Source organism: Astyanax mexicanus, chromosome 18 (genome assembly GCF_023375975.1).
Source record: "Astyanax mexicanus isolate ESR-SI-001 chromosome 18, AstMex3_surface, whole genome shotgun sequence".
Taxonomy (NCBI): Eukaryota; Metazoa; Chordata; class Actinopteri; order Characiformes; family Acestrorhamphidae; genus Astyanax; species Astyanax mexicanus.
The window spans coordinates 22,310,762-22,433,244 of NC_064425.1; the positions used below are offsets into that span (position 1 = coordinate 22,310,762).

The window sequence follows — 122,483 nt, forward strand, 5'->3', positions numbered from 1 at the left end:
AAGTTGAATACTTTTACAGCTTTGCACCTCACAACATATATAGTTGTGGATGTTGCCAAATCATCTCAGATGTAACTGCTTAGGTTATATGCTCCTATGTTAGTGTACATTTACCTGCAATACAAAAATAGTTTAAAATATTGAATAAAATCAAGTGTACATTATTTTTATGATGTTTCTCTAGAAGAGGAGCTGAAAGTTTGTTCTACACAGTGCATGCAAGGTCATCTCTCTCAAACGATGAACACGAGCGCCACCATTTGAGCCAATTCAAGCAGTGCAAAGCCTGCCTGATATTTACAGCCAGCAACCGTAACCAGACCTGATCTCAGTCCTGATCTCACTGCTATTACCTGCAGACCCTTCTGATCCATGATTGGTTAGCTGATTATGTGTCGGTCATACCCGTCCTTGTGGACTCTGCTGCACTATGATGATAAAAGCTATGTAAAATAGGACAAACATATGTACTGTTTATAAAGAGGATTTATTTACAAAAATGTACGATGAATAAAACAATACAATGCATGTTTAGGGTATTTTTTTCTTTTTCACAAAATGTGTATGCAGACGAAGCACACACTGTCACAATGTATATACTGTATACTGTTCCTAAAGTATACATTAGAGCAAGTGATAATCGAAGATGCTTATTTGACAGTGTAGAGAGAGTGAATATGACAATTATTGCGTTTCATAATGTTGCAAAACATATGTCAAAATAAATGGAGGATATGGAGATATAAACAATCCAATACAAGAATGCGTATTTTTCCTTTTCTTTCTTTTTGTAACAGACTTCACTAACACTAGTACATCACCAAACAGGGAGCAAAAGAAAATAGCACTCTCAGGATTAAAAGTAGACATAAAAAAGGGGAGAATTGGTCCTTCTGAGTTCTCCATTAATCATCATCCAGTAGACACGCATAGATACGCACTAGACAAACAACAGTCACTGTGTGTGATCAGGCTGTTGGATTTCGATCACCGTGATGTCCGTGTGATGAGCTCACAGCCCATTCACTCTGCAGTTGAAGTAGTAATGGAGAAAGCGCTCACTCTTTAGCGGGAAGAGTGCATCTCTGCTGTTTATATAGTCCACACTAAGGCCTCGCCCTCTCCGCTGTGTGCTGCTGCTGCCGGTAGCTCTGTGCTTGAAGAAGCTGGACTTGAAGCTGAAGGTGAAGCGGGCTCTCTTTAATAAGGGTACTGCTTCTGTTTTTTCCCAGCGAAGCAGGCCAGCCAGGTGCACAGCAGTATGGCTGAAGCAGCGCCTGCCCCAGTGCAGTAATACGCCCAGCCGATCTCACACGAGCCTGAGAAAAGGTAAAAAAACAAAACACTTAGAAAAATAAATATATAGGCACACCACTTACAATCAGTTTCTCTGATTTTGCTATATATAGGTATATGTTTGAGTAACATGACTATGTTGTTTTATTCTATAAACTACGAACAACATTTCTCCCAAATTCCAAATAAAAATATTGTCATTTAGAGCATTTATTTGCAGAAAATAAGAAATGGCTGAAATAACAAAAAAGATGCAGAGCTTAAAACCTTCCAGACCTTAAACAATGCAAAAAGAAAACAAGTTCATTTTCATGAACTTGTAATAATTGAGAATTCAGAAATCCATATTTGGTGGAATAACCCTGTTTTTTTAATCACAGTTTTCATGCATCTTGGCATGTTTTCCTCCACCAGTCTTACACACTGCTTTTAGATCACTTTATGCCACTCCTGGTGCAATTTAATACATTCAAGCAATTCTGCTTGGTTTGATGGCCTGTGTTTATCCATCTTCCAGTTGATTATATTCCAGAGGTTTTCAATTTGGTAAAATCAAAGAAACTCATCATTTTTAAGTGGTTCCAAATAAAAATATTGTCATTTAGAGCATTTATTTGCAGAAAATAAGAAATGGCTGAAATAACAAAAAAGATGCAGACCTTAAAACCTTCCAGACCTTAAACAATGCAAGAAAACAAGTTCATTTTCATGAACTTGTAAGAATTAAGAATTCAGAAATCCATATTTGGCGGAATAACCCTGTTTTTTATCACAGTTTTCATGCATCTTGGCATGTTCTCCTCCACCAGTCTTACACACTGCTTTTGGATAACTTTATGCCACTCCTGGTGCAATTTAATACATTCAAGCAGTTTAGCTTGGTTTGATGGTGTTTATCCATCTTCCAGTTGATTATATTCCAGAGGTTTGGTAAAATCAAAGAAACTCATCATTTTTAAGTGGTCTCTTATTTATTTTCAGAGCTGTATGTTTGTAGTCCTGATTGCAGTCCATTTAAACCCGCACAAAACATTGTGTGGTCCACAGAAAAACTTTATCAACCTTTTCAAATCCAGTACAATAAATACAGTCCAACAATCAGTGTTAAATATCTGATCTGAAGTCTCATTTTGAGATTACTGTAATAATAGTATAAGATCAATTAACTTACTTTAATGTTTTAAATGATGTTATCTACTAAAACTATCCTATCCTATCGGTAGATAATGTATAATTCTAGATACAAAATTAAATTTTGCTTTTGTCAAGAAACATTGCTGAAGCAAGAAAAAAGTTTTTTTTCCTGCTGAACATGTAATCACTAAGCTTCAGTAAGGTTGCTTACCATACCTAGGTAATGTACCACCACGTGTGTCAATCTGAAACCTGTGTGAACTATGCAACCTATTGTCTTGTAATAGTTTTAGTGAATAGTTCAATGGTTTTGGTTTGCACACTTCATGACTGATCACTGACACGAGGTCAGAAATTACAGACAGGCTTCCTCTTTCACCAGGAGTCTGCTCTACAGGAACTCTGTTCTTTCAGTGTGTGCTTTTTTCTTGGAAAGTGAAGACAGTTAGTCTAAAAATAGCAGGATACACTCTTTTTTAATGCCTTTTTTTCAATTTTTCAGGAAAAAAATGATATATAATGTCCCAATACGTTCGCCCATATAATGTACGTTTTATTCACAGGATAGATACTGTATTTGAAAAGCAGAAATGCTTTTCACGTTAGCTTTAGCGGCGCTAAGGAAGATCTGTTTAAGACTTCTGTTTAGTCTCTTAAGCTGTCAGTCAGTCCCTGGTGTGAAACAGGGTCAACCATGCTGAAACCAGAGAATCTGAGGCCCAGTGAAACTCATTTAAGAAGCAGAGTGAAGAGCTGATGGACAGAGCTGAGCTAAGTGTGACATTTGTTTTTCTGCGCTGAAGACGTCTGCTACGCGTGTCAAGAGGTTCTGAGTTCTACGCTTCCTTGAAGAAAAAGAAATTACACTGAGTGAAAGCAGAAAAGCTTGGCAGTTTATTGCCTATTCTTATGAATTCTCAGTTCTCTAGTAAAGTTTTAAAGAAGCCCTTGATGTTGTAGTGTGAAGCATGTCTGAGCTTCGCAGACTTGCACCCTGCAGTGTTCATTGAAGACAGGGATGGTTTAAAATAGTGTTTAGTTTAGTTTTTTTTTTTTTTTTTCAGAAAAACAGCATAATAAGCCAGACCTTTGCTGCAATGAGCTCCATTTTCTCACATATTGCTTACAGGGGAGTTACAGTGGCTAAATGCTAAATAGACTGTAGAAGACTCGATTCTCTTATTTACCAAGAGAATAGAGTAGTTTTAGCCTAGCATGCACACTTTTAAATGGAACTCCGGAGCAGATAAACACATTACCAATGAACCTACTAGCACAATGCTTAATGCCAGGTGTGAGATAGAGGGGTATAAAGCCCTCCAGTAATGAGCTGTAGAGCAGTGGAACTGTGTTCTCTGGACTAATAGTGTTCCATGCAGTACTTTTGGTAAGAGTTAGACAGTTGGGGATGAGGTGGGGGTGGTGGTCTTCCAACATAATCACCTTTCCAAACTTACAGCCTACATAACCAGTGGCAAGCGACTATAAGTCTTACTCTGTAGCTAATCAGTGAATATATACAGGGGTATAGGACAATGAAACTGAAACACCTGTCGTTTTAGTGTGGGAGGTTTAATGGCTAAATTGGAGCAGCCTGGTGGCCAATCTTCATTAATTGCACATTGCACCAGTAAGAGCAGAGTGTGAAGGTTCAATTAGCAGGGTAAGAGCACAGTTTTGCTCAAAATATTGCAATGCACACAACATTATGGGTGACAGACCAGAGTTCAAAAGAGGACAAATTGTTGGTGCACGTCTTGCTGGCGCACCTGTGACCAAGACAGCAAGTCTTTGTGATGTATCAAGAGCCACGGTATCCAGGGTAATGTCAGCATACCACCAAGAAGGACCAACCACATCCAACAGGATTAACTGTGGACGCAGGAGGAAGCTGTCTGAAAGGGATGTCCGGGTGCTAACCCGGATTGTATTCAAAAAACGTAAAACCACGGCTGCCCAAAACACGGCAGAATTCAATGTGCACCTCCACTCTCCTGTTTCCACCAGAACTGTCCGACAGGACAATAAATTATTGTGGTCTAAAACCAGGTGTTTCAGTTTCATTGTCCAACCCCTGTATATATACCTTCAAAATGGGCGTATCTACTACACTATTGTTGGTGGTAAATTACCCAGCTATGGTTAGCAAAGCTTAGTGAATCTCAGTGATTACCTATTCAGTGGATAAATAGCCAGCTCGCCCATTTCCGTGGCTGTAGTTAACTGTATGTATGCTGTTGTCTTTACCTGGCAAACCCAAGTATGGAAATGGGACTGAGTGAATGGCGATGGGCAGATTTGGAAGCTACATCCCACACAGGTTTCCGTGACGTACTAAACAGTTCAAATATGAAAATATTGTCTGAAGCTCTGTTGACTAGAGCTGTCGAAGCTTAAACACAGCATGTTTCCTTAATATTTGATGATACATCCTGATTATGTTATGAGTTACTACAGAAATATATAATCCTTAATTGTTCTTCAACTAGCTTGTTATTCCCTCAGCTAGTTTGCATAATCTAACTGTAGTTTTGCAAATAAATTACATATTTGTCACATTTTATACCTGCAAAACAGAATGCATTTTGCAGTAAAGCTTTTATAGCAAAATGCAAACAAATCCTCACAGCATTGCTCCAGAATCTACTGATTTTTTTTCCCAAAAGAGTAGCGACCAAAAGATAGATAGAGAATTAGACACTGTGGCATGTAATATCTTAACAAGTGATTTATTAAATGTAGTTTAAACATCTTATTTATTGTAGTAGTAATATTAGTAATATTAGATTAGATTTTCATTTTTTTCTTGTTTTATACTATTTTATCTACTAAAACTGTTGTGTTCTATTGGTAGATAACGAAACATAGTTAAAAAAATTAAAATATCATATCGCTTTTGTCAAAAAACAATGCTGAAACAAGAACAGTTATCTGCCAGTGGAATTATACACTTTCACTAGATACAATTAAAACTTAAAACTAGTAAAAAGTACAAATTAACTTAGTGATATGTTGAATAATGGTATAAAATGCCATAAGATAAGATATTTAGAGTAGATTTAAGAGGATTTCACCTCTTAAGATACCATCTGTCCAGTTCATGAATAGTTGTTCTGCTGGTGATGTCATAAACATTGATTTTTCAGTATAATATTGATTTTACATATCATCTCTGGAATGTTGAGACCATGCCTATACTCATTTTACACAGTATTGATTCCATACACACACCAGCTGTTCAACTCTCAAGCTACATTTTTCTTTTTAAAGTGGAGTTAGACACACACACAGGCTACAGTACACACACACACACACACACACACTGTTCCGGCTGCCCACACAGGGCAGTAACCCCGTCCCCCTTCAGCGACTCCCCCTGCTGCTCAGACTCTCTCAGACCTCTGAAGTCATGCGTCATTATGTTGGCCTATTTGACAACATAGCCAAACATGGAACTCTGGGTCTAAGCTGTTCTTTTCTATGGGAAATATCAACACTATCACCCTGTCATATGTGCTCTGTTCTCTGTCTTCTGCTCCTCTGAACCATGAGCTTCAAATAGCTGCATGTAGTGTGGTAACTGATGGTTATGAAAGATATCTTTTCTTTAAACTCTTTATAAAACTAGTTATTATTAGATATCCTCCTCTGAGTGACACTGAAAACCTAAATATACTGAATATGAAAGTCCAGATTTGTGGTCAACACAAAGTCTCTGCTGAACAAGTACGAGAATGTTTTCCTACCTAAGTCCAGACCAGAGTCTGAACCAAGGTTCAGGTGTATACATTGTATACATTTATACATATATATATATATATATATATATATATATATATATATATATATATATATATATATATATACATATATATATATGTATATATATATATATATATATGTATATATATATTTGTGTTCATGCTAATATGCATTTGATGTGAATAAAAATTTATTTTCTAATTAGTTTTGAAGTCCTTTTCTCGTGGAGGCTATTGTCTTGAGCATACATAATACATTTATAGTGAATTAATATTAATAACGAGTTGAAATTACTCGTCATTTTAGAATAAACATATATAAAGTAAAAATACATCTGCATAACTGAAATACGTAGAGCGAACATTATTAAATGTCTTTAACATTACAATCAGTAAAGTAAATTCTACAAAATACAACTAGACTAACAATGTTTATGGGGAAAAAGTAAATGTAACATGATTTTTTTTTTCTACAAAAAAGTTGTTTGACAATTTACATAATTCAAATTAGCAGAAAGTTTTTTGTTATATAGTTCAAATTCTACAAAATTTTATTAAGCTGGTAGAGCTTATAAGCAATCTATGACTAGATTTTAATGGGTCTACTTTGTTAAATTCCCTTTAACCCCTTGATGTTAAAAAAAAAGGAAATTTAAAGAGTAATTTTTTGTGTGTATTTGACATCGATTTGTTTGTAGAAATCTTCAAGTTTTCAAAGCAAGTTGCCTTTTTTTTGGTCTTATGCCAAAATGTGCATCCCTGTCTGAATGCGACTCCCCTTCACATGCACCAGAGTCAGGCAGTGTATTTCCTTAAATTATGTTTATACATAATGGTTGATTCTACAGTTACAGTAGACACTCTTTCATTTTCTATTCTTCTATGCATGATGATAGCCTGCTTTAACTTACTTTAATTTGTCTGAAAGTCCAAATCATCTAGAAAAGTACTTTAGTACTGAAAAAACTTGAACATGGTTCAGTTGATCCTGACCAAGATCACCTTTTCTGGTCCTTTGAGCTGGGCTATTTTGCCATTTTGGTTCAGACCAAAAATGTGAAAAAGTGTGAAAGAGTTCTAAGTTGACCGTACTGTTGACCTTCTTTTAAAGTAACTGTGACTGCATCAGATTACGAGGAGAACATCTGAGAACTAAGCATTTCCTCAAACAAAAGTCAGACTGGGTCATTTGTTCCTTGCTGCACACTTGTCACTGTGTGGCCGAATATGAGCAATAGAGTCTGAGCTTTTGGGACCAAATCCAGAGTTTTCTCCAGAGATGGAATTTATGAGAGTGTGAAAAATGAATCAAAGAAAAGCAGAGGCTACACCACCATCTATTATCTCTGAATGCTCTGCTGAGCTTTTAGAAGTTTTAGCTACAAAACTGCCAGAGCTGCCCTGATTATAGTTGCATTTCTTGTACTGATGCAGTAATGGACAAGTATCATACATCACATTTTCATCACAACACCACTGACGTTATATATTGTTGTATAAAGAGCTATCAGATGATACAAAATGCTTTAAGTTCTTAACAGGAATTCATTGACTGCTGGTGTATGGAAATGGAAATGTCCCAAGTGCAAGCTCTAAATTTGCTGTAATGTATGCACAGTGTACACACTGTTCTCTGCTCCAGCAGCGCTATATTTTACTTGGGTTCTTGTTGTTCCAGGACAAATAACACAGGTCCTGACCTGGGTATTAAATTAGACTGCTAATGGAGTTTGTGCAAGGAAAACAGATTCGGATTTTATTAGTATATAGTCTGTAGCGCATTAGATTATACAGAGTGGGTGGGTAAAAATGAAATTGTCTTTAAATATGCAAAATGAATGAAAGAGTTTGAATTGCATGCGTGTTTCCTTAATAAATGTGTGTTTGTAAATGCTTACCCAGTTGAAACTGGTCTGAACGGTTGTCACATGTCTGTTTGACCTCCTCACTGTCCCAACCAAGAGGATAGAGGGCGCATCCCGAACCAATGAGCAGACCTGCAGAGAGAACAAATGTGACAGTGTGAACGTAAGTTAAATTTCAACTTTTCTGCAAGTTTCTCAAGTTTATATTCATAAAGTTTTAAGGGTTCAGAAATCAATATTAGATGGAATAATCCTGGTTTTTAACCACAGTTTTCATGCATCTTGGCATGTTCTCCTACACCAGTCTTACACACTGCTTTTGGATAACTTTATGCCACTCCTGGTGCAAAAATTCAATCCATCTACCCCTTGATTATATTCCAGAGGTTTTCAATTTGGTAAAATCAAAGAAACTCATAATTTTTAAGTGGTGTCTTATTTTTTTCTAGAGCTGTAGAATCCATCTAATGTGTTCTCTGACCCTAGCATTGAAGGATCCCAATGTCATCTATTTTTTTTTGGCTTTCTGCACCTTCAGCTCAAATGCATATAATTAGCTAAATAGCTGGATTTGATGTGTTGGAAATGGGGATAACACTAATATGTACAGGAAATGTATTCCTCTAGGACCAGGGTTGGAAAGCACTGCCTTAGAGAAACACATACATGAGAAGCACCATTTAACAAAGCAAATATGTGTTTTATGCATTTAATTGGTTTATTGAGTCATCCTGCTTCTATATTTAGTCCCTGCTTATACTTGTACTAAACAACTGTCAAGGAATAATCATTTTTAAAGAGTGAATTCACTTTTTTCTAAATGCTGTGTATCATTTACTCTCCCTGCTCTACCACTGCATGATCCTTTGCCCATCTGTCATGAAGAACGGTGTGATCTCTATCTGGAAGCCTTTCGTAGGTCTATGAAAGCTCTGATAAGGCACAGGGTCACAAGGAGCCAGCACTAAATCATGCATCACCGAGGGGGAGGGTGGTGAAGACCACACAGGCCACGGTCTAACTATTTTTAACAAGGGCCAAAGAGCTTTCACTAGACTTACATGTATACATGTATTCTTGGTATGAGTTTGTTAGTCTATGCATGCTGCCACATGAAAACACAAGACACTTAACATACTTTAAAGACCAATTGGTTTCTGTCTGTATCAGAATGAAGGCAAAGAATTGCTTAATTGTAGCTTCTGCTTCTTCATAATTAGTTTATTTCTGCAAAGATTTGAATCTAAACAATTAGGCCACTGCAAACAATGATGGATTATCATATGATTCTTGTAGCAGAATAAACACAACGTTTGTGTTGTACTGACATCAATAGATGATTTACAGGGTGTATATGGTCATGAAAAACCTTAAAATAGTCATGGAATTTGAATATAACAATTTCCAGGCCTGGACAATTTTTAGAAAAATAAAAATACCCAGTTAGTTTTTGAAAAGTCATGGAAATTTGGCCTACAAAAGATTTACAAAAGTTAATTCAGTAATTTAGCCCTACAAAATGGAGCTCTCAGGATCTGACACATTTTATCATAGCAGATTGTGCATCAACATTATCAGATTTATTTTAGGCCCACTATAATCAATTTAGATTTTTTGTTTTATTGTCCAGTGCACTGATGTTTTAAAAATCATATGGTCATGAAAATTTGCCTTGAAGGCATTGAAAAGTCATGGAAAAATAATGGAAATGTATTGGTTAAAAAGTATATGAACCCTGGATTTAGTGAGTCAATATTGTAAGAAAAAAGGAATAATAAACTTCAAATGACAGATTCAAAGAGTAGCAAAAAGCTCCACCAGTCTTACACACTGCTTTTGGATAACTTTATGCCACTCCTGGTGCACAAATTCCAGCAGTTCAGCTTGGTTTGAGGGCTTGTGATCATCCATCTTTCTCTTGATTATATTCCAGAGGTTTTCAATTTGGTAAAATCAAAGAATCTCATAATTTCTAAGTGTTTTTTTATTCAGAGCTGTAACTAATTCACTTACTCTTGTCATGAGCACGCTGGCCAATGTTCAACCTCACCAATGGCCAATGTATACTTCTGCTCTGGACCTACTCTGTAGCCTACGCATACCCAACACATGCACACGCACAGCTACGTAGTGCAATCATGCAGGCTACACTCATGTAGGCAACATTTTGACATTTGATGCAAAAGCATAAGCAGCCTTTACTGCTATCCCATGACTTTTGGCATACCACAATAATACCCTTGGATTTTGAAAGCAACTCTGGATGAGCTGGATGATTTCTACCAACCTAAGGATATAAAAAGTACAGTAGTGTATTTTTAATTGTACGTTTTTTAAGTAAGCATTGCTGTGTATTAGAGCTGCATTCTTAGAAATCTTAAAAAGCTATTACAAATGTGTAGTGATGCACCAATAAAAAAACAGAGAAGGTTGTCTACAGAGCCTAAGAATGCATGGTTCTTTAACCCTGTAGGCCAGTTATGTAAGCACACACTTCACTTTTTCTCTCTATTAACTACATTATTGCCGTAATTTAATGGGCCCTAAAATAGAGCCCTGCAGGTGTCCATAAGATACAATGCTAAACCAAATGGTGACCAAATAATTCAACCCTGTTTCTGCATTTAAAAGGATCCATGGAGTTGAAAAATCATTGTTTAAATGCTAATGCTAATCAATCTCTCTATTCTCCCTGGACATAATGTAAAGTAGCAGGTCTCCAACTCTGCTCCTGCAGACTTTGTATCAACCCTAATCCAACCCCCCACAGCTCCAACTAATAACTGCCTTCACAAGTCCTTGATTGGCTAAATTAGGTGTTCGATTTGAGTTGGAGTTGAAACCTGCAGGAAGGTAGCTCTCTAGCCAGGGTTGAAGGAGGGTTGGAGAGCACTGATGTAAAGGTTCTACTTCAGTAAAATGGTTTCCTGCAGAACGTATGTTCAAGCCACAAATCGTTAATGTGTTCTATAGTCAGCGTTTCAAATGCATAATGAGGCAATCCCTTACGATTCAGCATGAGCATAAAAGAGCTCTTCTACGCTGGTTCCACCAGCAGCCCTCTCGCCGCTGTCTCAGGAGGATAGTTGCTGCTCTTTGCAATTTGCTGCTCGCCAGGTCTCTCAGCATTGAGCTGCAAGGCCACGGCTGCTCTGCCCTGGATGGATATTAGCCCACAGGCCTTCAGCTAAGGGGCTTTGCTATCACATTAGCTTAATCTCTTCCAATTTGCCTCTCGCGTGCCTATCAGTTTTGGGCCAGTCGTGGAAAGGGAGAGAGAGCAACAGAGGCACAACCGCACTAACCCCATCATATACTGGGGCAGAAGAAGATAACGGGGAAAAAAATTAATCCCCACGCCAGGGTTGCCCGAGCTTCAGAGATGATTGAATGAAGAATTTAAGCTGAAAGAGGAAAAAAAACTGAGAAATGGAGATACATTCATACAGCTGCATTCCTTTAAAGTCCTTATTAAAACAAACAAAAATAAACTTTCCAAATATAGTTGAAAATATAGTAAAAGTGTAAAGGAATACAGGTACAGATATATAGCAAATAGCAAAATGTATAGCATTATATGTTTTTGCAACCATATTTGGGCTAAGCTTCCCCAAAATTTCTTTGTGCTAAGATCATCTTAAAGTAACTGGAACTTCCCACTTGACAAAACTCATATTCACTGTTCTCTTTATGGCTTATTAATAATACATTGTATCATTAATCCACTGTATACACTGTATTAGTCAGCAATAGTTGACATATTGGTTGAGTACATCTTTTTCTTCCACTCATTTCATGTCTGTTAACTTGGACCACACTGATAACACATGGGCCCTATCTTACATCCAGCGTAAGGTGTTTTGCAATGCTCATTGCTATCTTACACCCCGACAACAGTCTATTTTCACAATGGCACTTACGAATATATCTATGCAGATGGGCGTGGTGGTCTGGAAGTGAGGTCTGTTCAGGTAAATTTCTACCGTATTGTTATTTTGGCAACAGAAAACATACAGACGCGCCACTGACTGAAACAACGCACACAACAGTTGACTATCAACCATCAGATGTTCATTGCTATCTTGGCAACGCATGGGCATGGTTGATGGCTCGTCTATAGATCGCTAAAATAGGGCCCATGTGCTTATCAATGGCTTTATTGGGCTTATAAAGTGCCATATTGCAGTATTGAGGCCAAAACATTCCAATAGGAATGCATTGAAACGTGTCCATAAACTTTTAAACAAAAATTCAAACTTTTCTTCTGGTCATACTATTCGAGCTACATGTACTACATGTGTCTTACAGAGCCCATCCAGCCTCTCATATTTCTCCCCCTTATGTACCATCTGTACTTCTTAAATACTCCCCTTTGGGTAATGTGACTTATAACAATCTCTCAAACACAATAAATATACATAACCGGTAATTCACTCTCTCTCTAACATTAGGACATTTAGAAGAGGTAAGTATTATACAGAAATATATAATCCACTATATTAACATCTCTTCTTTTACACAGGTCAACTGGAACCCCCACCGCAACCAGAGATTTCCCCTTACCCAATTAAGGGTATAAAAGCTGAGTGACCCACACGCTGCCGCTCCCTCAGGACATGAAGAGATAACAGGTTGATCTGCATAAATGAATGTTAAAAGTGTAAAGTGTCTTTGAATGTCTTTTAAGAGTTTAGTGATTGGAAAGGAAGCCTGCTATATCACAATGCCATACATTTCTACATTTCCCCCCATAGGAATGAATGGTGGAATGTCCAGAAAGGTCAGTAGACAATGGGCAGCTCTCCCACACTCCCACTGAGAGAATGTGTGGCCCCCTTCTCTACACTGTGCAGAGATGAGCTTTTGTATCAACCATCTTTTGAAAAAAAGTTTTCACATCCCACATTTTAGCTTAAAGTTTGTGGACTTCCACCATTTAGCTAAAACGTTTTGGACCTTTTATTACATTTTCATTAAAGTATTAGTATAAAACATAGCAACCTTATCAACCACCTTAGCACCAGCTACACCTATTGTATTTTTTGCACTGTAAGGTGCACCATATTATTTTCTGGTCTATTTTCATACATAAGGTGTACTGGATTATAAGGCGCATTTTAGGAGACACTATAAGGAACTTCTAATTCAGCAGGTCTCACTGCTGGGTTGTGGTTGGGGGAGGGGAAGCTAACTAAGGTAAGTAAAGCTAAGCTAAGTAAACAAAACTGTAATAAAAAAGATTTTCTTTTAAAGTCAAACGAGCGCTGGACGTTAATCTACACAGATTTCTCTCCTGAAAACTGTTTATTTGGGTGAGTAAAGCACTTTCGTTTACTTACAGTAAGCTTAGATTCCTGAAAAGCTATCTGCTAGCTAATGCTGCCCTACAGCACTACACTGAGGAACCCTGAGTTCTCCAGTAAGCCAGGGCGTTATTGGCTAGCAGTTTGTCCAGCGTAGCTTGTTTTAACACGGTAAACATGCAGACTTCAGTCCAAAATACTCACCTCTAAGCGACGAAAAGCTAGAGCGTTTAGCAGGTAATGCTAATGCTGCTTCAGCAGTGCTAGCTGTGGTTAGATAGCGGTTAGCGGCTAATGCTACTCCAACCTCGGTGCTGGAGAACTAAACTGAAACTCCTGTATAACTCTGTACTTCAGCGGAGTGGATTTACTGCTCCTTATAACCTGACTGGTAAAATTCATACATAGGGCACACTGGATTATATGGTGCAATGAAGAATTTTGGGAAAATTGAAGGATTTTAAGTGTTTCTTATAGTGTAAAATATACGGTATATCAGAACACAGCTTAGCTGCAAAGGCACTCACTTTTACTCAGAGAACTACAGTTTTTTTTTTGTGGGAGATTACATTTTATCTGCAATATTTCACCTAATACTATTTCTCCTTTTTAGAAATCAAATCAAAGATAAAATTGTGTACAGAGAAAAAAAGACTCTTCACAAAGTCTAATCAAATGCATTTGCTGGTGCACATCCAGAAACTAAGAATGCATTTTTCACTGATGTAATCTGATGATTATTTCCTCCTAATAATGTGCACACACTCTTCTCGCCCTCTATAACAATATCCCGCCTCATACCAGAATATGAAAAAGCAATAAGCAGAATTTCCCTGTTAAAATTTTGATAAAACGTTATGAAAAATGGATGTTCCACAGGGTGTGGAGGGTCACACAATAACGAACAGGTTCATCTCAGCATCCACATGCCCCTGAGCCCCTCTCTCCTGCACACTGCCTCCAGTTTGGAGGTGCAACACGTGGGCAGCAATGTGATCAGAAACATGCGACAGACAAAATGAAAGAAGCGGCAAAAGCACTAACATATCGCTCTTTTAATCTCCAGCGCGGCTTCAAACATGCTAACCACATCTGACTTAAAGTATGATTAAAAGAGCAGATCAGAGATGTGCCGCCTCTTCAGATGAAGCAGACTCTTCCTCTCGAGTCCTGTCTCTAAATCGCTGCCCCACTTTTCCAAGTGTGGGTGGGTCATGCCACACCGAACGCTCATTCAGAAGACGAGACCTAAAATGCACTAAATCAGAAGCTGCTAGAGAAGCCTCCTCTTCCAGGCGCCACCAAAACACTCAGCGCTGAAATTTCTCTTGCACGAGCTGGACTTGATGGAAGCTTCCGGTGAACTGCAACAGCGCAAGAAGGAATGCATCGCTCTTAGAAGCCATGTTGCGATGGTAACGTATTCGTGCTGAATATGAATAAAATTATGAATTCTCTTTCAAGTCACAAGTAATGTCAAGAGATAAAGAGGCGTGTAATGAGCTTGAAATGCCCTGCAGTTCTGACAAAAAAAAAAAGAAAACAAAAGGAGGACAGCTGCATTTCTCACCACCACTTGCGCAACGTGCATCTTTTCCCCTGAGCTCGATTCTTCTAATGGATATTTTGGCTGAAATGCAGAAGTGCAACATCTACTTACAGAGTATTTACTACACGTCCGTACTCTGCTATTATACAGAACTACAAGGTGGTATTGTGCCACCTGATTCCTTGTAAAGGTGTGGTTTGTGGAAAAGACACAGGCATGAATCTGTTACCAGAAGTATGGACATGCACAATAAACAGTTCTTCTGTCTCTCTCTCAAAAAAAAAGGCAGAAAAAAGTAGGAGTAAAAAAGATACATTAGCCCTATCCGGACAGGATTAGTTTCTCATTATTTTTCACACTTCTACTCAGTGATAAAACTCTTGCATCCGGACTAAAACTGGAGAAAAAAAAACAAAAAAACAGGAGGGCCAGTGAGTTTTTGGGCTTTCTCAGTCATGTGATATTGCGTTCAGTAGCTCCTCCATTTCCACTTGCTGTTGTGTTTATGTGGATCTCTGTGGAAATCTAAATGTGTAATAATGGTGCGTATCAGTGGTAAAATAGCTGTTTTATTAAACGCAAGGTGACGAAGCTTAGAGATGTGCGCCAGAATGGGAGTTCAGCGAAAAAATAGTCGGTAATTGAGTCTGTTTTTTTTTTTTTTTTTTTTTAGAGGACGTCTGAGAAAAACACATACATGGTCGTTCAGGACGGGAATAAAATCACAAAGGACCCCCAATAAAAGAGAAAATTACCCCAGGACCCCCTGAGAAACTAATGCCGTCCAGATAGGGATTTGATATTGAAATAACTTTCCAATACTAACGAATAGCACATTATATTATTATGTTATCTGTTTATTGTAACAATTGTTGACTTTTTATTAATATGAATATAGCAAGACACTTTAATTTGCAAAAGTGGGCTATAGTTTTTAAACTACTGTGTACATCCTGATTAATCACATTTCAAATGTTTCTAATGGTGCTTTAATGAATCCAAGGGTCCTGCATACACAAGTTTCTAGATGTTTCTGATTGTGTAAAAATGGAAATTCCTAAAAATGCAGCATAACACCCAAAAAACTTTTTTCTTTGTTTACTTACTTTCTTTGTTTAAATAGAACAGACTAAAAACTAAATTTATACCAATAAAAAAGTACTTTAAGTACAGCACATTTTTGTCACAGTGCAATAAAAAAGTAAACAACTCTCAATTATCAGAACCACTGTTTGTTCCTGATTTACTCAGATAGTTTGCACTGCTTTGTGTTACCAATTAGTAATCCTTATGATGCAATAACTCAGGTTATGTTAAAATTATACAGTTATAATGGCTGTGTTTCTAGGATTTGTCCACCCCCTAAATCTGCACCCTGCAGAGCATTTTCCCAGAGAAAAATCTTCACCCAACTTGGCTTGGTAGCATTGTATGTTCCAGAAGAAGACTTAGCTGAATTGTGGAAACGGCTTTAGGTAAAACAAGAAAAACTGGTTGACCAATGCATTTTGTAATATAATCACATTTTAACCATATTGAAAAGCCCTACTGTAAACATTCAAATTTAAAAATTCTTTTATGCAAAAAACAACTCCAAAGGGCTTTGAAAAAAGGAAATCCATACAACATAAGAGAATAATTTTCCCTATTCATTTTTCTTCTCAAAAGAAACTGAATGACAAAGAAAAGAGGAAAGAGTGAAGAAGACACCTCCAAACTCCACTGATGATCCAACCAATGTGCATGCAGCTTCACTCTTTCATCTCCTCCCTGTCTTCTCTCCTCCTGTATGCTTTATTCATTAAGCACGGCATTAACTTGAACCGGGATCTTGTGGCAGATGACATTTCTCCACATGCTTTTCCTCGGAGGAATGTAATGAGGTAAGGGAACGCTGCAAATCATCGCAGGTTCTGGAAAAGGAAATTGTTGCTGCAATGAAAAGGAATGCAGTGATGCAACCAAAAGAGAGGCTTATTTCTAGACTTTGTTATTGAGGTTCACTGCCGAGGAACCTGCTGGAAAGGTCATTCCTCTCTAAGTCTACTTTCCATAAACTTTAAAGCATCTACCACCACTACAGAACTCATTACTATAGCCTGCACTTTTAGCAAAAGGGTTCTTTAACCCCTTAAATCCTGTAGGTAAGCTTAAACTTCCAATAACGACACAGCCATCATAAAAAAAATAAGAGACCAGTTAATGATGATGTTTTTCCTTTATTTTACCATATTGAAAACCTCTGGAACCAAGATGCATGAAAAACCAGGGTTATTGCACCAAATACTGATTTCTGAACAGTTAGGGATGAGTCAGGGTGGTAATCATCCAATATCTTGGCCTCATTAACTCTTTGAATTAACCTCGTCTTTGAATGCAATCAAATACTCAAAGCAATGTTCCTAGTAGAAAAGGTCTTCCCTGGACAATGGAGACAGTTTCTCACAACAAAAGCAGAATAAACTCTATTTAATATCCTTAAAATAAAAAGAAGAAACAATGAAATGAGCAGGTGCACAAATATTTTTTTTTGTTCTGTACTTTTGTTTCTGTACCTTAAATGTTAACTATATACAGCTCTGGAAAAAAATAAGCGACCACTTAAAAATGATGAGTTTCTTTGATTTTACCAAATTGAAAACCTCTGGAATATAATCAAGAGGAAGATGGATGATCACAAGCCATCAAACCAAGCTGAACTGTTTGAATTTTGGAGTGGCGTAAAGTTATCCAAAAGCAGTGTGTAAGACTGGTGGAGGACAACATGCCAAGATGCATGAAAACTGTGATTTAAAAAACAGGGGTTATTCCACCAAATATTGATTTATGAACGCTTAAAACTTTATGAATATGAACTTGTTTTCTTTGCATTATTTGAGGTCTTGAAAGCGCTGCATCTTTTTTGTTATTTCAGCCATTTCTCATTTTCTGCAAATAAATGCTCTAATTGACAATATTTTTATTTAGAATTTGGGAGAAATGTTGTCCGTAGTTTTATAGAATAAAACAACAATGTTCATTTTGGCAAAATCAGAGAAACTGATTTAGAAACCGAAGTGATCTCTTCATTTTTTTTTCCAGAGCTGTATATTACATACAATAAACAGGCCTTATATTGTAATAATGCAAAAGAAAATGCAATAAAAAATTGCGAGTGCAGTCCAAACTGCAATCCCCCACCAAAGCATTCAACTGGTTCTTTGAGTTGTCATGTTTCTATATTTAACCACTGCCTTCACAAAAGACCCTTGAAAAAATCCATTTTTATCTGCAACTGTATGTAAAAATAGGCCACAGTGGAGTGGGAGGGGTTAATTTCTATACCATGTGATCCATTACATCCTTCATTGGTTTGTTTATTTTATTGAATATTTTGGGTGTTTAATCCCCTCCTCCACACTCCCGTTGGGGCTTACTGCTTCTGAGATAGCTAGTGGAGCGAGGGGGTAAGAGGGTGGGTGGGTGAAGATTACTAAGAATGGAAGCAGCAACTGCACATTTTGTCTATACGCCAAGATTCCAAGGGGGAGGGCAGACTTATGAATGACAGCTTGAGGTTGGAGCCAGTCTCTGGTTTCATGCAGGCAGACATGTGTTGGTGTGTTTCCAAACTGTGAAGGCTATTCTGGATGCTTTTGATGGTGGAAAGTGAATAGTGAATGGGTCAGTCGATCATATAACAATAGTGGGGCCTATGAAAACAAAGAGCTAAAGGTACATCAAGAAAATAAAAGTTTAAAACAAAAAAAAAATGAAACAAAAATAAAAACATAACACACTTACTTTAGAAACCAATACTTATTGAACATTGTCCATTATCAGCTTCTAGATATAGCTCCGGACTATATTTCCCAGAATGCACCATAGCCCCTCCTAAAACACAATCACTTGAGTATTGATTTCACCTGTACACCTCACTTCACTCACTCACTGCCGAGTATTAGATTGGTTTGGTCAATTTTTAGAAAGTGTTTATATCTTGCCTTTCGTTTGTCTCTGTGTGCGACTATTTTTGATTCTTTGATCTTGATTTTGCCCTCCTATACTGCCCTGCTGTGTTTTTGATCTTGACTGTTTCGCCGTACTTGGTATGTTTACCACATTTTGTATTGGCCTTTTGTTACTGATCTTGCCTGTTGTTTTTAATAAAGCCCTTTTATTGTATCTGTGCTTGTCTCATCCCTCCCTGGCCTTGACACCTACACCACAGAACCAGCATAAATATCCTACACTGACTTTGTTGCATCACTACAAGCTGAATTTCTAGAATTTAAAATTAAGCGACGCGCGTGTATATATCAGTCATGCAGGCTTGAACTGCGCTCAGCAAGGAAAGACAAAAGTTCCCCTAGCAAAAGTAACATTGCATCAAGTTACTCTAGAAGGGAGCTGTCAATTCCCAGTGGAGATTTTAATGCTCTGACTGACAAGGTAGTCAGCTGCCTGGATCACAGAGCAGATGCCAGAATATTAATGATCGTTCGCTCACAGCATGGAAGCGAATGACCTAGATGTTTAGCAACACGCTGTGTGACACACAGTTCTCAGCTTACTCCACTGACAAAAGAGCGTCATTTACCTTTAGTTTACTTCAGGAAAAGGTAAAGGTATGGTAACATCTTAGCAAGTCAAAAAATCATTACTTCATCATCTACTTCATTTATCATATCTGACAACAGATTTTTAATGAGAGACAGTAAATAAATTGACAATTTGACTTGATGGCAATGCAGCCATAGTATGTACATTTTGAGCATTTTAATATTCAACATGCTGTGTGATGTACTGTGCTTTTTGGCAATGCTTCACATTATTATCATTCTCACAGTTCTGGGTAAAGTTACGAGTGAGATACGAGTGAGAAGAACCGCAGGCCATGCCAGTAAAAAATCACTCTATATCTACTGTCACAATAGTTCCACTGATTATATCATTCTGTGGAAGACCAGCATCTGCTTTTCTTCAGGGGATCTTTGTTAGTGTGGATCATGTCCTGGAATGGCCGAGTTGGGGAAAAAACTCAGAACATTTGGCCTGTAGTTTCTGGCAGTATTGTAATTGCTCCTCCTACATTTTTCTTTTATAACCAATGCTGTGAGTTTATACAAAAATCCCATTAGAAATTATAGTGACATTTGTGTGAAGTCTCTACACAACAGTTTAAAAATGCGCTAGAATGTTTAATAGTGTTTATTTTGGCATACACTGAACCCAGTCTAGTTTCAAAAGCCCAGGATCCATGATTAAGCGGTTAAGCGGTAAAATGCAACTGTGGCTTCAATAGAATAAAATGTTGTTGGGGTCTCCAAGCATCTCCAAAAGGGTCTCAGCAGTTCAGGATGCTGAAACAGTGACCATAGTAGACCAGAGTCCTGAATTTGAATCTCAGGACATGCTACCTTGCTATCAGCAGCCAGAGTCTGAGATAGCACAAATGAACATGCTCTCTTTGGGTGGGTAAATGTAGAGTTGCCAGGTTTGTGGTTTTACTTTTAAAAATTACTGCGGCCGCCAAAAAAACTGTTAGGTCAACACGGCGGGCAAATATGTACAAGACGACACTAAAATCAATCAACCAAGATTGATTACAACAATAAGAACTGAAAGAACATAACGACAGACAGCGTGAAAAGGAGAGCGAGAAAGAGAGAGAGAGGGGGGAGAGATAGAGATACAAAGAGAGGGAGAGAAAGATGGAGAGAGAGGGGGGGAGAGCTACAGAGAGAGAGAAAATTCACAATGTAACCAGAAATCACCAGGCAATTGCTTATTACGTTACTGTTAAATGTTGACTGTGATATAAAATTGTTATAAAAGAACTAATAAAACACTAATGTTAGAAAATTGTTAATGACTTATTGATGAGATAAACAGCAATACTGCTAAAAAATCCCATGTAAACAAAATACTAAGTCGTACACTCAAAGTTGTTTCGCCATTCGCTTCAGACATATATTTTGGGCTAGTTTAGATTTCTGAAAGGCGGGTTATAGACTGACTTTGGACTGTATTTTTTTGTTAGACAGCAACAGTAAGACACTTAACCAATTCTAGTGTTTTGGTTACATTAAAACTGTGCTTTCTATTGTGAGCTGTTACCTGTGCTATAAATCTACCAATAAAATTAGAGCTTATCTGTTTTCTATGCTAAGGGTAAATAACATGGTTGTGAATGAGCTTAATATTACATACTTACTATTTATACACCAAAAAGTAACCTTACATAATCAATAAATGCATAATTCAACTTGAAAGCTACATAAAGCTGTTTAAACATCAGCTACGCTTACCTATAACAGCCCTAAACCCAGATCCCATATTCCTGTCACACTGGCATCCAGATGTACGTGTAATTACTTGGCTGAACTAAAAAACAGCACAGCTGAGATCACTCACACCAACGCCGTAAACATGTCAGAATGAAACGCTTTTGAGAGGTTCTGACAAACTGTGAAGAGGTGCTACTGTTTTTACCACAGCCCTCATGGGAATGGAAACTGGTTAGAGCTACTTCACAAGGCACTGCTGCTCTTGCTGGTGACTGTACAACAGAACTAACATTTTCACTGCAATTCTATAACAACCGCCACCTTTCTGAACAACCTGATGCACTAAGCATGTGGCCCACTTGTGGAGGAACGCTGGTTTGATGCTGAGCATCCAGCAGCCTAGTAACGTTGCATTAGCGGCAAAAAAGCTATTTTCTGTTTTTATTTACCGGTAATTTGAAGAAAGAACATGCTAGCTGTCACACTCTTAGAACTGGTATAATTTGCTTTGGTGGTAGGCAAACTAATAACAGTCAGAAAGATATATATATACATATATCAAACCGTTGTTATTGTATTAATTTTAATAAATTACAGAAATTGTAATACACACTTTATGGGCGAAAAGATTGACACACTTTTTAATGTTTCTTGCGAGTTTAAACTTTTAAAAACAAGCTTATGCTGCTTTTGTTGGACAAACTGTCTGTACGATTCAGGGAAGGATTCTGCAAGAAACTTATGGAGCATCACTGGAGCATTTGATTGTATTCAGCACCATCATTCCAGCGAACACAGCTCCACTACTCTATTCAGCTCTATTCTGAGAGAGCTTTATCAATGTCTCACCCATTTTTAGGGCCGTTGGAAGCCATTTGGGGGCCCCAAGCAAAATGGACAAAAATCAGCCCAATCAGACAACAGTTTCACTAACTAGTTTGCTACTAGCATTGACTGCCAGGCAGGTAGCTGACTTTAACCATATATTTTGTTGCTAGGCAACCTGCTGCTAAATTGTTTATTATATTTGTACAAGTAGGTCCAATTAATCTAGTGTAATGATCACTTACCACCGTCATATTTTTTCTTTTTTTTATCTCTTCCTCTCTCTCCTTTCTTTTCTGGCTTCATAACTGCTAAAGTGCAGTTACTCATATTTTGCCGACTGCAAGAATCATGAATTGGCTGGCTGGCTACTGTCAGTAAATAGTGTCAGGCCAGCTCGGGGGCCTAAGCAGTTGATTGGTTTGTTTGCTTGCTTGCCTTGTTGCAATGGACCTGCCCATGCTAGCAAGTTGTCTCTTCCAGAGAGTTGTTTTCTATTGGCAATTGTTCTCTATAGCAAGGGTTGGCAATAGGTGTGTTAATTTATTTATTTTTTCCTTTCTTATTGGGTTTACCTGCTTTGAATTCAACTGTTCTGCAACTGGGTTCAACAACCCTCTGGGCTGGAGAGCTACTAGTCTGTAGCGTTCCATCCCATTACAATTAATTTTCCAAAACAGATTATTTTTTTGTGGCCTGCTACCTAATGGCTTGGAAATGGTGTGGGGTCTAGACAAGCTATATGTGTAGTCTGAGGAATCTTGTCAATGACAATGATACACTCTAATGGTTACTGGCATGAAAATCAGACAGTAGAGCTGATGGGAAACCATTAGCATGAGCCCTTTGGCTCTCCTGTACTACATACACCAGATCACTAACTCTGAATACCTTTGAAAAATTCTGCCAGGCCCTTCTGATGAGAATCCAGTTCAAGAAGCATCATTGAGGCCTAGGAGGACCGCTCTCATAGACGACTACTACTACTACTACTACTGCCCTCCATTAGGGAAGCGTTCAATATGCAGTTGTGAGTGGGTGCTAATGAGCCCTCGCCTACTGTTAATGCTTCTTCACACTCTCACTGATTACCTTACAGCTACTTATTCAGCCGGGTGTGAGAGAGCAGGGAAGCCTCGCATGTCCTTACAAGTAATTAAAGATTTAAGCTGCTCGCTTAGAATACAGACTAGATGAGGAGTTCAGCAAAGAGGCGAGCGGATAAGCCCTGCAAGCACGCCACCATTCTCAACCTTTAACACTTAAAGGGTACAGATTACAAACCAGGGCTAAAGCATATAGTGGGATTAAAACCCACACAGGAAGACCTGAAGATATTTACTTTACACTTCAAATGAATGGGCGGGACTTTGTGAAAAGTGTTTTAATACATAGCTTTAAATTCTGTTTATAGCTTTGATTTTGAACTAATTCTACTTTTCTTTTGTGTTTATCAGCTCTGCTTGTAGTTGTTGCCAACGGCTTTAGAAAACATACGTTTCGTGGTTCAATTCTCTTTCGTTCTACAAAAATAAGCCAATGTTGTCAAATTTGCCAACAAAGCCTGATTATGTAACAATACAACAACATAATTTGAGAAGCCACAATATGGTTTAATACAATACTATTGTTACATTCAGAATATTTTCTTATCACCAGAATACTAATCACTGTCACTTGTTCACAATTACATAAATACCTGTTTAGTTTGTTTACCACTTTGCAAAGTATTGCCAACCAATTATGTCGCATACTGAGCCATTAAAAAGTGGAACTGCTTGCCTGTTCTACTACTCAACACTAATAGCAAAACAAGGTTTAAAAAACTCATTAAAAAAATTATCATGCAGAATGGGGGCTATAAGGGACGGATTTAAAATAGTAATTAGCAGTCATACCAGTCATTTTCTTTACAATTTTCTCAATCCTACAATCATTATTTTGTGTATGTATTGTGTATGGATTTGTGTACATCTAGTATACAACTATAGGTTGTACTTGTCTTTCTTTTTGTTTTAATTGCTTTTTTGTTTTGTTTTGTTTATTTATTTATTTGTATAGAACTTTTATGTTGTGCTTTTAACTATGACGTGTTATTTAAATTATGTTATGTATGAGATGTCGGTTGGACCTCAGAAAGAATAGCTGCTAAAAATGTTTCCTGTTTTGCCATATCTTTGCTTTTGTTTTTCTTTTTGTTTGGTTCCATGATTTCTTTGGATAATTCTTTATTTTACCTTTGCCTATTTTTGGCCACTCTTGTCTGTGTGCTCTGCTTTACCTTTATCATTGTAGCTTTTCACGCTATCCTTCTAATGGAACCTACTTTAACATGTGCAAGCATGTGGAATCTTCACTAAAATAATCAGTTATTAATGAAAATGAAGTACAATATTTACTTATTCATGATTTTGTGTTTGGGTCAAATTGCCCAGCACTTATACCACTGTAATAGTATCATAATATCACAATAAGATTTTTTTCTTATTTCTTTCCCATCAGCCCATCTGTACTATTCCGCTATGCCATGTTGAAGCATAACATGTCGATCATTTTTAACACACATAAATCCCCAGATACAAAACACATACAACATATTAATGAGGAACAAGCCTTACATTTCTCAGTGTTCTCAGAATGACAGAAATACCGCAAGAATTACAGATTAGCTCTTGTATTGCATAAGCAGTGCAGAATATGAAGCGTTGGCCTATATTTGAGCATGCTAAGACTGCTGGCAGGTGAGCTCTTAATCCAGTCATTGGAGGTTTACATAGACTATGTGAAATCCTTTCTTTCTGCTTTAGCAAAAGTAAGACCCTCTCTTTCATCTCTCTGCCATCCTACTGAGTCGGGAACGCTTGTTTTTATGTCGACCCTTCCTGTTTTTTTCTCAATGGAGTTGCTGGAATCCTGTGCCTTGCTCTCTTTGCCCTCAATGCCATTCATGTTAAGAATTCAAATGGGCAGGAGAGGAGGGAAAGAGGAGAGCAAAGGAAGAAATAAAGACTGGCTGTTTTTTTTTTTAGAGAAAAAGTGGAGAACAGAAAACATGAATAGGTCTAGAGCCAGATTTAAAAGAGCAGGGCATCATTCTCAGAGGAATAAGAGGCAAGGGGGTTGCTGAAAAGGGAGGGCAAAGGAGGTAAGATGGCTACTGATGGGGTGAATGAACTTTCTGGTTAAGACAGTGTCTCCTTGGAATTGAGAAGCACAAGCAAAGCCAAAAACAAAGAAATTAAATTAAACTAGCAAGCCAAGTTTTGCCACACTGCCATTGGCTGCATGGAATCATCAATGGCATTTCAACAATAGGGATGCTCTTTATTTTGAAAAAGGTGCTGTGGCATAAAATATGAACTCTATTATGTTTTGTGTACCAATTATTTTTATTAAGAAGCACAAGCAAAGCCAAAAACAAAGAAATGAGTCTAGCAACCCAAGTTTTGATTGACTGCCATTGGCTGCATGGAATCACCAATGGCATTTCAACAATAGGGATGCTCTTTATTTTGAAAAAGGTGCTGTGGAATAAAATATGACCTCTATTATATTTTGTGTACCATTTTTTGTAATTAAGAGTCACAAGCAAAGCCAAAAACAAAGAAATTAAACTAGCAAGCCAAGTTTTGTCGGACTGCCATTGGCTGCATGGGATTTTCAATGGCATTTCAACAATAGGGATGCTCTTTATTTTGTAAAAGGTGCTGTGGCATAAAATATGACCTCTGTTATGTTTTGTGTACCAATTCTTGAATTCAGAGGCAAAAGCAAAGCCAAAAACAAAGAAATTAAACTTGCATGCCGGACTAGTTTTGCCGGACTGCCATTGGCTGCATGGAATCATCAATGGTATTTTAACAATAGAGATAACATATCACCTCTGTGACTGACTCGAGCCTTGCTATTAAAGCCTTAAGATGTAGACCCTATAAAGAGTTCTTCTGCAAAAACAGATACATGCTATCCATTAAACATACCTTTACCTCTTAAATGTTTACTAGGTCAGGATTTACATGACTTGTGACTAACATCAGGGTAGTGACGCTGACATGGTTAAGATGCTAATGTCACAATACTGATGCTGGGTGAGGCTAACTCTATGCTAATACCATTGTAGAGATGCTGAGCAAGACTGGTGGCCAGCACGGTGGTGATGCTTATGGCAGCTGGTGTGATTGCAATGCTAGGCAAGGCCAACACAAGCAACTACAATAGCAAGACAAATGTCTGAGTAGAGATGATGAGCTTTCCACATGGTAGAAATGCAAATGCTGATGCTAAAGGTACATATTATATGCTTGGTGAGGCTGCTTGCTCACAGCTAAGTTTACAGTAGTACGCGGTTGCTACTTATTTACGCATATTTAATCTAAAGTCAACAGTTGGCAGGGGCTGCAAGACCAATTAAGGTGACTTAAATTCCATGAGTAAGAAACGAGCAAGTCTCAGGTTCAGTTTTTTTGTACCCCTACAGCTGATGCAACATTAGCCACACATATAATGAAAGAAGTATCTTGTCACTGAAGCTTAGTAGAAAAGCCCAGTTCCTGTGCATGCATGTTTCAACAAAGTTCATCAGTAACTTACTCAGTAAGAGAAAATGTCTCTTCTAGGTCGGCCCGCTAGAAGGTCCAGAATAAAGACTACTGATTAAAAGAACTTCTTTTAAGAACATGGTCTTGCTCAAAACTTTTTGGTGATGAAAGTTGTTTGGTGAAATAACTAAAAAAAAATCAATGCAAAAAAGGAAACAGCATATAGCTTAGATCTAAGCAGGAGGAACAACTTCTACGTTTTTAGAAGGATGTTATATTTTATTGCACGTCCTTTTCCTACATCTCTCCCTGTGATCTGATTAACCAAGTCGCAAACTGTGTGAGAGTTTCGCTTAGGCTCTGGTCTGGCTTTTCCTACACTCTTTCATCGTCTTTTTTTAAAGTTCTAACAGGATCAGGGGCGAATTTCTCAGAGGAGCTTTATTCCATGGTGAACTTATCGATGGAGAACGCTTCCCTTAATCCTGTGAGGGGGCACTGGGGGTTTGAAGAAGCCAATGAAAGGATTTATAGCATAGCTGTTTGGGGGAGGAGAAATTCAGTGGGAAAGTTGGACATTAGAGTGCAGTCACTGAGCACAGAGATGGTTTAGAGTCCAGACGGATAAACCAATCCATACGGGATTTCTCCAGGCTCTTAAAATAATAAGGGCTTCTAAACGCTTCTCGGCTTGGACATATGGTTCTAGGGAAAAGTCCCCGATTCTCTAAAGATCCATGAAAGATGATTTATGCCTTTTCTCCAAAGATAACTTTCTAGCACCTTTATTTTTAACTTGTTTTAAAATAAAAAATAAAAAAGCTCAAATCCATCTGCAATACAATCTGATCTGCATACGAGTATACGAGCAGAGGTCTCTTCTCTGGTTGCAGGAGTCACAGGGTCAGGTCAAGCCTCATATATCTTCACACAAGCACTGACCTCATGGAGATCAGGGTCAAAGAAGGCTAATTAGTGTAACTAGATATTCTTTAACAGTTGGAAACCCTGTAGACCTGCAGAAAAGCAGCAGATTCATTGGCAGAACCTGTAGAACTGGTGTTCAGACAGCAATTACAGCAAGGGATTTGAGATCAGAGATAGATTTTAGTTAAGGCTCAGTTTCATAAAATAATAGGAGTTCTTTTAGTTTTTATGAAGCTGAAAACTAAAAAATAAATGTAACCCTTGATACGCTGAATTTACTTAAATAATACTTAAGCAAAAATTTACTTAAGCAACTGAGTTCATTATAATAAAACTTCCTAAATAGATTGTTTTCAAATGATTAACAGACTTTTTCAACTTTAAATTCAGGTGAATAGAACAGATTGTATTTAATCCTCTTTTTATTTAATTTAACTAAAATTTGGTTTTGAAATGATTGTAAAATGAAATGCTGTAGAGAGAACAGTACAGCATATAACCAACAAAGAGTTAGCAGCACACAAAATGATGCTTGCTCTTACAGCCTACAACATATAGGCTAGACAGTTAATCCAAATTTATAATCTACAAGTTTACCTAAGGGAGCCTGGGGGAATCACTACACAGTGACGGCGGATGTCAAAAACTGCCAAAAGACAATAGAAAAAAAGCTGTCAACAGCAAATGACTAAATTCAGTTATTATAAGTTGATTTACCCCCATTAAAGATCTCTGTTTGAATGTATATGTGGCCACAAACGTTCACTTATGTAAGACCCGGCCAAGATAGTTTGGATGCAAATGCAGGCAGTTTTATTAATTCAAAACACAAGGCAAAATCATAGAAAAAATTCAGTCAGAATTTTAAAAATCAGAAATAGATCACAAGGCAAAAACTGTAGTCAAAGGCATTTAAACACTGTAAATAAAGGTCAATAAGAAACTGGTGTGGCAATACCTCGCAACTAGAAACTGGGAGAGAACCAGTATAAATAGTCCATGTAATCGGCTGATACAGATGTGTGGGAGGAGCGGAGACAACTTATTAGTACTCTGGAGAGGCTGATCTTAAAGGTGCAAGTGTGACAACTTAACTCAAAATAGCTTGAAATGTTTGGTAATATCCAATTCCACATAAAAAAGATGGGTCTTCTGTTCTGCCTATCAAATCTGCCTGTCAATAAAGCCAAAACAGGGGTGCTATCACAAGTATAGTGTAATAAATTTGACCAGACAAAACATGAAACATCTGTGTGCAATGAAATAAAATTTTAAGAAATCTATTAGGTTTTTTTGTTGCATTTTCTAAAGTGCCCCACCGTTATCTGATTTAAAATTAAATTATTATTAATAGTAGTTAAACAACACAAAAACACAAAAGTTCTGAGTTATGAGGATTTGATATGGTTGCAACAATATGAAGCTTGCTGTGCTAGCTAGGCACACTACACTGAAACATTCTGCAGACCAGTTGGGTGCCGGTGGCCAATTCCCATGTGAGAAATCTTCAGAGCTCTGAGACACAAGGTCGATTTATTCTGTGTCTCAATGGCTGCCATGTCAGTTCCCCACCACCCTGCTTTTGTTCCATTGATCGCTCTTCTGTTAACGTGTCAGAGGTCCCCTGTTGACAGCAGCATCTATCTGATTACATGCATAATAAACCGTGCACTTCCATTCATTAGTTGTGGCAATGAATTAAATCACCGGTTGATGTTGTTGTAACGAGACGAATGTGAGGAGAGAAGATTTAACATTGGGGAAAGTCACCAAGTCAGCACCGTGTCAGCATGTGGTGTTTGCCTGTTTAAATTCTGCCAGGCTCTCCTTTATCTTGGGAGACTGGGAAGACTGCAGAAAGCACTCTTGACATACAGCAGGATTTACTGTGGTCCCTCTGAAATAACTTTAAGATTCACATAAAAAAAGATCCCCAGTCTGGCGAGAGCGCAAACACACAGAGTCCAAATAAGAACAGGGCTCAGACGGTCATCTTCAATACCCACACCCACACTTTTCTCTCTGGTCTCGAGAACTATCTCCAGAAGAGTTCTGAGAGGTCCAGTTCACACCGGGCATTAACATGCACTTTTCACTTTTCTTTGCAGACTGAATCAGGATAAGGCAGCTACTGTAGTATCAGATGTGCATCAGCTACATGTATCACCTTTATCCATTAGCTTGCTCGTTATTGTAGCATGCTCAGCTAACTTGTGTGGACAGTGGATTTACACTTTCCTTTCGTGTTGTTTTTAGACCCCTGAACGTCCGTCGCTCCGGATTTGATGAGGTTGTCCGTCATGTTGCGAGTAATGCAGATTATACCACAAAATACATCCAGCGCAACCAGACTAATGCCGACCCTACACCAAACGATTATTAAGCGATTTTACTGTTGCAGACAAATTTCCAGTGTCGGGATAAAATCCCAGAGTCCTGCTAGAGTTGAGTTGTGGTCGTGTCGTCTCGATGGTTTAGTGTAAGGTGGTTAGGATTTAATATAAAATTTTAATATATGTTTAATATTATCGCAAGTCTTGAGACTTGACTCACGCAAATAGTGACGTGAACAATGTCAACAACCAATAGGAGAGGAGCTAGGGGAAGCCACAAGGCAACCATGGACACGTTTCCGTTCACTCAACCAGGGTCGTGTCCACAGTATGCAGTCTCTTGTCCTTTTCATTTGGCTGTTTTTTTTCTGAACAATTTACTGCACACACAAAGGCAAATATGGCCAGAAGGTGTTTTTTTTTTGTTTCTGCTTCATTGTTAAACAACTTCTCTTCCTATTAAACTCATAATAAATTATCCCAGAAAGAATCTTGTTGCAGTCATGACTTAAGATGTAAGAGGGTATCAGACTTTAGTGTTTTTAGAGTCTTTTCAAATTTGTGTAGCGTATGGTTAGCATAAGACGCATCTGGACAAGTTCAATTGTACTCGCATTTCAAACCACCTCCAAATGTGGATTGGATCAGATTTGCAAAATGTGGGCAAAACATGTGGTTTTTAGGGTGCCCAAACAATCAAAAAATCTATTTGGATACAATCTAGATATAACACAAATCAGATTCGAGCTGACAGTCTGAACACAGCCCACACTAAAATAATAAGATCTTGTTTTTGGCAGCTTTATTAGGTGACATCTATGATTTAGGTTCTAAAATATTGGAGATGACGAAACAAACTTTGTTTGTGAGTAGATTGGATTTGCATATTAGAGCATCACAAATCTACATGTATCTGCATGTATTGCTGTCACACCAAGGTCAGTGCCAGTAACTAACCTTCGGCACCTTTGGTTCTTGTTTTTTTGGGGGGAAGTTAATGTTTGTCCCATTGTGAATGATTTTAAAGACAGTTGGAAATCCAGTTTGAACATCCAGACTGGGACGTGTCTCTACAAATCAGATCATATTGTTATCATATTTTAAACCACCTCTAAATGTGCCAAAAGTCAAATCCAGTGTATAGATATACCAAAAAGGTACATCTAAATGCGGTCTGAGGGATCAGATGACAAAGCCAAATCTTGAATATACCTGGATCACTAGCATGTTTTACTGTTTATTAAATTAAGAGACCACTTCAGTTTCTGAATCAGTTTCTCAAATTTTGTTATTAATAGGTATATGTTTGAGTAAAATGAACACTGTTGTTTTATTCTATGAACTAGACATTTCTCCCAATTTCCAAATAAAAATATTGTCATTTACAGCATTTATTTGCAGAAAATGAGAAACGGCTGAAATAACAAAAAAAGAGGCAGAGCTTTCAGACATCAAATAATGCAAAAAAAAAAATCAAGTTCATATTTAGAAAGTTTTAAGAGGTCAGAAATCAATATTTAGTGCAATGACCCTTGTTTTTAATCGAAGTTTTCATGCATCTTGGCATGTTCTCCTCCACCAGTCTTACACACTGCTTTTGGATAACTTTATGACACTCCTAGTGCAAGAATGTAAACAGTTCAGCTTGGTTTTATGGCTTGCGATCACCCATCTTCCTCTTTATTATATTCCAGAGGTAAGATAAAATCAATTTAGTAAACTCATCAGATGACGATGCATCCTCGACATGCACTATACCTCGTTCACCCCCCTGTACTTGTGCTGGCCACTTCAGATGATCAGATCACCCAGGACGCATGTAAATTCCAGTGGTGAACGTGGCTCACTTTTCTAAAGATCACAAATTAAAGAGCTTACCCTCTTTTCCAGATGAGCTTAGTGGAGCAGCCTAAAGTACAATGAGGGGAGGAGAACTTTGCGAGGAACTGGAGAATTAAAAAAATGCTCTACCGCTTGTGAAATGTCGCGCCTTCCTATCTGTCCCCCTTTTAAAAATGCAGGCGGTCTGCTTCCTCTCCAAAAACTGCAGCTAAAACCCTTGGCACAAGCCCACTCAGACAGCAAAGAGAGTGGATGTGAACTTGTACGAAGCCAGTGGGGTGTTCTTTGATGCATGAGGATTTTCAAAAGGAATATGACCAGCGATTCTGACTGACACGCTCACAACAGCGAGCAAGCAGAGCGATCAGTAGAGCAGCGCGGCGGAGCGCTTTCTCCAACTGCTCTATTGAATAATTAATGGCAGTGGACGCGTAGCTGAATGCTGTTAACAGCGTCGATGTGAAAAAGTTTCCTCCGTGGAAGGAGAGCATGTTCACTCGGAGATGTAGCCTGCGGTGAGTCTTCTCCATTCCCATGACCCCACAGCACCCAGGGAATAGACTGAGGTTGCATTAGTGATGAGAGAAGGGCTTGGAAGGACTTGGTGCAGTGCAGATCAAGCATGACTTCCCAGACATCAGGAAATCCTCATATGATCCTGTTCTGGGAACCTAGGACCAGATTCATAACCACATGACGCCTCACAAAATGTGTGGAACACATCTTGAAAAGTATAAACCAAACAAAATGTCATGGAAAAGTGAACTTGTCTCACTTTTTGGAGATGATATGTTTGGTGTTGTGTGGAAATATTGTTCATTGATATATGAAAACTATCTACAAAAACATGTAAAATGTATTTTAAAACTGTATCTGTCTGTGGCAATGTCACACCATACAGGGTGACCAAATTTTACATATACATGTAATAAGAGACCATTTAAAATGATGAGTTTCTTTGATTTTACCAAATTGAAAAACTCTGGAATATAATCAAGAGGAAGATGGATGATCACAAGCCATCAAACCAAGCTGAACTGCTTGAATTTTTGCACCAGGGCCGGCATAAAGTAATCCAAAAGCAGTGTGTAAGACTGGTGGAGGAGAACATGCCAAGATACATGAAAACTGTGATAACAAAACAGGATTATTGCACCAAATATTGATTTTTAAAAACTTTATGAACATGAACTTGTTTGAGGTCTGAAAGCTCTGCGTCTTTTTTGTTATTTCAGCCATTTCTCATTTTCTGCAAATAAATGCTTTAAATGACAGTATTTTTATTTGGAATTTAGGAGAAATGTTGTCCGTAGTTTATAGAATAAAACAACAATGTTCATTTTACTCAAACATCTACCTATAAATAGCAAAATCAGAGAAACTGGATCAGAAACTGAAATGGTCTCTTTTTTTCCAGAGCTGTATATAACAGTCTTCACAGTAATAGAAACATTCTGTTTAATAAATAGTGTTTTATATATATATAAAGAAATTATTAAATGTTCCTGAGACAATAAAACTCTGTCCAATGACTTTTGACACATCCTATGGAAGCTTAAAAAATTAAGAACGTTGCCTGCTGCACTGAATGTGGATGTAATTTCTGCCAGAATCGTTTACAGCCAGATGCCACCGGTCACTAAAGTTTGGATTCGCCTTCTCATTCGAGGGTTTTCTTTTTTTTATGTACTTTCTACATTGTAGATTCATATTAAAAACATCAAAACTGTAAAGGGACACATATGGAATTACGCAGTAAACAAAAAGGTGTTTGTCATCCACCACAATCCCCTGATCTAAACCCAACTGAGATGGTGATTTGAGGTGATTTGGGATGAGCTGGAGCTTCACAGCATGAAGTAAAAGCAGTAACTATAGTTCAACACCTCCAGGAACTCCTCCAAGATGCTGAGAAAACTATTCCAGGTGACTCTACCTCATGAAGACACTGAGATTAAAATACCAAGAGTGTGCAGATCTGTCCTCAAAGATAAATGTGCTACTTAAAATAATTTAACACATAAAACACACTGAATGAGAAGAGGTGTGTCCAAACTTTTGACTGGTACTGTACATGTACAGACTACTGCCAATGCCACCCTTAACATTACATATACAGACGGTTGTTCTGCCAGCAGAGATTTTACCGCTGGAACATCACGAGCGCGTTCGTGATCACAGCTGAACAACGACAACAGAAAATTCCACCATATTGTGCTTCTTTGAACTGTGCTGTGCTGCAAACTTTCAGACAGCCTGACTCAAAGCTCAGGGGAAATGCAGGCTGGTTTGTGTCAGAGAAGGTATGTAATTGCTGCTGGAGCACAGCTTGCTATAAATATGTTTAGCTCTTATGAACACTAAAGACGAGGCTGCTTAAAGAAGTTTCAACATGACCTCAAAAAATGGTTTCATGTTACTGAGTGAAGACTGACCCTGGCAATCAATACGTCAACTACCACAATTCACATGGACTTTAGAGTGATTTTAAATGCCAATAGTTGAGGTCCTCTGAACAAATCTGTAGAAGAGCCTAAAAACTTGGTATTCTGTATCTGTATTCGTAAGTATTTTTCAGAAATAACATCCAAACTGCAGTAAAGATTAATTGGATTAATAAAAGCCAAATCTTCAGATTTACCATGACATTAACAGCAAATAGCATAACAGTTACATTAAATTTGCTCATAACTTGAATATACCTGGATCACTAGCATGTTTTACTGTTTGTGTAAAAAATGGCACAGATTTAATGTGGATTTAAGAACAGACTTTCTAAAATTACTTGACAAGAAATACAAAAAAATAAGAGACCACTTCAGTTTCTCTGATTTTGCGATGTATAGGTATATGTTTGAGTAAAATGAACATTGTTGTTTTATTCTATAAACTACGGACAACATTTCTCCCAAATTCCAAATAAAAATATTGACATTTAGAGCATTTATTTGTAGAAAATGAGAAATGGCTGAAATAATAAAAAGAGCTTTCAGACCTCAAATAATGCAAAGAAAACAAGTTCATATTTTTAATGTTTTAAGAGTTCAGAAATCAATATTTGGTGAAACAACATCACAGTTTTCATACATCTTGGCATGTTCTCCTCCACCAGTCTTACACACTGCTTTTGGATAACTTTATGCCACTCCTGGTGCAAAAATTTAAGCAGTTCAGCTTGGTCTGATGGCTTGTGATCATCCGTCTTCCTCTTGATTATATTCCAGAGGTAAAATTAATCAATTCAATTTGGTCAAATCAAAGGAACTCATCATTTTTAAGTAGTCCTAAAGATAGAGATACAATTCTCTTTTTCAATTTGGCAACTAAAACTTTATTTGGTCAAAATGGCTGTTTTAGGGTCAGTTTCTCAGAGGACGATTAAGCCTAGTTATAGTCCAATTCTATGCTTAATCCCTGTCTGGGAAACAGTCCTTAAATGTCTCTCAGTATTTTATGTAGAAAATAATAATAAAAAAAAAGGTAACTAATTTCTAAGTTGCCAGTCAGAGCAGTTCTTAAAAAGAGAGAGCTAACGCTTGATGAAAATCACCCGATACAGCTTCAAAAACAGCCTGCCACTTTCAGCAACTCCTGACTGAAGATCTAACTCATCTGCGAGTTCTGTATCCTTTTAGATTTTTTACTCTCTGGCTTTGGTTTCTCCCCTCAGCCGTCTCTGTGATTTCTGAACACTTCCGCAGTACATCAGCACATCAGCCAGCTTCAGTTCACACTCTGAGAGAGGTAAGAGCTCAGATCAAACAAATCTGATAACCTCACACACAGTCACCGGGGATTAAGGGATAAAAGTTGCAGTAACAGTTTGTATTTGACCTGAGATGACTTTAACCCACTTATCAAAGTGCCTGTAGAATTGAGCCCTTCCGACTAAACCATATATTAATTATATACAGTATTAACCATTTTAGAAACCAACTAAAGGGAGAAATGCAAGCACAGCAGACTCTAATCACTTTACTGTGACCAATCACCAGCTTCCACCTGTCTTTTAAAGACCTCTAATTCATGTTTTCCATCCATCCTCCCCACCGCTACCAGGTCGGCCCCATTCAGTTGAGCCTGCCTTCTACACAATCCAGGATCTGCAAGAGTCCAGATGCGATGAGATGAGGACACAAACAAAGCCTTTTACTTTAAATTAAAGACGTTTACACTTTTACCATGAATATTTTTTTCCAATCCAACTGTAAACATTTGTCTTGATTAAAAGCTTTCTTTCCCCTATCGAGTCTCCTGACAGAAATGGTTGATAGATGGTTATTTGTAGGAAAGGCTCAACTAAAGTCCACATATTTTTAGAGCCACTGTTCATATATTACCTGATCTCGACTGCTTAGAACAAATAAAGCCATTAAGGGTGTATTCACAGTTCTAGCTTATGCCATATGACACAAATCAGATTTTTTTCAGAGCTGTGTGAAAAATTCCAATTTAAATATTGTGAAATACAATGTAAATTCATTTCATTTGTAGCTCACAGGTTCTAGATTGGATATAGTCGCTGTCCAATGAAAAACACTCGTCTCCAAAACAGCAACTTTACAGGAGAGAGAAAAACCTTGTAAACTTTCAATGGAAGTCAATGTAAAAAGAGTTTATTTTAGGTCATTTTGAAAAGTTTATTTTTGTCTGTTCATCAATAAATTTTGGCACAGTGTAAGGGACAGTTTGTCTGTTCAAATTATGTAGTAAACTAAAAATCAACAAAAAGTTAGGTAAGTTAAGTAAAGCTACGCTAAGTAAACAAAACTGTAATGAAACGATAGCGTCAAACGAGGGCTGTATGTTAATCTACACAGATTTCTCTCTCGAAAACTGTTTATTTGGGTACTGCAAGTTTATTTACAGTAAGTTTTGATTCCTGAATTTCTTCAGCACTAAGGCTGGAGCATTAGTGGCTAACTGCTAGCGGTTAGTGGCTAATGCTGCCCAACAACACTATACCGAGTATCCTTGAGTGTTCCGGTAAGCCAGGGCAATATTAGCTAGAGGTTCGTCTCACGTAGCTTGTTTTAACACGGTAAACCTGCAGACTACAGTGAGATATACTCGCCTCTGAACGGCGAAAGGGCTAGCGCGGATAGCGGGTAATGCTAATGCTGCTCCAGCAGTGCTAGCCGGGGTTAGGAGCAGACTACAGGCCGATAATACTCACTGGCCGGATCAGATCAGACTTCACGCATCTTTATGCCTGTACAAATGCTCTTAGCACTGCTGCCATCAGCAAACACAGGTGTTGTGCTGAATTATGACTCCCTGCCACAATCCAACTCCTCTTCATCATTCCCCTTCATGTATGGGTACTACACATCACGTCATGATTCCTGATGTTTATGTTTGTGAATACTATTAATATTTAAAGTTTTTCTTCACAAAAAATAAAAACAACTGAACATTGCTTAAGGCGAGTTGAATTTCAGCAGGGAATCTGAATTTGGCATAAGACCAGCAGTGCTGATGTGCATAGACATATTAAATGTGCTATGTGTGCAGATTAATTCACAGTACAGATTAATACAGGTCACATACTCTAAATTCATGAATCTGATCTGAGCAAAAAATCTGATTTAAATTAAGAGGCCTGTAATTTGAATGAAACCTAAGAAAAATGAATTTATGTCTGTAAATAAATAAAGATAGCGGGTTGTATCTCAAACCTGCTAAACCAGTCACAGTGATGAAAGCTGTCAGTTACATGCCCTACATCTTTGCCAAGTCAAATCTCCTGCTAGTTTATTTTGGGCTCGTCTTTTTTTCTGCTTCTGTTTGATGTGTGCTGGCCTCTGGGTGCATGACTGACAGCAGGTTCTTCTTTCTTTTTTGAGTTGTATCAATATCCAGTAGCGGAACATCTTTGGGGGAGCACAAGTGATCCATGCTTCTGACTTTCAAAAAAAAAAAACACACCTCAATCTTAACCTCAAGTCTTCACAAGCTTCAGGCTAAGAGTCTGACAGCATTAAAGCTGCAATACAAACAGAGTTAGGAGATATAGTGTAGAAGGTTTTACAGGAGCTGTCTGGGATTGTTCTGAAAGGAAGGTCATATTTAGACGTGTTAGATTTGGTGTGGTGCCAGAAACCGATGAGTAGAGGGGGAATTCGCTCAATAGCTCTGGGGAAAAAGTGAAGGCCCAGAGAAAGCAAGTATACTTTATTGTCTTACAGGTGGCCCTTCAAGTACTTTATTATATATGGACCAATAGAAATTCAAAAAGAATTACTTGTATTAATACCTTTTACATTGACTTCCATTGAAAGTTTTTTTCTTCTGTAAATGTAAAATTTGGAAATGCAATGAGTAGCTTCTTAAAATAGATCCTGTGGTCGTGGAAAAGATGTTAATCTGTTTCAGAATGGTCAAATTAATAGCGTACATCAAGCAAAGAAAACATTTAAGTTGCTTGCTGAAACTACCGTATTTTTTGCACTATAAGGTGCACCAAAAATCCTTTAATTTGCCCAAAAATCGTCAGTGCGTCTTATAATCCAGTGCATCTTATGTATGAATTTTAGCGGTCAGGTTGTAAGGAGCAGTAAAGCCACTCTGCCAAATTGCAGTGTTATTCAGGAGTTTCATTTTAGTTCTCCAGCGCAAGTAGTAGGATTAGCATTAGACGCTAACCGCTATCTCCCCATTCAGAGGGGAGTATTATCATCCTGTAGCCTGCTCCTAAACTCGGCTAGCACTGCTGGAGCAGCATTAGCATTATCTGCTAACTAAGCTCACTATTTCCCCATTCAGAGGGGAATATTATCAGCCTGTAGCCTGCTCCTAACTGGATGGCACTGCTGGAGCGGTTAGCTGCTAATGCTAATGAAATTTGTTTTCAAGAGAGAAATCTGTGTAGATTTACATCCAGCACTCATGTGACTCATTTTTTTTTTACAGTTTTGTTTACTTAGCTTAGCTTTACTTAACTTAGTTAGCTACCCCTTGCCCTCTCCACCACCCAGCGGTGAGACCTGATGGATTAGAAGTTTCTTACAGTGTCTCATAAAATGCGGCTTATAATCCAATGCACGTTGTGTATGAAAGAAGACCAGAAAAAAAACGCTCATTAATAATGCACCTTATAATCCGGTGCACCTTATAAGCCAAAGCGAAAGACTAATTCCTCCAGATATATAACCAATCAGGTATTTATGGGATTCTGAAAGCAAGTTATGATATTTTTTGATAACATACTCTCTCATGATCCGTTACTTAAATAAGAAGAATCAGAATCCTTTGATGGTCATAGTACGTTTGCATGTTGTATGAGGAGCTTGCCCTGGTGCAATGCAGTCTGACTCTGTGAATTTTGCTATGCAAACTTACGATGCCAGATGCAGTAAACCTCAAATGCCTCTCAGAAGCAACAGCAATGCTGCATTTTTATAATTCTCTCCATATCTCACAGACACACACACTCTACAGTGTTTGCCTGTGCCTTTTCCTTTTCGACTTCTTCTGTTCTCACTTCCCAGAAGCCCTTCGGCCTGCTGCTGCTGCCTCAACATACTTCCGAGACCACCCGTCCAAACAGCTAATTAATCCCGCTGCAGATTGACTGTGGAGCCCTCCCTCTCCGCTCCCTGTCCAATACGGCACTGTGCTTAGCTGCCCACAAGCCCTCTGACAAGCTTTCAGCTGGGATTAGAACTCCATTACACCACAGCCTCCCAAAGTTCCTCCATCAGCTTCACACTCGCTGAGAAACGTGTGAGTACTGACACATCCTTAAAACCCAGCGCCACAACACCAGCATTAGAAACGGGTTTCATCCATCAGTTTGCTTCTAATGGGAAGCTTTGCAAATGTGCTTTACACCTGATAGTGGATGTGTTCCCAAAATATTTATGTATAAATGGTAGCACAAAGCCGATCTTCTCCAAACTTAACACTCTCTCTACTCACTTTCAACATTAGTTGCTTTTCAGAATAACTCCATGGTGAGCTGCATTTCTTGGCTGTTAAATCATATGAAGCAGTTCCAAAGTGAGGAATATTTTTTAATGACAATTTTGAGCTTTTTTTCCAAACCAAAACATAAGATTGGCTGGACAAAGGATGGTTAACAATGTGACAAATATTACAATCACACCAAACCAGAAACAGCCCAGCTAGGGAAGGAAGACAATAACTAAAAAAACAAGCACAACAAAACTCCTTCATGGTCCTGGGTTACCCACATTTCAAAGCAAAGGGAAAAAACTGCTGAACAAAAAATTGTGGAAAACGAAGCTTCCGTATCAGAGTTGTTCATGTGTTTTGTTAGTTTTTATATTATTTCAATGCAAAAAACAAGGCAATTCAATGCAATTTTCTCACCACAAGGTAGGGATGCACTGAATATTCGTCAGCTATTCAGAAATTATTTTGCCAAAAATGTTCGGCTGTATAATTTAAAAGCGCAAAAAAAAGTGAAATGTTTCATTTTGGTTTAAGTTTCAACCTAAAATGATCATTTCACCCTAGCTTGACCACAGGCTATACTTTTGAACACTAAATTAGGATGACCTTAGCACTAAGGTGCCTTTTCGGGCAAATATCTCTACACATTTAATAGTATCTCAAGTATGCAGGCAGAAAAATGTGCATAAAACTATATGGATTAAAATAAGATTTTTTTAATCTTTTACACTTAATTACATGAATAACAGTTAATCCATTTCATAGTTCAGTTTGGAACATGATTCAAAACTATTTATTTTTTATTGTAAAGTTAAAAGTTAAAATGGACTTTTTTCCCATGCAAATTCTGATTTTTACCAAAACAAACTACACTATATGGACCAATGTATTGGGGCATTGGCTTATTCATTGTTCTTTTTTGAAATCAAGAGTATTACAATTAGGTTATTCTGATTTTGCTGGCGTAACTGTCTCTACTGTCCAGAAAAGACTTATATATATATATACTTTGTATTAGATATTAGAGTATTGCTGTGAGGATTTGATTGCAGTTAATGATAAGAGTGTTAATGAGGTCAGGATCTGCGTTAATCACCATCTCACCTCATCCTCAACTCCATAACTCATCCCAAAAGTACTGGATAGAGTTTAATTGTTTAAGAGAACACAGTTAGTGCCACAGTTCTACATGTTGTATAGTTGTATATGACCTGATCACTTAATTAATCATCACATTAGGTGCCAGATAAGGTAATTTTATTTCATATTTACAGTCTAATTTTCGATAAAATGCAAAATATGTTACTGCTGCTCCAGGTTCTCATTCGTTCTCATATGTTTGTAGCATTACTCAAATGTACTATGAATTTACAGCAGATACCTAATGCACAATCTCCAATTATGTTTAAGCATAATCACCATCAATCAGTACAGTGATCACATGTACAGTCATAAATATATATTGTTACCTCCACAGCATGCAGACCATGCTAGGCTTTGAGAAGCCTTATAAAACAGGAGTGAGTAGTTTAGGTTTTATAATACCATATGTGGAGAAAATGTTGAAATCATTCATTACAGTCTGCTGAAAATCTCTCATGAAACATCTGGATGCAATTTAGCGAGCCAAAAGCATGAGAAAATGGGTACAAAACACACCTAGGAGCAAGCTGGAGGTCGATCCAGTGCATTTACAAGGCAGAGTGGATGCTTGTAGTCTCTACAGGATTGTGAAAAGCTGAGTTTTGTTAAATGAAACTCATCAGAAATTCAAGCATTTAGCAAAATCAAGCCGTTTCCACTTTTCCAGCACTTTTTATTCCTTATGAAGTTTTCATATAGCAGTAGATCATTTACTACAATCAGCGATTCAATCTTTCTGCTTCAGTACTGCATAGTATGAGCTCTTTCTAGAGTTCTTATCACTTGCTTCGACATGCTGCATTGATGTTTTTCATGTTTCTGTTTTTTTATGGACTTGTAGCTGGACATGTAGCTTTAAGCAGTTCTTGTTAAAGCTCTCATGTACATGGATTTTATCTGTGAACACATCCAGATTCAATGCTTTAACAAGAACAGCTCAAAGCTACAGCTGTATTTAGATAAAATTTCAAATCAGCTCTGAAAGGCAGAGAATATACTGTATTATGAATGGTAGAGACATAAAGGGCATGTCTACAAATGTCTATAGGCTAGATTCTAATTCAAGGAAGTTCTGGCCAAGAAACATACAGTAACTAAAAGAGCCATAAATCACAGTATCCATATATTTTTAAAAAGTCTTGTTTAATAGTTTGTAAACAGACTATTAATTTTTTTTAATTAACATATTAAAATATTAACATCAAATCAGGCATGGTATTCAATCAGAACAGTGATTATTTACACACATCAAACACCGTATCAAAAACAGACAGCCAGTTTAACTGTATGTAGGGACCCAATCTGGTTAATAAAGCAGTTTAAAACTGGAACCAGAAATGTGGAACGGTTTAAAATGACAAATGCAGGTTTTCCTGTTTATTTTATGTATAAAACACTATTAGGTTATTATTGTTTAATATAGGTTTCATATCTGATTGCATTGGAAAACTAGCCCTTTTTCATGAGGGTCCTATAAACCCAAATACAAAACAAACACATTTACAAACAAACCTACATATTACATACATTGCACATATAAAGAACAATCCAAATGTGAGATTTAACCTCCCGAAACCTGGACTTTTGCTTAGTGTGCATTTTTATTTCTTCTAGCTATTTGGAATTAGTAGGAACTTGCAAGTAGAAAATTATACTTTGTCTTTGTACAGGAAGTTGTTTTTGGCAAAAAAAAAAATAAGTTAAGTAAATAAGTAAAGTAAGTATATAGTAATAGTAAGTAAATAGTACAAAAATAAGTAAATAGTTTCAAACATGAAATTGGATGAGAATTTTTACCTGGACTGGCTTTTCTATGAGGACTGGCTGTAGAAACGTTTGACTGGGATTCCCACCAACTTGTTTTCAATCAATCGAGTGCCATGATGTCATGTGACCACTAGATGGTATGGGCAGTGTTCTATAACAGGCCAAAGGGGCAATGTTTTAAAAAATTAAGGATCATGGTGCTGAGAAGCAGAAATAAAAGGATTTATTTTGACAATTTGGGTACATCAAAAATATATTCAGGTAAAAAGATATAACAAAATCATTCTGTTCACCATTAAAAAAGAATGAATTGAGAACCAAACACACAGGTCAGTAACAGCTATTTGGACCCATGTGTTGTTTTGATCTTGTGTGTGGTGGTCCGGCCAGTTCCTGAGCTGATTAGTGCAGTGGTCTGTATCATCCAGACCACAAAAGCCCTTGTGCACACAGCACATCAGGGAGCCTGAGAGCAATCAAATTAATCAAACGCTCCAGATGTAGTACCTGGACTATCAGCAAACAGATCACCTCACCGACTTGCTGTTTAATTCAGTAATACGTGATACTTGGTGGTCTTAAAGTACTCACTGAAACGGGGGGTGCTATTTGCCTGCTATGTACTGCCCTGTATGTGTGTGTGTGTGCATGTGAGTTCATATTTTTTCCGCCTTTTGTGATGCACAGGATAGATTATAGTGCTTTAAACCAAGGAGGTGTGCGAGGAGACACATTCCTTTAGATATTCACTGTGAGTGTGTGTGCTAGTATGTGTGTGTGTGTGTGTGCTAGTATGTGTATGTGTGTCAGTATCTCAACTCCAACCCCCACTTTCCCAGACAACTCATCAATATTCCTAGCATTCATTAACACATACACATCTGTGGGAATATACACTCTTCATCACATGCGCAGACACACACACACACACACACACACACACACATACCATCACAAACAGGGAAAGCCCAAGACCTCCCCCTTTCACACAAGTGAGAACAATGTGAGGTGCCGCTACACGCCCACCCACACATCCCCCACACATCTCTCACACACATCCCCACACTCATCCCCCACATCCAGCCCACAAGCTCAATGTCAGAGTGTCCTTAGCAGCCACACCAATGTGCTCAACAGTCAGAGTTCAACATGCTTTATTACAGCTATAAATCCTACTCTGAACACACCTTATAAACACATCATTTTATCATCATAATGGTTCCTGCTCTTCTAGTCAACTTAGATTGCGGCTTAGAGTGTTGGCCAGATTTAATGATGCTGAGGTCTGGATTCTGGGTGATCAGTGTATTGTTCTTGGCTTCTTTTCTCAGTAAGCGTTTGAGATCTGAAGTGAGAGTAGAGTAGAGGGTAGAGAGTATTGGTTTTCTTCTCTCTCTCTCTCTCTCTCTCTCTCTCTTTCTCTCTCTCTCTCTTTCAAAGAAGGGGGTGGGAATAGATGTGGAATGCATTGTATTTAGGTGTCCCATTTTTTTCTCAGTATCTTTTTTGTTTCCCTTTCTGGATGCACTGAACAACTTCTACGCACTTTTATGCTTGAAGCAAAGGTTGCAAGAAACTGATAGAGACCTCTGTTCCTCTTAGTGAACTGGTAATAGGACTATGTATTAAAAATTAATACTGATACTCTGTTTCTGAAAAGCTATATAGAATTGCTAGAAAAATAGATTTTTGATATATCATTATTTTTAGGCACTATATACACCTTTCCACACCTGATGTGAGGAGGAAGTCAACCCAGGAACCAGATCCACAGCGAAACCAGACAACCAGGTATTCAGAAATTGTGCAGACCAGCAAGTGAAGGTTTTCACTGATATATTTAACATCTCTCTATATTAATCATTTATATTGATAAATACAAAAAGTTAAATGCTGTTTACGTTTATAGTCTAGCATTTCACACACAATTACCCTGAGCCTGAACAGCTCCCTCTGTAACTGGGTTCTGGATTTTCTAATTAAGTCAGCATCAGAAACAACATTTCCATCCATCTTGTTCATTATTAAATTATCTCAGAGTAGTATTCACAAATCATGTGACTTTCAGACTCCATTAAAGAAAAACAAGACTTTATAAATCAGTGATCTGGTCACAGAGAAAAACGAGAATAAGAAATGACTGTAAAATGCTGTAAAAGACATTTCTGTGGTTTTATGGCTCTACAATTCACACAAACAAAGGGTTAAACGCAGTTCATGGACAAACAAAATCATTCAACCCTCAATCCAACAACAATTTCAGCTATTTTCCACTCGTTTTCCACTCCCTGAGACTCGAGCAGTGATCTATCACCTGCAGACAAGCCATCTATGCCCTCATGAATTGCTTTTCCATGTAGATAAATAAAAAACTGTGTGACTCACATTTCCAGCTATTCTGCTACAGAACCCCCTGTCTAAAATCAATATGGAAATTAATGAACAGCTGAAGATGGGAGACACCTTGTTGAAAATTCTCCGCCAAGCACTCTAATGGTACATAAGTTACGCCATGTGAGCGGGAAGCTTTCTCAGCACTAGCTCATGCATCACTTTCAGTGGGACACACTTAGAGCACACACTTCAGCCGGGCTCATGCTCAGTCTGAAGCAGGAAAACTTTCGCTTCAGAAAATCACAGGGATGTAGAGGACCTAGCTTTTTACTTAATGGAAAACTTCTGGAATATAATCAAGAAAATGATTGATCACAAGCCATCAAACCAAGCTGAACTGCTTAAATTTTTGCAACAGGAGTGCCATTAAGTTATCCAAAAGCAGTGTGTAAGACTGGTGGAGGAGAACATGCCAAGATGAATGAAAACTGTGAATAAAAACAGGGTTCTTTCACCAAATATTGATTTCTGAACTCATAAAACTTAATGAATATAAACTTGTTTTCTTTGCATTGTTTGATTCTGAAAGCTCTCAATCTTTTTTGTTATTTCAGCCATTTCTCATGTTCTGCAATAAATGCTCTAAATGCCAGAGTCTTATCTGTTATCTATTCATTCAGACAATTCTAGCCAGATGCTGCTGGCCATGATCATTACCACTCACTGCTTTGTCCACTGTGGGTTATAGCAATTCCTTCTATGACGTATTCCTGGTACACACGTGACATACACAAGTAGATCAAGGCATCCCAAATGTGCACACACTTGGGATGGGAAACAGAGGGCCCTATTTTAGTGATCTACAGACGAGTCGTCAACCATGCACCGTGCAGCTTGACATGTCAGTGTGTCTTCGCTATCGTAACGACGGGAAAAGTATGCCTTGCACGTCTCAAAACATGCAAAAGGTCTGTGCTAATTATCTTAATTAATTATTGGCTTTAGTCACACAAATAAACAGTTTTCAGGAGAGAAGTCTGTGTAGGTTCACGTCCAGCACGTGTTTGACTTTAAAGCTAACTTTGCTTAGCTTTACAGGTCTCGCCACTGGGTGAATTAGAAGGAAAACATGGGTGACACTCCTGATCCTTACTAGTGTTGCATAATGTGCCTTATATTCCATATATTAAGGCCAGAAAATAGACGTTTATTATAGTGCATAATGTACGGTATAAATAAGTCTTGTCCTATAGTTCAAAAACAGATGCAATGACAGCATTTGCAGGCTACAATAATGTACAGAGCCAATTTAAAGAAATGCTTAATATCGAATGTCATTAAGAGTCAGAACCCTGAGACCCACTGTGTAGTAGTGTTAACAGTAAAAGTACGTGAAAGAGTGCTTCAATTCCAGCCGTGCTGACAATGACAACGAGGTTTGTTTCAGATCATATTCGTTTATGAGCCCAATCCGTTTCTACACGCCCTCCCTGTCCTCCTGTGCCAAGAGAGGCTAAACCAATATTGATTTTTAGAAGAGGTTATCTAACAGCTTACAGCGCTGAAGAGGTGGAACGACAGTCGAAAAGACGAACTACAGACCAGCAATCTTCCTGAAAGCACGCCTTTCTGAGATATTACAATTCAATCCAGACGCTTCCCTCCTCATTATCCTCCATCAGGAGCAGAAAAGCCATCTTTGATCGCTCAGCGGAACTTCTCCCAGGCAGAACGACTCAAAGGGCAAGGAAAGGTTTCAGAGATGCAGCGGAAAACAGATGAACAGGGAGAGATGCTTTAAAATGGGGCAGGAGATAGGCTTCAGAATGGAAGGAGAAGATTAGATCCAGCCACCGGGGATAAATGGCAGACGTGTCAAGTGTTTTAAATCGTGTCCACCAGCAGACGAGACGCGGCCTAGAAATGTTCTGAGGACACAATAAAAGCAGACCCTTTAAAACAAAGTCAAAGGGAAGTTCAATCGAGCGTTCCTGACTGAAAGAACAGGAATAAGAAGAACACCGTCGGCCTCAAGGTCAGCAGCGAAGGGAAGGTGCTTGATTAGGTGTCAACAGACAGTAAATCGACCACCGTTTATTTCAGCTTCCTCTTCCTTTGGATTCCTCGGTCTCTGTGTGTGTGTTTTGTTTCTGGAGCCCCATTTTGCTTCTGTGGTTTTGCCAAAGCTAAAATAGGATTTCGCTCAGCAGGGAGCGAGCCTCGCTCTTTCAAACGCATGCACCATGTCCCTGATGATGCCAGACATGACACACAACAGAAAAGCATGAGGAATATGTAAACAAACACATCCAGACGGCGCTACGTGGGCACGCCGGCGCATCAGGGCCAAGGCGGTGGCCCACTTCAAACATTTCAAAGGTTGAGTCTGAAGAGAGGAGAGCTTAGATTAGGGCGTGCAATTAACTCTTTCAGCTCTATACAGTTTTTACTGACTAATGACTTTACTTTTTTTACTTTGTTTTTACAGCTGATATAATACTTCCCATGCTTTTATATAATTACACAATGACATAATAATTAGTTACATAATTAGTTATGCAATGAATTAGATGTAAATTGATTTATTTTTGTGTCAACATAAAATTAGGTTACCATTAAAAAGTAATTAAACGTTTAGAAAAGACTTGGATTTTTGTATTTGTTACTGGTGAAATGTGGTCTGATTATTATTTCACATATAAGTAAATATTATGAACAATATAGCTTAATTGCTCAATCAAAAATCACTCATTTATTTGAAAAATATCAAGATATTTTATATTTTTTACAATTTTACTTTTACTATTATCATTTTTTTCTTTATTTAGTTTTTAATAAAATCTTTACTTCCTGTGTTCATTTTTTATGGTCATTTTATTAACATTTTTATATTTTTATAGATATTTTTAGTTCATCTATATCAAATGTATTTATTAAACATTTGTATTTACTTTATTTGTTAACATTATTATTTTTTAATTTTATATTTAATAAATTATTTTTGTCTTATGTGTTCATTTTTATGGTCATTTTATTTAGATTTTCCATTTTTTTTATATATATTTTATTAATCTGTATTAAATGTATTTATTTAAAAATTGTATTTCTTTTATTAATATTATTTTTTTTCTTTATTTTATATTTAATAAATTCTTTACTTCTTATGTGTTCATTTGTAAGGTCATTTTATTTAGATTTTCCTATTTGTTATTCATCAATATTAATTGTATTTATTTAAAATTTGTATTTCTTTTATTTATTATTATAATGTTTTTAATCCCTTTCATACTCTAAATGCTCGGCAACCTTGTAAATAAGGGTCATCCTCAATTTATTTCCGAGTGAATATAAAGGTTGATTGATTGATTGATTATGTATAATATGGTTCCTGGTTCTTAGTTTCATACTAGTTATTTAAAACCTGACCTTTAAGATTTTTATTTTTTAATAATTCTTTAAAAAACATTGATTCCAAACTTTTGAACAGCAGTGTAAAATATCACTTTTTTTTACCTGCAAACACATCAAATTAACTGAATGATCTGAATCCGATTTATCGACAGAGTTCCCAGCTTGTTTAGCCGAGCTACAAATGAGCAATAATGATAATAATATTTCATTACACTTTTGTAGTTATGAAGGGTTAAGACAGAAGAGTCCATGCTGTCATTCAGTGATTACAGGATTCAATCAAACGAGGATAACCGTAGAATACATAAGAACAGTGTGCTAAATGAGTATTATGGCTGCTCAGTATCTTTCCACAGCAGACACAGAGGGGAGCTTTAATCACTGAATTCATACTCAGAGCATACAGAGAAGGCAATGATGAGGGAAGCATGTGACAGAGAGAGAGAGAGAGACTGGAAAAAAAGAGACTGCGTGGGCACGGTGCCAAAGTGCGGGTACCAATTACTGTCTAGGACGGTGGCAGAGGGATTAGAGATGCCCGGTGGGCACAGATGGCACTGAGGCCCTGCAGGTCCTACTCAAAGGTCACCCACTACACAAGGACCCCTGCAGCATCACAGCCCTATTCATCACTTACACCACAAGAGTCAGCTTCATGTGTTCCAGGCCTTTCCTTCCTCTTCTAAATACGGTTAATCTAACACTATGATATCATAGACAGCCTACCATATGGTACCATATGTACCAGTATTTTACATATCATACGTTCAGAGAGAACAGTCAGTGTTCAATGTCCTTCAACAAATTATAATTAATATAGACACAGTCCCAAACTGTCTCGATTTGTAGATAGTTTATCTTACTGTAGTCTGGTGAATTTCTAAAGTCTCTGCAATCCCTTTGTAACCCTTTCCAGCTTTATGTAAATTAACCATATATTTTTTGAATATAAGGTTCACTTAAAATCCTTTAATTTTCCCAATAATCAACAGTGTGCCTTAAATTCTGGTGCACCTTATGTATGTATTTTACCAGCCAGGTTGTGAGAAGCAGTAAAGCCACTCCGCTTCAGCTGAAGTACAGCATTATACAGGAGTTTTAGATTAGTTCAAAAAGGAAAACATGGCGACACCCTTGTTCCTTACTATTGTATGCGCCTTAATAATCTTAATAATCTGGTTCGCCTTATGTATATATTAAAATTAGGGGTGTCACGATCTCGATATTTTATCGAAATCGAATCGAAATGAGGTCATGGTCTCGAGTATCGAAGTCAAAAAGAGGATCGACGATCCCTCCCGCGCGCGCTACGCAAATAGCGCAGCGCGCTACGCAAATGGCGCGGCACCAACACAGCGCATCCTATTCATTTAAATAGAGAGCCGCTGCATGAGCGCAGCCCCGCCCTCAGTTCTGCTGTGTGAGAGACAGCTGCCTTTCAACCACGGAGGAGAAACTGAAAACGGATTTATAGAAATATAGACAGGGCTCTCAAGTTTTGAGTGTCGGCGGGAGTGTGATCACTGTTTTTTATCTGTCCAACGGGGGAGGGGGGGCGGGGGTTGGGAGCGCAGGTTTTGTATCTGTATCTGACAGAGGGGTGGGTGCGCGCAGGTGAGAGCGTGTGAACTCGCTGAAATGCGTGTGTCAGTGTGACTTGAGAACACTGACTATAGATCACAGTGAGGTGGATTAAAAATCTTAAACTTATAATTGACTACACCTGTTGCTTTCCATTGAATTAAAAAAACATCTTTCTCTCAGATAAAGTAAACACAGTAAGTCTTCAGTAGCCTTTAAAAGACTTACCTGGCGGCCGTGGTGTGTCCACTAAACTCCGTAGTTATAAACATCCTGAGGTTAGCAGCGCGCTAACTGACCTGTTTATAATGTAATCCGAGCAGTGACTCCGTGTCGGCTGTTCTAACCTGCTGCTGTTAGCTGCTTGGGCTGAAAGATGAACTGTAGTGAGCTGTATTATCCGGTTAGTGGGGTTAAAACCTTTATTTGTTTACAGAAACAGTAAAAACGGACTGGCTGAGCCCTGTAGCCCGTGGCTGGGCTGTACTGAAGTAGTGACTGAGTGAAGAGAGCGGGGCTTGTGCTGCTGCAGCTCCGACTAGTGGTTGGATGAAGAACTGCAGCTTCATGCAAGTGAGCAGTTTCACCAGCCATCCACACACAGCTCTGATAAACTGCTTGTTTTAATAGTGCACACTGTTGCTACCAAAAAAAGTCACTAGATGGCATTACCATATATATCTTAATAAATAATAATAATAATATTTATAATATTTATAATAATAATAATAATAATAAATATATTATTTAAATTTTATGAGGCATAAAATAATAACAAGAAAAAAACAAGAAAATCGAGAATCGAATCGAATCGTGACCCTCAAATCGAAAATGAAATTGAATCGAGGATTTAGAGAATCGTGACACCCCTAATTAAAATAGACCATAAAATACAAATTACAGGACAGGGGTTATGATTTAATATGCAATTTATTTAATCTATGACAATATATTGTACTGTAAGCAAGACAATATATAAGACAATATTTTACTAATATAATAAAAGAAAAGTTTACGTATATTTTCACCAATCAAATCAGTGGGATCTGCTAAAGGGGTTTACAAGGAAAAAAGAGTTGGGGAGGACGAGAAAGAAATGAAGGAATAATAAGGGAAGATGAAGGGGAGGAGAGGACGGGGAGGTAAGAAGAAGGAAGGATGAACATGGGGGAAGGGAAGAAAAGAAAAAAAGGGGAAAAACTAATTTCTGTGTTGGGTCTTTTTATTTAGTTTTGTACATTTATTATTTCGTCAATTATTCCTGTGCTCTTATACTGGATATTGTTGAGTTTTTTTATCTCGTTGGATTTGTCCTGTTTCTCTGCCTTCTTGATTTATTATTATTTTTTCCTCTTTTTTCACTCCCTCAAGAAAAAAAAAAGAAAAAAAAAAGATGAGTAGGATGTAACAACACTGTTACAACACTGCTATCTAGTGGGTGGGGTTTAAACACAACACTAAATGAACCACTGCTGACACTAATATACCAAACACCAAACTAGTAATTAAGCAATCCATACTGTGTTTTTGAAAATCGATACTGTACTGTAAAACAAAATATTGTGATACTTGGATGTATTGATATTTTCTTAAACACTTTGTAATAAAGCATATTAAGAATGAAATTCAGAGCTTTTTGGTTTATTGTCTTACTTTATTTAATAAAAACTGTTGTATAATAGCTATAAAACAAAAGGGGAATATGTCATAGCGGCATCAGCTTTTTTAGAAAACCTCTTATAAATGGTTCTTCAGCACCAAAAAAGATTAAAAACAGTAACAAAAACATTCTTTTGATTTCTAAAGGATAAAATGTGGGGTTGCGAATGCTGATATAAATAAATATAAATTAATTACAATAATCTGTTTGAACATATTTAGGGAATCCACTCTCCAGAGAAAAAAAAATACTAGAAAATGTAGGAAATAGGCCCTTTAATTAATTATAAGAAACATCACCAGTTTCTAAATGTACTAATGATGTATTTTTGGTCATTCAAAGCAATGTTACATGAATTTTTACTTCAAGCCCTGGGTTTCTTGCTCAAAGGTCATCCGCTCTCTAAGAACTCCTGCAGCTCCTCAGATCTATTCATAATTTACACCACAAGTCTCTATTTTGGCTCAAAGAAAAGTCAACTGATGCACTTTCATCTCTATTCCCAATCCATCAGTGACCCTTTCACAACTCACACACGTCTGTGTGTTATCTAACACCCAGAGAAGGGTCTGAAAGCCTGTTATACCCACGGGAGTGCAGCCACGTCACTTTCTGAGCAGCTGGCTCAGGAACAACTCAATAAGTCTCCTGTGTGGGCAGCTTGAAGAGCAGCAAGATGCTGTGTGTGTCTTTTGTCAAGATGTTTCATCAAGACTGACCTGGCCAAATGCCACACTCCCACTACGCCGCGCTATAAGGGCATCTCTCTCCGGACCCCGGCGGTCAAATGAAATGTTATGATGGCTGTAAATTGCTTTCTGAAGGTCAGTCCTGACACCCGCACCACTTGTCTTTCTTTAGCGTCACTGATTTACATTCCTTTCTTTTCATTAGTCAGGGTTTAAATCTGACCTCACAATGATAAAGAGCAGCATGAGACCTCAACCTGCTCTGCTATTAGATTTCGTCCGGTCAAAGTGGTGGTCTGACTGGTCACTGCTCTGAATGTGAAAAGGTAATGGTGCTGTGACTAATGGTGGGAAAGATGATTCAGATCAATCCCACGATTAATTGAACTTTTTTTCACCTTGATTGCCTTAATTAATTAATTAACAGTGAACACAGAATTTTTCTTTGGTAAAGAAAAGTCATTTTTTAAGTGAACAGTATATACACACACAGAGAGTAATTATCATGATTAAAAGATATCATTTACAGGATAAAACAGGAACCAATAAGATTATGTTGATTATTTTGATTAAAGATGATTAAGTCCAATTTTGGTTTATATTAAATCTGCCCAGCCTTACTTGTAGCCCACACCTTTATATGTTCATAACTACGTTAATAAATAACATTTGAACATATCATTGGCCCTAAAATAGAGCTCTGGGGGACTCCACTCCACTCCTTCTGCATTTCTACAATTTCTGCAGGAATGGATGACTAAATAGAAACTAAAAAAATTCCATTACCAATATTTATAGTTGTCATTGGCAAAACCACAACTAATTAATAGGCATGCACAGTGCTATCGGAATTATATCATATTGGCAATCAATCTTTTTTTTTAGAATCATCAGTATTAAGCCAATGCTTAATACTCCAGCAGTGCTAGCTGGGGTTAGGAGCACACTACAGGCCGATAATTCTTACCTCCGAATGAGGAAATAGCAAGTGCGGTTAGAGGGTAATGCTAATGTTGCTCCAGCAGTGCTAGCTGGGGTTAGGAGCAGGGTACAGGCTGATAATACTCACCTCTGAATGGAGAAATAGCACTAAGCGACTAATGCTAATGCTACTCCAGCCCCGGTGCTAGAGAACTAAACTGAAACTCCTGTATAACGCTGTCCTTCAGCAGAGTGGCTTTACTGCTCCTTACAACCTGACTGGTAAAACTCATACATAAGACGCACTGACGATTTTTGCAAAAATTAAAGAATTTTACGTATGCCTTGTTGTGCGAAAAATACAGTAGTTGGATTAATAATTAAAAAAAGAGAGTTACTTACGAGATTTAACCCATATTTCAACACTTATTTGTCATCAGGCTCTGTAAAATGATATGATTATGGTACAAACTTGGTAAGTGTTTTAATTTGCATGAAAAAAAAATCAAGACGTTAAAGTTTCCAGATTAATCACGTGCGCTAACCTTGACAGCACTCATTTGTTTACATTTACATTTTTTTAAATGGTCTGAGAAAATGTAATTTAAAATGAATGCTAAATTAATTGAATAGTACTGTAATTAATTTGAATTAATGAAAGCATTCCAGCATCATGGCTTGATGAATCACTGTGCACTGATGCACCATTCCTCAGGGGTTACTGCAGTTTTCTGTTAAACACTGTGCTGGCGCTGCGAGAGCTTCCTGACACCATACGGCTGACACCCCCGTAGGCGTTGGCTTGCACATCACCATATGGCGTGGCCTGGACCTCGGCTTCCAGGGGACTTCTCTCTCTCTCTCTATCTCTGTCCTCTTATTTCTTCTTATTTCTTCTTCTCTCTCTCTCTCTCTCTCTCTTTCACACACACACACACACACACTTTCAATCTCCAGCTCCCCTGCTTCTTCCTGAGTACTGGAAGAGCACTGGGATTCTGTGTTGCCAACTGGGCCCACCTCCAGACTCGCAAGGTCCTTCCTCTCAAACACACACTGCCACAGTCCTACACTCTCATCTCCACATCCACGGATCCTGCGTTCTGTTTACAAAGCATGCTCTGTATTTATATAATTGGTCTGACACAGTAAATAATGTGTTATTGCGATGCCAAGACAGCGAATAAAAGCATATGCGGAGAACAATAGGAGGATGCTTTGAACTGCCAACAACACCAACATCTAAAACAATGCATAAAAGACTAAGCTTTGCAGCTTCAGATGGAGTGTGTTTGTGTATACACTGCAGTTCAAAATACACTGGAATCCCCTAATCAAATTGGATGCAATTACATACGGTATATACAGTTACTGAAATATGATGCTAGGAGCAACATCACAGGTTTGTAATGATTTGTAACAGTACTGCATTACACAAAGTGCTGGGGACAGAAGCACAATGGGAGATGGGTAAATGTGTCACTCACACAGTTTATACTCAAATTCCAAATATCAAATATCTCCAAAAGTGGTCAAACACAAAAGATTACATATTTACTCACTAAATAGCAGCACGTTTCAACTGTAATGGTTGGGGAGCAGTAGCTCTCCAGCCCAGAAGGTTGTAGAACCCAAGTGCAGAGCAGCCGAATACGAAGCAGGTAAAAACTCAACAGGAACCCCTTATCACAGGTGGAAAACAAAAACCCGAAAATGGTTTGAGACCCGAGAAGAGGCACAAAAGAAACAGGTGGCTCCCACAGACTCGAGAGAGATAGAGGAAACTCGAGAAGGGAGGAGAAAGCTGGCTATGCTGTCCAGTCTCACTCCAAGCACAGGCAGAAAAACGTCACTTGCAGTGGATAAAGCAGGGAGGAAAATCTCAGCTCGGAGCACAGAAGAAAATCCGGCATAGATTCGCCCTGATGAGCTTCAAAGATCCAGCGCCGAGTGGCTGGTTGGTGTCGCTTAAAAGGTGTTAATAGCAGGTGTTAGTAATTAGCCAAATTAACCCTCAGCGCTGGCCTGGCGCGCCCTCCGATGCCCCGGAGGTCACCGCGATCTGGCACCCGCCCTTAATAAAAACATCTAGACATTTAAATGCCTTTTAATTTTTATTTTCAGCTGTTTCTACTGTTTTTAAAGATAGCGGACATGGCAGAAATTATCAGTGACTACTCAAACTAAAAATATTCATCAGATTAGTCGATTTTTAATAATAAAATGTGTGTCAGATCCTGAGAGCTACCTTGTGTAGGGCTAAATTACTGTTTTAACCTTGAGCTCGAAATAGATTTTCTCCACCGATAAACAGAGACACAAAGATTTGTAGACCAAATTTCCATGACTTTTCCAAAGCATTCTGGGTATTTTTATTTTTCAAAACTTATCTAGGCCTAAAATATATATATATTTTCAAATTCCATGATTTTTCCAGGGTCTCATGACAGTACAAATCCTTATAATTAGTTAGTTTTCATCGGATGGGCTGTAGTATGCAGTAATATTTTACATAAAAATCACTGTACTCTTTATGAAAATTTATTTAAATAATTTTTTTAAGAATCTGTCACTAGTGATACATTCTGGAACATATGTGAACATGTGTGTTCTGTATAGTAAAAATGCCTTTAAATATTGTGATTTTTTTTATATTTTCCCCAGCCATAGCCAGCCACGTCTAGCTGAACTGTGTTTATCATTTGAGTGTCCTTCTATCTGTAATTTGTAGATTTGTGTCTACATATGTTTTTTTTTTTGTGTAAAACAAAATCACCAATGGGAATCACTAGTAACTTCCACTTAATTGCCTTAGTGTGGAATGACTTTATATGCAGCCTTTTAATTTGCCAAGTAATTCTATACCTTTGGGCTTTAATGTGTGTAAGCCTGGGCCCCTCTGTGGACCCCTTCTCTGGTAGCGCAGGGTCAGTACTTGGCATGCATGGCCAATCACCTCTCTTTAATGTTGTGGTGATGAATGTTGGCACGCTGGCACGGTGATAAATAGAGCACATTTCCCCTTCAGATCTCAACCCTCCATTACATCTCTTATTACTGCTCTTTCTCTGATGGCTTAATTGATCCTCGCGGTTTTCTTGCCTTGGTCTTATAGTGACCAAACCCGAGGGAGGGGGGGCTTTTACACGGTGAAAAACGAGGCCCTTCACCCACAGATGCCAGCCTTTGATAAGAGACGCTGAGCAATGTTCGAGACCACCCCAATTCCACATTCAATCAAGCCGCCTGTCAGGCCAACATAAATCCAGCGCAGATTGGATGGCGTGAGGCCTGTGCTGTTTGTGTAAGATGCTGCGATACATTTCTCGCTCTTCTCTTTGTCTTCCCGCCGTTATCAGATTGCACAGAGACGATGAGTAACAATATGTATTCATGAAGTGCAGAATTTCATAACCGGACGCATGGGGAGCGCAGGGGATCCGGCTCACGTTGCTGTGGCAGGAGCCGAAACAAGCCCGCAGTGTTTTTTTTTTCTCGTTGCGCTCCGTCTAAAAGAAGAAACACTAAATATGTGAAAACAGCACTTTAACCCAGCCGCAGCAGTGGGGCAGCGCTGCCGTGGTGCCGCGTGCGTTTTCTTGCTTTCGTGTGTTTTTCCGACGTATTTATAGCCCAGCTGCTTGATTTAGACACTCCATCTGCTCTTTCAGAACGGGCGATGTGTGTGCTGAGGCGCTTTCTTTGACTGCCTCGAAATCCAAGTCTGGCTTTTAAAAGAGAAGAAGGAGAGCTGTGGATTATTCATCTCCCACACACAGTCGTAGAACAGATCTTTGTGTGTGTGTGTGTGTGTGTCTGTATGTTTGTGCTATAGTGTAAGTGTGAGTATGAGTATGCTTTCAGTCATGTGGTTAGTTTGACCTAAACTGATAAAGGCTATCTACTGTGGTTGAGGAAGTGTTGATGTCGATGCATTGCAATGAAATGTGTCATTGAAGCTGTAAAATTGTGTAAAATATTCAAATTGAGTGTGTGTACAGAGTGATGTTCAAAATAACCACATTTACCAAACCACCAGGACTATAAACGGAAGTCATCTTACATTAAATAACTATACTAAAGTATTTTATTGCCATCAAACAAATACGTTGTACCTTCAAAACGGAAACTTTACATTAAAGGAAAAAAACACGTATTGACTTTCAACAGAATTCAATGTAAAAACATATAATTCCACTATCTTTCCTACATGCCTGCTATCTTTTAGTCTTTCTCTCTTTCTCGCTGACACTTTTTTCTCTGTCTCTCTTGCTTTCTTCTGTCTTTCTGTCTTTCTCCATCTCTCTCCCTTTCTTTTACTTTCTCTCTTACCTGCTTTCTTTGTCAGTTTTTTTTTCTTCTCTTACTTACTGCTTTCTGTCTGACTCTCCATCGCAAACTCTTTTATTCTTGCATTTTCACTATTTGATCCCTGTCTCTTGCTTTTTCTTTCTCTCAAGCACCTTTTTCTCTCACACTTTCTCACACATTTTCTCTCTCATTCTGTCTTGCTTTCTCTCTGTTTATTAATTTCTCTTGTTCTCCATCTCTTTTTTTCATGCATGCTCTCCCCCAGCTTTCTTTCTGTCTCTTTTTCTCTGTTTTACTCTTTCTTTATTAACCTGTTATTTAATTTCTTTATTCACTTTTTTATCTTTTGTTCTCACTCCCCTGATTTCTTAAACAGTTCTATTTCTCTCTCTCTCTCTCTGTCTCATGGTTTATGTCTATTTCTTTTTCTCGCACTCTCCATACCTCTCCCTGTCATTATCCCCTTTTCTTTCTCTTTTGCTTTTTCTCTCTCATCCTCTCACACTTTTCTCTTTTCTTTTCTCCTGCATTCTCTCATGCTTCATCTTCCCCTGCTTTCTTTTCTTAGTTTTCTCTCTGCTTGTCTTTGAATATTTTCAATGTAAAAATACTTTTTTACATAAAAATGGAATTTGACACAATTAGATTCACATTAAATCAAAAAGTCAAAAACAACAAAAATAGAGAAACAAGGTATTTGCCCAAAAGCAATGATATACTACAACGGTGAAAAAATCTAAATAGCATATATTAATCTTATTCGTAACATTTGCATAATTGTAACAAGTAACAATGCAGCACATAAAATGTTTCAGAGTAAAAGATATAAAACTCAATGTAAAATATGTAGTAAAAGTTAAAGTAGGAGTACAGATACAGCATTTTAGTACTAAAGTACAGTAGTGACGAGGTTTTAAGTTACTATACGTCTCCGGTCTTAAAGGCCTTAAAACTTAAAACAATACATAAAAAATTAGTCAGGACTACATGATAAAGTAACTGATTACAGAACATTATTTTTGGTAACTCTTGGTAACTTGGTTTAGACACAAGTTCTCACATTTTATTCCACATAGAACGTGACAGATTCACATTAAATCAAAAAGCCAAACACCACAAAAATGGAGATACAAGGTATTTGCCCAAAAGCTTTGATACACCACAATGGTGCCACTTAGAAGATATATTAGTCTTATAATTATATTTACTATCCATTGCTTTACAATACTAGTACTAATACTGTAATAATCAGGCACTGGTATTTCAGCTATTTAAATAATAATTCTGAATTGTGCCTTTAGTTGAGAAAATCTAAACAATATATATATATTAATCTTATTAGTAACATTTACATAATTGTAAAGAATAAATAAAGTTTAACAATTTGGGAGGTAATTTTGTAATTTTTCTAAATGCATTAAAAAGGCTCTATGGAAATCGGTCACAAGACAATACATGTACTAAAATATTCTTATTTTTCCCAACTGAAAGTTTACAATGATGTTTGTTTCTCTCAGCATTTCAACAAAGCATTTATCCGCCTTAAGTTGAACCATCGTTACATCCTACAGACAATTTCCGTTTCTAAAGAAAGCCATCTATATAAAAAAAAAACATTTCAACGTTAAAGCGTTGAAACATCTGTCATAAAAAAAAATCTTGAGATGGAAACGTAGCCCCTAGCACACTTTCTCTTTTTCCCTCTCAAAGCTTCCTTTACCTCGGGCTCCGACACTACAGGCCTTCACTCCACCTCCCCTGACACTTCCAGCCAGTCTGAACTCAGTGTTTGATCAGGAAGAAAGAGTGGGAGCCTATAACCCCTTATACACTCCACTGTGTGTGTGTGTGTGTGTGTGTGTGGGCGTGTTACGCATTCTTTCATACATGTTAACACTAATAAAAGACGTCAGCGCACTTCAGATTCTGGTTGATGATTTATGATGTTAAGCGCAGTGTGAAGTCTGCAGTGCTGAAATTCTCAGTGTAAAACAGGGAAGACACTGTTATAGAGACGCACTGAAATATACATCAGTTTAAGAAGTGAAGATGAACTCTTTCTGTCATATAGAAACCCTCTTCTTCAGGCACAATAACTAATTCATCAACACTCTGCATTCTCCCGTGGAAGAGACAATTTTATGAGGAACACAGCTTTAAGTCACCAGTTACAGCAGAACTCAGATCAGCATTAGCATTTTTAACAGATTACACATCAGCCTGTGAGTGCCTCCATCTCCTCTCATTTCTCTTCATTAACAACTCCTTTCACCAAATCAACCACAGTGCAGCGCAATTTCTCTCAGATAACCACCCTCAGTCTACTCCAGCAGCATCACAAATCTCATTTTCTCTCTCTCTTTCCTTCATGCCTACTTTCTCTTAGTCTATTTCTCCTTCTTTTATGCTTTTTTCTCTGTTTCTCTTGCTTTCTTCTATCTTTCTCTCTTTCTCCATCTCTCTCCCTTTCACACACTTTCTCTCTTCCCTGCTTTCCTTCTTTCTTTTGGGTACTTTCTCTCTTAATCTTTCTCTCTTTCTCTCTCTCTGTCTCATGCTTTCTGTCTGTCTCTCCATCATAAAATCTTTCATTTTCACTTTTTTCTTTTACTGTTCAATGTCAGTCTTTTGCTTTGTCTCTTTCTCAAGCACTTTTCTCTCTTTTATGCTTTTGCTCACTTTTTCTCTCTGTTTATTTCTTCATTTCTCTCATTCTCCATCTTTCTCTTTCTTATGCTCTCATACTCTCCCTCTGCTTTATTTCTGTCTCTTTTTTCTGTTTTACTCTTTCTGTCTATCTCGCTTGCTTTCTCTTTCAAGTGCACTCTCTTTCTCTCATTCTCACTTTCTCTCATCCTGTCTCTTTCTTACTTTCTCTCACTTTTTTATCTTTTTTTCTCACTCCCCTGCTTTCCTAATCAGCTACTATTTCTTTCTATGTCTCACCATTTATGTCCTTTCTTCTTCATTCCTCTCTCTTTCACTATCTCCCTCAATTTTTTTTGCCTTTTTCTCTGGGTCTCTTTTGCTTATTCTCTCTCTTCTCTCTCATTGTTTCACTCTTCTTTACTCTTGCTTTTTCTATTTTTTCCCATATATCTCAAACTTTATCTCCCCACTGCTTCCTTTCTGTCTCTTTTTTTCTGTTTTACTCTTTGCCTATCTCTCTTGCTTTCTCTTTCAGGTGCACTCTCTCTCTTTCTTACTTTCTCTCACTTTTGTATCTTTTTTCTCATTCCCCTGCTTTCCTAATCAGCTACTATGTCCTTCTCTGTCTCACAATTTCTGTCCATTGTTCCTCATTCCTCTGTCTTTCACTTTCTCCCTCAATTTCATGCATTTTCCTCTCCTTCTCTTTTGCTTAATCTCTCTCTTCCTCTCTCATTTTTTCTCTCTTCTTTCTCTTGCTTTATCCATTTGTCTGTCTTTTTTAAACTTCATCTCACCCTGCTTTCTTTTCTTTGTTTTCTCCTTCCATTTCTTTGTTTTACACTTCATGTTTTTCTCTCTTTCACTCACTTTGGTTGCTCACTCTGTCTAATGCTCAATTTCTGTCTTTCTGAATTGCTTTCTCTCTGTCTGTTTTGCACATTCATCTCTCCACTCTATCTTTCTTGCATTGTCAACACTCTTTCTTGCTCTCTCTCTCTCTCTCTCTCTCTCTCTCTCTCTCTCTTCTCTCTCTCTCACACACACACACACACACACACTATTAAATAGTGAAGTGAAAAGTCAGTTAAAGTGATCATACTCTATATGCTTTACAGAAGGCAGTTCAAAACTAGCCTCTGGCTCTGTTACTCCTCCTCTCTTGCATATGCATTAACCTCATTTACATTTATGGCACTTAGCGAATGTCCTTACCCAGAGTGACACACAGAAGTGCTTCAACATTCACCCAGAATATATATCCCATATAGTGTGAATAGACTGAATACGCCAGAGTCCAAAGATACAGCAAGCTTAGCTACTGCATACAAAAACTACCCTGACCATTGAAGAGCAACAGCTAGTCTTTCAGCAGAGACAGTAGTTTTATTATTATTATTATTATTTATTTACATTAAAAGTATTTAGCAGATGCCCTTATCCAGAGAGACTTACAACAGTACTTCGTTCTTTACTTTAATATATCCATAGCTATTTTGTAGAGACTAGGATAAAGAGATACACAAAGCTTGATAATGTTGATGAAGTCTTGATGAAGATGAGTCTTCAGAATATCGTGACTGACTCTGCTGTTCTGACACCCAGTGGAAGTCCTCTAGAGTCCTCTAGAGAGAAGAGTCTGGATGTTTGTTTTCTGTGGGTTTTGAGGGATGGCAGTTTGAGCCGAGCCGTACTGGAAGCTCTAAGAGCTCTTGGTACAATTCTGGCTTTGACCATCATTGCCATCGAGTAGGAATGAGCTGGTCCATTTTTGGTTTTGTAGGCCAGCGTCAGGGGTTTGAATTTGATGCGGGCGGCAACAGGAAGCTAGTGGAGGGAACGCAGCAAAGGAGTCACATGACTGAACTTTGGAAGATTACAGGCGAGTCGTGCCGCTGATTCTAAACTAGTTGCAGGGGTTTGGTGACTCGCATTGGAAGACCAGCCAGTAGAGAACTGTAGTAGTCAAGTCCTGAGATGACAAGAGAGAGACTGCACAAGCACCTGAGTGTCTTTCTTGAGAGAGAAATGGTCCAATTCTTCAGGTGTTATAAAGGAGAAATATTTATTATTTTATCCCTGTTTTTTTTTTAACCCCAGTTTTTCACCCAGTTGGAATCCTCATTCATATAAACCCTCTATCATTTGAGAGTAAAGACTAGTTCTGATTTATCGTCCAACAGACTGTACTGACCAAATGGACTGAGTACAGGGCCAATTGTACACTCTCTCTCAGACTCTGGCTGCTGATGACAAGCAGCCTGATCTAGATTTTGAAAAAGCAGATCTCAGATCTATAAAGAATTTTAAGTGCACCTTATAGTGCAAAAAATAAAGTAATGCAAATAGAAATTACCACTGTTATACCCCAATATAAATCTTCCAAATTGAGAGACTTGAGAGAACATTTTTCCAAAATTGGTCTTCTGGAGTTTTATCTTATTAAATGCAGTTCTGCTCACTTTTACGTTCCCAAAGGGTTTCTGGGATCTACGCACGATCAAGCACAGTCTGTAAAAACACCCATTATCTGCCCTGGCAAAGCTGTTCCATCTCTGAACACCAATTAGACAGATTTACAGCTTCATTTATAAACACTCGAATAAAGAATTCAAGTGTTTTATCAAAGTACGTGTCTCGCATTAACATCTCATAAACATAAACTGATGGATTTTAAACACTGTTCTGTTACTTCTATTATCTGTATGTGTCTCTGTGTTTTATTAGAAAGTTTCTGCTGAAAACGAAGACAAACCCCTTTAATCCTAAAGAGCTAACAGTTAAAAAAGTTACAATACAAATGAATCTATTGTCAGTTACAATAGTGCTACGCATACAGCTTTAAGTACTGCTTTAAAATCTAATAGCATCACATTTACTTTTAGTTTGCTTTAGAGAAACGTTAGCCAATAAACCACTGACCTGTCTGACCAGCACACTGGTCAGGGAATTATATCCACACACAGGCTATCAGACTAAATATCCTCACACAGAGGATATCAGCACTTCCCATAAACCTTCATTATCTAAAGACAAAGAGTAAAGAGATGAGTAAACAGCAGATAACAGGCCTTTGTCCTCTCAACAGTGCTATATAATGGAGCACAAACAGCGTGATGCGGCTGGCACTCATTTAGCCAGTGTCAGTGCGTGTGCCCCACAATAAATAAACACAATACTGTATTATATGTTTGCTACCTTCTGTAACAGACTCACTGCACAATACTGATTACGGTGATTATGTGATTATGCATGGAGGCAGAAACTTAGTAATACACAAATAGTAAGATAATTTTGTAAGTGATCTAAATACTCAATAAAAAAGTGAAAAAATTAAAACGAATGCTTTGTGTAGGTTTTCAATTAACTTACAGCAATCAAATTGTTCTAAACCCCCATACCCCAGCCCCATGCTGGTAAGCTAGCTGGTCCTTTACCACAATAGTGTGTCAATGTTGCAGGATAATACTGGTCAATCAACGACTCTGAGCATTGTTCTATTCCATTGTTCACAGCAGTTTTCCTGAAAACATTACCGTATTTTTCGCACTATAAGGTGCACCATGTTATAAAGCGCACCATCAATAAGCGTGGATTTTCTGGAATATTTTCAGATTATAAAGTGCACTGGATTATAGGGCGCATTTTAAGAGACACTATAAGAAACTCCTAATTCAGTAGGTTCTCACTGCTGGGTGGTGGTTAGGGGAGACATAGCTAACTAAGTTAAGTAAAGCTAAGCTAAGTAAACAAAACTGTAATAAAAAAAGACTTTCTTTTAAAGTCAAACGAGCGCTGGACGTTAATCTACACAGATTTCTCTCCTGAAAACTGTTTATTTGGGTGAGTAAAGCACTTTTTTTATTTACAGTAAGCTTCCCAAATTTCTCCAGCACTAAAGCTGGAGCATTAGAATTAACGGCTAACCGCTATTGGTTAGCGGCAAATGCCGTCCGGCAGTGATACACTGAGCTTGTTTTAACATGGTAAATGTGCAGGCTGCAGGCCGATGATATTCACCTCTGAACAGGGAAATAGTGAGTGTGGTAGCAGCTAATGCTAATGCTACTCTAGCCCCGGTGCTGGAGAGCTAAACTAAAACTCCTGTATAACTCTGTACTTCAGCGGAGTGGCTTTACTGCTCCTAACAACCTGACAGGTAGAATTCTTGATAATGTGCACTGGATTAAAAGGCGCACTGACGACTTTTGGAAAAAAATTAAGATTTCAAGTGCGCTTTATAATGTGAAAAATATGGTAAATTAAAACCCAAAAGAAAACACAAAAATAAATAATATATGACCTGCCATTCAAAATTGTTTTATAACAATTGATTGTCATCCCTCCTTCTTTTCAACCATCAGAGAAATATCATTCAACTTTTGTTGTGTAAATGAACGACAAAGAGGCCAGCACCCCCATACAAAAAAAAATGGACGTAATCATGAATTTAGCTGACCTCAGTATCGCTCCATGTTATTGCTTACCAAGGGAGCTCAGTACTGTGTTGGTAGCGGCCCTGACTCTGTAGAATCAGTTCTAGCAGCATGGGAAAGACATACGAACGGAGCCGAGTTCTACAGTCAGTAGCTCCAGGTAAGCGACAGTCAGCAATATTGGTCACTTTGCTTGCCAAGCTTCACAGACTCCCTTGCGTCCTGAAGATAGATGGGGCAATACAGAGCAGCCTGAGGCCACCTCGGCCCTCCAGAGAGCACTGGCCCCAGGCTGGTGGATTAGGCCTGGATCACTGCTGACAAGCCGGCAAGGAATTGAGCCTTTAGAGGGGAACAGGTGAGGTCACTGCTGGAAGATAATGTCCTAGCACCTCACAAGGACTAGTGCAATCGAGCAGCAGCGTATATTTCAGATAGCCTCTTGGATGGCTGCTATAATCTATTAAAATCAATATTAACACTAGAAATTAATACTGCTGAATCTTCCCGTTCAGTTGGATATATTGATGATTTAGTTATGTATTTTTACACTTCTGTAAAGCAACTTTTGACTTTATAAGAAAATAAAAAAAGGAGATTAAAGTATGTTAAGCATTATTATGCTAGAGCGCTAAAATGGAACAACTTATTATTTTTTGTACTTATTATGCTTTAATTGTATAAAAATAGTACAAAAATCTTACTTAAATTGTGCTTAACTGTACTAAAATGGAACTATTTTAAATATACTTAAGTAACATTTAAACATACTACTTCATCTACGTAACCCCATATTTTAAATATGTTTACAGTAAAATTATAATATATTTAATAAGTATTACAACTGTATCACTATTATACACTGAGTATATTAGAAATGTAAAGAATTGATAAATATATAAATATTAAATATATTTACATTACAGTACAAATATGCTTCTTGTTCTTGTCTTTTGTAAGTAGCACACTTCTAGTGTCAGGTCTTAGCCCTGTCTCGTGTCTCTGTGTGTCTTTTCCACGTGACCTGTGTCCCTGTGTTCTGTTCCAGTACTTTTCCACCTGTGTCAATTTGTAGCTCCGCCCCCTAGCCCCAGGTGTTTCCACTTCCCTTGTGTGTTATATAGCCCTCCTCTGCCACCTTGTCCTCCGTCGGTCTTTGCACCTTCCCCTGTTGTTTTGTCTCTCTGTGTTTCTCCGCGTTTCCTAGCCCTAGTCCTTGCTCTGTGTTTTTCTCTGTTTATTTCTTGTTTGTTTTTTTTCTAGTTTCTTGTTTAGCTCCGTGTTCCCTAGCTCCCTGTATATACCCTGCTTTGTTTTTGTTTCTAGTATATTCCTTATATATATATATATCCCTGCCCTGTTTAGTTTTGGTTATTTCTTGGTTATTTTTGGTAGTTTCTAGTTTCTTGTTTATTCCTTGTTTATGTTCTTAGCTTTGTTTGTTTATTTGTGTTTCTTTGTTATTTATTTAATAAATTATTATTTATTTAGTCCTTACCTGCACTTGTGTCCGCTTTCCTCGTCTCCCTGCCTGGGTCATTCGTGACATCTAGTGTACAATTTTGCTTTAAAATTTTAGTTTGATATTTAAATGTGTTATTTAACACTGTATCCTATAATTTACTTATATATATATATATATATATATATATATATATATTCCTAATTATTATTACAGAGAATTGAAATACATTTTAACTGTTATATAAATGTAATATCTAAATATATTTTTAAAATACTACATTGTATTTAGTTTTTAAAGTTACATGATACACTGTCCTTTAAGTGAACTACTGTAACAGTTGTTTTTAACACACTTTGCAAAAAATTAACAAAAGTGTATGAGGAAAAAAGTATTTTAGAAGTATATTGAATCACGTTAAAAATGTATATTATACACATTATAGTGTATTTTAAATAAATAGACTATGAAGTACACTTTTAGTTTAAAGTACGATTTTTCCCCTTCTGCTATTAGCAATGATCTACAGCGATCCGTCTAGCGACAATATCACTTTCACGCGCAGTCAGGCGTCTTCTTTTCATTTGGTAATTCAGTCTACTCCACCTCACGCATGAGTAACTTGCTGTCAGCGTTGTAGTAAATCACTTAACTAACTTCTGCACACAGCGTCTGCCCTTGGAGCAAAAAGCATTAGCATTCCACCCAGAGCTGACGGAATGCTAATTGCTGTGGACGACAGTGTGGACACCTCGCCTGCTTGACCCAGACACAGACCAGCCTCTTCTAATGGGACAGCGACACACAGCAAGAGCCATCCAATTAGGAGGCCAGGAAAGTTCAGCGGTAAAAGCAGGCCGATGGAGTGAAGGTTAATTGCCGTGTTGCTGGACGAAGAGGTGAAAAGTGCAACCCAAGAGTCTGGCTTCAAAAAAAGAAGAGTCTATAGCTATCTATACAACAATTATCTCATTGCTGTCCTGCATAACCCTTGTTTCTTGTTTTTGTCATCTTGACATTTAACATAGTTTAAATCTGCCAGTCAGGTACTCTAGAGTCTGGATACAATGAATATGATTGTGATTGGATGAGAAGTCTTAACAGATACCATTCCTACACCTTATTGGTTTGTACTGCTAACGTCACATCACACTCCAGCAAGAACCTAGCAGACGTATGTAGCCTAGTTATGAAGATGATCCACGCAGAGACTCAACAGAACTCAATCGAAATCTCCCAACTAAGCTTCTTTTATATACTTGATTTGAATAAAATGCATCCATTTTCAATGAGCATACACAGCTTTGGTAAATGAGCTGATGAGATGATGAGTTTCTTTGATTTTACCAAATTGAAAACCTCTGAAATCGAGAGGAAGATGGATCATCACAAGTCATCAAACCAAGCTGAACTGCTTAAATTTTTGCACCAGGAGTGGCGTAAAGTTATCCAAAAGCAGTGTGTAAGACTGGTGGAGAAAAACATGCCAAGATGAATGAAAAATGTGATTCAAAAACAGGGTTATTCCACCAAATATTGATTTCTGAACTCCTAAAACTTTATGAATATGAACTTGTTTCCTTTGCATTATTTGAGGTCTTTTTTGTTATTTCAGCCATTTCTCATTTTCTGCGAATAAATGTGAAAAAAATGTCTGTCGTTTATGGAATAAACCAACAATGTTAATTTTAATTAAACATATTCCTATAAATAGCAAAATCAGAGAAACTGATACAGAAACTGAAATAGTCTCAATTTTTCCAGAGCTGTATATGCAGCTGAAACAGGGAGCCTAGTGCATTTACATTTTAATATAACATTATAGTCATTAAGGCTTACAGAAAAATGTGTTTTGGGGAGGGGGGGTAGTGCACTATAGGACTCTGTGGCACAGACTAAGCTTTTGCTTTTTCCCCTTTACATTACTTTTACTTTTATACTTTAAATAGTTTTGAAACTATTTACACTTTTACAGGATTAAAAAGCTTGAATTGATACCTAGCATATTGAGACCCTAGTATCTATACTTCTACCTGAGTAATGAATGTGAATACTTTTCACATCTTTGCTGAAATTAAGGAATGTATTGTGATATAAATTTGGCAATATAGCCCAGCTCTAGTATATGCCATGTTTGTCTGAGGAAAAAAAAAAAAAAACACTTTCCCAAACTTTTCCAAAGTCACACAATGCCACCGCAAACACTGGATCAGATGCGGATGCTATTAACTGTGACAAATAGATGGAGTGTTTGCCTCCAGAGAGAAGTGGTGTAGAGTCAAGCTCCTTTGAAAAGTGCTGAGCCTGAAACTCACTGAATGGTGAGAGGAAACGAGAGACACTTATTCTGCACACTTTTCTATTTCTATTTCTCATTTCTATGTTATTAAGTAATCAGATAGAATCAGATAGAGACAAAGATAGGGATTAAGACTGCGTGGGGAAAAGAGAGAGAGAGAAAGAGAGAGAGAGGCCGAGCGATCGAGAGATGGGCAGAGGGAGAGAGAGTGTGAGAGTAGGTCAAGTTGAAGGAAGTTCTAAGAGAATGCTTCACTCCAGGACGAGAGTGTTATTCTCGGTGGAGACCCGGGCTGGGAGAGGATGAGGGCTTTGATAGTGATTACATAGCCTCAGGCCTAACATCGGATCTTTCTTTCTCTCTCTCTCTCTCTCTCTCCATCCATCACTCTCTGACTCTCTCTCTCCTTCTGTCACTCTCTCTCTCTCTCTCTCTAAAACATTTCTGTCTTCTGCTCACACAGCAGCCCACTAGGGAAGAGCCCCGTGGCACTGCAGCATTTAGCGGGACGGGGAGAGCATTTAAAGCCTCTGTCAGAAAAGCTTGTATCTGACAGGCCAGTCTGGTTTTTAGGGTTTCTGTTTGGAAAGTAAATACTGTTTTTTGACTGGAAGAAAAATGACATTAGAATCAGAAGCACACTTTCCAGCTACTGCACAGCATTACAATAGAAAAAATAAAAATTTCAGCCTTAAGATTTAACCCACTTTAATCACTGACTGTAGAGACTAGGGGGTTTTGAAAGTGAAAGGAGAACTCCGGTGTAAAATTTACTTTGGGTCCTCCAATAAAGCCGCCAGCTGCTACATCAGGAGGCAGGCTATGCGGAGTCTATGTCTATATGTCTATGTCATGATCGGTACAGTGATGGCGGTGCCCAGAGCTGCGTTACGGGATGTAAAGAGGGGTTTTTAATAAGCTTCTTGTGCACTTTTAAAGTTATTAATGCCTCAAATCAATGAAAAGACGAACCTGGGCCCTATTCTTTTGCAACAGAAAAGTGACATTAGTGACAATCAATCCACATTTCATATAGAATTTTTCTATGTTAAATCAAACCAGTGACCGGAATCAGGACAAGTGTGAAACATTCTTAGATCATTTACATCTATAAGCCCATTCACTGCTAAATTATTGCATTATTTAATGGGTTCTATGGTTGTTGTTTTCTGATAAAAGGAAAAGAAAGAAGCATGATCAGGTTTTGCCTGCAGTTCTATAAAATTACAAACAATAAATATTAAACAACAGCCAGCTTATTTCCACAACATGATATAATCACCATCAACTGTTACATGTTGAAGTCTCATTAGCCTTTCTAAATAATACAGCTTGATGTGTTTTTGCGATACATTAACTTGATACCTGGTAGCCTATAAATTTAACCCACTTCCCCAAATACACTGATTGGCATCAAACTGTACTAGGACAAACTCTATAAACAATCTCAGTTCACCTGATAAAAAGTTCAACAGGTAAACTAAGCGTGTTTTAATTTAATAAGCGCAGGCCACAGCCACAGGCTGCTGTGATGCTGCTTCTGTAAGTCATGATTTTGGATGAGGAGCTCTAAGCATGAGATGAATATTTATATGAAAAGAGAACAGAATTTTAATTGAAGTCTAGACGGCAAACACACTTTATATTTACCAGCCAGGCCTTAAAGCTCCAATTAGGTCCTGCTGAAAGAACAGGGCTTAGATCTCTGTTTATTATAGAGGGGATGGTAATGATACATGCTGCAAAGTTTTAGTCGCTGTAGTTCTTTGCTGCTGTTATTATCTAAAGGTCTCGTCCGTTACTGCACCAAAACCTTGTTTTTCAGTCACGGCGAGACCTGACTGCGGATATAAAGTGAAAGTTTGGAAAACAATCAAATTTACACTATTTTTTTTACTTGCAATGCAATGTACTGAGAAAACAGATGTGGTCGTGTGGGCTCTAATTAGGGGAGGGCAATTTGAGAATATGACAATATTGTATTGTATTCATTTTACTGTTATACATTATATACTCTTCAATGATATCATCAACGATCATCAAAGATTTCTTTGCTAAGAGTGTAATTAAAAACAGAGAAAAAGTAATTAAATAGCAGTTATTTTTTTTTATTTGTCTGCGTGTCAAAATATGGTAATAAAAACTGTATGTTGTCTAAATGTCTTTAACTATCACAATAGTATGTTTTTTTCATATTGGCACAAGGATGTGCAAAGTATATTGGTATCGGATGTTAATTGCTTTTATTAGAATCGCGCTTAAAAATTTGACTGATTCAAGTTTAAATTGATTTAAGCTTATTTTCTCATTTTCAGTTTCAATGGATCTAAATTAAATGAACTACTTTTCTAAGAAGAAATTGAAAGCTAAAATGTAAGGTAAATACATGTCACATTTGTTTCTAAAATTATACCAGTATGTCTATTCGATCTATAAGTTATATATGTGTATATCGATATTGACAGATATATACATCTTTGAAAAAAAAAACAAGAGACCATTTAAAAATGATGAGTTTCTTTGATTCTATCAAATTAAAAACCTCTGGAATATAATCAAGAGGAAGATGGATGATCACAAGCCATCAAACCAAGCTAAACTGCTTGAATTTGTGCACCAGGAGTGGCATAAAGTTATCCAAAAGCAGCGTGTAAGACTGGTGGAGGAGAACATACCGAGATGCATGAAAACTAGGAGTAAAAAGCACCAAATATTGATTTGCGAACTCTGATTGCGAAACTGATTCAGAAACTGCATACAGAACAAGTGACATTCCTAAAAACGCAGAAGTCTTAAGCCACATCACTCCCTGTTAATCTTATTATTGTATACGAAATAAGAAGAAATAAAAGCTAAATCCTAAATACACAATACAGACAAAAGCATTGGGTGGAGCACCATCATTACAGAGAGTTAGTTCCACCGCTCCACAGATCAATGACGGGAGGCTTCACATCCTACTAGCCCATGTCAGACCTTTAGCATGGTGTCAATAGAAGCATATTTAACTGCTCATTTTGACAGTCCTATTCTATTAGCAATAGTTCTCTACAGAGACTAGACTTAAAGTAGCTAAATGCATTCATTAGATTGAGTATCATCAGTCATTTGGACATATTGTGTATTGAAAGTATTTTCATTCTTTAAGATACCTTAACACACTGCTCTGTTTTCAAACTGTACTTTTATCCATCTGTTCAGACAACAGGTAAAATAGTGCACTTTTTAAAATAATATTACTCACAATATCAGTGCCACAAATCTGCCATATATTTTAGGTTATTTAAACAAAACGCTAAGAACAAACCACTCAGTGTTCAAGGACAAAGGCATAAACGGCATAAATGGCTTTTCTAATAGCATACAGAGGCATGCCAATTGCGGCTTTGCAGTGCAACGGCCCTGAAAAACACTACCACTTTTCATTCTAACCAGCAGGAAGGCCTTCAGATCATATTTTAGATAGACAGCTTTAGGTTATATTTTACAGCAGGAAGTCAGTGCTTGCATAGCTGAAATAGCCGACGAAAAAGGGTCTGCACCACACCTCTTTCTGCCACAGTGGGCCTGCTTCCCTCATCAGCGACTCTGTGGACTCCTTTTGACTTTTACTGACTGACAAAAAGCAGTGCGCCCTCTGGAATCCTCATCATGGAGCAGCTATGGTATGTTGTGGTCTAGTATATATAGCATGTATAGCATTAGCAGGTACATTAAGTTGTGAGCGTTAATGGACGCTAAAGAGTGTTACACTGGGAAAGAATGAATGCCTTGAATTTGCTTGTAAGGCTGTGTAACGATTATGTCGACACAATGTGGTTTATGACGGGTTTTATTATAGAAAAAATGAAAATTATATACAGCTCTGGAAAAAAAATAGGAGACCACTTAAAATTGATGATTTTACCAAATGAAAAACCTCTGGAATATAATCAAGTGGAAGCTGGATGATCACAACCCATCAAACCAAGCTAAACTGCTTGCATATTTGCACCAGGAGTGGCATAAAGTTATCCAAAAGCAGTGTGTAAGACTGGTGGAGGAGAACATGCCAACATGCAACTGTAATTTTTCATTTATTCTACAAAATATTGATTTCTGAACTCTTAAAACTTCTCAAAGCTCTGCATCTTTTTTGTTATTTCAGCCATTTCTCATTTTCTGCAAATAAATGCTATGAATTACAATATTTCTATTTGGAATTTGGGAGAAATGTTGTCCGTAGTTTATAGAATAAAACAACAATGTTCTTTTTACTCAAACATATACCTTTTAATAAGCATAATCAGAGAAACTGATACAGAAACTGAAGTGGTCTCTTAATTGTTTCCAGAGCTATTAGTTACTATTAGCTACTAGTGCACAATTCCATCATATTTTCAGTGGAATGCTGATATTATCCCAAGATTTTTGCTTTTTCACCACAAAAACAGTTAGTTTTTTAGAGAGAAATGGTTTTAAAGCAATAGATCTGTAAAAAAAATCCTATTCATCCATTTCTTTCTTTATGCCAGACTTCTCCCAGATCAGCCAAGACATGATCGGTGTCTAAAAACAGCTTCTTTAGTTTTGTACTGGAGTCAAGAGTATACTGTAGCTAACAGCCAATGAAAGCTTATGCTCACTAATTAGCGCAGTGCAAACTGCCTGTCTAAACCATCACACACTTGCCTCAAGCCATAATAAAGTGATATATAATCTCTAACAGATTCGATTTTTTTTGTAGTTTTTGACAGTACATGACAAACTGTTATCTCTAAGGAGGAACAGAAGTAGAGACAAAACTCAGTTCCATAAAAAAATAATCCAATTCACTCAGTTTGCTCTTTTACCTAAGAAGCTGGCTCCACATCCAGCCCAGATACCCAGTTATTGTAATTACTATTGTAATCTGGTGGTCAAGACTGTTTGTTCTGGTGTGGGTCAGTTCTGACAGCGGGTGTTATAAATAACGATGGGCCGAGCACTTTGGCTGCCTGAACTTCTGGAATCCAAGGTTTTACTCAAAACAACAGTAACATAGTTAATGTTACAAGCTTGCCTAGTTAATCTACATCCTGGAGCTGCTTTAGTTAGCTTTGCTAACTACTAACTAGCTAACTCCTGACACTTAATTAATCTGTACTGTAGATGGAGCTTGTTAGTGATTGTGCTAAAATATCTCCAAACAAACACATTTTACTCACTCTTACTCTCCCTGACAAAGGTTGCTAGGAACCTGGGTGTTATGGTTGATGACCAGCGCTAACTTAACACACCATTTTGCAAATGGTAGAACACACTATACTTCTACTACCAGATCAGGAGAATCTCTCGCTATCTTTAACTCTTTCAGACCCTCCGGCCATTACAATGGACAGCATGCGATTTTTTGATGTTTTCTTGCAAATAACACTAATTAAAGTCTATTGTCCAATTTTGTGAGATTTAGAACACTTTTACCATGTTAATGTTACGGTTTATGGATGATTTGTGAAGTAAAAGGTAAATATCAATTTTGAATACAAATGTTGAAACAGGCATCCAATGCAATTGACAATTAAAAAAGGAATTCAATATTTTAGCTAATTAAATTTAAATTAAAAATTAGAGCCTTCTTTTGGGTGAATTGCAGACAGAAAACAGCATTCTTATATTATATTTTTCACTGGAAAATAATTCAGGTCTGAAAGGGTTAATAAACTCCTGAAGACAGAGCTCTTCAAAGAGCACTTACTCTCCTAACACCTCTAACACACTAACTACTTCTAACCTCATTTCCTTCTTCCCGTTATTTCCTCCTCTATCCCACTATACATATTACTCCTGTACTGGATTCTCTTTATTGGATTACACTTACTTTTAGGATACATTTTAAAATCCTCCTTTTATCTTACAAATCTCTTAATGTGTTAGCCCCAAACTGCTTACGCCTTCTGTTTTCCTTAAGGGTCCCTCAGATCTGCTGATCAGCTTTAGATGGTATCCCCAAATCCAGACTAAAGCAAAGGGAAGGTTTGGATTAGGGTTGAGGAATCTCCATACAGATTTGTTTTAAATCTAGCCTTAAGGATAATTTTTGTTTCTTTTACAATTTTTCTTTGTATTTTTTGTTATTTGCAGGTGCTGAATAAACAAGCTAATTATATGACAGTCACACCTCTATCCCTCAGCACGCTGACTTTATTGTGCTGTACTGTATCATTCTGAGTTTTCTGTAGCATTAAAGCTCATTTTTGTTCTATTTTTCTTTTCGTGTTTTGTTATTTGCAGGTGTTGTCATTTATTCGGACTAAAATATCTCCAAACCAATTAGTTTTAACTCAGAACAACAGCTAGTTAATGTTACTAACTTAATACCGCAGCTCTTGAGATAGACACTGATATACACTACCGTTCAAAAGTTTGGGGTCACATTGAAACGTCCTTATTTTTGAAGGAAAAGCACTGTACTTTTCAATGAAGATAACTTTAAACTAGTCCTAACTTTAAACAAATACACTCTGTACATTGCTAATGTGGTAAATGACTATTCTAGCTGCAAATGTCTGGTTTTGGTGCAATATCTACATAGGTGTATAGAGGCCCATTTCCAGCAACTATCACTCCAGTGTTCTAATGGTACAATGCGTTTGCTCATTGGCTCAGAAGGCTAATTGATGATTAGAAAACCCTTGTGCAATCATGTTCACACACCTGAAATCAGTCTAGCTCATTACAGAAGCTACAAAACTGACCTTCCTTTGAGCAGATTGAGTTTCTGGAGCATCACATTTGTGGGGTCAATTAAACGCTCAAAATGGCCAGAAAAAGAGAACTTTCATCTGAAACTTGACAGTCTATTCTTGTTCTTAGAAATGAAGGCTATTCCATGCGAGAAATTGCTAAGATTGCTAAGATTTCCTACAACGGTGTGTACTACTCCCTTCAGAGGACAGCACAAACAGGCTCTAACCAGAGTAGAAAAAGAAGTGGGAGGCCGCATTGCACAACTAAGCAAGAAGATAAGTACATTAGAGTCTCTAGTTTGAGAAACAGACGCCTCACAGGTCCCCAACTGGCATCTTCATTAAATAGTACCCGCAAAACACCAGTGTCAACATCTACAGTGAAGAGGCGGCTGCGGGATTTTGGGCTTCAGGGCAGAGTGGCAAAGAAAAAGCCATATCTGAGACTGGCTAATAAAAGAAAAAGATTAAGATGGGCAAAAGAACACAGACATTGGACAGAGGAAGACTGGAAAAAAGTGTTGTGGACGGATGAATCCAAGTTTGAGGTGTTTGGATCACAAAGAAGAACGTTTGTGAAACGCAGAACAAATGAAAAGATGCTGGAAGAATGCCTGACGCCATCTGTTAAGCATGGTGGAGGTAATGTGATGGTCTGGGGTTCTGGGGTTGCTTTGGTGCTGGTAAGGTGGGAGATTTGTACAGGGTAAAAGGGATTCTGAATAAGGAAGGCTATCACTCCATTTTGCAACGCCATGCCATACCCAGTGGACAGCGCCTGATCGGAGCCAATTTCGTCCTACAACAGGACAAGGACCCTAAACACACCTCCAAATTGTGCAAGAACTATTTACAGCAGAAGCAGGCAGCTGGTATTCTATTGGTAATGGAGTGGCCAGCGCAGTCACCAGATCTGAACCCCATTGAGCTGTTGTGGGAGCAGCTTGACCGTATGGTACGCCAGAAGTGCCCATCCAACCAATCCAACTTGTGGGAGCTGCTTCTAGAAGCGTGGGGTGCAATTTCTCCAGCTTACCTCAACAAATTAACAGCTAGAATGCCAAAGGTGTGCAATGCTGTAATTGCTGCAAATGGAGGATTCTTTGATGAAAGCAAAGTTTGTTAAAAATGTTATTTCAAATACAAATCATTATTTCTAACCTTGTCAATGTCTTGACTCTATTTTCTATTCATTTCACAACGTATGGTGGTGAATAAGTGTGACTTTTCATGGAAAACACAAAATTGACCCCAAACTTTTGAACGGTAGTGTACTATTAAAAAAAACACACATTTATACTGTATCCCATTCACAAAAATCTTGATCTTTATAGAACCAAAAGTGGTTCAAAGAACCCTTTGTAGCACCTTCATTTTTAACAGTGTATCTTGCTTACTCAGTGTAGATTTACATCTGCACAATTTCAAATTCCTTGGTTTTCTTTCGTCTCATATGACACCCTCCTTCAATTCCCCATAATGTGCAAAGTAGTGATTCTGGACTAAAAACCCAATCATTTCACCCAAGCATCATCCCTGAACTCATTATAGAGGGTTAACAGCAGAGCTCACGTTTCAGACTCAGCAGAAGCGCATAAGACGTCTGGCTCAGTCGCCGCTTATTACATAAACAGTTTCTCAAGTCGCAAGAATGATGAGAATTCGAAAATCCAAACACAGCCGTGTTCACAGATCAGGCAGGGGCGCTAAGCTGAAATAATAAGCTGCCAGGCTTCTCGCTCCAGAACCTCTGACACTTCACTCACTTCAGTTTCCTTCGCTGAAATTATTTTCCCGCTTTAAAAAGAAGCGCACAACCCCGCTGAACGTGCAGAGGCTGAAAAGGTCGTATTAATGCCCAACATCATTCATTATTTCAGTTCTTGAGCCCTGTTTCATAAATCAAAGCCACATGCGGTGATTGTGATGCTGGTAGGCACCTGGACTGAGGAAGACGCGTGGAGAGAAAGTGAAGGGTAATGCAGAATGTGCCCTGACATTTCAAGGCCATGTCAAACACACAGCTCTGTTTAAGACGTCAGTATCACTGCAGCGTGGAGTCGACTCCTACAGGTCAATAGAAGAAGAGAAAGCTCTTTGTCATTTCTCCAGTGACCATAGCCACTGTTTGCACAGAGTCTCACAGAGTCTACACTGAAATGCTTTTAGCTTTACATTCTTTAACGCTCACGTTCACACAGAGTGAAAAGAATCAAGCTTTTAGACCTTACTTCAGTTTCACACCTGCTAATGGTGTCTTCTTATAGACTCTTTTACTTAATTGGATCAGCCCAAATAAATTCTTCCATGTAATTTTAGCATTGCACTACTGTTTACACTACAGTTCATCATTTAGTTAATCAATCAAACACTGATATGCCATGTTAGCATGATAGTAGGGCATAAATTGACCATGAAGTTTTATTTAAGAAGATGGTTTGGGTACGCCCTCACCTGAGGTGCTTTATTGTGAGATACAGTGGTGGATCTAGGATATTTCTGAGTAAAGGGCCATCAAGGGGCCACAATTTTTATAGATGGGCCAAGTATTATTTCACTAGTCACACCATGTCCAAACACTTGAATGTAATTTAAAATAAGTTACACAGTAAAATCTATGGATTTAAATTTCTGCCAAAGGTTTTACACCAAAAATATTTTTTATTCAAATTTTAAGAATCAAAATGAAAAAGTTATATTGCAAAAAAATATAGTAAATAAATACAGCTCTGAAAAAAATAAGAGACCACTTAAAAATGATGAATTTCTTTGATTTTACCTAATTAAAAACCTCTGGAATATAATCAAGAGTAAGATGTATGATCACAAGCCATCAAACCAAACTGAACTGCTTGAATTTCTGCACCAGGAGTGGCATAAAGTTATCCAAAAGCAGCGAATTTCTGAACTAACAAAACTATGAATATAAACTTGTTTTCTTTGCATATTTTGAGTTCTGAAAGCTCTATATGTATGTAATTTTTGTTATTTCAGCCATTTTTCATTTTATGCAAATAAATGATCTAAATGACAATATTTCTATTTAGAATTTGGGAGAAATGTTGTCTGTAGTTTATAGAATAAAACAATGTTCATTTTATTCAAACATATACCTCTAAACAGCTAAATCAGAGAAACTGGTTTAGTCTCTTTATTTTTTGCAGAGCTGTATATTTAAATATACCTGGTTACTTTATTGTTCTTTGCAGTTATTTGAAAACTAAGTTTGTTTCACTGTATGGGATAAAGAGAGACAATGGGAATGGATACATAACTGAAACATACAACAGGGGAAAAAATAAGTTTAAAAAGTTCATTTAAGTGCTTCTGACATTACTAAATGCTAACCCCAGCTGCATTAACATGCGCACACACACCTATAATCTCAGCCGCACACAGCTTTACATATTCACAAAGTGTCACAGAGAAATGTGGTCTCTAGTGAGCATCTACTGTAAGTATAATAACTGCGCCTCCATGTGCACTTCATTTACTGCACTGATTGCACTACATTGCATAATAAAACCTGCAGCCTGCGGCTCCCCCGCCCTCCACCATCTGTATTACTGCTTATAGGCCACTGGAGTAGAACACAGTGAAAAGAAACCATCTAACTTTATTTGTCTTTCTGTAGCTTAAAGAAATATCAACACGCTCTGGCAATATAGATGGAATGTGCCCCGGGAATAACAGCTCACAACAGAGTCTTAGCACGTTCAGTCTGGATAATCGCTAACTGCATTAGCGGGGTTTGTTATACTGACTGCTCCGGGAGGCTGAGCTGGTGTCTACTGCATTGTCCAGTTCAATCAAATTATCACAATATTATCAGGACTAACTCAGTGTAGAGCTACACTTTAATTACACTGCACTGCTCACTTTTCAACTAATCCAACTGTCCTCTAGCCAGCCATTAACAAAGCAATAACAACAGACCTGCTGGATTTAAGCATGATTTACTTTTTTACGCTGCTAAAAAACTTTTTAAGTAAATCCATAAATAAAGCTATTTCATTTAAAAGTTTAAAACAAAACGTTACTTCAAAACAAAACATAGTATTAAATCCAGTGTTTTTATTGGCAGAAAAAATATAGGCCTACATAAGAAAATAGTATGAACTTCCCTCCTGTTTCCATTGACTACATTTCCTATCAACCACCTGTGTCACATGCCTGTCTTCAACCAACCATGGGTGTATATATATATATATATATATATACACACACAGCTCAGGAAAAAAGAGACCATTTAAAAATGGAATACAATCAAGGGGAAAATAGACGATCACAAGCCACCAAACCAAGCTGAACTGCTTGCATTTTTGCACCGGGAGTGACAAAGTTATCCAAAAGCAGTGTGTACGACTGGTGAAGGAGAGCATGCCAAGATGCATGAAAACTGTAATTAATAAACAGGGTTATTCCACCAAATATTGATTTCTGAACTCTTAAAACTTTATGAATATGAACTTGTTTTCTTTGCAATATTTGAGGTCTGAAGGTTTTGCCTCTTTTTTGTTATTTCAGCCCTTTCTAATTTTCTCTAAATAAATGCTCTAAATGACAATATTTTTATTTATTGTTGTTAAATGTTGTCCGTAGTTTATAGAATATAGAATACAATGAAGAATAAAAAAATCTTCATTGTACTCAAACATAAACCCATAAATAGCAAAATCAGAGAAACTAATTCAGAAATTGAAATCTTCTCTTAATGTTTTACATATACATATATACATTGTTGATGAATATTTTAGATACGAAAACAACATAGAGACACATATAGAATTATGTAGTAAACAAAAAAAATTGTTTGGCCTCCAAAATCCCCAACAGAGATGGGTAATTTGGGAAGAGCTGGAGCACAGAATAAAGGGAGAAAAAAAAATATATATATATATATATATATATATATATATATATGCTATACTGTACATATACATGCTAGCCTTCACCATCCAAGCTATAGGCAATAGGAAATTAGTTTCCAAACCCTAAAATTCATACATCACACAAGAGAAACATCTAAATCATCTTTAAAAAAAAAAACCCTAATAAATCAAATGAACTGAACTTAGCTTGACCACAGTTAATCACCCATTATCAGCAACATGCCCAATCCATGTTTAGGTCTGCAGGCTAGCTGAGAGAGCAGCATGTGGGAGAAGAGCACTTCAGTCAGTCCCTTCTCTTCTCCCACGCTCTTTGCAAAACTGAATAATGAATGAAAACTGCCTCTTCGAGAACTGCTTTGACAGAGTGAAGGTCTTCGGGACTGCAGGGGAGCGGGACACGCAGCATGTGTAGAACGGCAGGTAGGACTGAGGCTTACGCGCCCATATTCCCACAGGCTTAGATGTGAGGGTTTCGTGGCACCTGGCTGTCTGCTTACCTTTATTCCACTCCGTTTGACATCTCGGCAGTTAAGACTTTCGTTCTCCTGAACAGCTAGGACAAATGCTCATGGGTAGTAAGTCAGTAAGCTTTATTTATTTATTTATTTATCTATTTATTTCATTCAAAACCATGCTGGCTCATGCCATTGTAGGAGGACGCCAAAAGAGCCACTGAATATAAGAAAAACCCTGTCCAACTCTGTGCACTGGCACAGAGAAAACAATTTTAATTCTGCGCAGTAACAGCTGTGCTAATCCTTCCCTCCATCATAACCATCGTAACATGTTTTGCCCTGTGCAAAAACACACTTCCACACACTTTCTCACACACACATAAATGCAATGGCTGGAACTAGATGGAAAGAATGGCTACAGAAAGAAAGAACATGGCTCAGCAGATTGAAATGCATATAATGATGGGAGATTTGCTTTCACAATGGCTGGGAGGACAGCCCCAGGCATTATCAGTCACTCCAGGAGCCTGATTGTGTTCTTAGCCCTCATTATCAATCTCTGAGCACACAAATGCTCATTAAGTCATCAGTGGTCCAGTCTAATAGAGAGCTCCGGATTTGAGCTCACAAAAAAAGCCCTGCTTGTTACGTCTTTACCTCAGCTACCTTCTGCCTCATAGTTATCTGTGTGTATGGTGTGTGTGTGTGTATGGTGTGTGTGTGGAAGTGCGTGTTTTTGTGTGTGCATAATGGTAACCATAATCAACAGCCTTAGAATTGAGTACAACTGTACAAAAACAGGCTCTGCATTGTATAAAGGGTTATGACTGAATGGGAGTTATATTCTGAAAGTCTTTCTGTGATGAATCAAAGGGAATGCTTCAATAGTGATTTCAGTATTCCAGCACTGGCCTCTTTCCAAAGGTCCCTAAGTGGCTATTCCGCTGTTAGAACAGTCATATTCCTATTTCTGTGTTCTCCAGCTCAAAATGAGGGTTTAAAAATCTATGAATTGGGGCTCTTGGGTGGCGCAACTGTCTAAGCGTTGGGTCTATTTGCTATGGATGACAGGAACTCTCCCCAATTTACTTAATCACTTGTATCTTTTGTTGAATGTCACAGAAGGCAAGTGAGTAGGATGCCCTTCCCCTCACCATCCCCAGAATCATTTATTAAAATACTAGCCAGTCTGTTTCCTTATGTAACAGAACTGGTATTTAGAAGAAGAAGAAAAGGCTGTATCTGTTATACATGGAAATAATACTTAATAAAAATTAACTCAGTTACTTCATGGATTACTTTACTTTTTTAAGTAACTGAGGTACTTTTTAGTTACTTTTAAGTTTCTGCAGACTAGGGCTGCATGATATATTGTTTAAGCATTGCCATTGAGGGATGCAGGACGTCATTTAAGGCAACTAAATTAAACACGTCGTGTTGCAATGTTTTGATTCTTGACATAAGAAGTAGATACACAGCGCTGTCTCTGTGTCTGTGTGAGTGACAGGCTCCTGCTGCTGCGTGAGGGGGAGGGGGAGAGCGAGAGGGGGGTTAGGAGTAAACATGAGCTTGTAAACGCATGTGTTGAAAGCTGTGCACCTCAGTCCAGCACAGTTTTGTGCAGATATTTCCAGTTACAGCTGAATTCACGCTTTTAATCCCAGAAAAACGCTTTTATTTATCTTTGATTGAAGGGGGCGATTACTGTTCTTTTGCTGTTTTCCTAGGATTTTGAGTGCTCAGCGCTGACTCAGCTCTTGATCAGCTTGATCGGGCGGGGCTAGTGACATCATGGGCCCTGCGTTGTTTAAAAAAAGAACATATGCAATGAAATTTTTTTTCCAATATTGTGCAGCCCTACTGTCGACTTAACAGTTTTGCCAAAACTCACTTTACTGAAGGCTTTTCTACAACTTTACTTCAACGTTACTTCAAATTTGACTTAGGTAGCACTGTGTCGCCAGCACAGTGTGTGCAAGCCATCCTTGATATTGAGTGATATTGTCACTTTAGCTGATGCAAACTAAAAGTAACATGTTACTGACAACACTGTTCCTGATGGTGGGTGCCAGATGAATGGGATATTCCGTTTCTGAAATTGTGCAAGCGTTTAACATTCCCCAATCCACAGTGTCACATGCGTGCTACGAATACATCCTAAAAGGCATTACCATCCAAAATGGACAAAGTGGACAGTGGGTAAGAATGATCATGACCAGTGACGTCTGGCTTCAACTGCCCTGGCCTTAACCTCACCATTTCTGGAAGATATCACTCATATTCCACAAGTCATTCTTCAGCTTCCAAGGGACATGGCACAAGTCATAGTATATGGAAGATATGTGGGGAATATTTGGAGTGTCAGTGTAAAACGAATACTTCTCTTCACATATCTCAGCTTGGAAAGCTGGGGTCAGAGCACAGGGTCAGCCCTTCAGTAACCCCCAGAGCAGAGAGGGTTAAGAGCCTGTAATTAGTAACACAGAGCTCTAACCACTGAGCCACCGCTGACCTACGGAGTGTCTCCTCCAAGTGTGTTCAGCTGTGTAATTACAGTGCATTAGGGGATGGCTTCATGGGACTTGGAAGAAGTAAAGGCCAGTGCTGGTTTCATCATGTGACTAGAGGGTAAAATTGAGAAAAATGCAATGAACATACTTAAAAACTGTTACAGAATACCCTCAAACCTATTTTTTCACTATGAATGAACCAACATATGTAATCTGATATGGCGCAGAATTTCTCCAGTAGAACTGCATCAACATCAGAAAAGCATCACCTTATTAATACAGAAAAGTAGATTATAGCAGTGTTAAGCAAGAATTGGCTGTATTGGTTCTGGGCTTTTGCTATAGTAAAGAAATGTAAGTCTTGCTTGGAGCTACCACTAAAAGGACAAGCTTTTTAGATGCATTTGTTGACAAACTAAAAGATCTGGCATTTGAAGTAAAGGATGCATGTGGGCTGAGCCAGTAGAGTAAATTAGCAATATTTTACACAAATATTACTTGGGTTTCTGCAGCATTATAAAGCAATAGAAGCAGTATTGCTCTTCCTATTACAAGTCTGTGAAACTTCAACATGATTCTAAAGCTGAGTATTCGATTACGCATGCACATCCAAAAGTCATTTCCTTATGGTAATGAAGGTTCAGCTTATATAAATCCATACCCTAAGTGATTTTTTTCTTAACACAATGGCTCTAACCTCATATGGTCCGGCTCTATTTGACATAATAAAAGGAACTAGCCCTCAGAACGGATTGGGAAGGATAACATTTGTGGACGGCCCATCGGCTTGCAAGAAGCCATTAAGTCAAGTCAGGCCATTAAAAGTACACATCTTTTATTTATTGCCCAAATCAATCAGCGACATGTCTGATATCCCTTTCCATCCTGATTCCCATTGTGGAGTGTCAACCCTTTGGTCAGATGATGGATGGGCTGGTGTTCAGGCCTGCAGCAGTGGAGTGGGTGGGTGAGAATAGCCTGAAGAGGTAGCAGCTCTGAGCAGAATGCTAAGCATGCTCAAACACCACTAATGGAATTCTCATCACAGTGACAGATTAGCTAATGATCCAGTCTTCAGCCATCTGAGTGGAGACAGCACGTCCAGCTCAGCCACCACCACCTCGGTACATCTGACAATGAAGCGTCGCTCCATAACTAATGATAACTTAGAGGAGTCAGATGAAAAGCCTGCTAAACGTGCCCTTGTATTTAGACCCTCATTCACATTCCGAGAGCTGCAGAACCCTCATTACCTGGCTTAGGTGTGTCTGGAGCTGTGGACTGGGCCTTTGAAAAAACATTTCGGGTGGTTTCACACCTATCTTGTTTGGTCTGGACTTTCTGACTTCTAGTTTGTCCCCAGTTTGAAAGCATTTTTCTAGATAGTTCAGAATTTTGGATCAATTTCAGGAAGCTGAAGCTATTGTCATCCATTAAACAACAGAAGAAGAAAAGGGCACAATACCCAGAATGACAAAGAAGAAATCACTGAACAGTCTACAAACCAATCAGTGTAAAGTATAGGGAGATGCAGCCCACGTAAGTAAGGATGACAAGACTTATTAAAGTATTATTCTTTAGTATGCTCACTAAACCGCAGTATACAATCAAATCTAATCAAACCAAATGAGTACAATGTAACAAACACACAAAGCTTGGTCCAGACTTGAACATTCCCTTAGACTATTTGCCAAAAAAAAATCCACAGAAGAACCACGTTTGGTTCAACTTTTTGTAGAAACATCTACCAAAGGGCTCTGAAGGGAAGTAAAAGTGTGTTTTTTTCAATGTAATCCTCCCAAAGAACCCTTTTTAGAACCTTGATTTCAAAGTGTCCAAGTTGCAAGTTGGTTTATTGTGTGTCAAAGGTCTGGTCTTCAAACCCATTATCCAGTCCACGGCTCTGTTCTGTTCCGGCTCCAAGCACACCTAAGCTAGGTAATGAGAGTTCTACAGCCCATAGTAGTCCACAAGGACTGTGAATGAGAGTCTATGTACTGAAGCACTAAAGCACTTTTACCAGGTTTTTCATCCGGCTGCTTTTAGGGAAAAAACGCTCTGCATCAGTAGAGTTGATTATAGCTGCACATAATGGAGGATGGAGATGAAAAACGAGAGTGGATGTTTTCATCAGCAACAACACACTGCGCAGGCACGCTGGGGATTTTCTTTGTATGTCGCACCAGGCTCCAGAACAGCAAGCACTAAATTAAAACAAGTGAAAACACTTCAGCTGGAGTAAAAGCACCTGGCTGGGCTCTGCTCACCAGACTGCCAAACAGCTCTCGCTCTGTCGTTCCAAAGTCGTGTGCTGCGACGACGAGAGGCTCTCGAACAGCAGGAACAAAAGTTCTCTTTGAAATCAGCGAGCGCACTTCGAAAATAAAAAAAAGCTCAGTTATTCAAATCAACTTTTTAGTTGACTTGTTCGCTTGTGTAACAAAAGGCCTGTGTGGGTTTACTGTTTAGGAACATCTAACATCAAACATTTAGAACTTTGTGGTGTTAGCATCAAGGCTGCAAGGTGAAAATTCTCTATTTATCTTTTCTTTTGCTGTACCTTTTATGCTCTACAGTAGGTGTGGGCAGTAATAACAGGAGTTCAGTACAGTTTACTGCTTTTACTGATATAACAGACCCACTATAAAGCCTGGCATTTAACAGGTGAGGTGAATCAGGTGTAGAGATGCAGGAATCTGGTCCTTTAGGAGCAGAACAGACCAGATCTGCTCCACAGGTAGCATTATTAAAAGGTCTCATTCCATTGTTTTTCATTAATTTGTCCAACAATCATTATTTGTGGTCTCTAGAATGAATGAATGCCATGTGATCCGGTATAGCGCTGTTTAAATCCCGTGGAGGAGTGGGCAGGGAGAAACGATAGGATTTCGGCTCTAGCTCATGAATATTCATACATGCAAACTTAACCCCTCTGATTGGCTAACAGCACTGAGATGCAGCGAGACGGACAACAGTTAGAAACGTTTTCAAATAAAGACATTCTTATACTAATAACAGCCTTTGCAATGTCATATGTTACTTTACAACCTGTGTAATGCCTCTGTAAAACACCAAATCCACCGGAGATCCTGTATAAACCTATAGTTACACACAGAGGTGGGTAATCCAGGTCCAGAAAATAAAAATCCATCCCGGGAGCATAAAGTACTTTACTGTGGGCGGTTGCAATCAAAGGTAGACGCCATGTAGTTATAAGATCCATATAAGCTAACCCTAATCCATTTGACTGAATACAAATTGAAAACCCTATTAACTTTTTAAAGTTTATATGCCTAAAAATATGTATTTTTTATAAAACAGGCTCCATTTGTGCCCACAGCATCTGATGGAATGCATTACAAATATAAAAACAATATCTGAAAAATACAAATACAAATCCGATTTCTAGCACATCTAGATTGTATGCAGATTGATTTCTAATAATCTAGACGGCAGAAAACATAAAAATAAAAACACATGGAAGTTTGTAAATCAGTCAATAAATTGTTTGTAATGGATATCACAATCTAAAGGCTGGATGTTCTATTTTATTTTATATTAAAACACACATTGCCCAACAGTGTATCACTCAGTGGACAAGAGAAGACAAAATGTAAGCAATTGATGCAAAAACAAATAGGCAAGCTAATATATAAATACATAAATAAATATATATAAATAGAGTTTTTAATTTGGTTTATTTATATTTTACGTGTGTTTCCCTATAAGAGGAAATTCAGCTGTTGAGGGAACAAAACTGAAAAATATCAGTGCAATTTACTGGTGTTTCATTTAATGGAATTTTCAAAAGTCAAAATAAATTGATTTTATTCACACAGTTCATTTATTAATGTCAACACATTATATATTATGAGTCACGTTATTAAGTCAACTCCGCTGGTTAAACAGTCCTGAGTGCCGTGTTCTCTGATAGGTTTAATCATGCAGTGTCAATCTAATAACTGCCAGCAGAACGCCTGTAGCAGTTACACACTACAGCCTACACAACATTATTCCCCTTCATTCACACTGACAGTAATGCTATGCATGTTGTGTTCTGTGTGCGTAACAGCATTTTCCTACATACACATATAAAACTACAGCAACTACAATGTTTCTAACTTAACTGAGAAAGAGAAGAATAGGAGAGAGACTATATATAAGAAGTGAACACAAATGAAGAGATGACAGAAGAGAGGGAAAGTGAAGAAAAGCAAGAAAAAAAAAGAATGTGAGAAAGAGACTGGAAATAACAGGAAGAAAGAGTGTGAAAGAAAGAAAGACCTGATTAGGGAGATTGAGAGAAAAAAAGAGAGGATATAAAGAGAGACTGAGAATATAAAGAGGGAATGAAAGGAGTAGGGGTTTATATATACTGTATACATACTGTATAAATATTTTAAAACATAGTATAAATTTTTAGTATTGTAGTATTAATAAGTTTATTGATAAGTATCAATTAGTTTATATGTAAAGATTAGTGGCAGACAGTGATTCATTTAATGATGTGTTTAAACCCAGCCCACAAACAGATTCCACTGTTCTGATTGGATAAAAACTAAAATGTTCTTGTTCTCAGATTTTATAAATATGATGTGTGTTTTTACTATAACAGTTTAAATTAGACAATTTTAACATATTGCAATATATTATAACAACTTGCAATATACTAACTGCAATATATTACAATATAATACGATATATAAATCGTGATACATCGTATTTCCAACTTCCTGCCAATACACAGCCTCAGTAAATCTGTATGAGTGAGTGAGTAAACAGATGAGAAAGAGAAAGATGAGAAGATTAAAGGAAATGAAGTAAGTGAGAGAGCAAGAGATGAGAATGAGTACGAGAAAGATTAAAAGAGTAAAAGAGTTGGAATTAGACTAGGAGGGAAAAACACTGAGAGCTGGAGTAAATGAGTGAGCAGAATAAAGAGAGACGAGTATAAAAAGAGTAAAATCGGAGAAGTCATACTAAGTGAGAGAGTGAGTGAATGAATGAGAAAACTGATGAGAAAAGAGAAATTGAAAGGAAAAAAAGCAAGTGAGAGAGCAAGAGACAGGGTAGAGAACTCGAAAGAGAGAACTTGAAAAAACACTGGGAGTGAAAGAGTGAGCAGAATAAAGGGAGGGACGAGTATAAAAAGAGTGAAATTGGAGGAGTGATACTGAGTGACTGAGAGAGTTTAGGAGAAAACAGATGAGAGATGAGAAGAGAAGATGAAAGGAAAGAAAGCAAATAAGAGAGCAAGAGATAAAGAGTGAAAGAGTTGGAATTAGAGGAAGAGGGAAAGTAAGAGAGAACTCGAAAGAAGCACTGAGAGCAGGAGTGAATAAAGGGAGGGACGAGTATAAAAAGAGTGAAATTGGAGGAGTGATACTGAGTGACTGAGAGAGTTTAGGAGAAAAGTGAGTGAGTGAGTGAGTGAGAAAACAGGTGAGAAAGAGAGAGAAAAAAAATGTAAGAAAAAGCACTGAGAGCAGGAATGAATGAGTAAGCAGAATAAATGGAGAAAAAAAGAGTATAAAAAGAGTGAAATTAGAGGAGTGATACTTCGTGACAGAGGGTATATGGTCTATGAGAAAAAAGATAGAGAGATGAGAAGATGAAAGGAAAAAGTGAGAGTGTGGGAATTAGAGGAAAAGGGAGGGTAAGTGAAAAAAGAGAGAGAGACATTATAATGGAGAAAGAAAGAAAGAGTGAGGGAGAGTGAGAGAAAATAAAATAAATAAGAGTAACTGCAAGGAAAACAGGAATAATGCAGAGAGAGAGGACTAATAAAAGAATGAGCGAGAAATTTGAAAGAGAGCAAGAGAGAAAGAGAGAAAGAATATGACTTTGATATTATCTTTCAGTGCTTTATTTCAGTAATACTGTGCTGAGAAAGAGAGCAGAGAGAGAGAGAGAGAGAGCGAGAGAGAGGGGTCTGATGTATTTCAGAGAGAAAGGATTAGTTTAGATGAAGGGAAGACAGTGGACCAGAGAGGCCATAGAAAGGAAGCAGTCAGTGGGAGTGAGAGGTTAGGAAAGAGAGAGAGAGAGATGGGAGGGGGGGTATTGGAGCTCCTGTCAGTTCTTTAGACAGGTGAAAGAGGGGAGGAGAGAAAGGCTCTGAACGAGTCCCGGTTTCAGCTTTCGCTCAAGCTAAAAATACAGCCTGTTCACAGACTCAGACGAGGGAGTGCAGACTGGAGCTCTGAGAGTGAAACTGAGACTACAGTTATAATCCATTTATCTTCATATCCCAGCCTAAACTTTCCATTCTGATCCCAAACAGCGTCGAGACTGCAGTGAAAATGTGGAAAAGCCTGTGAAGTATGTCTGACTAATAACAGGCTAGACTTGAAAAACATTCAATTATTAAAATTTAAAGTGTATGAGAAGCAGCTTTATACTTTAAACTGGTTCTATATGCTCATATCTACCATATAATACAGAGACCATTAAGAGACCACTTTAAAATGTAGAGTTTCTTTGATTTTACCAAATTGAAAACCGCTAGAATATAATAAAGAGGAAGATGGATGATCACAAGCCATCAAACCAAACTGAACTGCTTGAATTGTTGCACCAGAAGTGGCATAAAGTTATCCAAAATCAGTGTGTAAGACTGGTGGAGGAGAACATGCCAAGACACATGAATATCTACTTGTTTTCTTGTTTTTTGCATTATTTGAGGTCTGAAAGCTCTGCAGCTTTTTTGTTATTTCAGCCATTTCTTATCTTCTGCAAAAAAATGCTCTAAATGGTAATATTTCTATTTGGAATTTGGGAGAAATGTTGTCCGTAGTTTATAGAATAAAACAACAATGTTCATTTTACTCAAACATATACCTATAAATAGCAAAATCAGAGAAACTGATACAGAAACTGAAGTGATATCTTAATTTTTTTTCAGAGCTGTATAACAGTTCTATTTAAGAACCACGCATCAAAATTAAAATTTTTTTTTTAAAAATTTGCACATCAATGATTCTCAGTTGTCTATTGAATGTCTCAGACAGTTCTACTACATAAAAGAGCCCTTCATATGGAAATACAAAGCAATGCTTATATTAAGAACTGTACAGCACACTGACATACCAAATATCATAATATGAAGACAAGTGTTTAAAAAAAAAAAAAAAAAAAAAACGTACAAAAAACTTTTTCCAGTGTTTTCAGACTAAACTATCTCCAAACATACAACATTTTACTCAGAACAACCGCAAATGTTACTAACTTAGGCTGGAGCTGTTGCAGTTAGCTTTGTTAGCTATAGCTAAGCTAACTCTTCTCTCACATAAACCTTTACTCACATTATAAGTAACTGTTCTGCTTTTTGGCTATTCTACACTAAAATATCTCCAATCAAACAACTTTAGAGGAACTGTGAGATGAGTTATTTTAAAAGTTTGCAGAAGACAAGCAGCACTTTAGGCAGCACTTTTACCGTCTGATAACGGCACTTACGCCTCTCAGCCAATCACAATGCAGGGTCAGAACCTACTGTGGTATAAACAGTAAAAATCCCACAGCAGTTTGGTTTTAGGACTACACAGAATATTACATTTAAATCGGGCAATCCCAACGTGAGGTTTTATCCATATTCCTGATTTATCCAGCCTTTCCTGGACAATGTATAGACACAGGCAGTGAAACGGTAGGTAGTCCTGGAGATCCTGAATGTTTTTAGTGCACGCTTAGCTTCACGTCTCACGGTGCATTCCACAGTTCTTGTGTTACAGTATATATATAAGTCCCTACTGAGGCTGTGCTTCAAGTTATTGCTGCTAAGTACCCACGTGTTTCACCATGGTGGGTGGTCAGACCCGGGGTGGGAGACTCAGCCATGCAGTGCAGGGGAAAGCGATATAATCTGTGCAATGCCACCCCATTCATATACAAATAAAGATCTACAGGACATGAGCTACACCACACTAGGGATGTAAGAAAATATTGAAATATTAAATTACTGTGATATTATTTTATGTTTTGCAATGCAGTATTATTTATCCTTTTATTGGCTAAATAGAAGTATTGTACGTTGTTTTTTATTTAATTAATTTTGAAAAGAACTATAAAACAGTATTGCAATATACTGTCTTTGCTTACACTATCACAGTGTACTGAACTGTAACCCCTGTAGAGAAGTACTTCCAATAGAATATGATTTTTTAGAACAGATAAACATAAATCTATTGGCATTGATGGGTAGATCGGTTTTGAACAGTATAGAAGTGGAAATTTGGAAATATATACAGCTCTGGGAAAAAAATAAGAGACAACTTAAAAATGATGAGTTTCTTTGATTTTACAAAATTGAAAACCTCTGGAATATAATCAAGAGGAAGACGGATGATCACAAGCCATCAAACCAAGCTGAACTTCTTGAATTTTTGCACAAGGATTAGCATGAAGTTATCCAATAGCAGTGTGTAAGACTGGTGGAGGAGAGCATGCCAAGATGCATGAAAACTGTGATTAAACACCAGGGTTATTACACCAAATATTGATTTCTGGACTTTTAAAACTTTATGAATATCAAATTGTTTGAATTTCAACTGTGCATTATTTGAGGTTTGAAAGCTCTGCATCTTTTTTGTTATTTTATATCTCATTTTCTGCAAATAAATACTCTAAAGGACAATATTTTATTTGAAATTTGGAAGAAATGTTGTCTGTAGTTTATAAAATAAAACAAAATGATCATTTTATTCAAACATATACCCATAAATAGCAAAACTGAAGTGAAAGTGCTGTATATATACTCCTCTTAAAGGCTAGTTTTCCACATGACACATTTCCATTAGCACTAAAATCCTGTGTTAAACAGGAAAATGTTAAACGGACACGGTGGAGTTTTGCTCTTTGATGCCTTTGATGGGAGCAGTTCTTTAAACCCATGGTTTCATTTTAGCACTTCAGGATTAAGTCTGCTTCTTATCAGCAGGGCAGTAATATGAAATCTCTCTGTTTTATGTGTGTGCTCGGATTTTTTGGCTCCACTAGATTTTGTCTTTGCTGTCGCCATCAGATAAAAGACCACAATAACACAAACTGCCCAAGCGCATCAGTTTCACACACACATCTGATGATAAGAATGTCTGATATGGCCAAAATATAATATCATAAAACCTATAGTCAGTTTTAAGGTACGTGATGCGCATCAGGATATTTTTTTTTCTGGAAATCAAAAAGAGAGGAACTGCACCACAAAATAATATCAACAACTAGAGAGTGCAAATACTGACAGAGGTGGGAACAAGTCACTTATTGCAAGTGACAAAATAAGCCTTGACTTGAGGTTTTGACAAGTCTCAAGTCAGGTCCCCAGTCTAAAACTTTAGAATGTTACAGCATGATGCAATCAAGATTATTTATTGGCTATGATTAGGGTTGGGTGCTATCCACTTTTTTAACATGCCATATTGTGTCATTTCCGCAGTGTAGGGTATTAAAGGTAACAGGGATTTGTGTAAGCTGCACTGTCAGCAAGTCCTGTGTTTATGTGGCTACAAGACCATTAAAATCTGAGTTTTATTTTTATTTAAAAACTGAAAAATGATCAAAAACAGAGTTCAGTTCAGTTCTTGATTTCAATTTTAGCATCATTTATCAGGGAAATGTACCAGCTGAATTAAGAAACCAAGACTTGTTACAAATACTATTAGCGGGTAGTAAAAAAGCAACAACTAAGAAGTGGCTGATTTGGTAGAAATTGTTTAGGAGATTTATTTCATGGAGAAAATGACCTTTTCATTTAGACAATCGGCTAAAAGATTTGAAACATACTGGAGAAACTGGAAATACTACCTGGCTCTGAGCTGATTTACTTCATTGATTCATAAATTAAAATTCACATTTTAGACCTCCATGTGTTTTGTGTCTTCACATGATTTGCCTTGATTTCTTTGTCTACTTAATATAAATATATGTATAGCATTTAAATGTCCCTTTGAAGACCCTTGTCAAATGCCTGATCTGCCTTCTGTGTTGTTTTTTTTGTTTGTTTTTTGTATGTTATAAAAATAAAGTAAAAAAAAAAACAGAGTTCAGTTGTGAATACTGCACATACGTTTAAGTCAGTCATACAATAGCTGAAAGTTCAAACCTTAGCCTGACGCTTAGCACAGCTAATCAGAGGACTTCACTTAGCTAGCATATTAGCTAACATTCTGTTTACCACAGAACACACATTAATCTGTCTGACTGAGTGTACAGCTTTGTTAATTCAGTTAATACAGCCTTATCCCTCCAAAGGGTCACTAAACAAACTGCACGTGAGCTAATAAAGTAATTAAACAGCCCTTAAGACAGCACCAGGGATTCCTCAGAGGGGGGATGGCAAGGGTTAGTGAATAAGTGTATGTTAGAAACAGCTGTAAAACAGAGGAAAGTTCTGGCACTGGAATTGTTTTCTGAGATTTCTGCACTGCTCTGTTTCTGCATATTGATTACTGGAGCAGTTATGGATTGAGTTATGGATAGTTTGTTCTGTTTGGCTCTAACTGTTGCACGCCCACCGAGGCTTGCGACCCCCTGCTGCTATGGAAACAAGATCCCATAATACCGCAAGCCCACCCAACTGCTGTCCGACTGAGATTAAACTTTGCAGGACTGGCTGAGGACGAAGGGGCTGAGGAGAAAAAGAGAACTCATTCTACACTCCACTCCTCCACTGCAGAGCACTTCGTTCATGGTGGGATTTGTGAGGAGATATCCATATTTCAGCTTAACTCAGACCAACTGGATTTTCATGGTCAAGCCACATTTGTCACCCCCACTGGAGAAGTGAACCACTGAAGAGAAATATATATAAATTATATGAAGTATATGTATTCCCACAAACAGGATAAATGGGAAAACAGGTAGATACAGGTTAAACACTAAGTATGCAAAAATAGAGGGTTAGCAATACTTCGCAAAGAGGCATTCATACTGGAGTGGTATGTATACATACAGGGTTGGAGTAAAAATTGTGTTCCAAGGATGAATAGTGTTGCTATGAGCACGCTGGCCTGTGTTCAATCTCACTCACAAGATAACACCTCACAACTTATACAAGTGTGAGCATATCCAATATTGTTTCCAGTAGGTTTCCACTTATTTTTTACAGTAAGTTTAATTTAGAAAGCATGCTTTTAATAAGAAAATTAGAAAAAAATGTGTTATTTGAACACATTTGTTTTGTTGTTAGGACTGTATATATTATAATTAAGCAAAACTGTACATGAGGTTCATGTTATTATCTGTATTATTGGCACTGCTGTGCTGATCTATGGCAGCCGTAGATCAGCACAGCAGTGCCAATATTACACGCTATAGCATGAACCTCGAGTGTATTATTGCGATTATACAACAGTTCCATTATTTCTGTGTATTGAAAGATTTCAAATTAAAGAGAACGAGAAAATACAACCTGTTTAATTATAAACACTCGGAAATCGATGCGTCGTTGCTAGGTTAACTGTTCTTGGCAGAGTAAAACATGGAGAGCTTCCGTACATAACACCTATTAGCCAATCACACTGCAGGGTCGGAACTAACACTGGTATAATTCATATTAAATTCTCATGATTCTCATTATTTCATTTGCTTTACATTAGTTTTAAATTACATTGTATTATAAAACTATTTTGTTTTGTTTTCTTCATTTAATCTACCAATCAGTTCATTAATTGAAAAGTCAATAAATTGTTGAAAATTGGATAGTAAAATCTTACTTCTTGTCCTTTTAAAGCTACTTACAGATATTTTGCTTTAAAAAGACTAAGTTTGGAGATGAGTAGGATTAGACTTTTAGCTCCATTAAACGTCTTTATACAGATGCTTAAAACTAAGCACAACCCTTAACCCACATTTTCATAAAAAGACTCAAGCAAAGCGACTTACAATAGTCAAGTACAATGTAAAATCAGTTTAAAGGAAAAACATCTTTGGATAGGGATAAAAGGAGGACAAAGGGGAATAATAGGATAGAGGAGTGAAGGAGAGGAAGAAGGAAATGAGGTTAGAAGTAGTTAGTGTGTTAGAGGTGTTAGGAGAGTAAGTGCTCTTTGAAGAGCTCTGTCTTCAGGAGTTTCTTAAAGATAGCGAGAGATTCTCCTGATCTGGTAGTGGAAGGTAGTTTGTTCCACCATTGGGGAACTCTGTATGAGAATAGTCTGGATTGCTTTGTGTGAATGTTTGGCAAAGCGAGGCGACGTTCATTGGAGGAGCGCAGCGGCCGGGAGGTAGCGTAAGCCTTCAGGAGCGAGTGCAGGTAGGAAGGAGCCTGTTCTGACATCACCTTGTAGGCGATTGTAAGAGTTTTGAATTTGATGCGAGCATCAACTGGTAGCCAATGGAGCTCAATGAGCAGCGGGGTGACATGTGCCCGTTTTGGCTGGTTGAAGACCAGACGTGCTGCTGCGTTCTGGATATCATGCATTCTAAACCATGTTTGAAGTAAAAATACTGGATCTTGGAAAGCTGTGGGACAGCAGAGGTGGGCTATTCAACAAAGGTTAGTACTCTTTATCATGTTTTACTACAGTCAAAGTCAACTTTACACTGGAGTTCTTCTTTAAATGGCAATAGTGCTTGTGAATGAATCTACGCAGATGCAGGTTTGAAGCTAGGCAAGCCATACTTTTCCCTTCCTTTTGAAAGCAAAGATACACTGACACGCCCTAAATTAAGCTGCGTGGTGAGCAGCTGATGGCTTGCCTTTAGATTGCTATATTAGGGCCCTTAGTCCTAGAAGACTTACTAAAAGTTTTGGGAAACATCATAATTTCCCAAGCTTAATTGCTAGTAAGGCTTTGAACAGTAAGTTGTGTGAATGTAAAATGAACAAATATGTCAATATTAAATGCCCTGTAAGCTTTAGGTTTAGTTAACTGTAAAATCATGATTTGAGTTTAGTAAAGTTGGACCATTTCTATTGGTATATTTATCATGAAATATCCTTCACACAATGTAAACTGTAAAAAGAGAGTTAATTTAAAGTGTTTGAGGTTTCCAACAATGTAAATTATTGTGATTGTTCACCTAAGTACTCCAGTGTACTTATGTGTGTTGAATAAAACCAATAAAATTGAGTAAACAATGCATTTTTACAGTGAAAAACGACAGCTGGCCTCTTTTAAGTGGTGTAAAACAGGTTTTGATACAGCACTGACAACACACTGTTTAGACTACACTGACAACAAGGATCTGGACATATCAGCTAGATCTTGAAGGATAGTGAACGAGAGATGATGTGGAAGCAAATACTTTCAGAGTGAGGTCACCGAGTCAGCGTTAGCAGTTCAAAACCTCAAAAAGCTCAAACTGAGGCTTGCTTAGCTCTGAGAAGGTGAGCTAGCTTTTCAAGACGCAGCTACTGTCAGAAACTGCTCCATCAGGATAGATTCTTTCGTACTTTTTCCGGTTCTCTTTGAGGCGTCCGTTCAAAGACTGTACAGCCTCCCCATCCACCTCCACCACCTTCCCCCAAATGCTTTGTCAAACACATGCCTGTAACTCCAAGGGGCAGGAGAGCGGTTGAAAGGCAGGCCTGAAAAAAACCAGCTGTTTGGCAGACTTCCTGTGCTGTGTTCAAGGCACACACTCCTTTGTTTACTCACCTGCCTCACACATTCTCTCACCCCAAAGTCTGGAATAATTACCCGTATAGCTAGTGTACTCTCCAGTCAAGCACAGGACAGCTTCAGCGTTGGGTCTGTTCAAAGTGTTAACAAGCTAATCTGGGTCGATCTGGGATGTTGTGTCTGGCCGTAAAAATACCTAAACTGTGACAGGAAAAGAGTCATCTCAGCAGGAACATGTCTAGCCACAGGTTCAGCACTACTTCATTTTAGTGCTCTAGATTGGAAATTACGCCTTGGACCTGTCATAACAACATAATGATAATATTTTTGATCATTTTGACCAATCATAGTCCACACTGTGTATATAGAGTACTATTTACTGTTATATACAGCTCTGGAAAAAATTAAGAGACCACTTAAAAATGATGAGTTTCATTGCTTTTACCAAATTGAAAACCTCTGGAATATAATCAAGAGGAAGATGGATGAACTGCTTGACTTTTTGCACCAGGAGTGGCAGAAAATTATCCAAAATCAGTGTGCAAGACTGGTGGAGGAGAACATGCCAATATGCATGAAAACTGTCAATAAAAAACAGGGTAATTCAACCAAATATTGATTTCTGAATATGAACTTGTTTTCTTTGCATTATTTGATGTTTGACAGCTCTGCATCTTTTTGTTTTTTTTTCTGCAAATAAATGCTCTAAATGACAATATTTGTATTTGGAATTTGGTAGAGATGTTGTCTGTAGTTGAATATATAGAATAAAACAACATTGTTCATTTTACTCAAACTTACCTATAAAAAGCAATATCAGAGAAACTAATTCAGAAACTGAAGTGGTCTCTTAATTTTTATTTAGAGCCATATATGATCAAAAATAAAAATGAACACAAAAGACGATATCATGGTTATTAATTATGTATGATAAGTCAATAATGTAAACTCATTTTTTTTTTTATGATAGTTTGTAAGATATTATTGCAATAAATAATGCTATTGTCATTTTAAGAGCCACTGTATGCCACGGATATAATGATAATATAATAATGCATTTCCATTTATTTCTATAGCAGTTACTTTTTAATCGTTAAGAATATTTAGATTTTAGAATCATAAGCAACAGCAGATATGGCCAATATGTCAAAGCGATACTTGCTGATGTATTTATTGTATGATGAAAGAAGGACTAAGTGATGCTGCTCGCACGCTAACAAATGGCCATCACTGGCCGCACTAGTATAAAATGAATAGATTTTAGCTAATTAAATTATTATTTTTAAAGCTATGGGTGTCTTGCCTTTCTGTTAGTTACAAATGTGTATTTCGGCATTGACAGATATTTACATGAGTAATATCTGATATTGCATCGGCTCAAAATTCTATTTAAAAACTGACTGAACAGAAATCACTATGTTTTGGCTATGGTTAGATAGTGTTTAAATGTCCAGAGATGGTGGAATTTAATATACAAAAAGAGGGAGCCACAGCTCATACTGATACACAACTGGTTGGTTTGGATCTACTGAGATCACACCATCCCTGAATAAAACCAGATTTGGATCCAGATGTTGGTTCTCGGATTGTTTCAGTCTATGTTCTGATTTACACTCACATTAAAAGCTCCAGCTGGTTCCAGTAAAAAGATACTTCTTCTACTCTTCCATACCAGCAACCATCAAAGAAAAGTTATATCCTCTCCCCAGATAGTCTCTGTGATCTTAATTCTGCTCTCAACTCTATCCAGGAGGAGCGCCTTAATGTCTACACTGCAGTCATTTTTAATGTAATATGTATTTTTTTTTACCTACTGAGTCTGCTTTACATAAATCACTGGCTTGACAAATACATTTAATGGCTGTTTAAATGGTTCTCTAGGTAGGTCTGGATAATCCTATAATATTAAAGCTGTTATTGTGTAGTTTTCTGGTGAAATGAGCTGAAGTGAAGTTAGTGAAACTCTGAAGTCAGTGGGTTTAATAGGTTCCAGCGCAGGCAGGCTGGGAAGATGAGGACCTTCACAGGCACAATTCTTCTAACAAGTCCCAAGAATCTTGAGTTCTTCCACCTACACAAATACAGTTCCCGGTGACATCAAGTAAACCTTTCCATTCCATCAGATGAATCAGCTAGGAAAGTTATTTAGCAGCAGGAGTCTATATGTAGGCCCCAGTTCTATGCTTGTCTTATACCTGCATGACAAGCAGAGAAGTTTGAACTTGCATGTTAATTTTACTGTTAAAGACCAAATAAAATAAATAAAATAAAATGTCTTAATAAAAGATTAGCAGCTTGTATTTTTAATAGGGATGCATATATACCTTTTTTATTCAATCGAATACAAGTACAAGTATGTGCATTGTTGTACTTGCAGATACTGGTACCTACTTGGAGTTAAGCATTTAGGAGCATTATGTAAGAGTGAAGTTGTTAGTGTAAAGTAGCTCAATGCAATTTATTGCATGTTAAATGCAGTTAGTTTATTAATTTTGAGTTTTGCAGTCACTTTTTATATAAACTATATATTTCACATTATACCACAGCCTGTTCCGACCCTGAGATGTGATTGTCTGAGAAGCGTTCTATGAGTGCCATTAACACTTGGTCTGGAAAAGGGAAGGGGTCTACCAAATAAGTGAGAAAGTCTTGTAGCACCTCTGGTCTTTATTGCAAATTTGACAACATGGAAGACAATTTGGAGTTTATTTCTATAGAATGGAACAAAATGTGACCACCAACCTTATCTCCATGCAAATCAAAATATTAATTAATTTGATTGTCTATCAAAATACCTATTAACTAACACTATTCGGTTGTCAAAATTAGAGCTGTATGAATACCGATACTGATGATATCATCATCCGATACTAACATCCGATATTATGTGCAATCATTAAATAGCACATTGCTGTGCTAACAAACAGACGACTCTTTTTTTTTCGGCAACTTCATCACTCAAGTCCGAATTATATATATATTCAGTGAAAGATCCACAGCACGGGAGCACACAATAAGGCGAGACACAGCAGTTTCAGCAGTTGTCATAAGCGAGACAAAAACTCATGAAGCACTACATCCCGACACTGTTAGTCCACCATGATGGCAAAAAGTTTATACATCCAATGCAAAGTGTCCACATGTGGTAAAAAAGTTTCCTGGTCATTCAAAATGACCACTTCACTATTTAGCTATTTGAAGTAGTTTTTGTTATTTAGAAATTGTGGTAATTCAGGCTATGTTCCAAACATTGATTTGTCTTTGTGAAACCAACAAAAACTCTATCGTCTCCTGATTTAAAATAAACAAACTTCCAATACCAAATACTATATATGGAATTTTATGCTTTAAACCTGATAACTAAACAATAACCCTACAGATTGGGGGTTAACAGTTCACCTGTGCACTGGCAGTTCTTGCTTTCTGTGCATATTTAAATTTGCTTACATAAGCCTTTCAGACCAAAATCACAACCACAGCTTCCAAAACTATGCTCAGCTATGAAATAGTTTCCCCCGCAACTGCTTCCTAATTTGAAGGTTTGCTGTGCAATAACAATCCCCTTACGCTGGCATGGTTTATTTCGGATAGAGAGGATTGGTGCAGTGGCCAGTCGCTGCTCTTGGCTCCGAACAGCTCAAAACAAGGACTTAACCTCCGAAAGGGCTAAAATAACACTTCCTGTCTGTCCTTTAGTGCTCCAGACTTCCTGTTTGACTGAGACAAATCCCAGCTGAAGCTGGACAATTCCGCCCTGCACTGGCTTTTCATCTGTCTGATTCACTTGCTCTTTTCATTCTCTCTTTTTTTTCCTATCTATCTATTCATCACCCTCATTGAATTATTTCTGTGTTCATCTAATACTTTGTCTCTCTGTCATCCATCTCATTTTTCTTTCTTTATTCTCTGTTCATCTGTCTCTTCATCTCTCCCACATTTCTTTCTCTGTATGCCTTTCTCCCCCTATCTCTTTCTCTCTCTTCATTTGATTCTCGCCCATATTCGCTTTTGCTGTCTAGCAGGTCAGTCAGCAGTACTGGGTTATGCTCCAGTCCTCCACAGCAGGCAGTGCTTTAGTCCACACAAACAGAGGGGAAGAAGACAGAAACAGACAAGAGCAGAAGAAAAGAGAGAGAGAGAGCCCAAGGATTGGAGAGAACCAGAGGAAAAGAAGGCAAAGAAATGAGAGGAGAAGGGCAAAAAAGTAAATTAGGTCAAATGAGAATTGGAACTATATATGGCATGAAATAAGAGCAGTCAGTAATAACTAGGGATGCACCAATACCGATACAATAACGAGATTTTCAACTATCTGCTGATACCAAGTACTGATACGATATTAACTTTAACTATTATATCTACTATATTTACAGTGTTTCCTTTTTATTTCACTTTGGCAATGGTAGTGTTCTGTATCCCCAATTTAATATGCTTCTCCAGGGTTTAATATAATGTTGGATGGGTATAATGGATAATGGATGGGATGGGTATAATACACTTGAAAGGAAAGCATTTATTGGTTGAGTAACTGCACATTTGAAAAGTTTATAAAAAAAAACACCAAGATAACAATACATTGTTGGAATTGGTGCAACAATGATGATAACTATAGATGACAGAGAACGTGAAAGAGCGAGAGAGAGGAGAAGGGCAAAAAAGTAAATTAGGTCAAATGAGAATTGGAACTATGATTGGAACCAATTGGAACCAAGATGGCGGCGCGTTAACACGCAGCGGCCGCTCCGGGTCCGTTAAATGGTGCTTTTGTGTTACTATTTGTCGTTTTTTCCGTTTATTTCCTGCAAATATGTGTATCGGAACACCCGTGCACATGTTCTACCACCGCCAGACCCTGCTACAGTGGAGAAATCAGCCAGAAAACACGCTACCGGACGAGGTTCTGCAGACGCTACTTGAGCTTAGCCTGCTAAGAGACCCAGGCCGCCAGCCCGCTGTGTTTCCTGACGCCGGAGCCCAGCGGAAGTGCCATCGCAAGCGTTGCGAGCGTAAGCGGAAGCGCGGAAAGAGAGCCGGGATCCGCGCGAGGCTAAAGGCTAGTCCTAGCCGGCCGGCTATACCATCGCTCTTTCTGGCAAACGTCTGTTCCCTTGACAATAAACTGGACTACATCCGACTCCAGCGAACAACCCAGCGTGAGTTCAGAGACTGCTGTGCTTTGGTTTTTGTGGAATCGTGGCTGAACGACAACATTCCGGACAGCGCCATTCAGCTAGCCGGGCTAACCGCGTTCAGAGCGGATAGGAGCGCGGCTCTATCCGGGAAGACCCGCGGTGGAGGCGTGTGTGTTTACATCAACACGGAATGGTGTAACAACGCTGTGACTGTCGCCAAACACTGCTCTCCGCTGGTGGAGTTCCTGATAGTCAAGTGCAGACCTTTTTATTTAGTACGGGAGTTCTCCGCCGTGCTAATAGCTGCTGTCTACATCCCACCCAGCGCTAGCATTGGTGCTAATGCTAAAGAGGCTCTGTGTGAACTCTATCGGTCTATCAGCGATCTGCAGAACAAACACCCAGACGGACTGTTTATTATCGCCGGAGATTTCAACCACGCAAATCTCAAGTCAGTGCTCCCTAAATTCCATCAACATGTGGACTTTGCAACGAGAGGAGCGAGCGCGCTGGATCTTGTTTACACAAACATCCCCAGCGCGTACCGGGCGGAGCCCCGCCCCCACCTCGCTTTCTCGGACCACATGTGTGTTTGGCTGACTCCAACATACACACCACTCATCAGACGCTCCAGACCAGTTCAGAAGCAGGTGAAAACCTGGCCGGCAGGCTCCATCTCTGCCCTTCAGGACTGTTTTGAGTGCACTGCATGGGACATGTTTAGGGAGGCTGCTACTGAAGGCGATTCTGTTGATTTGGAGGAGTATGCAGCATCAGTCACTGGCTACATCAGCAAGTGTATTGATGATGTCACTGTCTCCAAGACCATCACTACACGCCCAAACCAGAAGCCTTGGATGACTGCTGAGGTACGTGCGCTGCTGAGGACCCGCGACTCCGCCTTCAGAGTGGGTGACAAGGTGGCCCTGAGGAAAGTGAGAGCCGACCTGTCAAGAGCCATCAGAGAGGCAAAGCGCGCACACGCCCAGAGAATCCACAGCCACTTCAAGGACACGGGTGACACGCGGCGTATGTGGCAGGGCATCCAGGCAATCACCAACTACAGGACAATGCCACCGTCCTGTGAACGTGATGCCTCCCTCCCTGATGCCCTGAACAACTTTTATGCACGGTTTGAGGCACAAAACAACACGATGGCGAGAAAGACCATGCCCAAGCCGGACGAGCAGGTGTTGTGCCTGACTGCAGTGGATGTGAGGAACACTCTGCGCAGAGTCAACCCACGAAAAGCTGCAGGACCAGACAACATCCCCGGCAGAGTGCTCAGGGAGTGCGCAGACCAGCTGACAGATGTTCTCACGGACATCTTCAACATCTCCCTGTGCAGCGCCACTGTCCCAACGTGCCTCAAGTCCACCACCATCGTTCCCGTGCCGAAGAAGTCCACAGTGTCCTGCCTCAATGACTACCGTCCCATTGCACTTACACCCATCATCATGAAGTGCTTCGAGAGGCTAGTCATGAGGAATATCAAGACACGACTGCCCTCTTCACTGGACCCCCTGCAGTTTGCGTATCGTCCCAATCGCTCCACGGACGATGCCATCACCACCACCCTTCATCTCTCCCTCACCCACCTGGAGAAGAAGGACACTTACGTCAGAATGCTGTTTATAGACTTCAGTTCAGCATTCAACACCATCATCCCACAGAACCTCATCAGGAAGCTAAGCTCGCTCGGCCTCAACACCCCCCACTGCAACTGGATCCTGGACTTTCTGACGGGGAGACCCCAGTCAGTCCCGTTCGGGGGCAGCACCTCCAGCACCATTACACTGAACACTGGGCCCCCCCAGGGCAGTGTCCTGAGTCCTCTGCTGTTCACCCTGCTGACTCATGACTGTGCTGCAAAACACAGTTCTAACAGCTTTATCAAGTTCGCCGATGATACAACCGTGCTGGGTCTCATCACCAAAGGCGACGAGTCAGCATACAGAGAGGAGGTGCAGCGGCTGACAGACTGGTGTACAGTCAACAACCTTCACCTGAATGTGGACAAGACAAAGGAAATGGTTGTTGACTTCAGGAGAGCACAACACACCCACTCTCCACTCAACATCGACGGGTCCTCTGTGGAGATTGTTAAGAGCACCAAGTTCCTTGGTGTCCACTTAGCAGATAACCTCACCTGGACCCTGAACACCAGCTCTACAGCCAAGAAAGCCCAGCAGCGTCTCTACTTCCTCCGGAAGCTGAGAAAGGCCCGTCTCCCTCCACCCATCCTCACACTCTTCTATAGAGGGACCATTGAGAGCATCCTGAGCAGCTGCATCACTGCCTGGTTTGGGACCTGCACCGTCTCTGACCGCAAGACCCTCCAGCATATTGTGAGGACAGCTGAGAGGATCATTGGCATCTCTCTCCCCTCCATCACGGACATCTACACCACCCGCAGCATCCGCAAAGCAACCAGCATTGTGAATGACCCCACTCATCCCTCACACGAACTGTTCTCCCTCCTGCCTTCGGGAAGAAGGTACCGCAGCATCCAGTCCAGCAATACCAGATTCTGCAACAGCTTCTACCCCCAAGCCATCAGACTCCTCAACTGCAGAGACTGAACTGATGGTTTTTCTGTACATGCACACACACTCTTACCCCACTTACCCCAGAAAATGGAAAGCACTAAAAACCCTACTACCTCACTGGACTCTATTGCACACTGTGTAATAGAGGTAATTACTACCTCACTGGTCTTTTTTGCACACTTTTTGCACACTGCATAATTTGCACACTGTCTTGTTATTTATTATTCTTTGTCTGTATTGTGTTGTATTGTCTGTCTGCACTTTTGTACTGTTGCACTATTGTTCTGTATACACTGTGTTTATGTGCACCATGGTCCCTGGAGGAACGTTGTTTCGTTTCACTGTGTACTCTGTATATAGCTGAAATGACAATAAAAAACACTTTGACTTTGACTTGACTTGACTTTGAGAAGGAGGAAACCTTCAGCTTGGTAGCATAAATTTTAACACTACCTCAGAACTAACACACTTCTCTCATAAAGTAACTGCAGACCCTGTCCTGTGTTCATTGCACCACCATGTTCTTTCCACAGGAACTACTTGATTCCTCATTCAGTGCTACCTGTTGTGCCATAGTGTCCAGACTGTTGGACACTTCTGTCTGCAATCTGCATTATCCAGTCCCAGCAGCTCCAGAGCCAAGCCCAGGAAATATATAATAATAATAATAATATATATAATATTCACAAGAATGTGCGTTTACAGAAGTGTCCTAATAAATCTTTAGTTTAGCAGACTGACAGCTGAATGGTAGGAGTGTAGACAAGCTTATCTACGCTCAGCTCTGAGACAAATTTCAGCTTCCTGTCAATCACCTGAAGATCCAAGCTGAACGCTTTCAGGCTGAAATGACTCAAATCTAATTTTTTTTGCTTTAATCTGACACAGATCTGTTTTTTTTTTCTCAGGACTTTGTGGACAAGTCATATCCAGTCAAATCCAGCCACTCAGCTCTGAGTCACTTTCACATTTGCTTTTAGATCAGATACATATCTGTTTCATGGAACTGTGGGCATGAATGTGAACAGTGATGAAGGCCAGAGTTCTCATACGACAGCCATCTTTTTCCCGTCACACAAGACCAGCCTATGTTCTCTATAAAAGTTTGGACTACAAAGACCACAATTCTAAAAACTCATATTAGGTATATCAAGATCAACTAATTAAACCCTGAATATAAATTGTTTGTAGTGTTTGGCTCAATACTGCCCTAAAAACGTGATCTTGTTCTGGCTGCAAGCAAAAACCTGATTGGCCCTTTTTGTAGAAATAACTGTACTTTATCTATAAACATAAACCACATACATCATTACGAAAAACTCCCAGTCATACAGATTTATTCAGTCATTCATTACAGACAGATACAGTTTACTTTAAACATTTATGAACATGAAGCACCAAGTCAAAACAACTGAACTGATTAATGTAATGTGAACATAGCCTAATACAGATCCATTCCAAAAAGAATTAGGCTTAATATCATAGAAAAGTTACAATTGTATAGACAAAAGATTCAGGGCCCACAATTTAAATTATTTTTAAGTTTCTTAGTTTATTTTTACATAATTTGGGCGTCCAGCTTGTAAAATCAATAAAAAAAAAACAGGACTTCAAAAAAATAGAATACTCTGGAGAAATCAGCCCAAATTACTTCTGAGTTTATGTTAAAAAAAAAAAAAAAAAAAAAAGAAATTAGGATCCCTTCAAATCAATCAAAATATGGAATTTTCAAAACAATATGTCAATCTTCAATACTTGGTTGGGAATCCCTTTAAGAAAGCAGAGTTTACCAACACCTGCACTGGACATTGCACCTCAAATCATGACTGACTGCGTATTTCACACTGGACATCACACTTAGTTTAAAACATTCATGCCTTGAAAAAATTGGGCTAATTCCAGTTTAGAAATTACGTAAAACTAAACAAAGAAATGGAAATTTTAAATGGAAATATGGGAATTAATTAACTTTTCCATGATTTTTTGGAATAAAAAAATATATATATAGGACAGCCTTACTAGGGACCCAGACAGGAACCCTAAACAGCAAATCCATGACTGAGGGCTGAACTGATTTCACTTGAATTTCTTATGCAGTAACTAATCTGAAATAATTAGACAGAACCCAGTGACCTACAGGATTGCATCACTTTGCTCACAGACTTACGGACCTTTCTATCCCGTTTGTGCTGATTCAAAATTTCTTATGAAATTGAGAACAATAAACGTTGATGTGTTGGTGCCTACTTTGCCACAGTTACAGTCTCTACACTTCTGCTAAGGATTACACCAGATGTTAGAACATTGTTCCTGGGATTTGAATAGATTTTAGCCACTAGAACATCAGTGATGTGAGATATTCACTGTTGGATTTACAGTTCAGGACCATGCCATCACTGTATCATGATCGGTTATTAAAGGAGATTAAAGAAAGAAGAGGGAACTTGGAGAACTTTGCGTTGGAGTTCAGGTAGTTTCTGTTTGTGGTATGAAGTTAATGTCCCTCAGGATATAGAGTTAAAAAGGAGAGGGGGTGTGTTGGAGAAGGGTTGGGAGGACTTGTCATGGACATGTGAACAAGGCAGAAATTATATTTGTTGAACATTAGATTAGGAGAAGGTGCTTGAGGCATGTTCCTCCTACCTACATTTTTGTTATTTAATAAGATCATGAAAGGTTTTCAATCACAAATGCCACTACAGCTCATCCCATAGGTTTTGTACAGAGCTCCATTACTTTATAGAACCCACCTCCAATGATACAGAGCCCATTTAGCTCTGGGTATGATGAACATTCTATTATTTTAAAAGCTGTGTGTATATTATCATCATTTATAAATGATGATAATTTTAAATCCTTTTTTTAAATATTCTAAAACGAGGACGCCGAGTGGTCCAGCGGTCTAAAGCGCTGCCACTATGAGCGGGAGGTAGCAGGTTTGAACCCCCGCTCATGCAGCTTTGCCATCAAGCTGCCGGCGCTCAGAGAATTGAATTGAATTGAATAGAATAGAATTGAAACTAACAAGTATGTACAGATCCTGGAATGGCTTTCAGTTAACAGCTGTGCTGAACTTGAAAAGAGTTAATTACTTTTTATTTTTTGCCTATTAATGAGAGCATCAGTTGTGAAGTTGTGAAGAGGTAGAGTTGGCAAATAGTAAATAGCTCTATTTCAGTCATGTTCTAATCCATATTATAGCAAGAACAACTCAACTAAGTAAAGAAAAAAAAAAGTCAGACACTCTGAACTATTTTAAGTGCAGTCACAAAGACCATCAAAAACATTATGATGAAACTGGCTCTCATTAGGGCCACCTTAGGAAAGGACCTCTGTTGCACTCTCTTTGCCATCAAGCTGCCGGCGCTCAGAGGGAGCGAAATTGGCCCTGCTCCCTCCGGGTGGGTAGATGGAGCTCTCTCCCCACATCACTCTTAGGGTGATGTCTGCAGCACAGGGCGTCTGTGAGCTGATGTACCGGAACCGAGCTGCTGCTGCAATTTCCTCCAAGCGCGCTGTGATGCTGCTCGGTAATGCTGCATCAGCAGCAGCTCGAAAAGAAGCGGTGGCTGACTTCACATGTATCGGAGGAGGCTTGTTCTAGTCTTCACCCTCTTGGTGTGTTGGGGCATTACTAGTGATAGGGGAGTCCTTATGAGTGGGTTGTGTAATTGGCTGTGTAAATTAGGGAGAAAATGGGAAAAATTAGAAATAAAAATAAATAAATAAGTATTCTAAAATGCTCTCTCACACACATTTTTATGTTATTTGGGTTACACTGCACCTTCAGGGCATCTACGTTTACACACATCTAGGTTTTTGGGTGTATTTTGAGCTAAGAATAATTCTGTAAGAACTGCAGCAACAAAAACATTACAGTTCTAATAAAATCCTCATCGTAATCAAACCCCGTCACAAAACATAATTTTTTATGGAGCACTTGACAAGAGGAAGCACATATGCATGCATTCACACGAACGCACCGCTTCGTGCCAGTTGATCTCGGTGTGAGGACAACATTAGTTACAGCTGTACGCCAGGGGCTTAATACGGAGGCTGCGCACAGAATCGTTATTGTGTAAGTCATTTGCATGTTCTGTGTTTACATTATCGTCTCATGGCAGTTACATTAATTCCTAACCACAGCAGGAACATAAAACTGCGCTGCCTTCAAGGGATCTTGCTATAGATCACCATCCGCTGCCACACCCCGAACCAGAACATCAGTCATCTCAGACAGAACAAAGAACGCCCTTTTAACAGCCAGGGTGAGAGGATCTCATCCGGGCCATTTTGATGATCCAGACGTGGAGGAGTCATCAGTTATCGCCTAAATGAACAGCAGATAAACGGAGGGGGAACCGTAGGGAGGCTCTGCCATTGGCGGCCAATCCACCAGACAACCATCATTAAGACAGGACAATGGGAACGAGAAGGACACAATGGTTGAGGTTTCAACATGAAGGTCACTTTCTCTCTCACTCGTTTATTTCCTCTTTGTCTCACTCTCTGCATCACTCGCTTTTATTCTTCTTGTGACAATTTGGGTTCACTTAGCTCTCAGCTGCAACCTTTCCAGCATTGTTTTAGAGTTAAAGCAATGGTTTGACTACAATTCTAAATTACACAGTTTACTCCCCAAACCCCAGAAGTACTAAATCAGCAAAGTCATGATTAATATCCAAAGTTTCCAAGCTCCCTTAGTCCTGGCCTTACCATAGGATTGAAACTAACAAGTATGTACAGAACCTGGAATGGCTTTCAGGCTTTTAGTTAACAGCTGTGCTGAACTTGAAAAGAGTTAATTACTTTTTATTTTTTGCCTATTAATGTGTTTGAGAGCATCAGTTGTTAAGCTGTGAAGAGGTAGAGTTGGCAAATAGTAAATAGCTCTATTTGAGTAATGTTCTAATCCATATTATAGCAAGAACAACTCAACTAAGTAAAGAAAAAAAAAAGTCAGGCAATCTGAACTATTTTAAGTGCAGTCACAAAGACCATCAAAAACATTATAGTGAAACTGGCTCTCATCAGGGCCACCCCAGGAAAGGAAGACCAAGAGTTACCTCTGTTGCACAGGATAAGTTAATCAAAGTTAACAGCAGCTCAAATAAAATCGAGGGGTTTAGTTACCCTTTGAGATGCATTTAATAAATTATTTAGAATTTTTTACCAAATCTCTGCAGAGTAGATTATTTTGAGTTATTGCCCAATTGTAAGGTATATCCACGCTGTTTTAATAAAAAAAAAACTTTTACATAAATGTAAGCACTTTTATCATATATTTCTGAGGCATTGAATCATCAACATTTTGTCATACACATATAAACATGTATCATGGATTTAATATCTTGTCTTGGCTGAGCAGCTGTATACAGGGAAAGAGATTACGCTAAATCTTGCATGAACATATATGAAGGCTTACTCCAACACTCCAGCGCTAGATGCCATGAAAAGTCAGTTTTAATGTCATTTCACCTCAGCGAGGTGTTATGACAACTGCCGCTGGTTGGAATAAGCCTGTACTTAAATTATATATACAGATCTGTTAAAAAAAAAAAGGGAGAGACCACTTAAAAATGATGTTTTTCCTTGATTTTACCAAATTAAAAATCTCTGGAATATAATCAAGAAGAATATGGATGATCACAAGCCATCAAACCAAGCTGAACTGCTTGTTTTCTTGCAACAGCAGTGGCATTAAGTTATCCAAAAGCAGTGTGTAAGACTGGTGGAGGAGAACATGCCAAGATGCATGAAAGCCAGGGTTATTCCACCAAATATTGATTTCTGAACTTTATGAATATAAACTTGTTTTCTCTGCATTGTTTGAGGTCTGAAAGCTCTGCATCTGCATGACAATATTTGAAAATAAAATACATGACAAATAAAACTAAAGTGGCCTCAAAATTTTTCCAGAGCTGTATATATACCCAGTTATAGTAGCCTTGAGTGCAGAGGACAAACTATAAACTATTTTAGTTACATTATTTTCTTCATAACATTAAATTAAACACACATTATAAAAAAATAAAAATCTAATACTCTACTCAAATGAACTGCTGTATAGCAATTCAGGAACCAAACTCTAGAGCCTAATTATCTGCTTGAACAAAGACACTGATGAATATTAGCTTATATAAGCTGATATGCCACACTATATGAGTGGAGACCCCCAACAGATTTCATGATAGAGGCAGTTCTATTCTAAGCATGGCATAATGATGCGTTCCGCAGTCTTCTCCCCTTTTTGTCTTTTTCTCTTTTCCTTCTTTTTTTTTCTCTTCCCGTTTGCTGTCAGGGACAAGTGACAGCTGACACTATGCCTGTAAGGAAGATGCGATATTGAGAGCTCATTCCAGTTCAGGTGCATCCTCGGCTCCGCCAGACCAGCCTGTGTGACAACGGTGCAATCGGAAATGAGGGCAAACTTCAAAGGCCTCTTCGCTGGATTAATACACAAGACTTGCATATCAAGCTATGAGCTGAATAATCAAGCAACGCATGCAGCTTAAGGAGCTAGAGAAGTGGTAGAGAAGCAGCAGTAAGGCACAGGCTGTCAGGAGTCATCTGCCTCCACTTAACACAGCTGTAAAGTGACTAGCTAATGGCAGAGTGGCAAACCACAGTATAAGTCCACAAGCATGTGTGTGTGGGTGTGTAAGAGAGCGTCTGTGTGTGCAAGCTGACTAAGAGTGAAGAAATACGAGCAGAGAAGACAAACTACTGGGAAATTCGAAATGTTGGGTCCCAGTTACAGTCCTATCTTTCAGCACTGTGAAATTCACTAATAAATACTTCCAGCTACTTTAGGTTTCATCCATTACTGATATACATACACATCTTTTTAGTCCTTTACAAATGTACTGCCATTATAGTATAATCTCTAAAGCTCAAAGATAAACATGACCATACTGGCACCAAGCCTAATGCCAGACTTGGGCTAGAACTGTGGTGCAGTGGAATGATGGTACTGTTCGATACAGTTCATTTGGGATGAGTTTGGCAGTTGAGAATTTGGTAGGGTGATGAATATTCAACTTCCTTTCCTCACTTATCATGCTCTTCTCAGTGAAAGCAATCAAATCCTCACAGCATTGCTTTAAACTTTAATACAAAGCTATCCCTGTACAGTAGTAGAGACAGTTACTCCAAAAAAGCAGGATTAACTCTTGATTTTGAAATAATGTCCTAATATTTTTGACCATATAGTGTACATAGTGTATCTTAATTTTTTTAAGTTTACATTTTGAGTTGTTCTTTACACTGTGTCAAAATCCTTTTAGTTTTTGATAAATGGACCCATAGAAATGCTCAGAAATAAATTGAAATAAAATAGTTCTACACTGATTTCCAATTAAAGATGAGATATTTTCCTTATTTCTTTTTCGCAACTATTTAAAGTACAGTACCAGTCTACCAGTCAAAATACACACCTTCTTATTCAATGTATCTATTTAAAAAAAAAGGTTTTCCTACATTGTACATCTTATCTGATGTGTTGTTAATGTGCGGTGTCTGAGGCTGGTAATTCTGATGAACTTTTCTTGTGCAACAGAGGTACCTCTTGGTTTTCCTTTGCTGGGCCTGTCCTGATGAGAGCCAGTTTCATCATAATAATGTTTTTGATGGTCTTTGCAACTGCACTTGAGAATACTTTCAAAGTTCTTTTTTTTTTTTTTTTTAATTGATTTACTGAACTTCATTTCTTATATTTTTTTTTACTTAGTTAAGTAGTTCTTGCCATAATATGGATAAAATAATAATATGGATTAAAACATTGCTCAAATAGGGCTTCTCACTGTATACCAACTTTACCTCTTCACAAATGTACAACCGATGCTCTCAAACACATTAAGAGGCAAGAAATTCAAATAACTAACTCTAAGCACAGCTGCTAACTGAAAGCCATTCCAGGTGACTCTACCTCATGAACCTGTCTGAGAAAATCCAGCCAAGATGTGCAAAGCTGTCATCTAAGCAAAAGGTGCCAACTTTGAAAAATCTAAAATATAAAACATCAAAAAATGACCCAAAATCTACCCGTCTGAGAGGAACATCATAAACTCTTCCAGGCCTTGAGGTATGTGATCATAACTACATATGCCTGGGTCATGACACGGGCACAGTCCACATCTCTTCAGCTTTGATCAAAGCACTCATTTTTCACTTTCATCCCAGTTCACAGACTAATATAGCTGGATGCAGCAATCCCGCATGCCCTCTATGATCACGGCGCTCCAATTTTCCATGTGTTTGAAGCACAGTCGTGGAAACAGGACTGAAACAAGTGTCAGCATTCCTCAAAGGCACCCCACGCAGCCTGTTTCAAATCTGCGACTGTGCGCTCCGACTGGGCCGGGCGAGTTGAGGGGGGGATAAATAAAAGGCTATTATGTCACGCCGTGGGCAGGACCTAGCAAACCGAGTTTGGAATTACAGCCCTGAGCTCCCAGTCTAAAATGAATCAGGATCCCTGTGTATTGTCCTTAATACGATTTGGAGAAAAGGTGGCCTGAAGAACAGGAAAGACTGTGGAATCGATGCTCTCTTAAGCAGAGTGAGAAGTTGAAGCAGAGTGGGTGAGCAGAGGCGGAAGGGCAGTTCAGGCTAGAACTGGATAGCCTTTTATTATAATGCGAACAATGACTTATGAAGAATGTGATAGGTCTGCAAAAAGAAATTTCTGAAACATGCTTTTGTGAGGTTTATGGAGCTATTTTAAAGAAACAGTAAAACAAAAAATGTAATTTATACAATGGAGTATTCTTCCAAGAACAAATAAAGCCTTATCCCACCTCTTTTTTTGAACACAGAAAAAATTACAGCAAAAAACTTGCAAACACTCCAGGAAAATCAACTCCCATAGCATTAGTAGAAACTTAGTTGCAGGTCATCATTTTTTTGCATTACAGTATCTGTTCGAATCACAAGATGAGCTTATTGTTACATTCCTTTATAAAGGTATGTCGTTCATGTCGTTGGTATATTAGTGTATTGGTATATTTACATTACTTTTATTTTTATTGGATTCCAATTGCAGCGCAGTGCCCAACATTTCAAAACCATTGTTTTTAACGGAGGTACAGTATGTACGCTGAAGCAGACACAGTGTGTGGATGGGTGGCAGACTCCTGACACAGTTAAATTCTTCAGTGTACCACAAATAATTTTCCCATTTTTTCATTATATTAAAACAAAAACAATACCACAAAAACTGATACTATGAGACTTGTGACATGAAAGTCCAATATTTTAAAAGAAACTTTGCACTTGTAGTCGTCCAGCTCTGTGGTGCTTGTTTTGCTTGCAAAATATGGATGATGGACAAGAAGATGATTGTTTAAGTAAACTTTTTTTTATATAAATAAAAACAAGTTGCTCTCACTTCAGTGCTTCGTTGTTGTGTGGGTGAGGGGTTTAAGGCTATATTTACACAGCAGATAATAGTAACCCAAATCCATTAACAGAAAAAAAACACTTTGAACTCTGATTTGGGCCACTTCACGTGTGTTAATAAAATTAAACACATATCTGACATGCAGCAACGCAACCCATATAAACAGCCAGATGGGAATTAATGCAATCCAATTTTACGCAATCCAACTCAAGTAGCGAGCTTTAAAGTGACGTTTAAAGAAATCATGGAGCCAAACCAAAGATCCATGGCCAAATGATGTGCTCTTTTTTCTTATATTAAGCTCATCTGTGAGCCACGGTCACGCTTTAAACGAAGCATTGCTCTTTTGTGCATGTGAGCCACTTTAACATGAACATAAACTGTTCAGGTGATGCTGTATATCATTCACAAAAAAGGGTAACCAGCAAACATAGAGCATATACTACACTTTACCTGCCAAATTAAAAAGCAAACCTTATGCACCAATCCTGTTTGGCTGGTAAGCTACCGTATTTTTCGCACTATAAGGTGCACTGGATTATAAGGCACACTATCAATAAACATACATTTTTTGGTCTATTTTTATACATAAGATGTACCAGATTTTATGGCGACACTATTAACTGGCAGTAGGAACAGGGGTGTCACCATGTTTTCCTTCTAATTCAACTGGTCTCACCGCTAAGTGTCGAGACCTATGCTTTACACTAAGCTAAGTAAATAAAATTGTAATTCGAAAAAAAATTATAATAATATATAATATTTAATAATATATTTAATAATATTTCAGACACGTCAAACGAACACTGGATGTTAATCTACACAAATTTCTCTCCTGAAAACTGCTTATTTGAGTGAGTAAAGCCATTTCATTTAAGCTTAGATCTCCAGATTTCCACTAAAGCTGGAGCATTAGCATTAGCGGCTAACCGCTAGAGGATAATTCTAATGCTGCTCCAGTAGTGCTAGCTGGGGTTAGCAGCAGGGTACAGGTGCCTAGCACCAGTGCCTAGCGCAGTTAGCGCCTAATGCTAATACTAATGGAGAACTAAACTGAAACTCCTGTATAACCCTGTACTTCAGCGGAAATTCATGCATAAAGCGCAACGGATTAAAAGGTACACTGACGATTTTTTGAAAATTTAAAGGATTTTAAGTGTGTCTTGTAGTGTGAAAAATACGGTAGATTTGAAAACAAGAAGTGTTTGTTATAAAACCAAATAAAACTCACTAACAAGGCTTATAATATAAAAAAGAAAAACTGCATCAAATTGTGTTTGAAAAATCATCATGCACTTATAAAGCTGAAGCCAAAGTGGGGTCAAATAAGTCAAATAATCGAAATAAGTCAATAGGTTACTCACCGCCGAGGAACTGGATTCCCCCTGCCACACGACCAATAGCCCGGGAGATGAGCTCAGACACGCAGCAGCCCATGAGCGCCGTAAGAGCCACCAGCAGCAGCAGACCACAGCCCGTCCCCGTCACTACCGTACACACGCGCCACTCCACGCTCGGGATGCCCTGGAAAGTGGCGTAGCGGCCGCACTGTTCCAGCATGATGGTGGCCTGCCTCTGCTCGTCCCGTATGGGATATGAGCAGCGGCGGAAGGTGCCAAAAGATACCGGCTTTCCCATCTGTGAGCCTAGCAGCCAGTAGGGCATGAAGAAGCCCACACAAGACGCTGCAGCGCTGAGGAGGGACACCAGGGTCCAGAGGACCCCCGCACAGGTTAAACTGGAAGCCATGGTGGGTGAAGGTGATGGGGTGGGGGTTTTGATAAAGCAGGTAATTCCCAAAAAGTTCTTGTGAATAAAACTTTTAACTCTTCAAGCTTTGTATTCCTTTATATCCGTTTCTTTAAATGATGAAGGATGATGATATCTATCTCCACGCGGTTCTCATCATGTTCCTCGCCTCACTGCCTCCTGTTCCCTATGAGAGGAAACAAGAAAAAGACATGGAGTATAAGTGAGCTATCAATGTAACACTCACTTGTACCAGAAAGAATCACCCAGCAGAAATTAATCTTGGGGTGTAGTTGTGTCAGACTCTCGTGGAGTGACTATTCAATGTTCAATGATGAGCCACACTTTTTCAGTGCCAAAATCAATCACTATTCCAACAAGATAATGGATTGTTGCGTTACAAAGCAATTCTGTATGTGTAGCTCAACAAATATGACCATATCAGTCTAATTTTTTAATTATTTAGTGCTCTTGGTAATCTTTATCTTTCTTCTGAATAGCATTGTAAGCCAACACTATTTCTGGAACTAGTTCTGTTCCAATGACTGTACATCTTACAAAGAAATCAAGTCAAGTTTTTGTCTTCTCTGGTCTAAACTCCTGAACTATTGAAAGGCCTTATTTACCAGACTTCCTTACCAGGCAAATGACAGGTTTCAGCTTAATGCGGGAACATGTTGCAGAAAGAGGTATTGCTTATGCATCTGCATCATTGCATATCCAGACTGCATGCCTCTTCCGGAACTGATTTATATTCCTTTTAGTCCTTTTATTAGTTGTTAAAGCAATAAAAGGTCTGGCACCCTCATACATTACAGAATGCTGACAGACTATATTCCAAATGGGATCTTAAGGTCATCAAATGCTTTTATGGTGAATAATTCTCAGGTAAAATGCAAGGAAAGTGGTGAAGCTGCCCTTTTGCTGTTATGCTCCAAAGAGCTGGGGTTCTTTGCCTACTCAGAAACATCAGCCGCTTTCTGCTGACGGTTTTAAAAGTTTCTTTATTCTCACGCTTCAGTTCAGCTGCTTTTTGCTTTTTCCTTTATGCTTGGTTTGTTTGCACTTATTTTCCGAAGCACTTAGAGGTGCACTTCTGTGTTCAAAATAGACCATACCAATAAACCTTAGAATTATTAGTGTAGTATTACTGTAATTTTACTCTTTCAGAATAGTAAACAGTCTATTTAAGCATCAAACATTTGTCCCCATGCAAATTAGACCGCTGATTTAAGCACACCAGCAAACATACAGCATTGTCACAACATTGGTAAAACATTGTTCAAAGGTAATGGTGTTTACACTGTCTTATAAAGTTTCTCACAATGTTGTCACAAAGTTAAGCAAACACATAGTTTCAATCACAACAAAAAAAATATGTTTCCTTTTGCAATACTGTATCGATTTCCAAAAACACAGTACTGATTTTAATTATTAGTTTTCATGTAAAGATTAGCATCAGACAGTGCTTAATTTTGTGTTGTGTTTAACCCTGACCACTAGAGAGCAGTGCGGTATTTTATAATCCAATTTCACTGTTCTAAAAATAGCTAACTTTTCGTTTATTCAGGTCCTGTAAATATAAACATAATCACAATATATTGCAATATATTCAATTGTAATGGTGTCATATGTTGAGAAAAGGTAAACAGCACACCTTTTGAAAACATCAAATCAACCTTACAAGAAAGCCGTCAACACTGTAACAATGTTGAGAAAACAAAAACTAAATCACCTTTTCGCATTAAAGTCGCATTAAATTTACAAGAAAGTCTTCAACATTGTAACAATGTTGAGAAAAGGTAAACTGCACAATTTATGACATCACGCCAATTTTAAAAGAAAGTCGTCAAAGTTGTAGCAACGTTGAGAAAACACAAACAGCACCACTTTTTGACGTCGCATCAACTTTACAAGAAAGTCATAACCGTTGTAACAATGTTGAGAATATAATAACAGCAGCAACTTTTCTTTTGACAACATCGCATCAACATTACAATACACATAAACAGCACCACCTTTTGACAACGTTGTATCAACTTTACAAGAAAGCCGTCACCGTTGTTACAATGTTAAGAAAATGTAAAAACATCAATACATTTCTTTTGACAAGTTGAATTAACTTTACAAGAAAGTAGTCAATGTTGTAACAATGTTGAGAAAACGTAAACAGCACCACCTTTTGACAACGTCCTATTAACTTTACAAGAAAGTGATCAACGTTGTAATAATGCTGAGAAAACATAAACTGAATTACCTTTTCTTTTGAAAAGTCGCTTTAACTTTACCAAAAGCTGTCAACGTTGTAACAATGTTAAGAAAACGTAAACAGCACCACCTTTTCTTTTGACAACGTTGCTTCAACTTTACAAAAAGCCTTCAACGTTGTAACAATGTTGAGAAAACGTCAACAGCACCACCTTTTGACAACGTCGCATCAACTTTACAAGAAAGTCGTCAACGTTGTAACAATGCTGCGTGTTTTCTGGGTTTGACGCATATAAATACAGCACTTCACAGATTAAAAACAGACAAGAATTAAACACATTTGTAGGTTTTATGCAATTTAGCTTCAATAAATAAAGAGTTCTGCCTACAGTCAGGTGTAACAAAACACAATTAAAGACAGAATATTAATAAAATATAAATAAATAGTCATAAACTCACAGCTGAACAAGACTGAAACGATAACTTACATGATAAAACACAGCACTTCGTTTAAACCCTCAGGTAAAATTGAGTGAAACCATAGTCCTTCACACCCCCAAACTTTCCCTCAGCGGAGTTCCGCGGCTGCTCGAGCTCCAGCGCGAGACACGGGAAAGTCCCACAGAGCGGGTTTAGTCCACAGCGAAGCTCCTCGGTATTGGTGTATGAGCGCGTGCAGCGCGAGCAGCAGTCCAGGTCCCCCTCTCGCGCTTTCTCTGTATCGGTATCTCTCCCGTCTTTCCCTCGCGCTCCGCGCCGTATCTGTGTGTGTGCTTCTCTCCACGCTGAGTGAAGGAGTGCAGGAGTGAGGGCTGAAGTGAGCAGGAGGCAGGCTCTCACTCTGGTGGGCCATCACTCACTCAGGGGGCTCCGCCTAAAGGGGCTGGGCTAAAGCTTCCCAAGCTCTCAAAACACACGTGACAATAATGTCTTATATGTAGCCTAGACAACATATTCATACAGTTCTGGAAAAAGTTAAAAGACCACTTCAGTTTCTGAATCAGTTTCTCTGATATTGCTATTTATAGGTATATGTTTGAATAAAATGAACATTGTTGTTTTATTCTATAAACTACGGAATTTCTCCCAAATTCCAAATAAAAATATTGGCATTTACAGCATTTATTTACAGAAAATGAGAAATGCAGAGCTTTCAGACCTCAAATAATGTAAAGAAAACATATTTATAAAGTTTTTAGAGTTCAATATTTGGTGGAATAACCCTGTTTTTTTTATCACAGTTTTCATGCATCTTTGCATGTTCTCCTCCACCAGTCTTACACGCTGCTTGGTTTGATGGCTTGTGATCATCCATCTTCCTCTTGATTATGTTCCAGTTTTTTTTAGTTTGGTAAAATCAAAGAAAGTCATCATTTTTAAGTAGTCTCTTATTTTTTCCCAGCGCTGTATATATACAGTTAGGTCCATATGTATTTACACAGTGATACAGTTTTAGTCAATTAGCCTTAACACCATAATGTATTTGAGCAATGAAGATATGAATAAAGTGATATCTTTAGCTTTATTTAGAATATAATATAATAGAATATAATATAATAGAATAGAATAGAATAGAATAGAATAGAATAGAATAGGTGCTGGTGTTTGACACCCTTTGGGGGTTTGTTTTGGCATTGTATCGGCTGTGAGGCTTAAAACCAATTGAGATACAAATGATTTGAAATTAGCCAAGCTTTCTCAGAGATCCTCTGGCTTACCAGTAGCTCTTTGGCTATTGGAGTGGTTTGTGTTTAAGAGGTTGCCAATTTGAGACCACCCATGGTAGTGTTTGGCACACTGGGTTTGTTTTGTTATTGTATTGATTGTGAGGCTTGAAACCGAATGTGATACAAATGATACAAAAACACCCAAGATCTCTGTGATATCCTGTGTCTCACTGGTAGAGTCTGCAGCAGGTGGAGCAGCTTGTGTTTAAGTGTTTTAATCTGGCGACCTTTTTCTTTTTTCTAATTATTATTTATTTAAAGACCTTTTCCTCAGAAGAAATAAGTGTCAGTGTCTCCAATTTGCCAAAATCTTGCTGTGCACAGATTGAAATGCCTGCTGGCCAAGTACAGGGTGGCTTACTCAGAGCTTTGCTTTCATCACTTCTCTCATGTGAGCTGACTACACAGCTGAATGAGACACATAACCGGAGGCATAACTGTTTGTGTGAGTGTGTGTGTGTGTGTGTATTTATCAGGGGTAGACAATACTTATGTAGGTACTTCATTTTGAAATTATATGTGTAAACCTGTCTACCATGACCGGTTCTGCTAATTTTGGTGTAATAATCTTTGTGTAAGGGCATAATTACCTACCTTCTGTTACTCACTGCATATTTTCCTTATGACCGTTTGTTTAACCAGTTTGCTAGTCATATAGGATGGGCGTAATCGGCTCATGGCCCTCACTGCTGAGAAAAATGAAGAGCAGAGGTTTGGAGTTAGGTACAATGCTAAGTAGTGGCTATAGTAGATAGTATGCACATAAAGTGTATAAAGTGAAATTTTTTTATGCAATCTGTGAAACGTCTCACTAGTTTGAGATAAATGGAGTGTACCCAGCATAAAAATATTGAAGTAGATCCTTCCACTAGTGTCCTTCCACTAAAATCATTTTTCTTGTTCTTTTGAAATACTATTTAGGAGTTGATTATGCATGCTGCACATGAAACTGTTCCTCAACCTCCACGGTTTGCAGTAGCTAATAAAAAAAAATCAGAAAAACGAGTCGATCAGGAAAAGTACTGTGTCTATGTCAACCTGTGAATGAGTATTTATAGCCTTGCTCACCTTGGCTGTTTACACTAGTTTGATGCACACCCTGGGCTGGATTTTTACTTTCTGGAACTGGACTACCCATCTCTGTGTGAATAACTAGGTTTACATAGGATCTCCGGTGGATTTCGTGTTTTACAGAGACTCTAAGAGTAGGTCAGTGGCTGAACTGCACTTAGCAGGACATTATTCATGTTGTAAAGTAAAATACGACATTGCAAAGTCTGCTATTAGTGTAAAAATGTCTTTAATTTAAAACGTTTCTAACTGTTGTCCCGTCTGCTGCCTCCTAGTGTTGCAGTGCTGTTGCCAAACAGAGGCAATATGTTTGCATGTATGAATATTCATGAGCAAGAGCCAAAATCCTACTGTTTCTCCTCTCCCCACTCCTCCACGGAACTAAAGCAACGTTATACTGGATCGCAGGAGCACTTTTTTTTTTACAAAAAACAGCTCACATGGCAATTATTCATACTAGAGAGAACAACTAGACATTTTAAAATGAATAAAAAAACGATGGGATGGGATTTAACCTTTACATTTATGTACAAGACTAAAACATGAGATATTTAGTGTTTTATTTCTCAAGATTGGTGTCAGACATTGGTTGATTTTGTGTTGCTGTGTTTAAACCCCGCCCACTAGATAACAGTGTTTGTACTATAGATGCCATTAAATCCCATCATATAATGTGTTTTTTGTACTATGACAGGATTTATAATTGACAACTCTATTGAATCTAAGCATACAAATTAAATATAACCTGGTTGCACTCTCAACAGGGGCAAACAATTTTTCACAGCACAGAAAGAGAGTGAGAGACTCTAAGGGTTATGTGGAGAGATACATGTGCATGCTCATATTAGGATGACTGTAAAAAAAAAACAACAAGCCAGTACAAACAAACAAACAAATAAAAAACAACAAATCATTTCAATCTACTTCAGGACAAACTCTCTGTGTTTTCATTTCCATAATCGCCTTATCCCTGACCTTCCTTACCCTCTATTATTATGCCTCTGCGTGGGCCATCTGCTATATCAAAACTGTAGCTGGCGTCTATAAAAGCACTGAAGTTCACTGTGGCCTATGAGTCCCTCTCTGAGATCAGCTGTGTGCTTTAAACTGATCAACGTATGCTATTCAGAACAGGACGAGGGTCCTAGATCAGAACACAGGCAATGAACAACAGGCCAGAGAGAGGGCAGGCAATCCACATCCGCACTGACGAGAGGCTAGAGACGCGTCGTTTATCAAGTGAAGTTGTTAAAGGATGGGGGCGTATGCTGGAGCACTGGAGTTTACAGAAGGGACGCACTGGTGTGAATTATTCAGATGTGCCTCAGAGAGCTATATAACCTTGTGTGCTCCCTTTTTTGTATCCAGCATCTACACCAGATAAATATAGTAGTCATGAGTGGACCTGTTGGTGAAATTTACATTGCTTTTTTTTTTTATTAGCTCTTGCTGGGTCATTTTAAGGTCGTGTTCATTAAATTAAGCTAGAAGACCAGTTAGAAGACTGGCATCAAGGCATAAAAATGACTTAAATGACATCTAATCAAGTGTCATTTTTATTCTAGATTTATATTTAACGAGTGAGTGAGAATATTTATACTCAAGGCCAAAATATGGTACATAAAAGCATAGATTTTAAACCTTTCTGCAAAAGGCTGTAGGTTTTTATTTTAAACATACAACAGCAATCCTATTCCTACTTGTTTAATCAGTTTTAATAGCATATGCAAGCTCCTCCGTAACCTGCAGCCACTCATTAATCTAAAAGAAATGTTTGACTCCAATGCTTTGGGGTAGTGGTGGTTAAATGTGGGTTATAGTTGGATTATAATCACAGGGTTGTGGGTTCTATACCTCGGTCTGCTGAGTTGGTAATTGTTGGTCCCTTGAACAAGGCACTTCACACATTCTGCTTCGGGCATGGATTTCCAGCCTCTGATGTAAACAGTTTTTACAAAATACATTTGTACTATAAATTAAACATTTTGATATTTATTCTTTTAACATGGTGAAGAACAACACAGGCTCAGTACTGCATAGAGGTGCGTTTGTATTTTGCCATGTAAAAGTTGCGGTGCAACTGGATCTAAGTAAGGACTTTACACACAAATTTAGGAAAAAAATTATGCAAAATTGGTGCAACACAAAATACAAAATAATATAAAATAAAGAATAATAATACATAATAATAAAAAATACTAAATACTATAAAATACAGAATAATATAAAAATACTAAATAATATTAAATACAAAATCATAAAAATACTGAATAATATCTTATAATATACAATACTA

The 122,483-nt window shown here is 38.2% G+C and overlaps 1 protein-coding gene across 1 annotated transcript; it reads right to left on the reverse strand.

Moving 5' to 3' along the window:
* Positions 1-468: 468 nt before the first annotated feature.
* LOC103033992 (LHFPL tetraspan subfamily member 6) lies at positions 469-118,223 on the reverse strand. Its single transcript, XM_007236713.4, has 4 exons — positions 117,878-118,223; positions 114,797-115,368; positions 8,090-8,188; positions 469-1,319 (listed from the first exon to the last, which is right to left on the reverse strand). Exons 2-4 carry the CDS (start codon positions 115,179-115,181, stop codon positions 1,201-1,203), a joined length of 603 nt encoding a protein of 200 aa, XP_007236775.1. The 5' UTR covers positions 115,182-115,368; positions 117,878-118,223; the 3' UTR covers positions 469-1,200.
* Positions 118,224-122,483: the final 4,260 nt, after the last annotated feature.

Bases quoted from the DNA above. Each gene is read 5' to 3' on its own strand.
- LOC103033992 (XM_007236713.4), bottom strand. From the start codon at position 115,181: ATGGCTTCCAGTTTAACCTGTGCGGGGGTCCTCTGGACCCTGGTGTCC. The intron at 8,189-114,796 runs GTGAGTAACCTA...TTCTCTCTGCAG, and splicing joins GGGAATCCAGTTCCTCGGCG to GTCTGCTCATTGGTTCGGGA. The intron at 1,320-8,089 runs GTAAGCATTTAC...ACCTTTTCTCAG, and splicing joins TTCAGACCAGTTTCAACTGG to GCTCGTGTGAGATCGGCTGG.